The sequence below is a fragment of the Callithrix jacchus genome, chromosome 7 (genome assembly GCF_049354715.1).
Source record: "Callithrix jacchus isolate 240 chromosome 7, calJac240_pri, whole genome shotgun sequence".
NCBI classification, from domain to species: Eukaryota; Metazoa; Chordata; class Mammalia; order Primates; family Cebidae; genus Callithrix; species Callithrix jacchus.
This window is the reverse complement of record NC_133508.1, coordinates 5,496,642-5,640,820: the sequence shown is the minus strand read 5'-3', so window position 1 is coordinate 5,640,820 and position 144,179 is coordinate 5,496,642. Positions and strand designations below refer to the sequence as shown.

General features: G+C 42.7%; 1 long non-coding RNA gene across 1 annotated transcript; it reads left to right on the top strand.

Annotated features, from left to right (window-relative positions):
- Positions 1 to 49,377: 49,377 nt before the first annotated feature.
- Positions 49,378 to 93,535, top strand: LOC118155234 (uncharacterized). The gene is made up of 7 exons (XR_004745423.3): positions 49,378 to 49,748; positions 51,197 to 51,326; positions 82,853 to 83,076; positions 85,974 to 86,115; positions 87,170 to 87,363; positions 87,681 to 87,830; positions 93,319 to 93,535. It is a non-coding gene; the product is annotated as an uncharacterized LOC118155234 (long non-coding RNA).
- The last annotated feature ends 50,644 nt before the right edge of the window (positions 93,536 to 144,179 follow it).

Genomic DNA, 144,179 nt, shown 5'->3' with positions numbered 1-144,179 from the left:
TGCGGTGAGCCGAGAGTGCTCCATTGCACTCCAGCCTGGGTAACAAGAGCGAAACTCCGTCTCAAAAAAGAAAACGTAACTGCAACAGGTGGTCCTCACTTGGCTTCTGAGCTGTAGAAATTCTACTCACCAAAATCAAATCTTGAAAATCACATTACACTTTGAGGTCAGTCACTAATTTTGGAATTTCGTGGGGGAGAATTACTTTGGGTGCACCCATGAATTGCCTCAATTGTGTTGCACTGAGGCAATGAAAGTAGAGCTTATGCAATGAGGATATGAGTATTTCTATGGCCTTGTGCAAGATTAGGGGACCCTTCAGACTCTTTATCTGAAAGGCAGATCCTGGAGCAATGAGCTATCCTGAAAAGATCAAGGGAGCACAGATAATCCTAAGGGTGCAAAGGGCGTGATGTGGATTTTCCTCAAGCACCGTGGGCCCCGTGAAATGCCACTCCACTTGTCAAGAAGGGAAGGTTCCATTTACTGTCATTGCTGCCTGCTCTCACCGCTAATGTCTAAGCAAAATTATATCTTGCTAGATTGGTGACTTAATTTTCCAAGTCTTCTATGAATTATTTAGAAGACTGAACTCTAGGTTGATGTTCTGACCAGACCAATTAAATCTTTCCCCTGAATGACCCACTTCTAGCCTCTTTGTGGAGTTTGTGTGTGGAGGTGTGGGGGAATGTGTGTGAGTGTATGTGTGTGTGTTTGTGTGTGTGGGGGGATGTGGGTATGTGTATACTCTTGGGTGGAACTAAAAGATCTTGAGTAGCCTTAAAAGAATGGAAAGAATTTTGCTAACATCTGAATATTTGCTTGTTATCTTTTAGTATTTCATCTGCAATGTCTGAGGTTTTGGAGCCCTATTAGAAAGACATTAACCTTGGAACTGATGTGGAAATTCACTTCCTCCCTTCGACTGATGCGAGCGGTTTTAGTTTGATTGACCTTGAGAGTGAAGATAAAGCTCCACCTCCTGTCCTGGCTTATCAAAATGGAGAACAGTATGGTTTTCTGGAAAAATTTCATGCAACGTGGGATGCCTACCTGCAATGTTCAAATGTTTTTTGAATGTCATGCAGGAGGAATGGAGGAGGCTCTTCTGAATGCTTCAGAATCTCTTAATTTTTCAAAGCAGGGAGGAAACTAAATCTGTAAAAAACGATCAGAGTGCTCCAGTATATTATTTTAACCCTCATCACAGTCAGATTTCAGAAACTGCATTGTTAGTCATTGGGGAGAAGCGATTCATGCACCAGGAGCATCAATCACCCAACAACCGAGTCTGCATAACCAACCCACACCCTCCAGTTAACCATTTAAGACTGAGGGAGTATAGAATTTCACCTGTTGCAGATAAGCCCAATATGACCTCAGGATGTTTTGACAGCCACCAGCACTCACTCTTCCAAACCAAATTCTTCCAAGTCATTTCTTGATTATTTACAAGAGTGCAACTATTTTTGTTGAAGGGTTATAAAGATTGACATCTTTGGCATTCTTCTTCCTGCTGGGAGAGGTTTTACTTTCAGCTTTCCTGGATTTACTTGATTTAATGATCAGCTACGTTCAATGGGGTTGCCAGCTGGAGGTAGTGGTGGTAAGAGGGACCCCAGGAATACAATGCGGTCACCCAGGCTCTGATCAGTCCTCAACAGCTGTGACCACATGGGCAAAATCCCATTTATTCTTTTGGAGGCCCAGCAAGGACTTCTCTTTATTCCCCTTGTCTCCGCATCAAAGGGCAGGCTTGTAATGTGCTTGTGATCCGGCCATAATGGGCGGACTTGTGCATGCAGCTCCGTGTGAGGTACGGGGCTTCCCGTGTGTGCTCCATCAGCTGCTCTCACACAAAGTGCATCGGAAAACTGGCAGCCAGCACCAGGGCAGTTTCCATGTTGTTGCTAGGGATGCCGCATTAAGTATCCCGATGCTCTGTGCTCGAAAGAAGGAAAAAGTGACATTCTGACTTCCCATGCGAGAGTGGAATACGTGATTCACAGTCCTTCTGCAGCATTAATCAGGCCCTGTTTACATGGAAAAAAGCCAAGAGTTAGAGCCAAAGAGGTGCATTTGGAAAGCCAAGTGATGATGTCATCTGTGCAGAGCAGCCCCGGTAAGCCGCTCTACTGGCTGAGATGCCTTGCATGTGGCCGTGGAGCAAATCTCAGTCAAGTGTCAGAGGAACACCACGGTGTCTGGCCCTGTCTTGGGATTTAACATGGTTTTATTATGGTTTGTTTGTTAAATAGTGTAACATCCTTATTTGTTATTACCACAAGTCAGAAACAGCCCAATCTACTGGTACATGGCAGTAAGTAAGCTCTAAATCCTTGCAGGGAGAAAGTACACACACACACACACACACACACACAGACACAGACACAGACACACGTGCACATGCACACGCACACACACATATGCAGAGCCTCAAAACATAAAGGAAAAAATACTGTTGGTCCTGGCAAGATGATGTTTTACCAATCAAGGTTATTCTTTTGGGGTGTATGTCACATAACCACATGCTCACCCCCAGACAGAATTATGCAAATCGACAGTGGAATTCAAACATCACGAACAGACTATCATTGCCCATCACACCTTCTCAGGAGTTTAAACCAAATGTGATACTGAATGTGCTGACTTTTGGTGACTTAACTTGCTTATTTTCAAATGACTTAACAAAAAATGATTGTTTTCTTTCCAATAGAGAGGGTAAGCCGATAACTTTAAGCACAAGTGAGGACAACTTTGGATTTGGATGTCAACTGAATGCAACACATATTTATGTTTAAAAAACTTCAGGTGCTGTCTTTCCTGTGCTGCCCCCCAGCCTCTGATGATTAGATATGGGGAACCCTCTCTTGGCTTCACCTCTGGAACGAGGCCTTAGGTCAACAGGAGGCCCTGTTATGTGTCAAGAACTGAACTAAGTGAGATGTTGAAGCCCTAGGGGTGGACGTGATGAGTGTGGTTCTTGTCTCGACTGGGAGTTCAGTCAGGCTAATCGGCCAGTACGGTAGAGTTTCTCTGAGACACAAAATGTAATTTGGTCATTGTAGGTTCAGCATGTCAAAGCCTGAATTACAGTCATTGGCTTTTGGGGATGCTCCTCACATTAACTATTATGAATGAAAATCAAATAGTTCTAGATTAACTTTTTGTTCATTTTTTTAAAAAATTATAAAATAATCCAAATGAAAATGCTTTGCTTTTTTTTTTTTAAAAAAAAGCAAACAGCAAAAACAACGAAACAAAGGGCCAGGTTAATTTAGACGCCGACAAATCAACCTTTGTATGATTTGTTACTTTTATTCTATCTTGTATGCAAACACTTAGACTATTTCGCATAAATTGAGCCGAGAGGGATTGAAATTTTTTTTAGCCAATAACTCAATCCAAAGTGGAAATCGTGCTGCTTTTAACTTGAGTAATACATAAAGAGTTTGGCGACTTTCTCGTGGTGCTATTGGGCCAAGGCTGGGGTTCTCAGTTAGGTAAGGACTTAAATAAAATAATGAAATAGTCTGCTGGGAATGACAACAGTACCGGGGGTCCTTATAAGACAATTCTTGGAAAAAAGTTTGCTTTCAGAGTTAGACAAATGACAAGGTAATGGCAGCAGGCTTGAAATAACCTGACTTCTTGGAAGCAGAGATTCTACTTTCTGATAGGAACTGACACAACACTTAATCTTCTGAGGCAGAAAAAATGGAGTTTTGAGCAATTTAGGAGACTTTCAGAACGTTCTTTTAAAACTAAGGCCCTCTTGCTGTAGCTTTAGATGTCAAGCCATGGTTGTTGTGGGCTATTTTTTTGGTCTCCCTGGGCCAGAATTTGATCTTAGCTTCTTCCTACAGGTTTTAAGAGATTTCACAGCATTACATGCTGATCCACCCAAGTTCTGGGTTACACAGCAGGGGGATTTAGCCTTATCTCTTTAGGAAGAGAATGGGCATTTCCATACATACTGAACATATGTTTGTCCACTACCTACCCAGGGGGAGTCTGGCGCTTTGGTAGGAAAAGCTGTGATTGGTTGAAGGACCTTGACAATGATCCTGCTTCATAAATGCCATATCAGTGTCTGAGAGCATAATTTCTATTGCCTTTTTTGGTCAGAGAATCTCAACTGTAAACCACTGTAGACGGAGGAGAGTTATGAACCGTGCTTGCTAACCACTTAAGTCTCAGACACTTTTTTTTTTTTTGAGACTGAGTTTCGCTCTTGTTACCCAGGCTGGAGTGCAATGGTGCGATCTTGACTCACCGCAACCTCCGCCTCCTGGGTTCAGGCAATTCTCCTGCCTCAGCCTCCTGAGTAGCTGGGATTACAGGCACACGCCACCATGCCAAGCTAATTTTTTGTATTTTTAGTAGAGATGGAGTTTCACCATGTTGACCAGGATGGTCTCGATCTCTTGACCTCGTGATCCACCTGCCTTGGCCTCCCAAAGTGCTGGGATTACAGGCATGAGCCACCGCGCCCGGTCGACACTGTTTTTGTGTGTCAAGTATTGTATGTTTCATTCTCCCCCTACTGACATCAAACATGAGTCTATGTTGCCCAATTGAAATGGAGATTTAATAATTAGCCAAATACATTAATCAGTGAAGACGGTAAGACGATTAACAATTAGAATGCAAAAAGAAGTGTTTTAATGTCTGTATGCATACAATTAAAGGAAAAACTGCTAAATATTCTTCACAGTAGACATGACTGTATAAAATTCTTTTCATGACAATGTTTTCACTTTTGGAACAACATGTAATATCATGATATAATCGGTAATCCGAAATGCCAAATTCATCTGTAGAGTTGTAAATGAAAGGAAAGGAGCCTCTCTGTCTTAGACATAATTATGGAGTAGGCAGTTTACTTAATGTTGAAATCCTTTTAATGTCACCAGGGAAATGTTTGAATGACTGTTATGGAGTCTTTCAAACTGGGCCATGTGAGTTCTTCAAAGAGCTATATGAATAGTGCATGCTTTAAATCACACACCCTTAAAATGCTGGGTTCATGTAGTTGGGACAAAGCACTGGTGTTTGTGATAGTTTAGGATTTTCTCGGGTTTGGCAATCTACAAAAGGCTTACGGAGTCAAAATAATACTGAGATGAATTAGAACTTCCACAGGCATCTCCCTTCTCTGCTGGTAACTGCCAGCCCTGTCCTCTTCCTTTCCCAAGACTGTGTTGCACCTGTGATCACTTCTCACATCACCAAGCAGAAGAGAAAAGTGTCGGCCAGCAGCAGAGGCAGCCCCACCCCAGCCACAAATTGCCGTGAACACTTAACCCAGATTCCCCACCATCCATAGACTTTTTGGAAAAAGATTTTCTCCCAGGTCCTGGCTAGCTGACTTGGGTTGGCTTACAGATGCCAGTGTGGGAATATATGAAGACAGACAGGGCTTAGGGCCAACTGTGTTGACCCTGCTGTCTTGTGGAGTGAGGGTGACAATGTTATCAATCAACCGAAAGCCTCAAATGAACGGACCTGAAACAAAATAATTGGAAGTGCTGTGTCTAGGCATAGCAAACACTTGCGATCTGAATGAACAGCCAAGGGGAAAGTCGTCTCTCTTGTGGGTGTTTTGGGACCATTCAGATACGGCTCATCTCTCAGTTACAAGAAACCGTTGTAAAAGCATGAAGTAGCAAGTCCAGTTCTTCCCTCTTCTTGTTGTGGGTGGCAGGAACAGGTCAGGGCGAAGGTCTCTACTGTATTAGTCCATTCTCACACTGTTATAAGAAACTACCTGAGACTGGATAATTGATAACAAAAAGAGGTTTAATTGACTTGCAGTTCCACGGGCTTAACAAGAAGCATGGCTGGGGGGCCTCAGGAAACTTACAATCATGATGAAGGCAAAAGGGAAGCAGGCACATTTTACATGGGAGAGCAGGAGAAAGAGAGGGCAAGGGGTAAGTGCCATACTTTAGACTGTCAGATCTCATGAGAACTCCTATCGCTAGAACAGCGTGGGGGAAATCCGCCTCCCTGATTCAATCACCTCCCTGCAGGAGGATTACAATTTGACATGAGATTTGGGGGGGGGGACACAGAGCCAAACGATATCATATACTGTCTTGTGTCTCATTTCCTTTTTCAAGTTCCCCGTTTTCTCTTTTTATGTCCTTTTGTCTTGGGCAATGGAGTGAGAGCATTACCCCTGTCAGGCCTATTCTATTACTGCATTTCAATGAGGCTGACTCTGACCTGATGTCTCTAGGACATAAAGGCTCAAGAACAGGTAGAAAAGGGTAGACTGCTTTGGGGAGGGTGGTGGCCTTTCATAGAACCCCAAATCACACCACACCAGCATGAGAAAATGTGTGTGGGACCCACCTCTGGAGAGCTGTGTATTTGGAAATTCTAGGTCAGGGGATTAATTTCTTGGTGTTTATTTTTGAATCCTGCAAATTTATTTATTTATTTATTTATTTGAGACAGGGTCTCTCTCTGTCACACAACTGGAGTGCATTGGTGCAATTATAGCTCACTGCAAACTGAAACTCCTGGGCTCAAGCGGTTTTCCCGCCCCAGCTTCCTGGATAGCTGGGACTACAGGTACGTGCCACCATACCTGGCTAATTTTTTAATTTTTTTTTTTTTTTTTTTTTTTTGTAGAGATGGGATATTGCTGTTGCCCAGGCTGGTCTCAAACTTCTACTCTCGAGCTATCCTCCCATCTTGGCCTCCCAAAGCATTGGGATTACAGGTATGAACCATCACATCTGGCCAACCCTCCAAATTTAAATTGAGGATACTGGTCAGAATGACTCCTTCCTATCAAGCAGAACCTCGATTATTTCTGTGGAATTCTAGAAATGTTTCTGAGGTGAACAAAAAAGAATCAATGAAGGGAAAGAAGAAATGCAGCATTTAAGGACATTTTAACATGGTCATCTTTATAGTATTTTCTTTTCTTTTTTTTTTTCTTTTTTTTTTTTTTGAGACGGAGTTTCGCTCTTGTTATCCAGGCTGGAGTGCAATGACATGATCTCGGCTCACCGCAACCTCCGCCTCCTGGGTTCAGGCAATTCTCCTGCCTCAGCCTCCTGTGTAGCTGGGATTACAGGCACACGCCACCATGCCCAGCTAATTCTTTGTATTTTTAGTAGAGACGGGGCTTCACCATGTTGACCAGGATGGTCTCCATCTGTTGACCTCGTGATCCACCGCCTCGGCCTCCCAAAGTGCTGGGATTACAGGCGTGAGCCACCGCGCCCGACCTATAGTATTTTCATCTAGATTTTTGGGTCATGTTATCAAGGTCACAAAACATCCTATACGATGTTTATAAATAGCAACTTAAAATGGATTCATTAATTGAGGAGTAATGGCATTGTTACAATAGTCTTCTGATTCTTGAACATGTCATATTCATTTATTTAAGCCTTTAAAGGTTTTTTTTTTTTTTTAAATCCCACTACAGGCTTTTTATATGAATAAAAAAATGAAAAAAGTTTTTAAAAAGAGTTTTTTCTAAGAATGTTCTTGCGTTAGATTTATTCCTAGGTATTTCATTTTAAATAATATCTTAAATGGATACTTTTAAATAGGATCTTTCATTATAAATAGTGTAGTAAAAAATTAGAATTTCCTAATTGGTATAAAGAAATATTTTTGCTGGGCTTTGGTATCAGTGTTATACTAAGCTCACAAAATGGATTTGGAAATGTTTCCTCTTTTGTTTTCTGGCGGAGTTTAAGTAGACAGGTGTTATTTCTTTATTTCACGTGGTGCTATCTGAGTCTGGCGTTTCTTTGATGGAGGGTTTTTAAATTATGGGTCCTGTTTCTGTAACAGGGCCATTCACATTTTCGCTTTCCTTTTTATCAGTTTAGGCAAATTTTATTTCTCTAGGAATTTATCTGTTTTATGTACATTTCAAATTTATTGGCATGAAATTATTCCTGATCTCTTCTGATCCTTTCAGTCTGCAGAATTTGTAGTGATATTCCCTATCCTTTGACTTCTTTTTCTCTTGTTCACTTTTGCAGAATTTTTTTTTTTAAGTCTTCCTCTGTAGCCTAGGAGGGAGTGCAGCGGTATAATCTCAGCTCACTGCAACCTCTGCCTGCCGGGTTCAAGCAATTCTCCCGTCTCCGTTGCTTAAGTAGCTGGGACTACAGGTGTGAGCCACCGTGCCAGGCCGAGTTCGACTCTTTTAGATTCCGCATATAACTGAGAGTATGTCGTATTTGAGTGTTTTTCTTTCTGTGCCTAGCTTATTTCAATTAGCAGCGTGTCCTCAGGTTTGCCCATGTTGTTGCGAAGGGCAGGATTTCTTTCTTTGTTATGACTGAATGACATTCCACGGTATACGAACACTGCATTTCATTTATCCAGTCATCTGCTGACTGCCCCTTCAGTGTTTCCATGTCTTGGCTCTCACGAATAATGCTGCAGTAAACCTGGGAGTGCAGGTATCTCTTCAAGTTACCGATTTTGTTTTTTGGTTTTGGATATGTACCCAGACTTTGGATTGCTGGATCACAGGTAGTTTTCTTTTCAATTTGTTGAGGAGGCTCCATATGGTTTTCCATAATTGCTGAACCATTGTACATGTCCACCAACAGTTCCACCTTGCCCAGCTAATTTTTGTATTTCTGGCAGAGACAGGGTTTCATCGCGTCGGCCAGGCTGGTCTGGAACTCCTGACCTCAAGTGCTCCTCTTGCCTTGACCTCCCAAACTACTGGGATTACAAGCATGAGCCACTGGGCCTGGCTGGCATTCTTGTCTTGTTTCTGATCTTAGAGAAAACGTTTTCAGCTTCTTACCGTTGAGTATGACATAAACTGTGGGTTTGTCATATATGGCCTTTATCACATTGCAGTAATTCTATTTACAACTAATTTGTTAAAATATCTTAAAATGATTGGAAATTGTCTATTTACACTGGTAGTTCTGTCAGTTTTTGTTTTGTTCTGAAATAATATTTTGAAATTTATTTGCTGGATACAGTGAAACCACCACCGTCACTAACAGTACAGCGGCAGAAATACACTAAACTCAAATAAGCCGTGGATACTTTATCATCAAATAAAATTATGGGGACTAAAATTGGATTGATGTATTTTTTTAACCATCATATCACAGTTGACATTGGTTTGACAGATGCAAAATTTTTCTTCGTTGGTATAGAAGAAACCATCTCAAGAGTGGCACACTCGTTTCCAAGGTCTAGCTGTGATCCTATTTATGTTCTACGTATGAGTTTCAACTAATAATCAATCAATAAATATTTATTGACCATTTTCTATGTGTTCAGCACTTATCAGGATAGGGGAAGATATGAAGGCTGAAGACTCAATTCTCAAGCAACTTCCAGTGTGACTGTGGATCTACCTCAAGGAATCACACATTCATACTTAGCAAATGAATGATCCAAACCTGTGCTGTCAGTGTGGACACCGTTAGCCCCCTAAGGCTATTGGTTAGTTGAAAAAATCGCTATTTTAAACTGAGATGTGCTGTAAGTGTAAAATCCACACCAGGTTTCAATAATTTAATATTAAACATGCAAAATATCACGAGTCATTTTATGTTGATTATAAAACCTTGCCATGAAGTGAGAGCCGCCCACTTTCTCACAGCTGTATTTCTTTGTATGTGATGTTCCCTGACCCTAGAATTTCTTTCTCATCTCTATTTACCTGGAAAGTTCTTTTTCTCCTTTAAAATTATTCTCTGGGGGCCGGGCGCTGTGGCTCACGCCTGTAATCCCAGCACTTTGGGAGGCCGAGGTGGGTGGATCACGAGGTCAACAGATGGAGACCATCCTGGTCAACATGGTGAAACCCCGTCTCTACTAAAAATACAAAAAAAAAAAAAAAAGATTAGCTGGGCACGGTGGCGCATGCCTGTAATCCCAGCTACTCAGGAGGCTGAGGCAGGAGAATTGCCCGAACCCAGGAGGCGGAGGTTGCCGTGAGCCCGAGCTCGCGCCATTGCACTCCAGCCTGGGTAACGAGCAAAACTCGGTTTCCAAAAAAAAAAAAAAAATTACTCTCTGGGGCCACTGTTTCTGGAAAGATTTCTCTATCATTTTCTACTCTAAGAAAGTAACCCTTCCATGGCATCCCGTGTTAACAACTTCACACTGTGTGATGAAAACCCATTAATTTTTGTCTTCTCATTAGTCTGGAGGCTCAATGCCATGTTTATAAGTCTTCGTATCTCCCGAACCTAGCGTGAGTCTGGTATATTATAGTGGCTGATAAATATTTGCTGAATGAAGACATACTTTGAGCTTCAGGATCTGTTTTAAACAAATACTGTGAATGAATGGCGTTAGCTCAAGGAAGTGACCGAAAGTCATGCCTGACCCAAAACAATTCAGATCAAGTGTTTAGCACAGTACATAGCACATAGTCAACACTCAAAAATACTAACGATTATTTTTGGTGAAGAAAGAAGTCTGTCTTTTTGTGATGCCATCTTGACACTTCTTTTTTTTTTTTTGTAACTTGAAAAGGTGGTGGGATTTTTCCTTGAATATTTGTCTAAAATAGACAAATATTAGAGTGGGATTATAGTAGTAATAAAATGTATTTTTGTTTCCTTTTTTAATTTTTCGTTCTGTGGTTACATAGTAGGTATATATATTTATGGGGTACCTGAGATGTTTTGATACAGACATACAATGCATACCAGTCACATCACAGAGAATGGGGTACCCATCCCCACAAGCATTTATTCTTTGTGTTACAAACAATCCAGTCATACTCTTACTTATTTTTAAATGTACAACTAAAGTATTATTGCCTGTAATCATCCCGCTGTGCTATCAAACAGTAGGTCTTATTTGTTCTTTCTACTTTTTGTTTTTGAGACTGAGTCTTGATCTGTCACTTAATCTGGAGTGCCATGGCGTAATCTCAGCTCACTGCAACCTCTGCCTCCCTGGTTCAAGTGATTCTCCTATCTCAGCCTTCTGAGTAGCTAGGACTATAGGAACATGACACCTCACCTGGCTAATTTTTTTTTTTTTTAGTAGAGACGGGGTCTCACTGTATTGGTCAGGCTAGTCTCGAACTCCTGACATCAGGTGATACCCCCGCCTCCACCTCCCGAAGTGTTGGGATTCCAGGTGTGAGCCATGGCTCCTAGCCTCTAACTATTTTTCTTTTTTTAAACCCGTTAACCATCCCCACCTCTCCACCTTCCCAGCCTCTGGTAATCATCGTTCTACTCTCTATCTCCATGAGTTCAGTTATATTTTTCCTTCTTTCTTCTCCTCCCCAAATATACAAAAGCTACTCATCCTTGTTCACAGCCTATGTGAAACACCTCCACAAATCTATCTGGTCACCCCGGCCCTCAGCTGGCTCTGCCTCTTGAATTTCTGTAGCCAGTGTCATGCTTGGCACTTAGCACGCACTACCTTTGGCTCCGGTAATCATCTTCCATCATGATTCCTGATGTGGCTGTCTTACATTTTAGATAAAAGCCTCCCTGTGAGCCATCGCGACATCCTTCACACTATTGTATCCTCAGGGACATAGCATTTTGTATACAGCAAATTCAATAAATACTTGTTGATTGATTAATTGTCCAGGCTGGAGAATAAACTGTAGTCCTATGCAGTCTAACCATTTAACTGATTCCTAAAGAGTCTATATATACATAAGTACTAATGCTCTTGTATTCACACCGTAATGGCTTGATCCATTGACATGTACTTAATTGGTACATATTGGTGAGCTGTATATGAGTAAACATGCAAGTGGAAGTCTGCAGGCAATGTCTTCTCTAAACTGTTCTCTCATATCCAGCCCCAATTCATGCACAGAGATCATTCTGGATTAAAATGGAGCCTTGCCTTTATTTTTAAAGTAAAAATGTCATTAAGAATCATCTACAGTTGGCTGAATTAGAATGTGTTACACTCAACACTTGTGTCTGTACTGAGCACCCTGCTTGTGTTTGAAGGTGGTCCCACCAGGGTGAGTCTCTCACGCAGGTGAGACTGAAAAGCCTTGCATAGTTCCCAGCTGCTGTTTTTGCTCTGTGCCCATGTGAGGACTCTCCTTTGGTTCGTGGTTATAACCAAAGAGCATGGAGACTGTGTGGTGCTTTGCCTTATGGACTGTGTGCTGCCTGCCTGAGCTCTGAATAGCCATCCCATCTCCAGTCGCTGCTTGCTAGCTTGGCCAGTCACTTGCTGCTACTGTTTCTCAACGTTCTACAGCTCAGCCCTATGGCTTGCAGTCAGGAGGCAGTGTCTTTAGGCCCCTCTTAAAGATATTTAGACTGAGTAACATTTAGTGACTGCCTACGGCATGCCAGGCGATTTTATAAAATATCGTTTTATGACTTCCCATTTTGCAGATAAGAAAATTAAGGTTCAAGGGCCTAAATAGCTCAGATAGAAAAATGAGGGAGCCAGGTTCCCTTTCAAACTCAGCAACACCCACATCCTGTGTTTTTCCGGCTGGTCAGCACTGATTTGCACTGTGACTGGCATTTCCACCTCAGTTTTATAGGAATGAAACATGTAATTCATTTTATGCATATGGCTTTTGTTTGTGGCATCTACTCAGTGACCACGTCTAAAATCCAACTTCATGACGGTCTTTCCTCTTCAGCTCCTTCCAGTGCTGGACTGACAGCTTCAGCTTAGGCTCTTGTGACTACTAACCTGAACCATGGGAAAGGCTCCAGCCTTCCTCCTCTGGTGCCTGTGGGATCCTCCCACACCAAGTCCTTTTTTTTTTTTTTTTTTGAGACAGAGTCTTCCTCTATCGTTTGGGCTGGAGTGCGGTGGCACCATAGTGGTTCACTGCAACCTCAACTCAAGTGATTCTCGTGCCTCAGCCTCCTGAGTGGCTGGGATTACAGGCACTTGCCACCATGTCCAGCTAATTTTTGTAATTTCAGTAGAGACAGGGTTTTGCCATGTTGGCCAGGCTGGTCTCGAACTCCTGACCTCAAGAGATTCACCTGTCTCAGCCTCCCAAAGTGCTGGGATTACAGGTGTGAGCCATGAGGCCTGGTCCCAAGTCAAGTCCTTTAATAGCTGTCCATTGACTGCTGGGAGAAGCCTAGATTTCTTAGGGAATCACACCAAGCCATTTGCAATCCCTCTGGTCTTATCCCTGTGGTGGCCTCTTTGATACCCAAATGACCACTCATTAGGATCCTCTGTGCAATTTCAAATCTCTGGGTCTTCCTCTACTCTTCCCCTCCACCTGGCAACTCCTATGTAACCCACAAGATCCATCTCAAGTGTCACCACTTTAAAAGAAAACCTTTTACTCTAAAAGTTCAGGGGTACATGTGCAGGTTTGTCATTTAGGTCAACTTGTGTCATGGGAATTTGTTGTGCAGATTATTTTGTTGCCCAGGTATTAAGCCATGAGTTATTTTCCCCGATCCTTTCCCTCCTCCCACCTTCCACCCTCCGATAGGCCCCAGTGTGTGCTGTTGCCCTCTGTGTCTCCATGCATTCTCTTCACTTGGCTCCCATTTATAAGTGAGAACATGTGTACTTGATTCAGCTCCACACATGTCCCTGCAAAGGACATGAGCTTGTTCTTTTTTATGCTCTCATAGTATTCCATGGTGGATATGTACCACATTCTCTTTCTCCAGTCCACTGATGGGAATTTAGATTGATTCTATGTCTTTGCTGTTGTGGATACAGCTGCAGTAGACATACACATGCGTGTGTCTTCATGACAGGATGATTTGTATCTAGTCTTCTGATAGCCCTGTGGGAATTCATGCCCCCCGTTTTCTGACTCTACCGCATCACGTTTATCGTTCTATCGTAGTACCTGTGGCATGTAGGTACACTTTCTTCATTAACTTTGTTTCCGTAAATATCAAAGAGTCTCTCTCCTGTTTCTTGGGCCTTAAGCCCCTTGAGCACATAAATGAGGTACATGTCTTCGCGGGGTCAGTGCCTAGTAGAATACCTGCGCATCAGCTTTTAATAAATGCTTGCTGGAATATTTAATTAACGTGCTCAAAAGACTTTACAAGACAGAAAACAATTCTTCCTATCACCGAGAAAATGCTTTTGGTGAGATAAAACAAAGCAAAGGCAAAGAAAAAAAACAGCATGGCTGCATATTTGATATTTTAAATTTCAGTATTTTTAATTTATTGTGAGGCGAAAGCAGAGAATGGTGAAAGAAATGCAGGTTGGATGAAGCTTAACTGAGGGGTGATGGGAAGCTCAGGACGGTTGAGTTTTCAAGGAAGGGGGAAGAAAAAGTTCAGGATGAGGAGAAGAATATATGATTTGGCAACCATGATTGATTTAACACAAGAGCCACATCATAAAAAGCAGTTATTCTTTATAAATGATCATTTCTGCTGTACAGCAAGAAGGTACAAAACTGTCAGTGCCGGGCTTGGCAAGTCCCGGGGAGTGGGCTGGGAAGGCCGAGTGGGGAAGAAAGACAGTGAGTAAAGGAAGGATATGGAGGTAGTGAAATTATTTCAAAATTAATTTTAGAATATCCTAGAACACCAGGATTATCCAGAGATGTTTTTTCTCTTTCTAGGTAGGTGTTTAAAATCAGGAATGACAGTAAATCTTTCAACCACACTTTGATCCTCTCTTTTTCTGATATCATCAATATTTTAGTTCATTTGCTATTTACTCTGTAGGAAATCCAGTAACATTTCCACTGCTTTCTAGACTTTCATCTGTTGCATTTGGCTTCCATAAAATATTCTGCAAATTCACTACAATTAACTTAATTAATTGTATTTTATGACTTTGGGTCAGAATGCCAGAATTTCTGTGCCAATTTCATTGTACTCATGGAAACCTCAAGAGTATATTTCAGATATTGGCTTTCAGACCTTTCTTTCTGAATGCGTTGCTATTTACTTACTATGTGCCAAAGCCACCATGTCAATGTAATTGAAAACAAGCAAGAAGGAGACTGGATGGCTCAGATGAATGGAAATGTGATACAGACCCTTCCAGCCACAACCCACTGGCTGGGATCCAGCTGAGGCTGATGGGGACTAAAAGTAATTACCATCTGATGGCTGGACAATGGTCTGTGTGAAATGAGCTGGTTATCTCAAGTCTGGTTCCTCATGGACAGGTGTTCATATTGCAGTTTCCACCTTCAGCGACAGGAGCCCAGGAACTGAGTGAGTCACAGAGACCCAAACTACCTTTTCTCTTATTTGAGATGCCCATTTGTGATACAAAAAAAAAAAAAAAAGTTAAGGCTCTTGCCTTAAACTTAAAAATAGATAAGCAGGGAATGCAAAAGTTAATGTCCAACCTAGCTCATTATTTTTATTCCATGAGTGTAGAAATTACACATAAAACAAGAACAAATGTTGGACTTTTTTTTTTTGCTTGCTATTTAATTAAAATATTCCCTATATTACCAAAGGCAATTTTGGGAAAACAATAATGAACAACTGTTTTAAGCATTTTAATAATTTTCCCTGAATCTTTAAAATTCCAATCCTGCCTTAAAAACCACGAAGAATAATAATGGGAACTGACTCCCCACATCTGTTATAAAAATCATAGGAAACAACCAAACTCAGTATCAATATTATTACCCGTTCTGCCAAAGCTGAAGATTATTTCCCTCATTCATTTAGCAAAAGATTTTCCAAACTTTATAAATATTGTTATGTCTCTCGAATGCATTACCTCACAGGTCTCTTCTGAAAGGTATCCAAATTCTGCATTAAGGCACTTGTGGGAAAAGTAGAACAAATAAATGGTTTACTTTAAATGGGATTTGGAAAGGGTCTGATTACGGTCTGAAATGTATCGCACTGACATAGTAAAACTGAACTTCCTAATGGATTCTTAAATTTTGAGTAAGCATTAAATCCATTTATTGAACTCCTTTCTGTATGCCTAAAACTTACAATAAATACATATATTTTTTCCCTGATGGACTTTCCGCAGTGAAGGACGTCATACATTAGTCGTGCAGGCTGTGCTTGAAGAATGTTGAGGGCCCATGGCTGGATATTAAACCTGCATGTTAGGAGAAAGTCAAAATATTTTTCTGATTGAACAAATAAGTTTGTGAATAGAGAGAGGTTTGCTTAGCACCGTGAAGAAGAATTGCTAAAACACGCAGAGCAAAATGTCCTTCAATAGCCTTACAAATGGATGCTGTCTCTTCGCACAGTGTTTTTATGTGATCAGGTAACCAGAGCTGAACTGCGTCCAGAAACACATTAGATCTTGCTCTTGCACTTTGGTGGTGCCAGGCAGACAGATATACAGAAGGGCACACAATGGCAAAATTCAAACATGAATAGAGAGCTGGATTTTCATTGCTTGTTCACAATACCTCTTGAGTGAAAGGAAGGAAGTAGCCTGGATTGCCTAATAACTTGAAATGCCCCAGAGAAAGAAAAACAGACAGATTCCCATTTTGGTGCTGCAGTAGCTTGTGTGGCCAGCGGTTCCTGGTGATAAGTTTGTCAAGGGCTATTTTGCAGATCTTGCTCAAAGTCTCAAGCCATAAACCATCCATGTAGTCAGCGAGTCTGTCTAGCTGTGGGGTATCCAAGGGTATGATTTACAATCTCTGCCAAGGAGACGTCTCCATAGGAAAATTTGTTAATTGGCAGCATATGAAAAAGTCCGAGGATGGAAGAATAGTGACAAGCCATTGTTTCTCTGCTTGATGAGTTAAAATAGAAAAATACATTTTTGAGCTATAAAAGTTACATTTGTGCTCTTGGCACAAATTCTGATAGGGATAAATTTATATGTTGGCATTTGGTCAATGAAAGCAATAAAATCAGGGCTTTAAGATAAAGAAGAGTAGAAGTCGTGTAACCTAAAAGCATGCAGACATGCAGTTAGAGGCTAACTGATGTTGAGAATGTCAGCGGCTGCCTCAGAAAGCTTCATCCTGGACTCGGTGACAGACCGAAAAAGGACCATGTATACAGGTCTCTCAGAAATTGTGGCAAATCTGTCATTTTCCAGTGTTTAGCCAGTTGTATATGTATCTAAATAGCAAAGTTAATTGGTGCTCAAAGGATAACCCAATCCCTAATTTTAATTTTTCTCTTAGTTTGGATTTTCCCCTTCTTCTCCCTCCACAATGGTTTTGTGCGACAGAGGGGCTAAGCGACTTTCACCATCTCTTCGGAGGTTTTATTGCTTTAGAGGGTGAGCTAATGTATGCAGTCTAAACAGGGGCACTGATGTTTCCTTAACTCATAATTAAAGTTAATCATCTAAAAATGAATCATATGCTAATACTGTCTTTACAGTCACCTAAACACCTAGCTTTTGGGTAAATGATATCTGCTAAATAATGTACTAGGTGATAATACATACATATTAAGATATGTAATATATACAAACATAAACCACATATAGGACTTCCTGGAATCCCTGTTCAATTTTTAAATATTAACCTCTTAAGAGAGAGAGAAAAAAATAAGGGTTAAAAAAATGAGGTAAAAAAAAACTAGTAGTATCTTTGGATTTCTACCATATAGCAGCAGTTTCTAGGAATGGCCTGTGAATTATTTTCTTGCAACCAACAGAGGATTTATTTTGTAAACTGTATGTATTTCCTTCACCATAAAATCAGAAATAAAGGTAATAGCTTGCATACTGTTTTGCAAGGAGTTGATTTAAAAATCTTTAGTTTGCAGACTTTGTATCCCAGTTTCATCTTAAGCAATTAAATTTTTTCCATGTTCAAGGGCTCCATGGAGATCATTTATACAATGTTTTGAACACGTATGCACCTACAATACCAATGTGGAGACAACAGCTGACACACAAGCATCAGAATGTGTGTTATGTGTGTGCATATGTGTATATGTAGAATATTGATTTATGGGTGCTAAAAGAAACATCATTAATTTGACGGTAGACACCAGAAAAATCAATTAACTCTACTGTTTTACCTACAAAAAGAAATCTGTTTGATTTGCTCACTTTCTTCTATCATTTCTATCCTCTTAAAAAATTTTGTTTAAAAAAAAAAAGCCTCGAGGTTGATACTTTGAACAGAAAAAATGAGTGATTCACTGTCCTGATCACGCTTAGGCAGAAGTCAAATTGAGCTCTTCTGAGGAAAGGCATTGTATTATTTCCAAAATGAGTAGGAGTCTTGAATTCTTCTTTTAAATTAGCTGTCTTTTAGATATTCCCTCAAAAATACCTTACTTTATACACACACACACACACACACACCCCATATTTCCAGCTTGAATTTGATTTCTTCAATTTATGAACATTTATAAAAATTGGAAGACATTCTAGAAGGAAAGAGATGAGAAATCACTGTTTCTCCGTCTCGCACACATCCTAAAATATAAGCATGAACTTCAGCCCCTCCTTGCAAGTCTCGGGAGTTGCATAATAAATAAACGAAATGAGACGTGATCAAGGGCAATACGACCAGAGGGTGTCTCTCAGATGCTGCATCTTGTAAAAGACACAGCCATCCTGTAAAAGATATAATGTTCATCATTATCATTATCATGATTTACTATAAAGCAATATATAGTCCTGCTTGTTCCACCCTCGGAAACAGCCCTAAAACTTTCATGTAGTTGAGGAGGATGCCTCACCCTGATCATATCTTATGGCTTTTGGAAGAACCAACAAATTGATTCAAAGTAGACAAAAATGAGTCAAAGAGATTCACACACCACCTGAGAAAACCATTGAAGTATGCTGATGACATTTCAAACACCTTCAAACTCAGAATGGAAAAACCTCTAATAGTGTAGGTCTTACCAAAGTGACATCCATGACTATATAAATGTCCCTAGGCATAGCTCTTCCACGAAATTATAACGTCTTTTTGATATAATCAAGAAGGGAAGCATAGAAGTGTCTAGTAAAAAAAAACACTGACCCTTCAGTAACCTCACAAAAATAGTGGTCTATTTCTAGTTGGAAATAGAAGTTACTGTGGTATAGTTTCCGTATGCTTTTTAAAAAATCCTATTTTTTAAGGTTTTACCTGTGAACCAGATTCCCCGTCCCAGACTTAGTTGGTGACCTTCGTTCACTTTCTCCTTGACCCCCACTGCTCCTAGAATAGGAGGAGCAGGTTTGCTTAACACACAGGATCTGCTTGATGGTGTGAAGATTCTGAGGGGTTCTTGGTGGATGATACGGGGTGTGTTTTGCAGGGGAGAGAGCAGTGTGGCTCCTAAGACCAGTCAGGAAACGGATACCTTACTTCACACACACACACACACACACACACACACACACATTTCCAGCTTGAATTTGATTTCTTCAGTTTAGGAACACTTATGAAAACTGTAAGACATCAGGTGTAAGGCACCAAGAGTTCCTGATGGGCAATTCATTTCAGGTACGGCATGTGCTGGTGGTGGTCTTCACTGTGAAGCTGGGAGCATGGCTTCCAGCGGTTCCTGAATCATTCTTGGGTGTAGGCTGCTACAAAATGCACTGCCGAAGGGAGAAACTGGTGCTCCTGGGAGCCAGCAGGCTACCCTCCCTCCTAGGCGCCACAAAGAATAGGCAGCCTGCTTTCTTAGAAGTCTGATTTAATTGCTATTGTGATCCTGTCTCAAATTTGCCTTGCGATCGGTTCACCTGTGCCCACTCTCACCGTCCTCTCTGGTGCCCTCCGTGTTTCACGTTCCCCTCCCCACCCCCCTTTAGAGGAAACCCACGGAGGATAAGATCTAGCCTGGTGTTCATAAGCTCTTTTTCTGTTGGTGCCAATCTTGAAAAATGAGAATCAGCAACGGCTAGATGAGAACCCAGCCCTCTAGTGAGGAGAGAAGTGGGAGCGGGGAGAGGAGGGAAGCCAGATGAAACTCACACAGCTCAGATGTCTCCCATTTTTCCACATTCAGGAGGGAGCTTTTGGGGTAGAACAGAAAAGGGATGATATTGTGATTAGGAAAAAAAAACAAAACCCAACAGACAATACCTCCTCATTGAAAGCAGCTTTGCTATTAGGTGTAATTTAAAAAGCAATCAAACAAATGAATTTACAATGGAATTTCCCCACCGGTTAAGTTGTGTGGATAGATACAGGGGATGGAAATGAGCCAGGAGGTTGGCGTGAGTAGCACCACACGACAATTAGTGGCTGTGATAGTGTTAAAGGGAAATATAACAGAGGCCAGAAAAAATAATAGGAAATGCAATCATTCACTTCATCAAAAGTTGCATAATAAATAAACGAAATGAGACGTGATCAAGGGCAATATGACCAGAGGGTGTCTCTCAGATGCTGCATCTTGTAAAAGACACAGCCATCCTGTAAAAGATATAATGTTCATCATTATCATTATCATGATTTATTATAAAGCAATATATAGTCCTGCTTGTACCATTTTATGTCTGGCCGCTGCAAACTTGTTTACAAACCAAGAGGCCCAGGTCCATGCTCACTAACTGGCAATCTTTGCAAAGGCAGTCTCTTGGGTTTGCTCTTTCCTTTCCTTTTTGAGACGGGGTCTCACTGTGTTGCCCCGGCTGCAGTGCAGTGGCGTGATGATAGCTCACTACAGTCTCAACCTCCTGGGCTCAAGACATCCTCCCACCTCAGCCTCACGAGTAGCTGGGACCACAGGCATGGGCCACAATGCTTGGCTAATTTTGTTATTTATTTTTTATTTTTTGTAGAGATGAGGTCTTCCCATGTTGTCCAGGCTATTCTCGAGCTCCTGGGCTCAAGTGATTCTCCCGCTTTGGCCTCCTAAACTGCTGGGGATTACAGGCGTGAGTCACTGAGCCTGGCCAGGTTTGCTATATTCTTATTGGTTCTATTTCTTTTTTTGAGACGGAGTTTCGCTCTTGTTACCCAGGCTGGAGTGCAATGGAGCAATCTCGGCTCACCGCAACCTCCACCTCCTGGGTTCAGGCAATTCTCCTGCCTCAGCCTCCTGAGTAGCTGGGATTACAGGCACGCGCCACCATGCCCAGCTAATTTTTTTGTATTTTTAGTAGGGACGGGGTTTCACCATGTTGACCTGGATGGTCTCGATCTCTTGACCTCGTGATCCACCCGCCTCGGCCTCCCAAAGTGCTGGGATTACAGGCTTGAGCCACCGTGCCCAGCCTGGTTCTATTTCAATTGATAGGAAAGGCAGTAAAGGCAGGCACCCAAGCAACTGAGAGAATGTATTGAAAACCCAGTTAGGCAGCACTGTAGGAGCTGTTGGCTACCCTGCTCTAATTTTCTCAGTATGAATCTGTGTCATTTTCCAGAAGGGTCTTAGACCAAGAAAGATGGAACCAACGACACTCAACTTACCGTGCTTGGTCTGAGAAATTCCAACTGCTCTGATGTCCTCATTAAGCCATTGGAAAAACTCAAAAGTTTACCAGTAATGACAACTTCTGGAAAAAGACACAAGAACAAACAGGCTAGTTGAAGAGTTTGTTTTTGCTGTGGACCTTTTGTGATGAATCCATGTCATAGCAGTTAAGATTTTAATTTTTAAGATGCTTTTCTGTTGCTTTGATCAAATTGTGCAAAGCAGAATTACGACTGAACTAGTGCCTGGGATGGCTCTGGCTGTTCATAGGGAAGGTGAGGCTGCGTCTTTTTCTTCTGACTCGTGTGTTCGGCTTCTCTGTTTGCTGCTACTGCATCCTAGCAGTCCTCACATTAAAAAAAAATTCCTTCCTTATCTTCCAGCAGTAAGGAGATACGTATTTCAATTGACTTTGTGAGCATACGCAGGTAGTAAACGGCTTCCAAGCAAAAGAAGAACTTGCCTACAAATTGTTGAAGACTACCTGAGGCACAGTTCCCAACAACAGGCAGGAGAATAATGTGCTATCATCACAGTGCAATTCTGTGTTGAGATGGCTGATTGGGCTCTTATGCTTGGCTCCCCATTTTGGAGGACATTTATCTGCCAGAAGATTAACATAATGTCTACAGAAGACATTAGCTTCTTATGGCTAAGCATATCCACAAACAACACATAATTGAACAATGCATTCTTTTACTGAACAGGTATCTTTCTAAATTGTATTAGGCAGTCATTTGTCCCGTTATTGTTTCATTGGAGCAATTACTTCCTACGGCAACTATATTGTACTAAAATGTGTCTTAAACAGGACTGTGCATCCACTTTATTTAAGGAATGCAAGAGTCAGCACAATTCGCGAATAGCATGGAAAAAGACTGAGAACAGAATGAAAAATACAAAAGGCTAGGAAGTCATACATCATCACACAAAGTCACATTATGGCGTGGTGGCCTCAGCAGGGAGTTCTACAGTGCTATAAGCTGTAGCCAAATATACCGCAAGAGCTTGAACTTAGAAGCTGACAGTAGAGTTGCCTTGAGTGGCCCCAGACATCTTGGCCTTTGTTTATATAAGTCTTTGTTTTCCTCTGACAGCACCAGGAACCTAACATTTTCCTACTCAAGTATATTTCTGTATTCATTGTATTTGCAGTGCCACATTACATTGACTGGTTGACAGGTTGGCTGTGTGAATGAAAGATTCTTTATTGACGATCTTCCTTGTCCTTTTTTCTCTGCCTATTAAGTGGAATTAAATTCTATTTTTACTGGCCAGCCCTATCCAACGCTACTCCATCTAGGAAGTAGCAGAGAACTGAACTTGGTCTAGGCAACCAGACTGAATTTGTGGTAAATCAGAAATATTCCTTTGGAACCAGAGTTGCAATGGTTTGGCTTGAGAACAGAGTTCACTGCTACCAATCCCAGCTCTTCTGCAAGCTTGCTGTGTGACTTTTGGGTAAGTCATAACCTTTCTGTTTTTAGTTTCCTGAAAAGTAGAGATAAAGCTGCAGGGCTTTTCATCCATCTACCTCAGAGGAGTTTTGTGAAGGTTAGTTAATTAATTGTCAAGATGTCTGTGCATGAGGTGTGTTAGGGAAATGTCAAAAAAAAAAAAAAAAAAAGGACAAACCAGGCAAGGGAGGAAGAGGGAGTGATTGTGGAGTAATTGCTACTTTTTCAACATCTTCAATTTTCTAGGGCAGTTGTCAGGGAAAGTTCCCAAATTTGATCACTCTAAAAATTATTTAGACCTCAGGTTGGCTATTTCTGGCTTTGCTTTGTTCTGTAGGATTCTTTGAAGAGTCTGCTGGTTCAATATTGTCTTTGAACCTAGGAAAGTACAGAAAACTTTGGAAGGACTTTTCTGGCAAATAGTAGCTTCATTTTTACCATATCTTTAAGGAAATATTCAATCAATATTCATACAAAGGAAAGATGAAATTATTCTCTTTGGAATTCTGATTGCTTCTGGCCAGGCTAGCAAAGACTGGCAGGCTTGTGGAATTGGGGGCAATAAAACCTACTACTTCTTGAGCAATTAACACACTCCCTCTGGTTACCTCACTTACAAAGATGGTGAGCGGTGGTTTCTGGTCTCTGACTCCCCTCTAACTGTATTTCCTTGCCCATCAATTTATATCTCTCCAGGAGAGAAGTTGTAGCTAGTAACGTGTGTGATCATGGACCCAAGGGGCATGAACTGGCTCTTAGGGACTCCAACCTGTGAACAGTTCTGACCATATTTGTCTTAGGCTGTGAGCAACTGCAACTGACAATGGGCCTGTGAAATATAATTAAACACTGAAGGTTAACATAAATGACTAAAATGTCAGCCAACCTGAGGATTCCCAAAACTCATTATTAGAAGATAGCAGGGAGCTCCCTGTATATTTTAGTTTTGAGCACCTAAATATTCATCGAACTGGAGACATATTGGAAGGTGGGAGGACAGTTCGGATAATAGGACTGCCAGAGCAGCAGCTGATTTCTGATTTTTAGAAAGGTTTGGTGGAACTAGGAAAAAAACAGAAGGAAAAAAATGGTGTGTGTGTGTGTGTGTGTGTGTGTGTCCTCTTTGCTTATTTATTTTGCTCACATTTGGACAAATTGGAGGAAAGCATGGATCAGAAATCTATTTTCTTTCTAATGTGTAAAAAAATCAAGGACCTCATGTGGTTCATAGTAGCTACAATGCCCAATGCCCTGAGAATTAGGTTGGGGGGATCATTTCATTAGACGGCCTGGGAGACGGAGATTTTAGGTGGCCTCAGGCCTACTGCGGCCTAATGGCTTTGCTGCAGATAGAAGCTGACTTCTCTTGATACCCAGATTTCCATTTACTAAAAGTGAAAATAATTTTCTTTACCAAATTGTTGGGGAGAGCAAAGGCAGTTTGTGCAAAATACAGCCTGGTAGGTAAACACTGTACATCATCATGTAAGAGCAGCTCATGGACTAGTATTGAGTAGTTACAAAACATAAACGTTAGTGTATTTTTGGATACATGGGGAGATAAAATAACCAAGAGCAGCTTTCTTCTTTCAACAAATATCGAGGACCTCTTCGAGGCATTTAGAAAGCCCTGCTTTCAGAGTTGGCAGTGTGGGCAGAAAACATCTAGAACTCAACGCTAAAACAAAAATAACAACACACACACACACACACCATGCTGAGGCGCACTTCGTCATGTCACACACATGTTGTGGAAAATGTATGCGGGGGCAGTGAGCTGCAGATGTTGATGTGGGAGTTCGAGCCGCCCGGATCGTGAGGTCCCAGGCAAGAAAGTGGGGGTAACTCAGCGAGAAAGCCGCACAGCCCCGTCTATTTATAGCTCCCGGTGGTGAAAAAGTAAAACCAGAGTGCAGCTTCTTCTACCTGCTGTTCCCAACTGAAGCTCACAGAAAACGGGTAAGACCTCGCTCTGGTTGCCTTTGTAGTTTTAACCGACACACATAAAAAAGTGATGAGTTAGCGGCAACCCCCCTTCCCGACCCCCTGGAACAGGTGAGGAAGTCAGACGGGCAGCCCCTCCAACGTTCGGTCTTCTCCTCCTTGGTCCAGAAATGCGTCTGTGCAATCCTTGGCCATAGGAAATGCATTGAATTTCTTTTTCTTTTTTCTTAAAGAAAATTCATCGTACTCCTTTTCTTGGGGGGAGTTTATCATTTACAATCACGAACTTTCCAATGAATCCTAAATGTATACCAAAGTAGTGTGTAAAGCATTTATATTTAAGATCTTTTTATCCTTTCTTCCTGCCTCTGGTTTGTGTGCAAGGTACACACACACACACACACAGACACACACACACACACACACACGCACAGTCACAAAATCTTCACCCAAGACAAAACTGGTACCAGGGCAGAATCCCTGCCTTATACACAAGATCTAACTGTTCAGCTGAGGATGCGGGAGCCGGTTTCTGAGCTCCACGAGCTTCCTAGCCTCCCTGGATCCCAGGACGGGGACTAGCAGAATGTTGCTGGAGAATTCCCTTGTGACAATCACAGGCACGAAGGCTGTGTGTTCTTAAGGACGTCTGCGGTGACAGCTTATCGTGGTGAACTGTCAGGAACTGTTGACAAGGGCTCACGGTGATCTCTGTAAAAAGAAAAATCTCGTAAGATTTTTTCTGACGAGGACCCTGGGCGGCAGCGGCAGAGGGAGGGAGGTGCCGGGGGCGGCGGTATCGCGCCCACACCGCGTGGTCCCCGCGCAGGCCCCGCGCCCCGCGCGGTCAGGCTGGCAGCGCCCCAGGCAGCGCGCGCGGTAAGCAGGAAGCTGCGGCCGAGCTGAGTCGCTCAAAAGCTACTGGAGCTAATAGATTGTGGTCATGAGGAGAGCGGCAGCATCTCCGTAGTGACGGGAACACTCAAAAGCATCATCAAAACAGTTGCAGAAACATGCTGAGCTCTGCACTCCCGAGCCCGTGTCTGCTGCAGCCGGCTTGGAGTTTGCTGGAAGCCGCTGCAGCCCCGGCCCGCGCGTCCAGCCTGGGGGTGCGCTGCGCTGCGCCAGAGAAGTGGGGTGCAAAATGCTGCATCGGCGGAGCTGCTTGCAGAAGCGCAAACCAGTTTCTGGAGCCCCTCGCCCGTTACCCGGTGGTTGGGCAATGTTTGTTTCTCTTCCTGCTGCACCCACCCCCGTCTCCATTAGAATTTCTCTCCTCCCCTCCCCTCCCCTCCCCTCCCCTCCCCTCCCCTCCCCTCCCCTCCCCTCCCCTCCCCTCCCCTCCCCTCGTCTCCCCTCCTCTTTCCTCCTCCCCTCTCCTTTTATTTTCCGTGATGTAAAGGCATCGGGTTGTAACTTCAGGTTTCTGAAGCATTGAAATGTAAGTCCACTAGGGACATGGCCCTTTCTCAGTGATGATGTGGCAGGTGCCAGTGAGAACTAGGACTCTCACAGGGGATGGGGCAGGAGTTGTTTTACCCCTCCAGGAATCAGCAGGTCTGATTTTTCTCCAGAGTCCAGCCGAGAATTAGGACGAGCAGAACGCCTGTTACCTATGGTTCTGAGATACTGAGTACCTTTGGGGGTGGGCTAACCCCTTCTTAGTATCACACTTCTCATCATATTGTTTTTATTCTTTTATCTTTTAATTGTGAAAATTAAGCGTTTTACCACCTAACCCACTTTTAAGTGTATAGCTTAGTGACAGTAAGTATATTCACATAGCAAGATCCCTGCAGGTGCAGGGATCTCTTTTTAAATATCAGGTGAATGCAAAAGTAATTATAATTTTTTGCCATTAAAAGTTAACATAAAGTGTTTAGGTTTTCGTTTTTTTTTTTTTTTTGAAAGCCCGTAATTCCACTAGAAAATAACCATTATGTAGAATATACATCGTTCTAGTATGTATTTTTCTAAGCTTTGTTCTGTGCTTCTTACTATCATTCCTTCCCCAAATTGGGGTCATTTAGCTTTGCAAACTGTTTCCCCCTCCTTCTCCTCCCTTAGATTTTGAACTTGCTCCCAAATGGAGTCCCACTGAAGCCACTTCATGTACCTTGTGAACAAGATGGCCGAGGAATACTCGTTTCTGTCAATATCATGTAACTTTTAGACTCAGGCCATTTGTTGAGTCAGCAACCCCGGTGTGCCCTGCTCTTGTGTATTAGGAAAGGAAATCATGATCATAAGAAAGGAGAATTCCAATCCCGATTATAGTATGAAGCACATTAGAGCTCAGAAAAGCAGCAGAACTTCTCCCCTCTGTTCTTGTTCTCACCTTGACCACAGCCCTGAAGATTCTCCAGCAGAAGCACGTGCTCCTGCTGCTCACAGCTCTGCTATTCAGCAAGGGAGGGTGTATTTCCACTCTTATCTCCTGGGGACAGGGGAATACAGAAAGTAAAGTAGGGAGATTTTTAACCTCTTCTTTGAAAAGACAAAGAAGACAGCCAGCAAAGTTTGGAGGTGTATGAATGTGAATTCTTTCATACAATTTTTTTACTTTTTTTAAAGGCAGAGTCTTGCTCTGTCACCCAGGCTGGAGTGCAGTGGCCTGATCTCACCTCACTGTAACCTCTGCCCCCCGGGCTCAAGTGATTCGCTCACCTCAGCCTCTGGAGTAGCTGGGACTAGACACCTGCCATGATGCCCGGCTAATTTTTGTATTTTTAGTAGAGATGGGGTTTCACCATGTTGGCCAGATTAGTCTCAAACTCCTGACCTCAAGTGATCTACCTGCCTTGGCTTCTCAGAGTGCTGGGATTATAGACGTGAGCCACTGCGCCTGGCCTGAGATTTTAAAATATAGTTAAAATTACTCTAGTCATTCAAACTCAGGAGTGCCCTAGGGACTCTTGAGTCCAAACTGCTTCAATTTATAACAAAAATGGTTGGTGAGGCCCAGAGAGGCCACATACAGTCAAGAAGGACAGGGTTGAGTTTACTCCCACTGCAAAGAAATCTTCTTCCTTTCTGAATTCTTTCTGCTAATGAGTATTCATTGAGTGCTCACTATATGGTGTCAACCATTCTATGGTTCTATGCCCCGTGTCCTCAATGGTGGAAAATCCAGGCAAAATCCCTACCCTAACTTAGCTTATCACGTGCCAGACTCTGTTCTAAGTACCTGATGCTGGTTAATGCATTTTCGCCTATCAACAGCCTCATCCAGATTTTACAAATGGGGAGATTGGGCCCAGGAAGGAAGTGGCAAAGCTTGGATTCAAATGTGACCACCTGGTTCAGGGGCTCACACCCTTAACGATGGATATTGCCTATGCGCATGTGCGTGTAGATGTGTATTTATTTATTCTTACAGGAATCTTCTAACACAGGCCTCTTGAAACTGAGCCCCAGACCCTTTATGTTATACTACACTCCATTGAAAAAGACACTGAGCCTGGGTAAGGATAGATGTCTTCTGATGGTCACATCATATTAGAAATCTACTTCCTTCAGCGCACGTTTTTCTCTAAGCAGGTGTAGTCTAGCTCTCAGTTCTATCACCAGAGTTCTGTAAAGCGCTTTCATCTACTTTCCCTGAGCCTCAGTACAACCCTTTGAAGCAGATATCGTGACCTGTGCTTCACAGATGAACATCTAGAGGCTCAGAAATGTTAGGTGACTTCCTCATGTCACTCAGCATAGCTAGAATTCATGCCTGGCACTCGGCCCCCAAGGCTGGAGGCTCATCTTCTGCTGGGATCAGAGGATTAGTTGATTCAAAGATAAATGAGTTGTCTCTTCCTGGATGAAGGCAGGATATTACAGACCTAGATGGAGGCTGTCAGAGGTTTAACTGGGCAAGGACGGTGGACCACTATCCCATGCACCAGTTAAGAGCAGAATTCCCAAAACTTTTTCTTATTTCCATTGATTTAGAAAAATGTATCCAATTGGAGAAACAGGAAGATTCCCTGACTTGTAATAGTAACTGGACTGTGTGAGACATGAATGAAGTAAAACATTCTTCTCAGGGAATGTCTGATTCTCCTACTTTATTCTTTGTTCCTACACAGAAGTAGAACTTTAGAGAAAAGACTGAATGTGTCTGGTTGTGCTATCCTACATTAAGCAAATTTGCAGGAAAAATGTGGTAGATGGCTGAAGCAGGAGGATTGCTTGAGGCCATGGGTTCAGGACCAGCCTCTGGGCAATGTAGCAAGACCCTGTCTCTATAAAAATAAAATAAAACAAAATAGAATAAAAAATTAGCTGAGTGTGGTGTTGCACACCTGTGGTCCCAGCTACTTGAGAGGCTGAGGTGGGAAGATCCCTTGAGCTCAGGAGCTGGAGACTGCAGTGAGCTATGATTGCGGCACTGCACTCCAGCCTAGGTGATAGACCGAGACCCTGTCTCCACCCCTCCAAAAACCAGTGTGGTAGGAAAGTGATGAGATCTGGCTCCAGGTTAACACTCTATTAGGGTAAGGTATAGGCAGCCATAGACTTCCTGGAAATGTATTTGTTGGCCTCTGTGATAACCAGAGATGATCAACCTTTCCCTTCTTCTTCCCTCCCTCCCTCTCTCTCTTCTTTTCTTCTTTCATATAGGTATATATATATGAGATATAAATTATAAATATATATGAAATACATATATATTTACCATGATATGTGTATATATGTGTGTATATGTATGTACATGTGTAGAATATATATATATATATACATGTGTGTACATATGCATATAGATTCTTCTAACTATATTATTGAGTAAGAAAATATAATTGAGAAATTTGAATAGCTTTTTGGTCCCTGAACTATTTCTGTCTATTGCATGTATGAAGAATGACAAAATAGAGTCACAAATCTTTTATCCTAAAATTATATCACAGCCTGTTTGGGGAGTCTGAGAGTGCCTGGTTTTTTTTTTTAATTATCATTGGTGGAACTACTCCAGAAATGACTTGTAGCCAACGTATAACTTCATTCCAGCAATGGGGAGGGGAGTCACAAGAGGAAAACACACCTTTGGTCTCCAGGCTGATGTGGTCTGCACTCTCCTGTTTCTGTCAAGTGCTTCCCAGTGTTGACTTTTACTTATAATGCACGTGTAGCAACAGTTGCACCTGTGACCTTGCAGCAGAAAGCATACCTCTTTGAGAACCATCTAGAACACTTCAGAGCAACAAGAGCTATGACCTTTGACCCTAAACAAACCCTCCATGAGCTGGTATGACCTCAGATTTCTTTCTGTACATTTCAAACGAATCGGAGCCAAGTCCTCGAAGCATCAGTGCCCCACAGATACCTTCAAACAGGCTTTGTTGTTTCGTTCATTGCACTCATCACTAGTGTAAGTAATTTAATTTTTTTACTTTGAAAACATTTTGGTTAAAATAAAAAACACCTAACATAAGATTGACCCCAATCCATTTTGAATTGTACACTACAGTATGGCTCACAGCAGGCACTGCATTGCATAGCAGATCTCTAGAACTTTCTCATCTTGCATAACTGAAGCTTTACACCCCTTAAATAGCAACTCTCCTTTCCCCCACCCCCGAACCCTGCAGCCACCATTCCATTCTCTGTTTCTATGAGGAGTTTGACTGCTTTAGATACCTCATGGAAAGCAATATGGAGGTTCCTCAAAAAATTAAAACTAGAACTGCAAGATCATCCAGCAATCCCATTTCTGAATATTTATCCAGCACAAGTAATTGAACGTCTGTATTAACAGTCCTCTGAAAAAGCCTGTTCACCTTCAGCAGATTTGGAATGACCTGTGGGTGGAGCGATGAGTCCTTTTGCAGGGAGGTAAACAATTTCACTGCTTGAACCCTAAGAAGTGAAACCCCTTTTAAATTATTTTACGAGCATTTTCCCTTAATGGAAAGGGAAAGTGCTATTTCAACATGAACACATTGAACCTCAGCAAATTAAGGAGTGGGAAATAATGAAACGATGGTGGGGGCATGAATTGTCACTTGGGAAAAATAAACTAGAAATCACATTTTATAGACACGTAATATTTTCAGTACCATTCAACAGTGATTTCAATAGGCCCTCTATGGGTTTATAAGAAATACCAGCTGAGATAATATCAATATGTTAAGAATCCTACAATGCATCTATTTTTAGGAGTAAATGGTCCACAGCTTGATCACTCCGAGATATGAGAGGTGCATTCCTGTCTCAGCTTTAAAAACTTATCTAAGAACAGCAACGACAAAAAACCATACTCCTTCCTCTTCTTCCTTTGAAGAGAAAAGGCCTGACTTCCATTTGTGAAAGCAGAAGAGAAAGGCATTCTGTTTTCCCTTCTTTGACTGTTTTCCACAGATGAAAACATACTATGCACTTTAACCTGAACACCTGTGTGGCCACCATCACATTTATATAAGTTCATTGCTTTTACATCTTTGCTTTCTTAGGGGTGTTGTGTCAGGAAGAGAGACTTGACTCTTACTGGTGTTTTCCATTTGTAAGTTTTCTCTTTAATTTCCTTAGAGTCATTTTCAGAGTCATGAATTACTATTCGACCCTTTCATGTTCATCTGCCACCCTCTGTTTAGAACATACGCCTTCTCAGTAGCACATCACAGTTTCTGGCCTGAGTTTTAGTCCAAATCTGCTGCTAACTAGCTGTGTGGCTTTAGACAAATTACTTCATCCTTCTGGGTCTCTGTTTTCTCATCTCTGAACTATGGGTGTTAGGCTAGAAAGACAACGCCTAAGTTCCTTTGAAATCTGAAAATTGTTATGATGTTGTGAGGCCTGGTGTCCATCGCAGGCTGGGGACTGGCCCTGGTACCACAGATGCGGCATCACGGGTAAGTTTGCCAGAGAAAAAGAGAGAGGGAGAGATGGACGCATTTTTTGAGAGAAGATTCAATTTTAAACCAGTGTTATAGACAGTATTTTCACATGGTTGCTTAAGACGAGTGCTCTCCATTTTGTTTGCTATAATATATATTTTTTTTTTGAGACGGAGTTTCGCTCTTGTTACCCAGGCTGGAGTGCAATGGAGCGATCTCGGCTCACCGCAACCTCCGCCTCCTGGGTTCAGGCAATTCTCCTGCCTCAGCCTCCTGAGTAGCTGGGATTACAGGCACGCGCCACCATGCCCAGCTAATTTTTTTGTATTTTTGGTAGAGACGGGATTTCACCATGTTGACCGGGATGGTCTCGATCTCTTGACCTCGTGATCCACCCGCCTCGGCCTCCCAAAGTGCTGGGATTACAGGCGTGAGCCACCGCGCCCGGCTGTTTGCTATAATTTTATAAAGGTAGCAATCAATCTTGTTCAACCCTAGATATGTACAAAAATATGTTGAAGAAGAAATCTCTCAGTGTTAGAGGGCATTTAAAATTCCTCTCCTTAATTAGAAGGTACTCACAGATATGGCAAATCACAAATAACTATCTCCAGATGTTCCTCCATTGTTTCTGAGCCCATAGCGACCATCAACGCTCTTGAATGGTATGAATGGGGAGTTCAAACGATTGTTCATAATTTTTGACTTATATCAATACAGTCTCAGCTGTTTTCTTTAAAATCTCACAGAAGGCCTATAGTTTACCTTTATTTGGAGGAGAGAGAGAGAGAGAGAGAGCATAGAAGTGGCAATGGGAGAAGGATGACAATTCGGTTTTATTATTAAGTTTTAGGTTTTTGTTTTTGTTTTTTTTTGAGATGGAGTCTTGCTCTGAGGCTCAGGCTGGACTGCAGTGGCACGATCTCAGCTCACTGCAACCTCTACCTCCTGGGTTCAAGAGATTCTCCTGCCTCAGGAGAGTATCTAGGACTATAGGCCTGTGTCACCATGCCCAGCTAATTTTTGTGTGTGTGTGTGTGTGTATTTTTAGTAGAGACGGGATTTCACTGTCTTAACTAGGATGTTCTTCATCTCCTGACCTTGTGATTTGCCCACCTTGGCCTCCCAAAGTGCTGGGATTATAGGTGTGAGCCACTGCGCCTGGCCAAGTTTTAGTTTATTAAAATGTCATATCAGTTGTTTAATAATCTGTGAAAGTGAATGTGTTATGCACTGGGTAGAGTCAGATTAGTATTTCAGAGCTGATTGGCCAGAATTCAGTTCACAGACTCTTCTGTTTAAAAGTACATAATGTCAAGAGGTGCAATGAAGTTTGATTAATTCCTAAGTCCTAAGCGAGCCTGCCTGTTAGCACATTATTAAAGTGGACGCTTAGAGGGCTTCTAGATGCAGCTGGTTGACATTTCTTTGGAACGGGAAGATGTGATTAGATTCACACAAAATATAGCCCTATTTGAAAGGAGTAGCAACATGGCATAGTGGAAAAAATGCTGGCTCTTGCTCTGATTTGAGGATATAATGAATGAATCCCATCTTCTATCTTCTCTTTGTAAAATGAATATAGTTTACCATATAAGGCGTTGTGAGAATGAAATAATTAATGTATGTCACTGCTCAAAATATATTATACCCCTTCACTCTCCTTTTAAGAGAGAAGGTGAATTGGGTAAAAATCGATGGATGAGAAATTGAACGATTAGATATGCTCATTTTGTCTTCGCTAATCCATTTATTTGAAAACCCCACTCCCCAGTGTTGCAGTAGAAAGTCAGATAAGAAGACAGATTGATTTCATTCTAGTATTTATAAATTATTGTCACTGGCCTCAAACGGGCTGGCACAGCTCTGCCATCCCATTATGTTACTTGGGTTAGCTGGTTCTCCCACTTTTCATAATGCTGTTTCAAATACTTTCCCCTCTTAGGGCCTCTGATCAATCTTCCTCCCTCTGCCTCATCTCATCTTGGTCCTTCTAGCCCAATGAATGACCTTGACTCTATCCCAGTGAACGACCTTGATACCATAAATATAACAAACAGATGGGAACTTCGTCAACTTCTTGGTATGCAAACACGAAAACTTTTTTTTAATCTATACCTATTATTTCTTCCTTCTCTTCTGGACAATAGAGGTTCCCCTTCTCCCAGCTAAAACCAGTCTCTTAAACTTTGGTTTGCATCCCGTCCTCTCCCACTTTCTTAAGAAACTTACATGATTGATGATCCCTTCTTTTCCCCACATATTCAGCGTCCCTCTCTTCGATGAGGTCTCCCAGTTGGCGTTTAATTATACTTACTTCTCTCAAGGTTTCAAAGGCCTTCTCCTGATCTCTCTCCTTCATTTCTCTCCTTCTCTTCCAGGTACTGTTATTAAAGTGTTCTTTATATTGAGTGTCCACATTTCCTTACCTCCTCCTCACTCAACCAAATCCCTTGTCTCTGCTGAGTTAGCTTTCTAAGAGTTACCAGAGATCTCCATGTTGCTAAAGCCAATAGCCATTTTTTTCCTGTCATCTCTCCTTGAATATTATAAAGACACTTCTGGCTCAACGTGTCTAAAACTGAACGCAGAATCTTCTCCTTGAATCCTGATTCTCTTTTGTCCAAGGCTGCTTCTTGTTCTTAGATTATGGCACCTTTGTTAGGCTGCTCTTGCATTGCTATGAAGAAATACCTAAGACGGGGTTATTTATAAAGAAAGGACATTTAATTGGCCCATGGTTCTTCAGGATGTACAGGAAGTATGGTGCTGGCATCCGCTAGGCTTCTGGGGAGGCCTCAGGGAGCTTTCAATCATGGCAGAAGGTGAAGGGAGAGCAGACATTTCACATGACCAGAGTAGGAGCAAGAGAGATTCAGGGAGGTGCTACACACTGTTAAACAAGCAGATCTTGTAAGAATTCACTCGCTATTGCAAAGACATCACCAAGCCATGAGGGATCCACTCTTAGGTTACAGGATCACACTGTTTCCGCTGTCTGACATGCTCTTGTCTCTTTACGCAACTTTAAATGGATTCCTTTAAGATATCACTCCGTGTATTACTTTGCTGAGCCACTGTGGACTTCCCAAATCAAAGTTGGTAATAACGGGTCTCATCACTAAAGTGATTTTATGTCTGTGTGATTATGAGATTTATTTAGAAAGACATCATTCCCTGCCAGCATGGTTCATGCGTCTTTGGCTCATCACTGAATTCCCCCATGAAAAAGAAAAATGAATGGATAACATATCTTACCAAAACTATATACATTCTTAGGACAAAGACGGATAAAAAGAAATTAGAAGCAACTTCTTAGGACTGTTTGATCAAAATGCAGACATCTTCCTCTCCACTGGTAGAGAAAACTAGCTGTCTACTACACGTTCGCGTCTCTCTTTGATAATTTGGAGTGATTGCTGAGAAGTCGGTGCCTTGTCAGAGACCACATCTCCCAGCTTCCGAGCACTGAAGGGTACCAAGTGATTAGCTGTTGCCAATGAAATGTGAGTGGAAGTTAACATGTTTAACTGGTAGGACAAAGATTTTAGGAAGCAGCTGTGTCTTCTTCCCTGTTAACAGCTGGAAGTAGATGACTCTGAGACCCTAGAGGATGGTGGATGCACAAAATGAAAGCAATGTCAACCTCTGAATTACCACAAGGAGGACAGAGGACCACTAAGCCGTGACTCTCACATTGGTTACTACATGAACAAGAGTTGATCAGCAATTACGGGGAGAGGGGTGGCAAATCTGGCCCACCATTTTTTTTTTTTTTTGAGATGGAGTCTTGCTTTGTCACCCAAGCTGGAGTGCAGTGATGTGACCATGGCTCACTACAGCCTCCACCTCCCAGGTTCAAGCAATTCTCTGCCTGAGCCTCCAGAGTAGGTGCATTTTTAGTAGAGACGGGGTTTCACCACCTTGGCCAGGCTGGACTTGAACTCCTGACTCTGTGATCCACCTGCCTCGGCCTCCCAAAGTGCTGGGATTACAGGCATGAGCCACCGTACCCGGCCCCTCCACCTCTGTTTTTATAAATAAAGTTTGTTAAATGTGGCTGATTTTGCTCTGTAACAGCAGAGTTGAGTAATCGCAGCAGAGACTGGACAGCCCTCAGTGATGAAAACAGATACTATCTTGTCCTTTACAAAAAAAGTTTGTCAACTCCTGGTCTATTATGCTACCTATAATTTGGGGGCCTAATTCTTTTACCAATGAGCATTATCCTAACTAGTATGCCTCCCTAACTGTAAATATTATACTTACCTGTATCCATTCACTAATGGATGTGTTCTTTCAGCATGTATTTATTGAGCATTTAATATGTTCTTGGTATTGGGAATACAAAGGTGAATGAGACATGGTCACTGTTTTTAAGAAACTTAGAGTTTTGATGGGGAGATTATTGGCAGTTAAAATAATGGCATAATGATGGTAAATATTGGATGCTAGTAACATGTGCAGGAGGGGTACTTATCCCAGACTTGAGAATGGTAGGGGATACAGGTCAAATGCCCTAAGAAGCAGACTCTGAGATGGAGGTTACTATGTAAGAGATTCCTGGTGGAGTGCTCTTGGGACCAACACCTGCAGGTGAAGAGAAGAAAGCAGGATTAGGCAGAGGGAGAAGTTGGGCAGCCATATCTTCACAACAAAAGCCTCAGCCAAACCCATTGGGAGCCATGAGCCTAAAGTGGTCCTTCAGAGTTGGGGAAGGGGCTGGGACTTTCTCGCATCAAGTCGTCATCGGCTGCAGGCTGCCCTCGCCAAGGAAGGTGTGAGACTTTGTGTCAGGGACTGATGTTTAGCTGAGTGCTCTTCCTAAAGAAGGCTGACAACAGGACTCTCAGCATCTGGGAAGTAAGTTTTTCCGTCCTCAAGGGGCTATCTGTGTGGTATATATTGAGGCTACCCTGGAACAAATCCATGGGGACAAATCCATAGGGAAAGTGACATCTAAGCTTAAATCTCAACTTTGAGCAGGAATTTTCACCTTACAAAAGGTGGGGGTAGGAATGGGGAGTGGAGAATGTCCTAGGACGAGAGAATAATGTATTCAAATGACTAAAAATGAGAGAATATAGGACTGGAAACAGAAATTCCACACCTTTGGCCAGTATGGCTTTCCACGAGGGCCCTTTCTCACCTTGGTCAGATTTGGATGGAGGGAGGCACAGAAGCTGGCAATGGGTATGATTCTTGTGAATTTGCAATTGCAGAATACCTACATTTCAGAGAGCTCCAGGTCATAATTAATATTATGATATAGTTTTAAAACGAAGTATTCATTCTATAGGTACAATTTAACTAAGCCTGTAGTCTGGGAGCAGCTTTTACAAGATCTATATTAGAAATGTGGTATCTTATTCTCACATATCACATTAGAAATGTGGTATCATCTTATTCTCACATATCACATTAGAAATGTGATACCTTATTCTCACATAGTTTGAGTAAATTATCGTGAGTCAGTGGTTTCCCATCCAAATCATGATTTCTCTATTCCCTGGAATTCTCCATTCTGCTTAGAAACCTATCTGGCTACTTACCAAGCAACCCTGAATGACTGGTGCACATGTGAGTGGAAGAGTCAAATCCTCCACCCAATAGAAAACAGCCATTCTATGATTTTTAAAACACAAACATAGGACATATTTGAACAATTAGGCAGGATAAATGGTAAAATGATTGGGCTTACAGTTTAAAACAACTAAATTTTGTTCAGTAACCTAAAACAGATGAATGAATTGCCTCCGCAGCAGACGTGCTTTGCAAAGTGTATTTGTTGTAAATGTCCAGGAGGGATATTTGTACGTACTTTAAATTCTACATTTAAATTCTATACTCCCTATACAGGTCAAGTGCTATATTAGTCCATTTTCACACTGCTATAGGGAAATACCTGAGACTGGGTAATCTATAAAGAAAAGGGGTTTAATTGACTCATTAGAGGTTTAATTGACTCATTAGAGGTTTAATTGACTCATAGTTCTGCATGGCTGGGGAGGCCTCAGGAAACTTACATTCATGGCGGAAGGGGAAGAGGCACATCTTGCAAGGTGGCAGGCAAAAGAAATATCTCACTTATCAGATTCCTTGAGCTGATAAATTGTGAATCTGTGACTGAACTTCTAGCCATCATTTTTTTAAAAAATTATTGCATTGACTCTGTTGTATTCTATTGTATTGTACTGTATTGTAGTTTATAATATTCAATTTACATCAAAATGGAAATTTAGAAATCATATATGTGTTAGAGTGTTTAATGGACAACATATTTATTTAATACTGTATAATAAATATATGGACAACTGTATTTTTTAAAAATACTGATTATGTGCTATTTGTTTGTAGAGTAACCTAAATGTAAGTATGAAGACAAAAACAAATATTCTCTAATCATTCACTCACCTCAAGACAAGAATATTAGAAATTTGAGTCAGCCTGTATGCCTCTACCTAATCTAATTATTTTTCTTACAATAATAGCAATACCAATCTTGTATTATTTATACTACATGAGTTAGTTTCACAGTATTTCTTTTAAAGGCAGACATTTTGTAGATAAGGTTGTAAATACTCAAAATACTGTTTTCCTAAATCACATATATGGTTAGAGCCAAAATTAAAAAAAAAAAAACGCATACAGAGAGCCAGATTTCTGATCCTCACTTAAAAAATTCTTTTTTAGTAACCAATACTGATGTCTCTTTTTTTGGGGTGGGGGTTGGGGTGGGAGCGACAGAGTCTCACTCTGTCGTCCAGGGTGGAGTGCAGTGGTGCGATCTTGGCTCACTGCAACCTCTGCCTCCCAGGTTCAGGCAATTCTACTGCCTCCACCTCCCAAGTTGCTGGGACTACAGATATGTGCCATCATGGACAGTTAACTTTTGTATTTTTAGTAGAGACAGGGTTTTGCCATGTTGGCCAAGCTGGTCTCAAACTCCTGGTCTCAAGCCATCTCCTGACTCAACCTCCCAAAGCACTGGGATTACAGGCATGAGCCACCACACCCGGCCCAATGCTTACATCCTTTCATAAACTGAAATCCAGTTTTGGGGGCCACAGAAGAAGAGCTCTTGTAGTCTTTGAATTTGACAAAACTAGAATAATTGTTTCAAAGACTCCCAGAGTAAAATATGTCAGAAGTTCCCTCAGGAAGTTACTTCAGGGCCTAATAAGTCTTCCGTAAGTACTTCCTTTACTCCACTTAGTTTCTTCCTGTTGAAGTTTATGCTCATTTCCTCTAATCTCCTTCTGTCCCAAATGAGGAGTGTTCACCATTCTCTACCTTACATTTCCTTCCTTTTGTGAAAATCACTTCTGAGCTTACTCAGTGTCACTTCTTACACACTGTTTCCATGAAAAAAGATTGTGGTCCTGTTATACCATATGCCTTAATGATTTCTTCTTCAGACTGAAGATATATTCTGTTTACCTGCCATTGAAGATAAAATTATTTAAACTTATGGGTTCTTTATTATTATTTCCTGATTATTCTCAAGTATTTTTACATTTCTTACAAGCTAAGATAAAGAAATCCTTTTAGGTTACTGAGAAATCAAGACTTTCTTGGCCATAGCTTTTCTTATTCCAAGCCTGGAAAGGACCTCCTGACCACTCCATCTCTGAGCTAGTCATTCTCTTTTCTATAGTAGGTATCTAATGATTAGGCCAGTGGTTAATTGTTCCTTTCTAGTTTGTTTGTTCTGAGTTATAATTTTGAATAACTTCTGCTCTTCTTTTAAAATGGAATAGACATTTAATGTCTTGACTGATAGATCCAATCAAAAGAAGGTGCATGTATCACTTTAAAGGAACACGATAAAGATATTCAGGCAAATTCTCGTGTATGCACTAACATTTAGCTTTGTAAATATATTATCAGAAAGCGATGACAACAACCGTTACAAGAAAAGCAGCAGCAGCAACAACAGAAACCTCCTCAAACCAGCAACCTTGAATAACTTGTCAAAAGCTCTCAGATTGCAGGGGCGGGGGGGAGGAAGAGCATGAAGAAATTTGCCTCTCCACCCTTCTACCATTCCTTCTCATGATAACGTCTGGTTTTGATGTATTTGTCAAATTCCACTATACATTGAATTTTTCTAACTAGTTACACAAGGTATAACTAGTGAATCGAATCTTTTTTTTTTTACATTAAAAATCAATTTGCTGCAGTATTGCTGGAATAAACTGAACTGTTCCTATTTCGGAAAAAACAAATGCTTTTCAGAGCAATTTGAGCTTTGGTTAGATTGCTTGCTGCTTCCTGCATTTCTAGACAGATTTTCAAATTTCGCCCACCCCCTGCCGACTGGCATAACAATGGATTTTATTGTCAAGTGTGCTGGGGTGTCAGACTACTAATTCCAGGGCTGGAGCCTCTGCGGATCTGTTTCTGAAGACATGGGTGTTCTCCCTGAATCCAGTCCGCCTCCTCCCTGCCCACCTCTAGGCTTGCGGTGTCTGCAAAGCACTGTACACACATCACCAAGCCACTCATTAGTCAAGTGTTACTCAGTACAGACGAGCTGAAGGTCATCTCACTTGGTTACATGGAACACCTCCTGTTAGTAGTTTGAGCACCTCCAAATAAAAACATTAATTTCAGCCACTTTTTGAAGGCGTGATAACAAACCACTTAGCTGCAAATAACACAGAGAAGAATGCAAAAATGAAATAGAGATGGACATATATACAAAGGATTTAGTCTATTGGAGGAGACTCTTCTGGGAGAACAAGGGAAGGTAACTCAAGCTCATCTCATTTGAAGAAAAGGCTTGTCTTAGATGCACTGTCAGTGCTTCCACTTCCGTCAGTAGGCTGGGGCAAACCAACAGATTGTGCTCTTGAAAAGTGTGGCCCACTGAACGGAGTATTGGTGGAGAGATAGAATCTGGGCTGCCTTTATCTAGGAAGCGATACCTCAGCAAGCCTTGGAGGGTGGGTAGATTTGGAATGTGAAGGGGTAGGGCTCTCAAGGGAGGTGGCAAGGACATTCCAGGGAGAGGGCTGACTCGTGCACTGGTGTAGACTCAGACACCATCGGGTACGTGCAGGGTTCGAAAGCAAGCTCTTTAGAAAGTAGGATCTGTGTCTGGCAGAGGTCAGAGACTGAACTTAGCTCCTAGATGGCCTAGGCTTGATTTGGGTGGCAGTTGGGGAACACTGAAGGGTTATGAAAAGAGAGTGAGATGACCAGAACTTGGCTTCAGAAAGACTAGGATCATCCAGGTTTTGGCACATAGACTGACTGACTTCTGTAAAGACAAACCTGGCCAGGCACGGTGACACAATCCTAATATTTTGGGAGGCCGAGGTGGAATGATTGTTTTAGCCCAGGAGTTAGAGACCAGCCTGGGTGGCATAGTGACACTCTGTCTCTATTAAAAAAAAAGGGCAAACATTAGGGCCACTAGGGAGTTGGCATTCTTCCTTTTAGTCTTGGACACTAGAAAGGAATGTCACGGCTGGGCTGATGAGACCTGGGTGTTGATGGTGGATGCCAGGTGAACTAGGTAACAGAACTTTCTGGTCTTGTCTAGAGTAGGACCTGGTCTTCACCTCATCCTTACCTCCTAAAGCAGATGTTATGCTGAGGTTACTGTCAACTCTTGGTGTAAAGATCAGAAACTCTAACTCCACTCTTGCCCCAAGTACTACCTGGCCTTAGTGTGACCCTTTAAAATGTTTTTAACTGTGGCTTTGAACTGTGGTCCTAGTTTGGCTGTGTTTGTGGTTCATGGTATTTAGGAGCTCATCTTCTAGCTCGGACTCAGCGGTCTCGGATCCCGAGAGCCGTTGCTCGATTTTGGGTTACGTGTCTTTATTCCGGGTTCCCTTTTGTGCATTTCTTTCTTTTTGGTGCAGAGAAAAAGTTCTCCGACAAAGAGCCACCCACCATTTACAGGGTATATCCCTTTAGAAGAGAATTGGGAGTTTTCTCAGGTGATGTTTTTTCACTGATACATTATTTATGTTAACTTTAAACTTTTTCTACATCCATTAAAAATGCTGACTTTGACTCTCAGCAAATAGCCGGTTGGCATCATATAATCCTGGGGGGAAATAATTATATACATACGAGAAATTTTAAAAGACCTCATGTATTACATTTTGCTTATTACCACAGTCTTCTAGGAAACAGTGAAGGGTTATGTGTTCACTTCCGAAGTTTATGACTAAAAAAACGGACAAATTACTTTCTACCCCCATTTATGCATTAGTCAAAATAAAAGCACTTTGAAGAAAGGGTTATAGATTCTAGGGATGAGTCCTCAGTCCTTCTGTTGCCATGTCTGGAAACCCAAGAATTTGGCATTTACCTTCAAGGTGGGTGATAAAAATCCTGACTTAGATATAATCACTTTATTGAGGATTTGTACAGTGACTTATTCTTTGGGGGTTTTCCTCCGTGTTTCTGTGTAAGTTACATATCTGTACCTCCTCCTTTGACCTCTATATGCTGGAAAGAAGTAAAACATCTTGCATTAGCATAACTTCCAAGCCTGACAGGTGGTATTTAGCCATCGATTTATGGCCTCTAAGGTACATTAGTTCCCATCCCTTTCCACAAGGCATGGAGACCCTGTGTGCTCCTTGGATTCGCAATGTTTTTAATGGATGTGAACTTAACCATTAATGTAACATCTCTGGTTTAATGCAGATGCTTTTGTTAAATGACAATATAATTACTAGTCATCGGCAAACCTCAAAAAGGTTGGGAGGTTTGGTTCAGTTAAACACCCAAGAGCTCAGATCCTTATCTGAAGTTTACTTCTTGAGTTTAGCAAGTCCAGGCTGGAAAACTCCCGATCTTTCTAAGATACAAGCCCGCAGTCAGCGATTCTGTTCTGTTTCTCAATATCAGCACCTCTATTTTTCAGTCTCGGCCTGCTGAGTACGGTGAAAGGCAACTGGAAAAGATAAAGAAAACATCATCTGCATAAAACTGGGCCAGATAAAGTGTCACTAAGATGGGGAAAACAACTAGGTACATATTTTATGGTGGAGGAGAAGTGGTCTTTTCTTGGAGTGTTAGGAAACCTTTTACCTCCCATGCCCAGATTCTTGTTTAAAATGTTTCCTGCTATGAAGTTTTCTAGCAACTTCCTCCGACATCAGATTGGGGGTGGGGGGAATTGCCGAAGATGACTCAGATTAATCCTATTTGAAAACAAGTCTTTTTCCTAGAAAAAGCGCGAATGTTTAAATTTCTTTTAATACGCTGGGGCAAGCCAGCAGTCTGTGTACTTAAAAATATAATTAAAATACTTTCAACACTGTGTGTTTGGAGTTTAGTTTAGGTGGTACATTGCATCAGTGGTGGTTTTTCCAGTTTTACGTTTCTCTAAACGACCTTTTCTGTCCTTCTCTTGTCTTCTGTTTCCTAAGAAGGTTTTAGATGAGAAAGGACTTGAGTTACATAGAGCCGTCTCACGCTGGCTTAGAGGAGTGACTGCTGTCAGCTGGTGCAGTATGGGGATTTTTCGGTCTTATCTGAAAGCAAAGTTTTGGAGCCAATATCTGGCGCAGAACTACTAGGAGCCACGTATCATTTGAGTCTCTGCGTGCAAATGACAGCCCGGCAACGAAAAGATCACATCTTGAGACGCGAGGATGATGCTTTAAAATAAAAGTTAAACATTTTTTTTAATTGTTGTTGGTTAGTGACTTAAGAATGTTGCCATCACCTCAGAGAGGTTTCAGCCTTATAGTGAATTCTGGTGTTGGTGAGTCTGAGAAGCCTGTCTTGGTTAGATATCCGTTTTTAGCCCAGGGAAAATTTATACTGTTTTTATGTTGAGCAATAGTTTTGAAGTCTCTTTTGACAAGTTTATAGATAAAGTAAGTTTTAAAGGCAATACGGTCCCCTTGAAACCCAAATATTGATATGAACTTAAAGCCCAGTGGTATACATTTGACCTCAATAGAAAAGCTTAGGCCGGGCACAGTGACTCACTCCTGTAATTCCAGCAATTTGGGAGGCCGAGGCAGGTGGATCACCTGAGGTCAGGAGTTTGAGACCAGCCTGACCAACATGGCAAAACCCTGTCTCTACTAAAAATGCAAAAATTAGCCGGGCGTGGTGGTACATGCCTGTAATCCCAGCTACTTGGGAGGCTGAGGCAGGAGAATCTTGTGAACCCAGGAAGTGGAGGTTATAGTGAGCCGAGATTGTGCAACTGCATTCCAGCCTGGGCCACAGGGTGAGACTCTGTCTCAAAAAAAAAAAAAAAGAAGAAGAAAGGAAAAAGAAGCGCTTAGAGGAAATTCTTAGATAAACATTACACAAGTATTCATTTCCTAACGTAGTGCCCAGCACATAAAATTATTATTTTAGGCCATTGTCTTCTATTCCCACTATACCATTGCTTGATTTCTTGTAGTCAGAACCCCATTTTATTTTTATAGCTTTGGTTTTTTGGCTTTGATCGAGTCAGAATGTGCTGGCCTCTGTCTGTCCTTAGAGATGGCTGATTCCTTCCTTGCAAACATTAGGGTAACATTGACTAAAGGGTTTTCCACTTGCCTTGCTGAACCTGAAGTTCATAAAGTCATTGAAGATAGCTTAATTGATTATGCATTTCAACAAATGCTACATACAATATCTCCAGAGGGTTGCCTTGCATAAGTCACTGGGTACCTGCAATCTTTATGAATCATATGGTGAGTACCAGATTCCTTCGGACCTCAAGCACTCTCTACCAGTTTAGTTAATGGTGATCCTGGCCACCAAAGACAGGACAAACTAGAAAGCGCAGGCCGTCAGGGGGGCTCATTTGTGATGTTATGATGTCGAAGCATTATTCTCTTATGTTAGGCCATAAATTAGGACAAGGTGAGCCTAGTTTTGTTTTGTTTTTTTTTTTTCTTTCAAGTGCGTGTGTTTCTGTTTGAGCATCGTTGTTTTCCATGGCAGGCTTTAAAAGGGTATTCAGTAGTGCAACTAAGGAGGGTTTTTTCCATTCTTTAAAAAGAGCTCATTAGACTCTGCAAATTGATGCAGTACAAACAACACTGAGAGGGTCTGGGTTCCCACGTAAATTAGCTCAGTTTGTGCAAGATGAAAAATGCTTTGGCCACAACATCCAGCACTACAAACACAGCCCGGCTTGGAGAAAACAAGGTGTGCCCACCGTGTCTCTTACGTCACCCGCAGTCATAAAAGTGCTGTAATTAAAACTGAGCTGACAGTTTGCTTAATGATGTGCGCGGCAGAGGGCCCCCACCTGTGGTTGGCTGGAGTTTCTGCCGTTCCAACAGCGGTGGTCGCAGCAAAACTCTCTTCACTTGAGAAAATGGTGACTCATCCGAGAAGACAGTGAGGTGGATGGTGAAGCCAAGCCAGCTGCCTTCAAATCATCAACACCATTTCCAAAATAATGAGTTTGTGTGAGTGAGAAGGTGCTTAAGGTGCTTTGGAACTATCCATTTATAATTAGCCAGGTCGAATTTAAGAAAATTAAACTATTCCCAGCAATACAACTTAGACCAATTAACGGCTTAATTGGTTCACCATAAGAATATGAGGTAGGGTTTCTGGTTCAGTGTTCTTCTTTCAGAATTACTATTATATTATTATATATGAAAAGGATCTTTTTAAAGTTTGTGAGACGTGGCGTCCCAATTGCAGCGGACACAATACTGTCAGCCCAGATTTTGAACAAGCTCCACGGAATCATCATAGACCCTTGAATGGTCATCTGACCTCATTCTTTCCTGACCCATAAATTAGAAGCCCAACTGCCACAGAGAGGTGGTTTAGATTTGACTCTTGATATGCGCTCTACGTTTGGGAAATTCGGAAACTTTCCAAGTAGATCCAGTATATATCTAGATGCTTAATTATGGGGATAAAAATAGTACTCAGTATTTCCTGAGATGTTCTTTAATAATCTAATGATGCATTGCATTTAAGTACCACCATGCTTAAAAAACAAAAGCAACAATAAAAAACATTTGGTAAATTTGGGGAGACATTTTCCTAACACGACATGTTAAACCTTTAAACTGAGAAGTTTATCCTCTTGCCATTTCTGAAGGCCACTCACCACTCCTGACAGCCAGCCCACCATTTTTTAATAGAAAAAAATTTAGTTTATATATTTGCAAATGTCCAAATCCAAGATCTATTTCTAATAACACTGCTCTCCAGCTCAATTGTCCAGAAAGTCAGGGGCTCTTTAGTGCAAACATGTTCTCCACCTTATAAGGGAAAGCTGAATAGTTAAAATCGATATTGAAAAACATGAACAGATAACCAGAGGGCAACTCTTAAAACCTGCTAGTTTTAACCTCTTTTCCCCCAAGAAGATTCTAAATAATTGCATAGTATTTATTTACCAAAACACACCTCTTTTTGAGCCAAAACTACAGGAGTGCTTTTTCAGTGTCATCATGTGGGTTTCTTAGGGACATTCATTGCACATTAAAAGCTCGTGAACATGGAAAACTTTGTTCAGATGGTTTCTGAGATATTACACAGCCCTTTGAACCATGCCCTGAGCTGGGTTTCCACTGTCAAGCAGGTGGTTGAGTATAACACTAAGACAGTTAACCTAATTCGTTCCCAGAAAACCAGGTCTACAGTAAGTAGGGAAATAAAGTGAAGTTTTGCTCAGCCCAAGAATGGGAATCATCTCTGCTCATAAGAAAAAAATCTTTTTAAAGTTTGTGAGACATTGAGGCTCACAAAACAGCTATGTGCAAAGATCAAAATGTTCCAAAAATTGTTCTATGCAACCATTGTCAGAACTTTTTTTTGCATCTTGAAAATACGTAGTAATACAGGCTACATTCAACATAAAACCACATCATATCTGAGAGTACTAGAAATGGTGCATATTTTGCTCCTTCCTTTATATGATACATTATTTTAATGTTATTTGAGTTGAATTGCTACTTTGTTAAGCCACTTAATGTTTATCTTGAATTTTTTAGTCTTTTATTATAAACACTAGGGCAAATAATAAGTACTCTTAATAGAACAAGTATAGCAAGCCATGATTCCAGATGATGCTGACTAGTTGAGAGTAAAGCAAAGAAAAGAGAAGGATGAATTTTCGAGTCAGAAAATCTTAAATTTAAATCCTAGTTCTGCTATTTCTCAGCAGAAGGACTTAGATAAGTTATTTAACTTTTCTGAGCTTTAATCTTCTCATCTACAAAGTAGAAGTCATAAAATGCCTAGGTCCTGACGGTCATGAGAATAGATAATGTATGATGAACGTAACATATTAGTGTTTGATATGCCACAAACGGGGTGCCAGCCGTGTAGTAACACATTATGCTGTAAGAAAAACAGTGAAATTTCTTTTTCCCTCCCTCCCTTCCTCCCTTCCTCCCTCCCTCCTTCCCTCCCTCTCTTCCCTCCTCCCTCCCTCCCTGTCTTCCTTCCTTCCTTCCTTCCTTCCTTCCTTCCTTCCTTCCTTCCTTCCTTCCTTCCTTCCTTTCTGCCTGCAGGGTCTTGCTCTGTCATCCAGGCTGGAGTGCAGTGGTGCAACCTCAGCTCACTACAGCCTCAACCTCCTGGGCTCAAATGATCCTCCCACCTCAACCTCCCAAGTAGCTGGGACTACAGGTGTGGGCCACCATGCCTGGCTAATTTTTCTATTTTTAGTAGAGACAGCATCTTTCCATGTTGCCCAGGCTGGTCTCAAACTTCTGGGCTCCAGCAGTCCGCCCACCTTGGCCTCCCAAAGTGCTGGGATTATAGGTGTGAACTACCATGCTTGGCCATGTCTTATTCACCTTTGTATACCAACGGCTGGCTTCTTGCCTGGTAGGCATTGCGAAATGTTTACTGAATGATTGAATAAATAATATCATATTTTTATATAGATCTTAACTGCTTAGAGAGAACTACTACATGTAAAATCTCATGTAACAAAATTGTATTAGAAGTATGGGGAAATGTCCAACACTCAATTCCAAATCAATAAATATGAGTTAAAGACATTAGCAGGTTTTCTAAAACAAGACTCTTGACTGCAATCCTAAAAAGCTAACTGAGTTCTTTTCCTTATTAATAGGGATTGTTCAAGTTGAACACATGTCTTCCTATCGCTTCTTTTAAGTGATCAATAAAAATTACATATGCATTGAGAGTTTTAAGACACGCATAGTTGGGGAGAGGTAGCATGGGGAGAAATGCCAGATATAGGTGAAGGGGAGGAAGGCAGCAAATCACAGTGCCACGTGTGTAACTCTGCAAATATCTTGCATGTTCTTCACATGCACCCCAAAACCTAAAATGCAAAAAAAAAAAAAAAAAAAAAGACATGCACCTAAGCACACCTCTGCTAGAACTTTTCTTCTTGGACTGTGGAATCTTAATCCAACAGCCACTGAAGTGCTTTTATCATTGTCCTTGCCTTATAGTCCAACAGTCTGCTTAGACCATCATTTGGTTTCCCAGATGCACTTCTAAAAATAAAAGGATGAAAAAGAAAGCTTGTCTTGGCAAGGTATCCGATGTGTTGTCTTCTGGGAGGGCCTTCCTGAGGTATTTACTGAGAAACAGCATCAGCAGAGCCTGCCTCAAGATGTTTCTCTCTCCTCGCCAGCATCCCGTGCCAGAGGTACCTAATATTTAATTTAAGCAGGGGATCATAAAAGAAGCAGAGGCCATGGCCCAGCAGGGAAAGAAACATTTGCTTCTATTATGATTGCTGAAAAGAGAGTACTTTGAAAGGTTATTAGAAACCACTTGATTTTCTTTACTGTTTTATTATGTAGCTCATAAAGATAAACCGGTAAACCATAGAGTTGGTCTAGATATTGTGGGGATTTGTTGATGAAATACAAGGGCCCTGGAAATAAAATATGTGGATTTTCCATCTTGCTATTCCTTTGAAGGAAGAAAAACAGATTTGTAAATCTAGGGTCAATTACGGCTCACATAGAACCAGGCAGAATCTCTGTCTGTCTTTGCGTTCTTCCCTCCCTCCCTCCCTCCCTCCCTCCCTCCCTCCCTCCCTCCCTCCCTCCCTCCCTCCCTCCCTCCCTTCCTTCCTTCCTCCCTCTCTCCCTTCCTTCTTGTTTTCTCTCCCTCTCTTCCTCAATATCTGACATTCTTTTTTTCTTTTTCCTGTCATTCCCTCCCTCCCTCCTTCCTCTCCTCTCTCTCTCCCATGCTTCCTTTCCTTCACTGTCTCCACGTCTTCTTCCTAATTCCTTCTCCTTTACCATTCAACACTCTTTCATTCAAACTTTAACTTTATATTATATTATATATATATTTATATATAATATATAATTATATATATTATACTTTAAGTTCTGTAGTTACATGTGCAGATCTTGGAGAATTGTTACATAGGTACACGTGCCATGTTGGTTGGCTGCCTCCATCCCCCCATCACCTACGTTAGATATTCCTCCTAATGCTGTCCCTCTCCAATCTCCCCACTCCCTGCTATCCCTCCCCTAGCCCCCCATCCCCCAACAAACCCCAGTGTGTGATGTTCCCCTCCCTGTGTCCATGTGTTCTCCTTGTTCAACACCCGTTTATGAGTTAGAACATGTGGTGTTTGATTTTCTGTTTTTTTTTTTTTTTTTTTTTTTTTTTTTGCCAATCAGTTTGAGCTTATAAGGTTGCTCAGGTTAGCCTTGAACTCATGACCTCGCCTTCGCAAGCGCCACGACCTCCGGCTGGAGCCACTTTGGACCCTGTGGTTTTCTGTTCTTGTGTCAGTTTGCTGAGAATGAGGTTTTCAAAGGAAAAGAAAAACTCATATGATGCTCACATGATTTTCATTCACTTTTCGGTTGTCTCAGAGGATACTGAGGTGAAGGACTAGTGGGAGTGGATCCTGCCTTTCTTTTGGGGGCTGGTGAGGTCACAGACCAGGGAGGAATGTTATGGAAGAGACGTGTTGAGGCATTCTTCATACGCTCCCCGGAAACATTACCTAGCTTATCAAGTGAGAAACACTGGACACGGGGCAAGGGAAACGAGTCAGAATGAAAAATGGACTTTGCAGGCCAAGTAAAAGATGGGGTTAAAGCCCTCGGCATCCACAGGGTAAAGGGACTATAAGTAGAATACCACCCCAGGAGTTCCCGAATCAGAGCGTGCGAGTAGAAACGGGATTGGGACTTCTCCGCTGGAAAATCCCCCATTTGAGAATTATAGGTCACGGGATCAATCTTGTCGGGGTGCGGGCTCTAAACGTAAATGCAGAATACCACTTGGAAAGATTCTGGTATCTCAAGGAGAGTATCTTTTACCTAAGTGGTAGTCCTGGAAAGTTTTCAGAGGTGAGTGGGAAAGGATTACAGTTGAATTAGTGATGTTCCACTTGCTCATTTCTTTGGCAGTCCTTTTATCTGAGGAGCCCATTTAAATGAGAATGTGTGTTTAGACGTGGGTGTGTGCTTTGAGAAGTCTTTAATGATTTAGAGTAAATTTAAAATGCATCATCTTTCTGTGTTTCACTTGGGTGTTGAGTGTGGAGACTAAGCTGCACCTAATGCAGAAGTAAGCTTTGCTTCTGGAGCTTTCCATGAGCTGTCTATCAAAAAGCCAGGAAGAAAATGAACTATGGACTTCCTAAATGGAAGGAAACTTTTCCTGCTTAGAAGTTGAGAAAAAACTTGCTACGGAGAAAATGGCTTTGGTCATGGAAGATTTAAGTAAATAAGATTCTGATTATCAAAATCTCTTTAGATAAACAAAATTAAAGGGTAAACAACAAACTGTAGAAATATTTACACCCAGCACCATAGTCAAAATTTTTGCATCCTAATATATAATATTTCATGCACAAATTGATTTGGAGAAGGGTAAGGTCTCAACAGATAAACAGATAAGTGATATAATTTAAACTGGCAATAGTTTATAAACATGAAGACCTTAATAAAAATGTAAACTAAAAGAAAAACAAAATACCTGTCTCCCTTCTTTCTTCATAATTGTCAATGATTAAGAAAATGTTCCCAGTTTAGTGACTGGTAGGATATTTGTAGATAGAATCTTAAAAACTTTACCTTGTATTGGCAAGTCAACTTAAACGTTTTACCCTGTCGATGCTGAATGTGCACATTGCCCAGATAAAAGGAAAACACGTTTTTCAATAAGGGGTATTGTTGAGACAATATCTGGGACCAGAGATATCTCCAGAGAAAAATAGTTTGTTTCCCTTTGGTTGTGACAGTAAGCATACTTGGATGCAAGGGTTTAATTTCCTCCCCTTTATCTGTCTATATGTTGGCATCAACAGTTATTTTTTTTCCAAAAAGCAGCAAAATCAGAAGTCTCTTTCTTTAAAAAAATCATTATTTATTTCTTTTTCTCCAATATCATTCTCAAGTGTCCATTTTTGAGTGATTTACATGTGAACTTGTGGTTTTCACCCGACGTTGAACATTAGCTTCTCTTAGTGTTTATTGGATATAAGCTGTGAGGCTGTTAGGGAATATTCTTAGATCCTATACAAGCATTCATCAACCACCCTATCCCAGTAACCGCAGTGTGTGTCAGGGGGCCACACCCAGAGCTGGGAGAGTGATAGAGTTTGAATATATGTCCCTGCCAAATCTCATGTTGAACTGTAATCCCAGGGGGAGGTGGATGGATTCTGGGCTTGGATTTCATGTGAATGGTTTGGCATCATCCCTAATGGCTTGGTGCAGCCCTCGCCATAGTGGAGTGAGTTCTTAGTAGGTCTGGTTGTTTAAAGTGTGGCGTCTTCCCCACCGTTTTCCAGCTTGCTCCTGCCTTCACCATGTGAAGGGCCTGTTCGCCCTTCACCTTCCACCGTGATTGAAAGCTCCCCGAGGCTTCACCAGAAGCCCAGCGGATGCTGAGACCATGCTGCCTGTAAAGCCTGCAGAACTGTGAGTCCATTAAACCTTATTTCTTTATAAATTATCCAGTCTCAGGTATTTCTTTATAGCAACGTGATAATGGCCTAATACAGAGAATGACTCAGTGCTTAACTTTCTGTGACCCCAAGCCCATCTCTTACATTTTATGTTTCAGGATGTTCATCTAAAAAATAAGAATAAGACTTAACCACTATGAAAATATATTACTAAACATAACCAAAGGAATTGCCTGCGTGGAACTTAAGAAAGAACGTAGTACTCTAAAAAGGTTTAATAATAAAAACCTGTTAATCCGGCACCTTTCACATGCATGGAATTTATTTAAGCTAAATAAAAATAGCACGGACAGGTGGCATTTGTAAGGGAAGTCATAGAGAACACATTAAAGACATTGGAAAGTTGCAATTTTTTCCCAGGTAATTAAAGGTCCTACTATTTCGCCAAACCATAATCCTTCACAAAGAGCAAGGCATTGATTATTGCTCTGGCCACATTCATATTCCATTAGTGAAGTGAATGACAGCCTCTGAATATGCCACTTTCTTGACATACAACAATAAGAATGGTAAGTGACTCTAGAATCCAGAACAGCTGAATAGATAAGCTTCTTTCTCCCACTTCGGCATCCCAAACTCCAAAGTTTTAAGTAGCAATAAATGTAATAGACATCTTCTTCAACGTGTTGTCACAGCAGCTCTTTGGTGATCAGAGCATGTTCCAAATAAAGCTATTCTCATTATTCACCCAGTGGTGAGCTGCAGAGATGGACCACCCTGCACGTGCCTACTGTCTTCATTTTTCCCCAGCAGAAGCTGGTTTCTTCCAGGGCCCTGAAGATAACGGTTCTCATTCAAACGACAATGTCCTGAAAACCGACTAAATTATATTTCTAGGTACATGTGTCGTAATGGCTGTCAAAGAGAAGCACGCTGGCAGGTTATCTGGCTTCCCCATCTTCTTCAGGTGTAATGTAGTCATTCATTTTGTTAACTCTCTCTTTGTATGTCAGCCCAGAGGAGACCACAAACTGAAAAATACACACTAGTCTATTTTTGCTTTCTATTGGTCTGTTTGTGGGAGTAATTGTTTCACACTCAGTGAACCACAAATGAGCTGATACTTGTATAAGCACTTTTAAGAGAACAGAGGGGCATTATTCTTACGTTGTATGTTGGGGGATGTGAGGTCTTTATACATGTAGAATGATGTATGTTTGAATGCATTTGCCAAAGTATTTATGAATAATTTCATTCTTGCAGGGTAGTATCAATGGTGGGGGATAGTTTTTGCTAGATTTGCTTTAAGACAATTACCAGTAAGCCTGTTTTGAGGTTGAGCTACACCTCTTTTGTATGTATTGATAGTACTAATTTGCAAAATTAATTTTCTCTTCTCACTTCACACACACACACAAACACACACACACTCACACACACATATAAGCACTAAAATATCCAAAGCCTTGGCATGTAAACTTTCTGGTACAGCCTACATATTTGTATGACTGCAATTTTTTTTTTCTTTGAGAAGCTATCTTTAAAGCTCAAAATACAATTTTTACATGTATTTAATTATTGAAATATTTTTTTAAACCATTATCTTATAGCAGGCAAACAGGTTTCCCATGAGGTAGCTATGAGTGCCTTGCCATAGAGGTCAGAGGTATCTGACTGTAAATGAGGTCTCAAGAAAAACATTCTATTGCTGAATCGAACCTGAATTATTGACACAAGGCTTTTTCTATGTGGTTAACCGGGGCATATAATATTTTGAGGGCATGAAAAGAATTGCCGACTCATCCCTGATAACGAGTGTAGCTTGGTAAACTGAGATAATGAAAAGGGGTAATCACATTTCATGCTTTAGGGCACATGTTGATCACTTGCAGGAGTCAGAAAGGAATTTCTCCCTCCCAGCAGAACAACATGATACAAGAAGCTGAGTTCCTGAAGGCGTCTGGAAGCCTCTAAGGTCCTGCCTGCAGCAGGACGTTTGCACGGGACAGTCTGATTCCAGCCTGAGGATCCGCTGTTCCTCTGCACTTTCTGAGCGTGCAGGCAGATTTCGATCTTGTACTTTGTGCTGGGAAGGGCTGTTTCATTGTCTGCCAGGTGTGGCTGCTTCTGGGTCTTACTCAAAGTGGATGAAAGTGGTGATGCCATGCACTGCAACACTCACACTCTTGCTTTCACCCCCGACGTTCTGCTGCATGACATACGATTCTTAGAACAAAGGTGGACACTATACAGCATATTCCCCGTTATTCATGGACAGGAAAAGAGATATTGTGCTATCTAAACTGCTGGTATTCTCTTCTTTTTTCCACTTTCTTCCATAAAGTAAGGGCTGAATAGTCTTGTAGATTGAATTCTTATTCTTCATTCTATCAATCTTAAACAAGACTTGCTCAGCTAAGGTTTCTCACCTGAACTACAGAAGTTTTGTTTGAGTGACTACTCTCTAAATTTTCCTAAAGATGGTATGGAGCTAAGACCTTTCTGTATATGTTGGAGAGAAGTTAATTCATTACATAAAAGGATGCCTCTTTGCAGTGGGACAGTCGGATAGCATACAGAGTTGCCCTGGGCAGAGAAGCCCTTCATGCTTCCTGTAGCCTATGTTTCTGTCATCTACGGAAGAATCAAAGCATTGGTATGCAGCCTTGCAATTGTCCCTGATTGGCTGGGGTCTTCAGTTAAAAGCTCATCTTCCCCCAGCAACTGCACATCCTCTGGTCCAAACCATTCCCTTTCTATTTGCCTGTATTGAAACTCACCAGTCTCATTTTCTGGGATCCTTGCTCTCTGACAGGGAGCAGGAGATACTAACAGAATGTTTTCAGTAAAGGGAGATTAGATTAATTAAAATAAACAATACCCCTGCAGCAGGTTACTCAATGCCTAATCTAGTGAAATTATTTATGTATGTGTACATATAATATACATATAATATATGTAACATACAATATATGTATATATAACATAACATGTAACATGTATATGTAATATACATATATATATATATAGATAGATCCACATATATATATTCAAAATGCTTCTAAGGAATGATTAAATAGTAGGCGATTTCAGTAACCTTAGTAGACTGGTGGAAATAAAAATCACCTACTCTTGTATTTAATGTAAGGTAGCATGCTAGGCGCTAAAATATAGAGATGAATGGAACAAGACTCATGTTTCCACATTTTTCACAGTCAAGTTAGGGAGACAAATGAGCAGACAAATACAAAGAAATGGAAACCATGAAATTTAAACTTTTCCTAAATTCCATGAAGAATCATGGAAGGGTTTAGGAGAGGAGTGCCATGACCTTATCAATCTGATGGCTTGGTGCGAGGCGGCTGAGTGGGGGCACCTGACACCGGAGACAGACTGTTGGGGAAGATTTTGAAATCATCTAGGTTAGAAAAACAATGAGGGCTTGATCCAGGCTGTGATCAGAAGGAAAGGAAAAACGGGAACATATACAGATGAATTTCAGATGCAGATGGATGGATGAGTGATTGGATGTGGATGTGGAAAAACAGGAAGAATAAAGATGACTGACGACTTGGTGTCTAGGAGAGTGCAAGAGGATGGTGGAGGCATTGGTGAAGGGAGACCCGGGAGCACCAGGCTCTCGGGAAAGAGGAAAAATTCAATTGTGAGTATGTGGACTTTGAGGAGCCTGTGTCACCTTCTGGTGGAGCTAATAGGTCAAAAGGGCTATAAGGCTCTGGCACTCAGAAAGGAGGTTTGTGTTGGGGACAGAGATTTGGGAATCTCAGTGTTGATGAGAGAGTCATTGAGGAGTAGAGAGAAGCAAGGAGATGTGAAGGAAATCCTGAGATGTTCAGCACCGGGGAGTGGAGAGGATGCAGGCTTTGCAATCAGAACATTAGCACTAAAGGTGTCTGACAGTTGGTGAGCTCTCAATAAATCACAACCTCTAATGCCATCATTCCCATCAGGGCGGAGACTCTGTCTTATTCATCTCTGCACTGCAACATTTAGCACGGTTTCCTGAGCACAGTAGGTGTCCAGAGTTTTCCGGTCATGCACTTACTGGATGAAAGAGTGCCCCAGGAAGCAAACCATGGCCTGATGGGAACACCGAAACCAGGAAGACGGTTTCGAGGAAGAAGGTGTGGTCACACTGTCACTTGTAGTCAAAGGTTAAGTAAGAGTGAGAAGTGTCCAGTAGATCTGGCCATCAGTGGGTCACTGGTGACCCTGGGGAGGGCCGCCGTGGAATGCGGGGAGTTCAGGGGTGAGCAGCAAGTCAAACAGGGTGGCAGTGAGTTCCTCCATTACTCTCCCATGAGGTTAGGCAGTGAGGGAGAGAAGACACACTCGAGGCCAGCATGTGGTTAGTGCCCTTTAAATCACAGAGGTTATTAGCGTTCAACAGGTCACTTGGCTCCTACCCTCTGTCCTTAGCCAGTCTGGGAATGTCCCTTCAGCAGCCCAGGCCTCAGCAGAAGCTGGTTGCCCCCAGTCTCTCAGGCAGCAGTTTCTATAAAGCTCTTATTAATGGAACCCCCAAATCCATCTGCCTTATAATTTCCATCCATTGGCTCCAGTCTAGTTTGGCCTTCTCCAGCCACAAGGCACATTCGTTGTACCTGTTCCATTTTCATGAGTCACAAGGAAAACAAAGGAAAGAACAAAGGCTGCTCTTGCAAACACCCGATTCCCAGGTAGTTTTATCCCATTTTCTCTGCCTTTCTTGAAACTATTCGAACTACTTTGATATAAGCAATCAACCAAAATTTTGGTTTCATAATTTCTACCAGTTGGTAAAAACTCAGGAAGTGAGAGCATTTTTAGGTAACACAAAACCGGATCCTACAACATGCTTCCACTGCGGACTGTTAGGCGTGCAGCAGGAAAACCACCACAAAATTGTGCTCATTTAAACTAATTTAGGCTAGGTGCGGTGGCTCACACCTGTAATCCCAGCACTTTGGGAGGCTGAGGTGGGAGAATCACTTGAGCTCAGAAGTTCAAGACCACAAGCCTGGGCAACACAGTGAGATTCTCCCCTGCCGTGTCTACAAAATAAAAGTCTAGCTGGGCATGCTGGCATGTGCCTGTAGTTCCAGCTACTTGGGAGGCTGAGGCTGGAGGATCATCTGAGCCCTGGAGGTCAAGGCTGAAGTGAGCTGTGATTTCTGCACTTAGAAAAAGGGCGACAAAGTGAGTCTCTGTTTCAAAAAAAACTAATTTATCTAAGTAAACTGTTTATTAAGAAAAACAAGTAGGTGTATAAAAGCAAAATAAAAAAATATATTTTTTTTCCTTTCGCTTTCAATTTCTTTTTTTTCTTTTTTTCATTTGGAAAGAGAAACAAATAAATTTAGGCCAAGGAAAAGTTTTGATTTCCATACTTAAAATTTTAAAAGCATGACGGAGATAGCTAATCTGTCTACCATAGACATTTACTTAATTAACCATAAAAATGTAAAAGCATCAGTTTATTTGATTTACTATTATATATCCATTACTGCCATAATTTTAACAGTGGATAATTTATGGTTCCTCTATAAATCAAGGCTCAGGAATTATTTTAAACTTAGCTCTCAATATTTGTTCACTGTCTAGGCTCATCTAATGGAAGATCCTTTGGTGCCTTCAACTTTAGAAGCAGAAATTACAGGTTGATCCATTTCCATCTGAAAATATATCAGTTTTTCATGCTGCAATGAAATATCTGTAGCATGGACTTAAAGCAAAGTGTTTAAAGAAGTTAGTCTGGTTGTTGACATGGTTTATAATGATAGCTGTCTCTCTCTGTATATGTTTAATAAAAAATCCAGTCTTCATTGCCCTAGAAACAGGTAAGTTAACATGTGGTTAAGTTCTCACCACAACCCTTACAAGACCCAACTTCCCAGGCCCGTTCCATTTTACGCTTTTTTTTTTTTTTTGCCCTTTCTTCTTGTTTGTGGCCATGAAATTGCACTGGCATTAATGCACCTCATCAGAGACACAGGTTTCATGAGAATGCTTTAAAACCGGGTGAGAGGCTGCAGCCCCTTCCAGCTGCAGTAGAGGCATGATTCACCCGAGGACCGGGTACTTTCCGCCGGCCGAGGGCGGGAGGGACTGTCCGTGCATGCTTCAGTCCCTGACGCAGGACTGAAAGCCAAACTCCTCCCGGCCCACCCATTTAGCCATAGGCTTCGGAAACCTGTTTTCTCATGGTTGGGAAAGAGCAGAGGGTGGGATTCCTTGGGGATGGCTCACTGCTCTCCTCTGTGACCCTTGAATAGTTTTCTCCCAGGTTGATACTGGTCCAACTTTTCTTCCTTCACCCATGAAGGGAAAGCCCTGCCTTATCTCTTTTTAGTTGGGAAAGTAACATGTATGCGATCTGTCCACATTCACTGAGATATCTCCTCTGCACAGCCAAGAGTTAGGAATGAGCCTGAAATGGGTTTCGTGATTCACTGTACAAAAACTGAACATCTGTTCTGCGTCAGGAATGGGCTGGTCACTGCAGACACCAAGGTGACAACACAGCATCTACTCATCGCTTAGCCTAGAAAACAAAACTGCCCCAAACCACGAATACAAGCCTGAAAATAATGTGTCACAAGAGAGATATAGACAAGGTGCCGTGGGTGAGAGGAGATGTACTTGGGTAAGAACGCTGAGAGTGAGGCATGAGAGAAGTCTTCATGGAGGTGGTGACCTTTGAGCTGGTACTTGGAGGATGTCTAGAGCTTCATTGTCAGAGAATCAGCGACCTGGCTTTTCAGGTTTTCTGAGAAAACAGGAATTGTCTCTGCAGCACAGAGTGTGAGGAGATAGCTGGGTGAATTTAATGGAGTCACCACAGTTTCGCCTAGCCACATGCAGAAAATTGGAACTGGACCCTTCCTAACACCATATGCAAAAATTAACTTGAGATGGATTAAAGACTTAAATATAAAACCTCAAACTATAAAAATCCTGGAAGAAACCTAGGCAACACCATTCAATGCACAGGCATGGGCAAAGATTTCCTGAGGAAGACACCACAAGCAATTGCAACAAAAGCAAAAATTGACACATGGGTTCTAATTAAACCAAAGAGCTTCTGCACAGCAAAAGAAACTACAAACCAGAGCAGACAAAAAGGCTGCAGAATGGGAGAAAATGTTTGCAAACTATGCTTCTGACAAAGGTCTAATATCCAGGATCATAATAAACTTAAAAAGATTTACAAGAAAAGAAACAACCCCATTAAAAAGTAGGCAAAGAACATGAACAGATACTTCTCCAAAGAAGACATGTATGTGGCCAACAGTCATATGAAAAAAGCTCAACACCACTGATCATTAGAGAAATGCAAATCAAAACCACAATGAGATACCATCTCCTACCAGTCAAAATGGTTATTGCTACAAAGCAAAAAAAAAAAAAACAAAAAACAGATGCTGGTGAAGTGATGGAGAAAAGGGAACACTTATACACTGTTGCTGGTGGGAGTGCAAATTAGTTTCACCCTTGTGGAAGACAGTGTGGCAATTCTTCAAAGAACTAAAGACAGAAATACTATGGAAATCATTTTATTGTAAAGACACATGCATGTATGCATAAGTTTACTACAGCACTATGCACAATAGGAAAGACATGGAACCCACCCAAATGCCCATCAGTGATAGACTGGATAAAGAAAATGTGGTGCATAGATACCATGGAATACTATGCAGCCATAAAAAAGAACAAGATTATGTCCTTTGCAGGGACATGGATGGAACTGGAGGCCGTTATTTTTAGTAAAGTAATGTAGGAACAGAAAAGCAAACACCACAGTTCTCACCTATAAGTGGGAGCTAAATGATGAGAACACATGGATACATAGGCAGAAACACCACACCCTGGGGCCTATTGGAAGGTGGATGCTGGAAGCGGGGAGAGGATCAGGAAAAATGACTAATTTAAAACCTGGGTGATGAAATAACTGGTACAATAAACCCCCATGACACACATTTACCTATGTGACAAACCTGCACATACAGCCCTGAACTTAAAAGTTAAAAAACAAGAAAAATTTTGGGCAGCAATTGACGTCTAGAACAAAGTGCTCTTCCTTTCTACCATCAAACATCATTCTCACGTATTAAATGACATCACCGTGAGATAATTCTTTATGTTTTTCTCCTTTTGTCTTCAGCAGGGATTAAAGATAGCCAGCCATGCTGTTGCTGTTCAAAAGCTGCCTCATATGGTTATTCACTTAAAAAGGAATCTAGAGAATACAGAACGGAGAAGTGGCTAGTTACTAAGTGTGTTTAAATCCATATGCCTAGGGCTGTGTCAAAAACACAAAGTGAGCTCAAGTCTGCACCCCAAGATTTGTCATAAATCAAGTACTTGGAAATTTTTAAAAAATCTCCAAGTGAGTATTCAGTATTTTATCTACTGCATATGCATCCTTGGTTGCAATGATAGAATTTCTAATTTCAAGGAGGCCAGAATGCTACCTATTTGTCCTTCATTGCTGATCTTCTAGCCCAAATGTAAACCACAGCTACCATAGGCAACACGCGGCGTGTTCATTATTCTGGGCATAATAAAAAGAAGATCCTTACAGTGGATGAAATGTAACCCTGGATATAATTTCCAGAGCAGGCTGTGAGGACCAGGCATGCTGGCTCACAGCCTGTAAGTCCAGCACTTTGAAAGGCTGAGACAGGAGGATTACCTGAGCTCAGGAGTTCAAGACTAGCCTGGGCAGCACAGTGAGACCTCATCTCTAAAAATAAAAATTACAGACAAACAAACAAAAACCCCCAAAGCAGTCTGTGGGATATCATGCTTGGAAATCTTGGAGATGGGATTGACAATCACCTTGGTGAGTGTGGTCCTGCTTGGGTCCAGGTGTTCAGCGAGGTGACCCCGGTGGCTCCTTCCCCCGTCATGCTCCCAGGGGCCTTCTGAGTCACCAACATTTCGGCTTGATTACTAAACCAAGTCCATTCTCTTGAGGATGCTTTTCAACAATAGTTCAGAGATGGCAGGAGCCAAAAATCACGTTAAAAGTGACCTCACTTCCTTAACAGTGATTGACTTGTGTCCTCTAAAGAGGGTGAAGGAAGGGGAAGAGGAAAACCTTTATTCGGCTTCTTTCCTCAGATAGATCAGAACCACCAAGGAAAGCAGCAAATCATCACGGCCCAGAGGTCAGGGCCGGCCCAGGGTTTGATTCGCATTTCTGTTATTTACTCTGGCTACAGCACGTCTCCCCAGAGCCAGTCCTTCCTCTTCTGTTTGATAGGGATACAAATCACGGTGATTGTGAGGATTAACTGAGATAACACATCTAATATTCATGGTATACAGTAAGTGCTCAGTAAATGGTGGTCTGAAGGGGGAACAGCAGACCCAACTGCACCTTCCGCATCTCAGGTCCCCATACTCTGTATATCCCTGGTTTGCTAAACCACAAGAGATGCAGAAGGAGAAATAAGTTGGTCTTATGCTGCCTTTCAGGAGACTGGAAGCCTTGGGAGGTGAACCAGTAAGGAGTCGGAGTTAGCAGCTCCATGGAGAGAAGCTGGCCACCCAGCAGGTCTGCTCCAAAATACTGGACGCATTGATAAGTGCATTATTGTAGGTGGGTCTTGACTGATGGAAACAAATGTGAGGGCAGGTGGAAGGGCAGGTGGAAGATGGGCATGTGTGTGGGGCGTGGACACTCACCAGACGGGAGTGAAGATGAATAGTTGGGAAATTGTGAAAATAAAGTTTATATAAACAGGCTTTTTAATTTTATAATTTAAGTGACTTTCAGAAAAAGGGTGTATTTGTGTCCCAGAGCTGCTATGACAAATTGCCACAAACTGGGCGGCTTCAAACAGGAATCTATTTTCTCACTGTTGCCCAGGCTGGAGTGCAGTGGCATGATCTCAGGTCACTGCAACCTCCGCCTTCTGGGTTCAAGCGATTCATGTATACGTGGGATCACAGGTTCACACCACCACGCCTAATCTTTTTATTTTTATTTTTGTATTTTTAATAGAGACGGGGCTTCACCATGTTGGCCAGGCTGGTCTCAAACTCCTGGCCTCAAGTGATTCACCCACCGCAGCCTCCCACCATGCTGGGATTACAGGTGTAAGCCACTGTGCCAGGACTATTCTCTCACGGTTCTTGAGCCTAAAGACTGAAATTGCGGTATTGTCAGCGTTGCTTCCTTCTGAAGCCTCCGGGGCAGAACCCTTCCTTGCCTTGTCTGGTTTCTGGTAGGCCCAGGAGTGCCGTAGCTGGTGGCTGCCTCACTTCAGTCTCTGTGTTCACGTGGTCTCCTTCCCTCTGTGTTGTGTCTTCGGATGACATTCTCCCTGTGTCTGTGTGCAGTTCTTACATGGACACCCACCATATTGGATTCACACCCATCCTAATGACCTTATCTTAACTTGATTACATTTGCAAAGACCCTGTTTCTAAATAAGGTCATTTTTTTAGGTACCAGCAGTTAGGATGTGAGCATATCTTTTGGGGAACACAGCTCAACCCGTACCACAGAGGTTTATCCTCTAAGCAGTGGGAGTGGTTGGATATATTTGACAAGAGATGAATGTGAGTTGGACATCCATGAGGAAATGAGGAGGCAGTTCTAGGATAGGGATTAGTTTTCTAGAAGCAATGACAACCCTAAGAGGGAACATGTATCATTGCACAGAATGGAGGAAAGCAGTCCAGGAACGGAATTTTGGGACTCCACCTGGGAAATGAGAAGCTAATTGAACTCATGTGACTGTGGGTCAGATGCCACTGTTGGCACCGGTGGAACAGTGGCAAAACCAATAGAAACGTTCCTGACCTCAAGGGCCTCACCTGTCAAGGCAAGAGGCAGAGGAGCTGGGAAAGAGGGGCCAGAAGGACAGAAGGCAGTCGGGAAAAAGTGGTTCACATGCTAAATGCTGAGCAGAGCGATCCAGACAGGTCATTAGAATTGGTGACACGGGAATCAAGGTGACCTTCTTAAGTGTGATTTTACATGAACATCCACAGTGCAATGCTGGGGTGGGAGCCATTGGCTGAGAAGTGTCTGCACTGCTAGAGGAAGAAGTGGGTGGGCTGAGGATCCAGGAATACTGTTGTAAGATGAAACACCCGTGACTGTTTGTATTTATAGAGTCGAAACATTCTGAAGGAGAGAGACGCTGAAGATGGTGGGGGCGGGGGGCGGGCAGAGGAAGAGAGAGAGCTGGTCAGTGATGGAGAGAGGTCCCTGCACAGGACTTCAGCACCTGGAGGAAAGAACTGTAGACCAGATAAGGAGCCCAGACCCACAGGAGGAGCTGTGATGGAGCTGGTGGCAGACGGTGAAGCAACCGAGGTGGGGAAAAGACCACAGGCAGGAAGTTCTTCGCATCCTCAGATCAGCATTCAAGGCTGTTTCTGTGCTGGGCATGATGGCTCACGCCTGTAATCCCAGCACTTTGGGAGGCCAAGGTGGGCAGGTCACTTGAGGTCAGGGATTTGGGACCAGCCTTGCCAACATGCTGAAACCCCGTCTCCACCGAAAATACAAAAATTAGTCAGACGTGGTGTCGAAATCCTGTAGTGCCGGCTACTCGGGAGGCTGAAGCATGAGCATCACTTGAACTGGGGAGGTGGAGGCTGCAGTGAGCTGAGAACATGCCACTGCACTCTAGCCTGGGCGACAGAGTGAGACTCCATCTCAAATAATAATAATAATAAAAAAATAAAAATTAAAAGGGGATTTAAGTTAAATTGAGACCCCTAGGGTGAGCCCTAATCCAATGTAACTGGTGTCTTTATAGAAGAGGAAATTGGAACACAGAAAGTGACACCAGGGGTACCCAGGCACAGAGGAAAGACCCGTGAGGTTGCTGAGCAAGAAGGTGGCTGCCTGTAAGCCAGGAAGAGAGGCCTTGGAGGAACCAGCTGTGCCAGCACCTCGATCTTGGGCTTCAGCCTCCAGAACTGTGAAACAATACATTCTGTCGTTTACGCCACCCAGTTGGTGGCATTTTGTTATGGCAGCCCAAGCAGACTATGGCATTGGAACACAGCCCCATCTGATCATATATTATGGCTGCGTTTGCATTTCAGTGGCAGAGGTGAGAGTTTGCAAGAGAGTTCATCCGGCGAGCCATGCCTCAGGAGAAAACGCTTTCCCACCACCACTCTGAAGCATCCCAGAGCTATTCTATTAATAAATAGTAGCTGTGGGAAGGTAATATAAGTGTATTTTATTTTTATGCTTCCATCTCTCAAGCTAGAGGCCAATCTTTGGAGAGTGAGGACCACGTAATTTACAGAAAAATGCTGTTTATTGAGCAGTTGCTGTATGTCAAGAATTGTATATGCACCTGCTCTCCATTGGTCCCCATGATAACTTTGTGAAGGGATAATTGCTATCCTCAGTTTCCAGATTAAGAAAACAAGGCTGCTGCATGAGATGAAATGATTTTCCAGCTCACAGAGCCTGCAAAGGTCAAGCAGAGGAAGTGACCAGCTCTGTCTTCAAGGTCCATGCTCCTGTCACCATGTCATGCCACTTGCAATTTAGATCTTTTTTGTATTTGTGTCTCTTGCAATTTATAGAACATCACTACTAACAGATCCTCGGAGAATCTCTCTTTCATCATGAGGACACTTAAGATCTACTCTCTTAGCAAATTTCAATATGCAATATATTATGATTAACCATAGCCACCAGTACTCTAGATGTCTATGACTTTTTCATCTTATAACTCAAATGTTATACCTCTTGACCAATATCTCCCCATTTCCCCCACCCCCAAGCCCCTGGCAACTACTATTCTAATCTGTTTCTCTAAGTTCAACTGTTGTTTTCAAGTTCGAGTTTAAGTAGGATCATGCAATGTTCCTTTTTCTGTGTCTGGCTCATTCCATTTAGTATAACATTCTCCAGCTTCAGCCACATGATGACAACGGGCAGGATTTCCTTCTTTTTACGGCTGAATAATATTCTACTATAGATATAGTATCACGTTTTCCTTATTCATTTGTCCATCGATGGACACTGAGGCTGTTTCTGTCTTCGCTATTGTGAATAATGCTGCAATCGCCACGGGAGAGCAGACAGCTCTTTGAGATTTTACCTCCTTTGGATATGCACACAGTTGTGGGATGGCTGGATCTTACAGTCATTCTATTTTTAATTTTTTGGGGAACCTCTATACTGTTTCCCATAATGGGAATTCCCAATTTACACTCCCCCCAGCAATGCACAAGGGTTACCTTATCTCCGCATCTTCAGGGAGTGTTTGACTACATCTCTAGCTTGGTTCTTCTCCCAAATATGGCAACGCTTCTGTGGACAAATATACTGTAAGCATCAACTATAGATGAGGCTCTGTTCTAGGCTTTAGAGATACAGCAAACAGACAACATTCCTGCTCATGCAGAGTTTACTAGTCGAGAAGTGGTTTTCTCTCTTTCAACGGCTTTGGACCAACGACCTGCAGCTTGCCCTGGCCTGAGCCTGCGCTCAACGACCTGCAGCTTGTCCTGGCCTGAGCCTGCGCTCTCACAGTGGTGGAGGCTGAGCTGAACGGCAGCCAGCTCAGTGTCTCAGGAGCTGCACCTGAAGACCAGTCATGTCCAGAAGCTCTTTTTGTATCACCTGGAGACTTCCTCCAGGTCCAGTCCCCCTCCGTCGTTCCCTCCCTCTCATTGCTGTACATCAGGGCAGCTTCGTTCCTTCACATTTCTCTCTCTTGCGCAGATACCATAGCTGTCTGAATGGCCCTGGAGCCCCTCGGCTTGATCTGGGATGTGGTGGACAGTAACTCAGCCGTGGAGCGTTACACTCAGCTGTGAAAGTCGTCACTGGGACTTACCTGACCCTTAGCAGGGAAGCCCGAATTGCTTCACCTCTCGCCTCCACTAGACTAATGGCACTTCTGAGTGCAGCTTGGGTTACGACTTGACATCCCTGGAATCCATTTCTAAGGCAAAATGGAAGTCTAATTGGGAAAAATCAATTTTTAATAAAAGAAGTCTTAAAAAAAAAACAAAAACAAAAAGCATTTGTCAGATGTACTGTGCCGTCCCCACTCACCTGTTCAGGCTGGGGCTAAACCACCTCACTGAAATAAAACATGTATATGGCTTCTCTATCTTGGGGTCTCTGGAAATAATTGAATAAAGAATTGTGGAAGGGGTGACAAAAGGGCTCTGCTATATACTGTGATTTCTTTGACCTCTACTTTTTTAACCTATAAAATTGAGGCATTAAGCTAGATAATAAATAAGCTCTCTAAAACCTCAGCAATTTCTATATTTATTAACCACAAACCGAAGGAAGCCCCATCCTTTTTTTTTTTTTTTTTAAGAGGTACGGTCTTACTCTGTCACCCAGGCCGGAGGGCAGTGGTGCAATCACAGCTCACTGCAGCTGCTTTGTCCCGAAAGCAGCTCAAGTGCTCCTCCTGCCTCTGTTTCCCATGTAGTTAGGACTACAGGCTGTGGGCCCCAGTGCCAGACAAGATACACGTTTATACCTCTAGGTACTTCGGCTCGGATAATTTACATATGTTCGAAATTGGATCCTGCCCCACACTAAATGTATTTTCAATCAAAGCAGGCCTCCTGACACGTGTCATAGCACCAGTTAAGTCCCGCCAAGTTATCTTTAGCCTGGGAAAGCGACCCAGTCAGCAGCGGCCCCCAAACTAGACTTTCAGTGGAAGAATACCAAGGCTCAGACTCTAGGTAGGACGATGCTGTTAGGGTATAGTTGGACCCTTTATCATCTTTTGCAAAATGATGGGGAGACTCAACTCTTTAAAATCCCTTAATGTCTGCCCTCATCACCAGTAATCTGTGACCCTACAGTCCTAAGGGTTTTGTGGACCACCTGAATCCTCAGCAAGCCTCCCTGAGGTCAGTCAGCTTAGTGGTTGCATGGGGTTGGTAATGGTGGAGAGGCTCAGGAAAATATTTTGCTGCTTGACGATTTAAAAGGACAAGCAAGAAAAGACACTCAACAACTTCCACAGCAAAACAACATCACACATCCCCAAAATTCTGACCCATAACTAAAATGAAAAGGATGCCTACTTTTTCTCTTTTGCAGAGCAGTCCTATGGAAGTCAGTGGAATCGAGTCAAACCATTCCCTGGGCACGAGCAAACGGTCCCCAGCACGTACAGCACACAGTTTACAGACACTCCCATTTGTCTCTCGTGATTAGCTTAGCATTTACCCGAAAGAGAGAAAAAGCTAAGCGAAGTGGCATTTCTGAAATGTGTGCCGCTGCACCATCTTTCAAAATAACCTCAAAAGATTTTGAAGACGAAATGAGTTTTTCTTATGTAAATCTACATTTCGGCTCTGGCTCTTATTAAAAACAACAAAACAAAACGACAGGGACAACTGGGAGTTTTGGGAGAGATCCATAAAAACGATTTGGGTTTCCTGAGTAAAGAAAGAGTAGACAGTTCACAATTCTCTGCAGGGATAATTGAGAAAAAGACCCAGAGAAATTAGAGATGGAGAAGGATTGTTTTATTACATCTCTCCAGGGGATGCATTTCTTGGGTTCTTTCCTTCTGGATTAAAAGGTCAAATGACAGCAACACTCATAATAAATTCTAGCTCAATGCCTCCTTTTAAGCTTGCTAATAGCCCTGTGAGCCGTGGAGTCATGTAGCGTTCATGTTGAATGCGGCTCCTGTTGGTATTACGACTTCTTTGAGCCACCAGATACATCTGATGGGGCGACTTCAGATATAGATTATGACACTTCACTGAGTAGAGAGAGTCTAGTGCCACGATTTGTCCTGAAAGCAGCTTCTCTTAATCTGCACCGAGAGGAGGCTTGAAGGGAAAAGCACATTTTTTGTGGAGGAGGTGGGGAGGGAAATAGCAAAGTCATTTTGCATTTTGGAAATTACATAGTTGAACAGAATAAATTCTAATTATATATAATATCTAATAAAAATTATATATATGATATCTATTATCTATCTATCTTTTTTTTTTTTGAGACAGAGTCTTGCTCTGTCGCCTAGGCTGGAGCACTGTGGTGTGACCTCAGCTCACTGCAACCTCTGCCTCCTGGGTTCAAGTGATTATCCTGTCTCAGCCTCCTCAGTAGCCGGGATTACAGGTGTGTGCCACAATTCTCAGCTGACTTATTTTGTATTTTTAGTAGAGATGGGGTTTCCCCATGTTGGCCAGTCTGGTCTTGAATTCCTGGCCTCAAGTGATTCACCCACCTTGGCCTCCCAAAGTGCTGGGATTACAGGTGTGAGCCACTGTGGCCATCCTATCAGTCGTTCGTTGAACCCCTTAGTCTACGTGTTAGCCTTCCCAGCACTGGTGTGAGTGATCTCCTTGGAGAGGATTGGAGGATCAAGGATGACACTGTGCTAAAGAACGTATCTACTAGCTCTCCAATTTCTAGACCACAGGCATCAGCCATCACTTCTATTAACCTAATTCCCTTTACAATCCAGATGGGATATTTCCCACATGGTCCCAGCTCTATGACAGGTTTGTGAGGTTATGCTGCAGGGAACCCAGGACAAAGACCCATTTCCAATGGCAGATGGAGGTTTCTAGTAGCAAAACCTAAGTACGGGCAAGAAAAATGCTGGCTGCAGATGAACGCCTCTGAAAAGAAAGGCTCTGAAGGGAGTTACCACTTTAGATAAGTAAATGTAAAGAAAATCAACCTAACAAAAGAGAAGCATTTAGATCATTCACTCTCCTAATCTTATGATAAATACATAGCGTTAGACCGCGTCTGTTGCCGCAGGAGTCCTGTTTTAGCATATTTCACAGCCTGCCTTTCATCCTCCGGGTAGTACCCGGAGGAAATAAAATCCACTTTCTTTTTCACCCTTCCACTATGGCGGCTTAGTTTCTCTCGGGTCTTGGGGCTTCTGTATATTTGCAAGGCTTGTTTTTCAATAGAGCAGGCCGGGTTTACAAAGTTAAGGAAGTTCCATCTCCAGCACTGTGAAATCACCGCTGAAATGGCTAGATCCCTTGTTTGCTGCAGAAGCGGGGAAAACACACTGGTTATTACAGAAATGGCTGCTTCCAGCCCATCCGAACAGGAAGACTGCAGCCTCCAGCGATGACCGAATTCAGGGGACTCAGGACATCTCGGTGTCATTTAATTATCTCAAGACCCAGGCCCCTTATTCTGCTACATTCTGTGCTTCTCCACGTGGGGACTTCCTTTGGGCCTTGGCTAACACACAGGAATTTGATGTTTAGAAAGTCACTTTCCTGTCTTTATAAACACTCCCATCATAATAACCTGGCTTCTGGCACCAGAGGTTCATTTAAATTTTGCTCAGCTTGCTTTACAATTAAGATTTAATTAGTAAACTCATTACAAAGACAGGAAATCTCCGACTTTCCCCTAATTCTCTTTTAGGCCTCAGCCATGACCCATCCTGTTCCTCTGACTTTCAGAAGTTTGCACAAAGTTTTCTCTAAACATGGTTATTTATGTTACTGTGAGTCCAAGATAAAATATTGTTCTTTGCTTTTGAAAATAGATGGAAGTAACCTAGTCACTTAGCATTTAGAGTTTCAAGTTCTTTATTTAGAGAATATTCCCCGTTCATATTTTTAAACTTTCTAGTCTGAGAGTTTGGATCCTCCCAGGTTTTCTCCGACAGTAGAAATAGGGAATAAGGTTACGGGTGGGGGGAAAGGAATACCAACGAGACAAGGAGCTTAGATAGGAGTATAATTACCCTATGGTGACACCCCCACTGTGACTCAGGACACCAAGCTGTCTCACCGTTACTCCCCGACCAAAAGCACAGGAAAGACAGAACCCTGTCTCTGCAAAGCAAGGTGAAAAATGCATATTTTGCTAATGAAGAACAGCAGAAAAGCATTTGCCAGAAAGCTCAGAAAAATAAGGGGGTGAAATAAGTGCACGAGAGCTTTGCAATGTGAGAAGCCAAGGGCTAAAACGTTTTTGCTGGTAATTTTTAAAATTATTATTATTACTGGACAAAAGCTAAATTCATCTTGAGAAAATGAAGTACCTGAAGGAAAATGATAAAAACTTTTGGATCACAGCCTAAGTGTTATTGATATGCTTGATGCAATAAGACATTAAAACATTTACTTTTACCTCACAAAATGGTGAGCATCGGACTCTTAAAAGAAAGATTTCCTTTTCCTTTCAAATGTCGTCTTTATTTTAGCTTGCCACGTGCAAAAAGCTTAAGGCCTTTACGTGGTCTTTGGTCCTGAAGGCAAGTTTTACAGGGTTAGATGAGTGATTCCTTTTTACAAAGTCAGTCTTTAAAATTTTACCTATTAGGAGTAACTGTAAGTTGTGTCGGATTTTAAAGATCTATTTGAAGTGAAGGATTAAATATTTTTTAAATGAATGTAATTGTTACGAGGGCTGCCTTATTTTCTAGTGATTTCTATGATCTTACTATATTTTTGGATTAACAAGGGAGGAAAACTTGGATCAGAAAGGCTAAGTAACTTTCCTAAGGCCACACAGCAACCTTGTAGGCAAGGCAGAACTAAGCTTTGTTTGTTTGTTTGTTTTAATTCTGTGCAGAGCTCTGGGCAAACTCAAAGAAGAAGTTATTAGTAGCTGTAAAAATCAAGCCCTGACACTTAGTGGGTGTTTCTCTTGGACAGTCTCTGTATTTGATGTTCTGACAGCTTTTATGAGGCTTTGGAATGTGTCAACAGATAACACTGTGACCCCGAGGAGGGAGCAAACCAAACCCTTTCCTCTGGGAGGCCTCCTCCACTGCGCTGCTGGGAATTCGCAGGCACGAGAGGAAATTCAAAATTTACTTTTCCAAAATGGTTCAGAAGAGCTTTGAGAATACAGGCTCCAAAGGGAACCGGTCAAATTCAGAAGAGTGGAGAAGAGTCAGGTAGCTGAACTGCACAGTTTCCAATCACCTGGAAGCTAAAAATAAAGGCTCCCTGTCTCCTTGGCCCCAGGTTTGGAAGACTCAGGAATCAATGTGGGAACACAGGACTTGGGCTGCCATGTGAGATTTCAGTCGTCCCTGGGTGCCAGCCCAACGTCCTCAGGAGGGTCAAGGGAGTGCCTTGATCAGGAAGACACCTGTAGGCTGGGCGCAGCGACAAATGCCTGTAATCCCAGCACTTTGGAAGGCCCAGATGGGTGGATCACTTGAGATCAGGAGTTCGAGACCAGCTTGGGCAACATGTTGAAACCCTTTCTCTATTACAAATACAAAAATTAGCCAGGTGTGGTGGTGCATGCCTGTTGTCCCAGCTACTCGGGAGGCTGAAGCAGGAGGATCTTTTGAACCCTGGGAGTCAGAGGCCACAGTGAGTTGAGATCACACATCACTGTACTCCGGCCTGGGCAACAGAGTGAGACTGTCACCCTCCAGAAAAAGAAAGGAGCTGTGCAGATGGCCAGGGCAGCCCTTCAGGAAAAGGAGGCAGAGAACCTGGAAAGGAGACCAGGGACCAGGAAGCTGCAGCAAGGGATTCTTAAAGAGCAATAATGATGATCATAAGCAGAAATAATGAGAGCACGAAGGAGTCTACACCCCTCAGGAAAGCCTCGGCCCAGAGGAACTGTAACTGCTCTCCAGCGATGACTGTTTCCAATTGAGGTCTCAGTTAATGGAAGCATAGCCATTAGAAACCACAGCAGATGTCTCTCTGAGCTGCCTGAAGTTCAGCAGCAGTAAACAGAAAGAGAACTGAGCGAGTCTGTTAACTTCTCTGAATAAGGAATTCTACTTGGGAAGGTACATGCAAGAATTTTCTTTGGTGAAGAGGGCATTCTTAGCAGGTGTGGTCAGCGATACAATAATCAAATTTACTATATGAACCTTGACTAAATCCTGTCTGTAAAATAAGAGATATATATATCTTGTTTATATCTTATATATATATGTGTGTGTGTGTGTGTGTGTATATATATATCTTGTTTATATCTTATATATGTGTGTATCTATCTATCTATCTATCTATCTATCTATCTATCTATCTATCCATCCAAATTCTGGTGCCATCAGAGTCATTTAAATATGGGCTAGATATTTTAATAGATTATATTATGGAATTTTACATTTTCCTGGGTGTAATTCTATTATTGTGGTTAAGTGGAAGATGATCTTTATTCTTAGACAGTGCATGCTAAAATCAGGTTGAAGTACAACGATGTGTGAAACTTAGAAAAAGGTGTGCATGTGCACATATACATGTATACATATGTGTTTACATATGTGTGTACATGCACACACCTATTTAAGCAGAGGATGGTTGAAAAAATAATGAAATCACCAGGTTTTTATATAGAAAATTAGTTAATTCCCTGGTCATTTGACATTACTAATAGGTTAAATAAGAATAACAAACACTATATACTATAAGCATATTGCTCTATGCTAGTCCTCTGTTAAAAGCTTAGTATGTATGAGTATAGTTAGACATTTTCTTTTTTTAGGAGATGGGATCTTGCTATGTTGCCTAGTCTGGTCTTGAACTCCTGGCCTCAAATGATCCTCCTGCCTTGGCTTCCCAAAATGTTGGGATTACAGGTGTGAGCTGTTGTGGCTCACCCTGATAGACATTCTTATATCGCCCTCTCTCTAAGCCATAGACAAGTAAGCTACCCAAGGTCCTACAATGCCCATATTTTTGGAGTAGGGGTTCAAAATCTCAATCTGATGTCTGAGTTGTGCTTTTACCTTCTATATCATACTTCTTTATCCTTATACATACAGGCGACTAAAGAGCAAATGTTAGGTTTATTGGATCAAGTTCTAGAATTTTTCTTAGTGGGAAGTCCCAATTTAGAACCAGGGAGGAGACCTGCATTTAGAAGTCGTTGTAGAAATGAAGTGGGACATACACAGAGTGTGATGGCTTTAGCACCTTCCAACCAAAGCTGGGAAGAGTCACACTATCATCACCCTTAGGAAAAAAAAAAAAAAAATGACAGAATAGATCTCCCAAGACCTGAACTAGGATTAAAAGTGTTTTGTCAAAATCTACATTTCAAATCAAGTCAGTGAGCATCATTTTTGCAATATTCTTTGTGTGTGTGTGAAGAAAGAAAGAGAGACTGAGAGAAGAGTGATGGCTAAACCGGAAAAATGCGCAGAAGTTCATTTTTAAAAAATGTATTAACTGCTTACAAATCTGCCTGGAGTCCCAGGAGACAACCCTTCGCTTTTCTCCTAGAGCATGCCCAGTCCGTGGTTTATGTAAGCTGGGAGAGCTTTGTCTCTGGGTTCTGTCTGGGTTTGTACATTATTGTATTGACTTCCTTTGTTTTGCATGTCCAAACATACAACCCCTCAACTCTTGACCTTTTCTTTCTTTTTTTTTTCCTCTTTATGTTTTGAGTAGAGAAGAGACGTAGGAAGCTTTGCCACTTTTTTTGTTTTGCCTGAACTGCAGAGTTAGGAGCTACTCAAACGTTGAGACTCATAGAAGAACGTAAAATTCTAGGATTTTAGCCAGGAGCAAAATTTTCAAAAGTCATTCCTTCATCTGCTCAGATTCCACCTCGTTGAGCATCCTGGCAGTGAGGGCTTTTCCTAGGGTTGGCTTCAAAGTGTAAGCTCTTCAACATCCAGCCTGAGGCCATGTGCACGGTGAGTCCTCTGCACACATATCACCTGAACAGTGGTAGTTAAATCAAACATTCAGGTAAAAGCTACTTGATTCATCTTACGTGTTGACCCAATGTGAACAATTAATACTTTTGTAGAACTTTGAAGTTCAATATCTGCTTAGATGCCCATTGATGAGGTAGCTCAGGTCCTGTGTTCCCATATTGATGCCTGACTCTTCCAAACCTGGGACCTCATTGATGAGACCACAGCCACCAGAAGATAGATCTCATTTCAAGCCATAAAACTAAGATAAATTCACCTGGGGAATGGCTATAAACAGACAAGAGGAAAAGTCAGGGACAGAGCCCTTAGGTCCTCCACTATTTAGAGGTTAGGGAAATGGGGTGGAGGACAAAGGAGCTTGAGAAGCAAAAGGGAAACAGGCCTCAGTGAAGAAACTGGTTCCAGAAGAGCGTGATCCACTGTGCCAATGCTACTGAGAAGCCAGAAAGAATGAGGACTGAAGATTGGTGGTGATAGGATTAGCAACGCGGGAGCCATTGCTGACTTTGGCAAAGTAATCTCAGTGGAGAGTAATGAGGTGAAGATACACCTGAAGTGCTTCAAGGGGAAAATGATAGAGGGAAATTGTAGACAGCAAGCACAGAATTCCAAGGAGTGTTTTTATTTCACAAAGAGAAAGCTAAAAATGGGGAGAAGGCTGGAGGTAGAAGTAGGGTCAGAAGCCCTTTTACGTGGTTGTTATTTTCTTTCTTTATTAAGGCAAGAGAGATAGTATGTTTGAATGCTGATTTAATTATGCAGTGTTGTTTTTTTTTTTTGAGACAGAGTCTCACTTTGTTGCCCAGGCTGCAGTGCAGTGGTGAGATCTCAGCTCACTGAAACCTCTACTTCCCAGGTTCAAGTGATTCTCCTGCCTCAGCCTCCTGAGCAGCTGGGACTACACGCCTGGCTAATTGTTTAATATTTTTAGTGGAGACAAGGTTTCACCATGTTGACCAGGCTGGTCTTGACCTCCTGACCTCAAGCCATCTGCCTACCTTGGCCTCCCCAAATGCTGGAATTATATCCGTGAGCCACCATGCTTGGCTTATGCAGGGAATTTTAATAATGCAAGGAAATGCAGAAAGATTTGATGCAGCCACATTCTTGAGCAGTGAGAGACTGGAATCTAGTGCCCAGGTAGAAGGTTTTCTTTTTGTTAGAAGCAGAAAGTTCAGCTTTCACTGCAGTAGAGAAGGTGGACTTGAGAGGAGTTAGGTGCCCCAGTGGGTACATGGGACGAGAGGCCATGCCAGGGGCAGCATTAAGGCTCTACCCAATATTATTCATCATCGATTTTAAATCAATGAGAGAACAGCTCATTTAACTGTATGCCTTTCTCCAGCTGTGCTCGAATGCGTGGGTGCGATGGTGAGAGAGCTGGGTCTCTCCAGGGCTGGGATTTTGCTAGGTGAGCTGGAGGTGAGGGAGTTGGGGCATAAGAAAGTGAGTGATTTTAGTGCCTGTCCATGGAGTTAAAATGGGTAAAGAAGATAGTTGGAATGAGAAGGGGATACAGAAAATAAATGAATAGGGTAAACAGAGTCAATAATATGAAGGTCCCTGTGAGGTTCAAAGTGATTGTTGTTGTTGTTTTTCTTTCTCGTTTCTTTTTTTTTTGAGACAGGGTCTCACACTGTCACCAGGCTAGAGTGCAGTGGCATGATCTTGGCTCACTGCAGCCTTGCCCCCTAGGCTCAAGATATCCTCCTACTTCAGTCCCCCAAGGAGCTGGGACTACTGGCATAGGTCACCTTGCCTGGCTAAATTTTTGTATTTTTTTTGTTGAGATGGAGTTTCTCCATATTGCTCAGGCTGGTCTCGAACTCCTGAGCTCAAGAAAGGAGCCCACCCGCCTAGGCCTTCCAAAGTGCTAGGATTACAGGCATGAGCCACTGAGCCCAGCCTGAGTTATTAGAAGGAGTGGATTGGAAAGAAAGAGTGGTGGCTGAAGAATGGGGTATTTGAAATGAAAATACTGGTTATGATGTGCTTAAGGGAGTGCCGGTGGTTAAGGAGTGAGAGCACTAGCTGCCTGGCACAGAAGGGGTCACAGAACTGAGAGTGGATATTGAAATAATGAAGAACTACATTGGGAGTTTGTTGGGGAGAGTGGCTCTCAACCAGTAGGGAAAATCTGTAAGGTATTAAGGGGAATGACTGGGGAGAGGGAGGACTGAGTATTATCTACAACAAAAAGGGGTAATTGGTAGTAAATATCAGTGACACAGGATTCGAAGCTGTGATCTTTAGGCAGGAGGGCAGGAGAATAGCTTAGAAACAGCACTGAAGAGGGGAGAAAGATGTGGCTCGTCCCATCTCCTAGCCCATGGGTAGAAAGAAGTGAGTTGGCTGCAGCTTCAGCAAGGTGTCCAGGAACACTGTGTTCCCACCGGAGCAGGAGCTTGGGGATATGGGGGAGTTTGCAGATGGTTGAATGTGATTCCCAGAAGGCACAGGGAGAGGGTTTCAAAAGATGGGGAGGGGGAAAAGATGGGCTTAGAGAAGGCCATGCACGAGTGGAATGGAGAATTAGAGTCTAGGAATAAGGGAGAGCATGGCAGGGTTGAGCTTCCAACATGACATGGGGTCAAGGGCGTGGTAAGGATAGCGTTGATGGTCCCAAGTCAGATAGTGGGAGGCAGCTGTGGGTGTGGAGGGCAGGGAGAGTGACAGGAGGGTTTCCAGGAGCCTGGAGCTTTCTGAGGTTCCCACTTGGTTCCCCTTGATTCCTTCAGGTGGGAGACCTAGACTGATGGTAGTCTTGCTCTTAGCTTGAGAGCTCTCTTGGTTCCAGCCCTCAGTGGTCTGCATGGGGATTCTGTGACTCTTATCTTCTGGGAAAATGCTTGCTCTTTCATGGTAGACGCATCCACAGGCCTGACATGGGTCATTCATCCCTTTAAATTTAAGTCTGCACAAGGCTCCAAGGTGCAGCTGGGTGCTGGATGGACTAAGACGAGGAAGGTGAGCTGGTTTCTGGCTAGTTCCCAGCATTCGCATCGCAAATGGCTGCAGACAGGTGTTTTCCACCCTTTAATGACAAGCATCGTTTAGATATTGACCTTTTAATGCACACTTCCAACCCAGCTCCAATTTTTGAAAGAATTTTATTATCCAATTAAATAGACAACTTTTTTCCCCTATTGAACTCCAGAGCTGAATCATCTGACCCGACGGACTGCAGACTGAGTTGAGATGTGAGGAGCCACTTTCCTCCTTTACTTCCTCACCGGCCATAGAGAACCGAGTTCCCAGGGACAAGAGGACCATTCTTTGTTCAAGGATCTCTAAGTGGCTGAATCATCACATAAGCTCTTAAAATCCATTTGCAGGAAGTGATCGCTCATTTCCTCATTTTTATTATTCAAAGCAAATAAAATGGAATGTGCAATAGTGAGTGCAAACAGCATTTGGCCAATAGCAAATGACAATAAGAAATAGTAAACTAATTTATTTAATAATATGGTGAAAGGCTTTAGTTACATCATATATCTTCTTCCAAAGCAACACTAAGTTCTAAGAGGCTCCTTGAAAACTGAATAGAGTCATCAGACTCCCATTAAGATTTGGAGATTCAAAGACTGAGCTAGGGGTTCCCTGGGGCATAATTAAAATGTGTAAATAAATGCCCCCGGGCTTTCTCCTATTACCAAAGATTAGATCCTCAGATTCTTAGCTGCCCTGAAGGGTTTAGGGAACTTGAGGTCTAAGGAAGATGCAGAGTTATGCACATTTGGGGAATTGGAAGAGACAGGAACATCACGAGAACATTAAGTTGTTAAGGACAGGCTTGAGATGATACGCTACTGAGATAAGAGTTTTGCCAGGGAGATGACTACTTACTAAAAGCTAAGAGATGAGCAAAATTCTCCCACTTTCTTCTATGTTGCTTTTTTTGTGTGTAGGCCTGGAAAGTAACAAAGTAACCAACAGGATAAAAAAGCTCAATTTCCATCAGATTGTTACCAAAATCATAGTTTTAGCTTCCTAGCAACCGGTGAATTTGAATATTTAGGAAGTATAGTTGGAGTCTTCAAGATCATTCTGATTAAGCGGGGTGTCTTTGGAAAGCAGTAATTCAGGGAGAGTTTCCCAACTTGGATTGGGTATCTGCGTGGGCTTTGCTGTCATATAAGAAAATTGTTTGGAGAACTGTTTGCTCTTTTTTTAAAAACAGCTTCATTGATATTTTTAAAAACAGCACATGTTTAGTCTGGGCATGGTGGCTCATGCCTGTAATCTCAGCAATTTGGGAGGCCGAGGTGGGCAGATCACCTGAGGTTGGGAGTTGGAGACCAGGCTGACCAACATGAAGAAACCCCGTCTCTACTAAAAATACAAAATTAGCTGGGGGTGGTGGTACATGCCTGTAATCTCAGCTACTGGGGAGGTTCAAGAATGAGAATTGCTTGAACCTGGGAGGCGGAGGTTGCGGTGAGTTGAGATCGAGCCCATTGCACTCCAGCCTGGGCAAGAAGAGTGAAACTCTGTCAAAAAAGCGAAAGAAAAAAGCACATGCTTAACGTACACAGTTTGATGAGTTTGGACATACACATACACCAAAGATACCATTCCAACAATCAAGTTAATAAACATATCCATCACCTCCAAAAGTTCCCTGTGTTTTATTTTTATTATTTTTGTGGTAGGAATATTTAACATGAGCACTAGTCTCTTTAAAAAACATTCTCAGTACTCTGTTACTAGGCTCTGCATTGTACAGGAGATCTCTAGAGCTCATTCACTTTGAATAACTAATACTTATATTCATGGAGGAACTTCCTACCTTCCCTAGCCTCTGACAACCACCATTCTATTCTGTACTTCTATGAGTCTGGCTATTTTAGAGACCTCATGTAAGCAGAATCAGGCTTATCTCACTTAGCATGTGCTCCCGGTTCATCCATGTTGTCTCAAAAGGTAGGAGTTTCTTCTGTTTTAAGGGTAGATGCTATTCCACTGTGTGTACATACCACATGTTCTTTATCCATTCATCTGTACATTTGAACCCAGGAGCCTGAGGTTGTGGTGAACTGAGATTGTGCCATTGCACTCCAGCCTGGACAACAAGAGTGATACTTCATCTCAAAGAAAAAAAAAATTCAATACACAATTTCAACAGAGCAGAGGAATCTGTATGGGAATCTTAGCAGAGGAAAGCATGAGATTTTTATCCTTATAGAAAGAGGGCAGTGCTAAAAAAAAAATTCAGTTGAATAAAATGAATCTCAGGCATAACAAAGCTGTCCAACAGAATATTTAAGAATCTGTTTTTCAAGAAATAGTAGTAACTCGTCTTGCTTGCTAACAAGGTGAAGTAGGAGCAGGCCAGTTTGTAGCACACAGAGAAACACAGCACCTACATCTGAGCATTGTCTTAGAGTAGAATAAGTCATCGCATCTGATACACTTTGTCAGTTTGTCAGCACCTTTGACGCCACTGAACTCTTCTGAATAGTAAGATTTGATTCACAGGTTAGTAGGAAAAGGTTTTAAATGAGTAACACGTTTCTGCCTTTTCCTTGAATTCTGCTTTTTTGTTGCAATACTCACCAGTGATTCAAGTGTGTTTAACCTGAAATGAAACTCTTCATTTTTCAAATCGCATATGCTTCTGTCACAGAAAGTTCTGGAAAGAACTGTACCTGCTCTTGAGCCCACACGTTTTTATAACGAAGAGAGCGTTCTTCGTTTTATCCCATTGCCTGTGTATTTGCTTTACTTTACACTTGCTTTCAGGAACCAAAAGGGTATGCTTTGAAAAACCACGTCTGATCAACATTTAACATATTTTAAATGAAAGTCCTGGGTTAAATGGAATGTTCTTGACACTGATTACTAATAACTTTATGAACATGCATTTTGAAGATACTCTCATTAATAATAGGTAAGATTTGTTGAAATGAGAAATAAATCACCATCTAAAATATTGGGGTGGGGAAATCTACATCTCTTAAAAATGATGACTAATAGAATTATTATTCTACTATTCTATTATATTATTTTGGGGGCATCTGGCTCCCCTTATGATGTGCGGCTAACCCTCAAGAAAAACAACTCCATGCCTAGAGTTTCATAGCAAACAATGACTGCCAACCAGCCTCCTGATGACTTTTGTCTTTCTAAATCTAATCCCATGATAAACCTCTGGCTTCCTACACTTGACGTGCCCCTCTTTTACTAGTCCCAAATCCATCAGACACATTGTGGTTAGCTCATTGTGAACAAACACAACTGACAGTTTCCTTCCTCAAGGTAAACAGTACTGGTACTTAGACACAGTTCAAAGGGTTTATCACCCCAATGTGGTTATTCTTTTTTGGTGGACAAGTGGGGCTACCTCTAACTTCTAATTAAACTGCTTTATGCTCTCTACTGATGTTCTTAATTTTTACTAGTAGTAAAATTCTATGTAATTACTCCATCAGTGGCCTGTTTTCACAACCTCTAGTTTTTTTTGTCCTGTTTTCGTTTTTCCTCTGTTCACCACTGTAACCATTAACCTCTCATCCTCATTGAATTTTGTTACCGTTTGTGAAGGCAGCATTGCACAGTCAATGGAAAAGGTGGCCCCGCTGGTGCCATTTTGGTGATAGATTTCTCTCTGCTTTAACCCTGGATAAATGACTCCTGATCTGGTTAACCTGGTTTTTCTTTGGCCTTTCTTCTTGCCATCTTCATAGTTATCATTATGTTTCACTGGAGGAAAGAGGGAGAAATGCAGGGGCCTCCCCTAGCAGAGCGGAACCTGGGGGCGTGTGATGTCATGCCAAGTCCCTGGAAAGCATGCATTCCGGGAAAACAATGCCCTGTTGGCCAGCAGGATTCCACAGCTGCCAAATGAGGACGGCTTCTCCAGCTCCCCAGAAGACAAGCCCTTCATATTTCCTATTGTTTCTTCGGGCACTTGCTTCCTTCTGTTTGTTCCAGTTTCATAAACCAATGAGTCATGCTACTTACTTCTGAGTCCAAGTGACTTTCCTCCTGAGGTTCATTTTAGAGCAAGCCCCATCAGAGACTGGGGTGGTCGCTGGGGAAGGAGTTTTGTTGTGTTTTCCCTAGAAGCTGGGCATGGTGTTATTACTTCCTATAGAAGAATGTCTGAAGGAAAGGCCTTCAAGGGCCTTTTTTGCTTCTTTGATAGCAAACTTAAGAGAACCACTGAAGCGAATCCCCGCCTGGCTTCAGGACACTAAGCCTCAGGTTTGGGGTATCATTAGCTGATCATTAGTTTACATGCTGGGGGGATTTTCCTAACACAACATTCATTATCAAAAATGGCCCTTCGCATCCTTTAGGTAAGAGCTGTAAACAGCCAGGAAGGCAGGAGGGTGTTGTTAGGAAGGTTCCCCAGAGTGTGTGACTTCCCAATTGTCCCCATTCTTGAGAGGCAGTGGGGGTTGAACAAAGACCCTGCAGACAGAGTGACTGGAGGTCCAAGAGGTTGTGCTGCTGGTGAGACACAAGGGAGAGCCAGCTCACACCTGCTGGCCGGGAGATGACCTCCAGCTGTCCTAGATGCTCTTCTGCCTTGTGGGTTAAGGAGGAATTCTTCCATGCAGATGGAAGGAAATGAGAAAATGGATCTCTTATAAACATTGTAATTTGTAAAAATAGGAGGCATATTTCACTTTCAGAAAGGCATAGTTTTTCATGGCCAGGTGCGGTGGCTCATGCCTGTAATCCCAGTACTCTGGGAGGCTGAGGCAGATGAACCACTTGAGCTCAGGAGTTTGAGACCAGCCTGGGCAACATGGTGAAACCCCATCTCTACCAAAAATGCAAAAAATTAGCCAGGCATGTGCCTGTGGTCCTGGCTATTGGGGAGGCTGGGATGGGAGGATCACTTGAACCCAGAAGGTAGAGGTTGCAGTGAGGCCAGATTGTACCACTGCATTCCAGCTTGGGTGACAGAGTGAGTGAGACCTCATAAAAATGGCTTAGTTTTTTATTTCTGTTTTTCAAGGGTACAAAGGATTTATCCAGGTTTACCTGTAACCCAGCAATGGTAAGGCTAAATGGTTAATGACCTTGTCTCTTGACAGAATTGAGCTTTGAGATAGAGTTCTGAAGAGGTGGGAGCATATAGCTCTGATTTGGAGGATTCCCATTTCTAAACCTGTCTTACTCTCACATCACATCCCACCCCATGACCCCTCCACCAACATAAAAACCTTATTTGGGCATAGAGATTCTGTAAAGAGCTTTCTATTCCATATCAGGAAATCTGGGTTTTAGTCCTCTCTCTGTCACTAACTTTGGGGAAACCTTTAACTTCTCTCTGTACACGGCATTATCCTCATCTGAGAAATAATAGGGGAAAAGTCTATCTAGACTGTCACTAGGAAGCAGAGAGTGTCATTTAAACTGGCCCTGAGGGTGGAGTCAACATTACCCATGGGACGTGGGTAGGACGAGAGGTGAGGACGAGGAGAGGGTGCTCCAGACAGACTCCATGGCACAGGCAAAGGCTCTGAACTCACAGAATTTCTGAGCAGTCAAGGGAGGAAAGGACAGTTACGTGGCCAGAGCTCAGATGGGGTGGGAGACCAGGCAGGAGGGAAGGAGACAGGGAGACAGAAACCAGACCAGAAGCTGCTTGCAGAGTGTGTTAAGACCGATCTTAGTGCAGTAACAATGGGAAGTCAATGAGATGTTCTGGCAGGGAATTGGCTAAATGACAACTCAGCACAACACTATTCTCAACTCATCGACATCAGCGGAGGTTGACTGAGGCTTAGAGAACTGTGAACTTCACGGACCTAACACAATTTTTTGAACTGAGGAGGTAAACATAACATTGCCATTTTTTCATTTTGCCAAAAAAAGGCATTAACTAAAATAAAACAAAAGCCTATCATCATCATCATATCATCATCATCATCATCATCATCATCACCACCATTGTCATCTTTTTTTTTTGAGATGGAGTTTTGCTCTTGTTGCTCAGGCTGGAGTGCAATGGCACTATCTCGGCTCACCTCAGCCTCTACCTCCTGGATTCAAGCAATTCTCCTGCCTCAGCCTCTCTGAGTAGCTGGGATTACAGGCACATGCCGCTCTACCCTGCCAATTTTCTATTTTTAGTAGAAAAGGGGGTTTCTCTATGTTGGTCAGACTGATCTCGAACTCCCGACCTCAGGTGAACGGCCTACATTGTTGTTATTATTATTTAGTCTTGGCCCTTGACAAACTTTTTCAAAACTTGACATTCATTAGTGTACTGGCATTTGAAAGTCATTGGTCAAGGTAGTCAATTCTCTGGATGAGGACCAAAAAAGAAAAGATGCAAACGTCTTTACGGAAGAAGAGACACTGCTGAAGTTGGGGTGGTTAGGGGTGAAGGGAATGAAAGTCCTTGAAAGTGCTCGCGAAACAATAGGCTCTCAAGAAATGCCAGTTAACAGGAGGATCTCTTGAACCCAAGTTTGAGACTGCAGTGAGCCGTGATTGTGCCACTGTAATCTAGCCTGGATTGAGACCCTGTCTCAAAACAAAAACAAAAACAAACATACACACAAAAACACATCATAGCAATAAAAACATGCCAGTTGAAGCTCACTTAAATTTGGTGATAACACTAATACCCAATCTTCATATAGTAAAGAATTATGCATCCATCGTTTAATTGATGGCCACCTGAGAGGTAGGTAAGAGAGGTATTATTCCCATTTTACAGATGAAGAAGCTATTTGAGAGGTTACGTGACTTTCTCAAGCTTGTCAATAATTATACAAACTGTGAGCTCTGATCTATTGACTGGCAAGGAAGAGGAAGGTGAAATCTCACAGTGAGAGATGAATAGGTATAAATGCAAAGGTAAAGGGATTTAAGCCAGAGATCGAGGCTAGAGTGGAGTGCTGAGATAAAGGGAAGTAGAAAGTAAGAGAGTGGTTGGTGTCCTGTTTTCCTTCTGCTTATTCAGGACAGAAAGAGCTGATTTTTGACTGGCAAAGGAACATCTGTCAGCATTGTGAACAAATTCCAAAAACATGTACTGGAACAGATTCCTCTGAGATTGAGCAAAACCTGCTGTATTTCGACTATCTGTTACACATCCTGCCTTCAACTGACGTTCAGAGTAAGACTGACTCTTGCTCCACCCAACACGCATTCCAACTGACTCTCTCATGCTCTCTGCATAAGTCGGTATGTATTTGGAGAATGAATACTAATTTTAATACAAGCATAAATATATATATGCAGAGTGGCTCATCTACCATCAATAAATTATATGATTAATTCCAAAGTAAGACAAAATTCTTGTTGACATTTCATTGTAGTGTGGCATAAAGAGAGCACTGATTTTGGAGTCACACAGTTCTGAGATTGAATCACGACTCTGTCACTATTAGCTGTGTTGTCCTGGGTAAGGTACTTAGCTTATCCGAGTCCTTTTAACTCATAAAGGTGCTAAATAATTACAGGAAATTCAATAAATTTTCATATTTATAAAGATTCATTACATGCTTATGGTGTGCCAGGAACATTCTAACACTGAAGATGCTAATAGTGAACAATACAGGTAAGTGCCTACCGCCAGAGAGTTTGCACTCTGCAGTTAGAATTGATGTGGGCCAGGTACCTAACAAACATTCTCATCTTCTTGGGAATGTACTTCGTAAACACATTGTTTTTGAGATGGGGTCTTGCTCCTGTTGCCCAGGCTGGAATGCAATGTGCAAGGGCACGATCTCAGCTCACTGCAACCTCTGCCTCCTAGGTTCAAGCGATTCTCCTGCCTCAGCTTCCTGAATAGTTGGGATTACAGGCATGCACCACCACGTCCGGCTAATTTTGCATTTTTAGTAGAGACGGGGTTTCTTCATGTTGGTCAGGCTGGGCCCAAACTCCCGACCTCACGTGATCTGCCTGACTTTGCCTCCCAAAGTGCTGGGATTACAGGCACGATCCACCACGCTCAGCTCGTAAACATTTCTAAGACAAGACCGACAGTATCGTGCTGTGCTTCACCGGCTGGAATGGCTTCAGCTTCCAGGCTTGTGCTGTCCGACATGGTACCAGCATTTGAGGACATGTGGCATAAGTGATGAGTGTGACTTAGAAACTGACCTTTCCATTGCATTTTATTTTAATGAATTTACATTTAGATTTCAAGCCTAAGGCAGTATAAAATATTTTTGTGATAAACACCCCCTTTTTGTTTTGGCAGGGCTATATTTTATGTTAACCATTGGAAATTTAGCTTCTGGATTTACATGTGCTGCAAGTGTAATGTACACATTCAGTGTGAAGACTAGTATGGAAAAGAATGGAAAATATCTTGATAATCTTTTATGTGCCACACATTGAAATAATATTTTAGATATATTGGCTTAAATAAAGTATATGACTGACATCAATTTTACTAGTTTGCTTTATTCACGTGGCTATTAGAAAATTTAAAATTGCATATAAGGCTCACATTATATTTCCATTGGATAGCACTGCTATAGACCATGCCGAAGATTTTCTTTTTTAGGATTAGAATGATCTTTTAGAGCACGCTTATATGAGAGGTAAAAAAGCCATGTAACTACGGGTCACACCCACAGCTCCTTTAAATACTTTGAAACAATGTAAGACAATTCACTTTGATGCATTTTTAAAACAAAAATTGACATAAAATAATGTCTTAATTATGTATTACACCTCTCTTGCCAGCATGAAATAACATAGAAGAAAAGTAACAACGTCACAATGTCAGAAAGGGAAACGGAAGAACTAAATAATCATTGCTGTTTTACTAATTAAAGCTGGAACTAGGGATAGTGGAGAAAGTGACGGATGAGCTCTGTCTTTTAATGCGGGCAGTTGGTTGATACTGTATTCTAATTAATTCTCTATGTTCCAGATACTGGCTACAAATTAACACATTTCTTTTGCGACCTTTATATTTGATAAATAACAAATGACTTTGTCAATTAAAAGAAACAAAGTTGACATATGCGTCAGTCCTCCATATCTAATTTATCGTGGTGTTGAAAATAAGCAATCCATCCGTTTAATTATTTCTTCATTAAGAAACCTCAAGAAACTCCATACATAAGTTTATTTCTTTTACATGGCAGCCCTATTCAGAAGCGGTATGGGAAAACAAGTCCATCATTTGTGAATAGTTAGACCTAAAGCACCTCAACTCTTCTGAAGGTCTAGACCCTCCCTAGGCATGAAATAAAGGCATGGATCCTTCCTTTGTCTTTGCTGGGCAGACAGAGCACAATGAGAAAGAGGATTAAAAATCAAGTTTTTGATGGAACTGTGAAGTTCTAAGGAATTATTCTGATACAGCTCACTTCCTTTAGGGCTTCTCGTGGTAAACCTAGGGCAGATTCTATTCAACTGTCAATCTCAAGGAAGTCCATGTAAGCTTTGAATTTAGGGGTTGTATGTGTCCTTTATATGCATCACACTATTGTACATACACTGTTTAATGATATTTATCACAAATATTTAATCACAGTAAAAGTTTTAGATTAAGGTTTAGAATACAGAAGTAGTTTCCATGGTCATATGGCTAGTAAATTGCAGAGCTGGGTAGAAACTTGGGTCCTTCTGACTCTACCCAAGTCTTTCTAATTGCTATCCTCCCTATGTGAGCTTTTCAATAAAACTGCCTGCAAAAACCCAACTTGAAAATAATTGGCCAGGAAATATGACTCATGCTTGCAATCCCGCCACTTCAGGAAGCTGAGGCAGGAGGACTGCTTGAGGCCAGCAGTTCGAGACCAATCTGGGCAATATAACGAGACCTTATCTCTACAAAAAAATAAAAATAAATTAGCCAGGTGTGGATGGTGGTGAATGCCTGTGGTCCCAGCTACTTGGAAAGCTGAGGTGGGAGGATCAGCTGAGCCCAGGAGGTGGAGGCTGCAGTAAGCTATAATGGCACCAAAACCTGAGTAACAGAGTGAGACCCTGACTCAAACACAGCGCAATGTAACACAACAAAACAAAACACAACAACAACAACAAAACGGAAGAAAAAAAATCTGCTTCCTAAATGCTATTTTTTTCTTTGTCTTCTTTCTTCCTTTTCCCTGTAGATGAAGACAGTACAGTAGTAGAATCAAGCATCAGCAGGATGTGTTGCCACAGAATAATCAATGTTGTACTAGACTTCCTATCGAGAAGCTGAGTACAGATAAACTGACTCTCATCAATAAACGCAATGGGAACAGAAACCAGGTATTTTATTTATTTCATTTTTTTTTTTGCTCTGAATAGAACCCGATGAACAAATATTGACTCTCTGTAAGATTTTTATGCTGTGAAGTCACAATTAAAATTATCCTCAGCATCTTCTCCATTTCCTTCTTCCTAGCCCCTGGGCTGTCACCCCGGCATCCTTTCTACGCCTGTTTTCTTATTCTGTTTATCTTGATGAGACTATCTGATGCAAATCTGCTTTGGCAGGAATAAATCTGTTTGGAAACTATGGGCATGGGTCCGCTGTTTGGTTCTCCTGGGTGTGTGGGGTGTGGCAGGAGGGTACAGGAAGGGTTTGGGAGTGGGAGAGAATAGGGAAAGGAGGGTCTCCGGGACAGAGGCATTCGGGGTGGGTCACTTTGCCATGCCTGGACCTTTGTCTGGGACTGTGGAGAAGATAAATACCAGAGTTCCTGGGATGAATTACCCAGCTGCAGAGCCATCCTGGCTCCTCAGGAAAACATATGCCCTTTGCTCTGTCGTCTTAGGGGCAATGACCAGCTTCCCTCTTTAGTGCTCCCTAAGGGCTTGGGTTAGAGGGGGATAACTTGCTTAGCTAATGGACTCTGTGGTGGAAAAAAAGGATGGAGTCTAAAGACATTCCGAATGACCCAGTCACTGGCTGGAGTTAAGAGGAAGGTGAGCAACTGCCCCTCATTCTTGCAAATTTGTTTTGGTTTCTATTGAACTTTGAATGACTGGAATCTCTTACTATAAACATATTTTGAATGACTGGAATTTCTTACTATAAATATATTTTGTTATGTAAATGTATCATCAGCTCCCCACCTTCCCACACCCCTCCAATCCCCTACAAAATTCCTAAATTAGAGAGCAGGCAAACAGCAGTTAGAAAACCCCTAAAGCAATCGACCTGTATTAGTCTCACCCAGAGAACAAAATCATGACACGTGATTATTTTAGAGTAAAAATGAGGCGTTTTCATGAAGTAGCACTTGGGAAAGCCTTCTTGGGATTTTCCGATTGCCTATGTGAGTCACCTGTTATTGACCAGTGTGCTTTCTTACCTGAGTAAGGGGAACAAAAAGAAGCAGAGACACTTCTGGCCCCGACGAGTTTGCAGACTGAAGAGCTACATCATCTACAGACTCAAAGACCAAGTCTATGTTGATGTGTCCATGTTGCCAGCACCTCACAAGGCCTGCCACCTGCTATGCATCTCAGTATACAGGGACCGAGTGAATAAACAGCATACCTAGTAAGAGGGTAAGTCTGTGCTAAGTGCCAAGTGATGGATGACTCCCGGGGATTCTCTAGAAGACAGAAGCAGTCCCTGTGGAGTGATCAGAGAAGGCTGCTTAGAATATTTGAGCTAGCCTTTGCAAAGGGAATAAATAAAAGGAGTGAATGAGGGCATGTTTTCTGGAGCTAGGAAATAATGAGTAAATTGAGAATCTACCAGTCTGAGCTTGAAAGAGTTTAGGCTGAAAGTAAGGGCAGGGGGAGGAGTAATAAAAATTGGAAAGCACCCTGAGGAGGGCCACGTGGTCAGGAGTATTGCATGATTTTTATTTTTGTTGCAGGTCAGCAGTGGGGTTATTTACGATGTGGAGCTCGTATGACTCTAGGTCTGGTTGAACTCTTATCTCTAGTATGAGGTATAGACATCATGCATGATTGAATGCAGGTCATGGCCATTTCCAGGGAGAGGAGCAGCCCACGATGCACTGAAGGTATGAATGGCGGTGTCCCGCCTTGAAGGATGGTACGGTTATTTCTTTGAAGTGTTTTACTGAATATTTAAGCATATTCTATTCTGCTGGACTTTTTGCTGTTTTTCTGTTGAACGACTAACTCAGTCGAAGAGTTCATTTGGTCAGTAATTGTTATAGGATGTGGGTATTTTCCACATCCTCAACATGTAAAACCATCCTGGAGCAGCATTCACCTCCTGTGTAAAATGTGTGAAGTTTTTACTTTATGTCACAGAGAGAGGTGACATAAAGGACAAACCTGGTGTCCTCCCTGGTGCCCACTGTAACCCTAGGGTTGACACCAGGTGCTCACATATTTCCAAAAAGCATCACTGGTTAGTCTCTTCATCCTAGACCTAAATCTCCAAAAAGAAAGAGATCTTTTAAGAAGAATACAATAAAATAGACAGATACAAATGATAAACCAAAAACCAGGGCACACTGGCTCACACTTGTAATCTCAGCACTTTGGGAGGCCAAGGCAGGAGGATCACTTGAATCCAGGAGTTTGAAACCAGCCTGGGAAACATAGTAAAACCCTGTCTCTAAAAAAAATTTGCTCAGTGTGGTGGTGCACGCCTGTAATCTCAGCTACTTAGGAGGCTGAGGTCGGAGAATCACCTGAGACTGTGAGATCAAGGCTTCAGTGAGCTGTGATTGCACCAATGCACTCCAGCCTGGGTGACAGAGCAAGACCCTGTCTCAGAAAAAAAAAAGCAGAAAAAAAATCAAGATCAAGGGAAAGTCCTAAGTCAATCCTGCTTCCAAGGATCTTATAATTAATTGGTAATCCAGTATAACTCTTAAAATATCCACATCCCTAATGGAGCAATCAATATTCAAATACGTACAGATCAATTAGATGCAAATGAAGTGCTTCATTTCTGAAGGGACACAGAGCAAAAGAGATAAAACGTGTGCTCACAGGGAAAACATCCCAAAGGTAAAATGGCTTGAGTCGATATATTTTTGTCAGTACATGTGGAGACCAAAAGGTTCTGACTCAGAGTGGAAAATGAATAATTTCTGTGTGAGTGAGGATAAGTTACAGCCACATAACCAGATAGGGCCCTGAGCAGCAGGGAGGGCAGGAAGTAGGTCGTACACTTTGCTCAGCATCAACTTGTGTGCAGAAACACAGAAGGATTTGCATTAAGCTTTTCTTTTCCATTTTGCTGGTTGCTTTCAGTAATGTTAGATGAATCAGTCATGCCAACCTTTAAAAGTTAGGGAGAAAAAGATTTGAACAGAGAAGGGAGGTACTTAACGGCTCCACTGAAGCTCACTGGATTAGATGAGCTTCAGTGATAATAGTATTTCTCACTTAGCTTCTGTGACACCTTCCAATGAGCTCAAAGCATTGTATAGACACTATCTCATTAATTCTGTCAACATCCCCGTGAGGGACGTGGTGCCAAGGGTAATTTGCGATCACTTTATGGATTCAGATGTGGAATGAAGTGAGTTTTTATAAAAATGATTATGAAATTGGGCTGTTTCAGGAAAGCAACCCAGGGTTTTTGAGTCAGTTTCTAGAGTCTTCGTGATGATTTCTCACGTTCTTCTTTTCTTCCCTTTGATCGGGTGTTTGAAACACCGAAAAGAAAAAGAAGAGACACATTTTTTTTTTGACAGATTATGATCTTCTTAGGTTTTCAGCTCTGGGCTTACTTTGTACTCGAACACTTGAATGGAAAAACCTGTAACCTTCAAAAACCATCCATATCATTCCGAAACCCCAGTATTCATGACCTAATCTTTTTGTGAGTTTCTGCATCCAGGTTTCATGTTTCCATGGAGAGTCCTTTCTTCCCATTAGGCCCCTCTCCAAATTCTTGACTAGATTGTAAGCTCCAGGGACTGCAGGGTTTGTGGGGTTTTACTTCACGCTTAGTGCCCAGCATAGTGCCTTCCTGAGTAGCAATGAATATTAGCAGGACGCCTGAGAGGGTGTTCACCAGCTGCAAAAACCCCTAAGCTGGTTTTATCTAACTTCTCTTTTTAATTCTGTCCCAGCAAACGCTTGGGGACATAGGTCCAGAAAAAGATACTGCCTTCTTGATGCTGTCATAGCTTAGGTGAATTTTTGGAAGCCTATACTTAGAGGCAAAGGTTTAAAGACTTGGAGGCTTGGGCCTCTTTAAAAATAGGTTTAATTTCTTTCTTTCTTTTTTTTTTTTTTTGAGATGGAGTTTCGCTCTTGTTACCCAGGCTGGAGTGCAATGGCGCGATCTCGGCTCACCGCAACCTCCGCCTCCTGGGTTCAGGCAATTCTCCTGCCTCAGCCTCCCGAGTAGCTGGGATTACAGACACGCGCCACCATGCCCAGCTAATTTTTTGTATTTTTAGTAGAGGTGGGGTTTCATCATGTTGACCAGGATGGTCTCGATCTCTTGACCTCGTGATCCACCCGCCTCGGCCTCCCAGAGTGCTGGGATTACAGGCTTGAGCCACCACGCCCGGCCAATAGGTTTAATTTCTGATTTGAACTCAGATAGCTCAGGCTTCACCAAATTGGCCCTGTAATAAATATGATATCCGGTAGAAAATGCAAGGTTTTCTGGACTCCCTGGCACCCACTCCCCCAGCCTCCCCAGTCCACCACGAGACTGTCTGATTCAGCCAGCTCCAAGCTGTGATTCACCAGGTACAGCCAGCTGAGAGCCTGGGACACTGTCACTCTGGAGTTGGCTTTCCTTGGTTTTTGTGAATGCGAACGGTTACAAACTTCGGTTTTTCTCTGGTTTCTCTAAAACGCTGGCTCCAAGGCAGTGATGGAAAATAAAATGGGCTTTTACTACCAAATCAGTAGGCAGAAAAATCCCTTGTAGGTACATCTGCTCAGATCACAGATGACCCTTGGCCTGGTTAGACCTTCAGGAGCCTGCAGCAGGCAGGAGGAGAGGAGGCACCTGCACTCCATCAGACAGTAGCAAAGTGGGAGGTGGGAGGGGCCGCGGTGCCTCCCCAGGATCCTTGGGGCTTCAGCCTTCGGTGGCTACCTCTTTCCTTGTCTCTCACAGTCCTTTAAAGAACCGGCAAACTCAATTTACTTTCTCGGCCAGCAATCCTGAACTTTGAGTGAGCGATAGAATTAATTTAAATAGGTGAAAAAAAGAAAAGAAAAAGAGGGACAGGGAAGCACTCTCTCTTTTTAAGTTTCTGAACGCTCCTGGCTTCCTGAAGAGACGTCCGAAGCTTTAAAGCAACTGCAGGGCCGGGCGCGGTGGCTCAAGCCTGTAATCCCAGCACTTTGGGAGGCCGAGGCGGGTGGATCACGAGGTCAAGAGATCGAGACCAACCTGGTCAACATGGTGAAACCCCGTCTCTACCAAAAACACAAAAAATTAACTGGGCATGGTGGCGCGTGCCTGTAATCCCAGCTACTCAGGAGGCTGAGGCAGGAGAATTGCCTGAACCCAGGAGGCGGAGGTTGCGGTGAGCCGAGATCACACCATTGCACTCCAGCCTGGGTAACAAGAGCGAAACTCCGTCTCAAAAAAAAAAAAAATAATAATAACAATAAAAATAAAATAATAAAATAAAAAATAAAGCAACTGCAGTGGTATCAAAATGCAGCAGAAGAAAACTTACTCGCCTTTTAATTTTTTTCCACTGGGCACGCGAGATTTAGATTGCTTCACAGAGAATGGAAACGTTGGTTGGTTTCGGGTTGTCTATCCAGGAAACTCAATTAAATTGTACTAGGCAGTTCTTTCCCCCTCTATTTTGTCGACAATTTCATCCCTGGGTTTGTAGTCGAGGGATTGACCCTATAGCTAAGACAGATTATAAAAGAAACTTTGGCTTCATTTGAAGTTAAAAACTTTTTTTAAAAAATGACATTCTTTTTTATCTGCGCTATAGCCTGCCCCCTTTCTAGTGTACTTTTGAAGCATTTTAGTTTCGCTTTGAAATCTACCTTTTGGGCTACATTTGTTTCCCTCGGTATCTTGTGGTTTGTACTGGTTTTGTGGCTGGGAAGTCTCTCTGGTCACCTTGGCAATGTGAAATATTTGCACAAAATAAACAACCTTCTTACTTTCCTTTTGCACCTTCTTGGAAAATAGACTAATTTAGTAGGTACCTGTCAAAAACAGAGACCTATTCTTTTTCCCATCCTGTCAATGGGGAATTGTTTCCTGCAGGCTTCCACCCCCTCGGAATAACAGTAATGGCGGCCTTAACCGCTTCGTTCCAATCTAAGCCAAACGATGCTTCCTTCTCACCTTCATCTCTCCTTTGCCCTCTTTTCCCCTCTCTTTCTCTCTCAAAGCAATTGTTTGCATTCAAGCTCAGGCGGACTTGGCAAAGGCACGGGTTATTTTTCTGATTTGATTAGTGAGGATATATATACTATATACAATAGCATAATAGGGTGGTCAAGAGTCAAAAGTATGAAATTCCGGAGTCAAAACGACTTGAATTGTGATTCTGCAACTTGCTGGCTGTGTGACTTTAGACTTGCTATTTAGCTACCCCGAGCCTCTGTTTGCTCTTCTGTAAAATGGGGATCTAGTAGGACCTATGGCTGAGGGTTGGAGAGGTTAGATGAGATACAATGTGAAGTGTTCCGTACACGCCTGGTTAGAGTAAGAGCTCAGATGTGGTTATCATCATCGTCACTATGACTTTCAGTCTGAAGAGCAGCAGTCCCAGGATATCCCTTAACAAACAAACCCATGAGCAACAAAGTTGGAGAAGTGGTGTACGTGGAGCTACTTCGTGGTGCCTCATAATGACCTTAATATAATAAGGCTCTTGGAATAGTTACGGAATCTATTTATTTTATTTAATCTAGTTATTTCCCAAGTTATTTGACTAAGGGCCCCTCTCTTTGCCAGTGTTCCTTGGGGCACTCTTGGGGGAGAGGCAGCACCAGTGCGTTATTTAAGTCCCTTGCACTCTCCTCCAATAGTTACAGAAATCTGTACTGGTCCTCCGAGGAATTGATGACATAAGCGTGTAATTGATACATTCCATCATTTAAACAAAAACATGTCAACCTGAGAAACACAAGGGAGCACACATTCAAGACCACCTGGTAATATGGTGTGTTCACCGGTCCAAAATGCTGCAACCTTCTCCCCCCTCCTCTTCCGTGTAAAGTTAAGTAGTTTATTTCAGACTAGATATGCCGAAAGTGAACATCCAATTCTTATCCAGTTTTTGTATGTAGATATGACCTATTGCCACATCCGGAAATAAAAATGCAAAATATACAAATGAGATGCCTTTCACAGAAGATACAGAGGTATATAGATAGCCTGTGAGCTAACGAAATGTGTAGACCTTTCTATGAATGCTCTGTGGGAATCAGGTGAAAGTGCTATGAAGCACTAGAGTTATAATGATGGAAACACTGTCTTCTCTGAGTCAAGCATCCGATGTGCTAAGTAGAGTTTATAGACACAGATGTGCAGCAGTGTCTTCCCTGCTAATAACATTTTTAAATCCTTGTTCTTAGGGAAATGGGTTCAATAATAAGACAGACATTCACAGAAACACTGAAAGTAGCTTTGTAATCCTGCAGTTAGAAAACGGCTAACTGCTTCGTCTGGAAAGGTTTGGGATGAAAACTATGGCCACAGGAGAAACTCCAAGAAGGCTCATGGGCTCTGAACGAAGGTGAGATTCTGGATGGCGGCGTAGCTGAGGCGCTAGAACGAGAGTCAGGTGTGGTGCAGGATGAGAAACCCGGCACAGGGTGCCATCGTGCCTGGCCAGGGAGAGAATGAGATTCCTCAAGGTGATTTCTGCTTCACGCTCATCTCCCAGTTACCAAACAGCAGAGTATGGTCTAATTTTGGTGACCTAGGATTTCTGGGACAGTCCTGATTTCAGATATTGCGTGTGATGTTCTCTAGACTGTGAAATGTACTGGACTCACACTCTGATCTTGAGTTAAGGTCATGATCACTTACAGCCCCTAGGAAGGAGCCAGGAAACCCGCTTACCTACTGTGTATGGCATGTTGCATTTCTTTCTTTCTTTCTTTTCTCTTCCTCTTTCTTGCCTCCTTCCTCCCTCCCTCCCTGCCTCCCTTTCTCCCTTCCTTCCTGTCTCACTCGGTTACCCACGCTGGTATAGCTCACTGCTCACTGCAGCCTCGAACTCCTGGGCCCAAGCCATTCTTCCATCTCAGCCTCCCAAGTAGCTGGGACTACAGGTGAGTGCCACCATGCCTGGCTAATATACAAATATATTTTTGTAGATTAGGGGTCTCACTGTGTTGCCCAGGCTGTCTTAAACTCCTGAGATTAAGGGATCCTCCCCACCTCTGCCTCCCAAAGTGCTGGGGTGAAAGGCATGAGCTACCATGTCCAGCTTATTTTTTTCTCTCTGATCATCAGCGTATTTGTTTATAAAATGAGCACTTGAAAACAATAATTTATATGTTCTCTTCTAGAACAAAGATTTGGGTTCTGTGTGACTTGGCACAAAGCATTGGATTATTTACTCTATTTTGAGTTCATTCCCTTGGAGGAAAGGTTATGACTTGTTAATCTTCGCTATTTTCTCTGAGGTGACTTTTAATTTTCAGAAGGGCATGTATTAATTTAAAGCTCACAGCTCCACCCCTCACCATGATAGCTGCAACTGGCTGATTGGATGATTTTAACAATTTATACTGGAAGTAGCTACAGTAATTACCCCTTGTTTAGTCAATAGCAGAGTTAGTAGTAAAAATGTCAAAAATTTAACAACTCACCAGGTATTTTTTCTAAGCTGCCCTGAAGGCAGACACAGCTCAGATTAGATCTGCTATCTAAACCCAATCCCTGTGTTAGAACAGAGCTTGTGTTTGCCTCTGACTATAAGAGACAGGTAGGAGGATGCAACCTTTTGTCAAAATGGGGTGAACCTTGAGAGATAATATGAGGAGCTTTCTTTTTCTTAACCCCCCTTCTTTCTTGTGTGATGTTTTGTTTGTCCTGCAGTCTTGCAAATAAATGCTGGGCACAGGCTCCTGTAAATAGAGATTATGAGTTCCTCCGAGGGAGTTGACAAACAGAATCCTTAAGACAAAACCAGCATTCTGGATCCATTATGGGAGGTTGCCTGTGAATTCCACCTGCGAGCACCTTGGGCCCCAGGAGTTGAATGCCTGCAGGGTTTATCTTTTAATGCAAGAAGCCAGAGATTTCTTATCTCTGGTCAAACAGACATAATTGAGTTAAATATTCTACTTCCTAAGGCCTGGGTACAACTGTTCTCCTTTGACAGACAATCCTAAAGGAGAGACACAGGGCTCAGCTGGGGTGAATGGAGATTTACTTGAAAGAAAGGGCAGTAAGGCTGAGGTTTTTTTTTTTTGAAACCATGCTGTCCAAGATTTTAAGAAAGTCATTTCCATTAGAAAAGACAAATATATTTTGTTATATTCCTCAAAAAATAGAATTTAGGAAAAAACAGAATAGTTGTTGAATGAATCCATGAATAAAGGAATTGATGCAAAAAGAGATTAATAAATGAATATCTCTGAATGGGATCAGTCTTGCAAAATGTGTTCCAGAAACCCAAGTCTTGAAGGGTTGATTTTGCCCAGAATCTCTCCATCATGGCATTCGATCAATTTCTATTCTGTTAGCATTTCATTATTATTTTATTTATTTATTTATTTATTTATTTTTTGAGATGGAGTTTCGCTGTTGTTACCCAGACTGGAGTGCAATGGCATGATCTCCGCTCACTGCAACCTCCGCCTTCTGGGTTCAGGCAATTCTCCTGCCTCAGCCTCCCAAGTAGCTGGGACTACAGGCGTGCACCACCATGCCCAGCTAATTTTTGTATTTTTAGTAGAGACGTGGTTTCACCTTATTGACCAGGATGGTCTTGATCTTTTGATCTCGTGATCCACCTGCCTCGACCTCCCAAAGTGCTGGGATTATAGGCGTGAGCCACCGCACCCGGCCTGCATTTCATTATTATTATTTTCATTGAGACAGGGTCTCACTCTGTCACCTAGGCTGGAGTACAGTGGCACAATCATAGTGCAATGTAATCTCAAACTCCTGGGCTCCAGTGATCCTTCCACCTCAGTTTCCCAAGTAGCCAGGATTACAGACAAGTGCCACCACATTGGGCTAATTAAATAGCAATTTTTATTTTTTTTTTGCAGAGATGGGGTCTTGCTATGTTGTCCAGGCTGGTCTTGAGCTTCTGGACTCAAGGGATCCTCTGGCCTTGCATCCCTAAGTGCTGAGATCACAGGTGTGAGCCACCCTGCCCAGCCCATTCACACTGTTGATTATGAGTAGTTTAACCTCCCATAATCACTGAGGACACTGAAACATTTCCTTCTTATTTTTCCCAGTTATTAAAATAATCCTTGTAAAACATGAACGAGAATGGGACAGAAGAGATACACATGGGACATATTTTATTTCTCTTAGGCTTTCTTTTTTGGCTTTCCCTAGGTTGTGATTTGATTTTCTTTTACCCCTGGCCATGTCCTCCAGTAAATTTTGTCATCGTGGAACTCAAAAATTTCTTCTTTACCCCAAGATTCTCTTGATGTGATTCCAATTATTCTCCAAAATAGGAATGGTCAACCAATCACCAGAGCAATAGGGAATAATATATAATTTCATATCTATCTTGACATCTTTATTTCAATTAGGAAATTGCTCCTGTCACCCATGCAGCATGAAAGACACCAAGAAAGAAAGAAAAACGTCCTCTGGATAGGATTGTGTGCTCAAGTTATATACATGTGTTGAAAGGGAATCTCGTGGCCAGGCACAGTGTCTCACGCCTATAATCCCAGCAATTTGGGAGGCTGGGGCAGGTGGATCGCTTGAGGTCAGGGGTTTAAGACAAGCCTGGTCAATATGGTGAAACCCCGTCTCCACTAAAAATACAAAAAATTAGCCGGACATGGTGCACACGTCTGTAATCCCAGCTACTTGGGAAGCTGAAGCACAGAATTGCTTGAACCCGGGTGGCAGAGGTTGCGGTGAGCCGAGATCAAGCCACTGACCTCCAGCCTGGATGACAGAGTGAGACTCTGTCAAAAAACAAAACAAAACAAAACAAAAATAAATAAAAACAGAAAGAGAATCTCATAAGAAACTAAATGAAAGCTTTTAGAGAACAGAAATCAGACCTGTCATAGGCACTTGTTTTTGTTGTTGTTGTTGTTGTTATTTATTTATTTATTTTTTAGAGACAGGGTCTTGCTATGTTGCCCAGGCTGGAGTGCAGTGGCTATTCACAAGTGCCATCCCACTACTGATCAGCACGGGAGTTTTGACCTGCTCCGTTTCCAGCCTGGGCTGGTTCACCCCTCCTTAGGCAACCTGGTGGTCCCCTGCTCCCGGGAGGTCACCCTATTGATGCCAAACTTAGTGTGGACACACCCGATTGGCATAGCGCACTAGAGCCCAGAACTTCTGGCTCAAGTGATCCTCCCACTTCAGCCTCCCGAGCAGCTGGGACTACAGGCATGTGCCACCACACCCGGCAGTACTTGGTTTTTACAAGTAATTTATTTTTTTCCTTTTTAAGAGGCAGGGTCTCACTTTGTTGCCCTGGCTGGTCTTGGATCTTGAACTCCTGAACTCAGGTGATCTGTCTGCCTTCATCTGCATGTAGCCACGATGGCCAGCCACTTAACACCTTGTGCATAAACCAATCAATAATAACATTTTAGGCAAGTCCTTTCACTGGGTTTCTCACAGCTCATTGAGACTCCTTAATAATTAAACATTAAATATTTTGTTTAAAATTTGCTTTTAAATTTAAATGACTTTTAACCTCACTCAACAGACGTTTCTTTAAGCATGTGCTGCGTGCTTTGTTTTGTGGCTGGTGCTGGGTTTATCGTGGTGAACGTGGTAGGTGGGTCCGTTGACCTTCCTATTGCTACAATTGAGTGGTGAAAGTTGGCCATAAGCTGTATCTGAATATATCATGGAAAACTGTGAAATGTCCCATGAAGAAAAAGAGCAGGGTGTTAAGAGAAAAAAAGTAGGGTGGGGGAGGGAAGGAGCATATTCATATGAGACTCGGAAGGTGTGATCCTTTCCCTCACCCATCATCAGGGGCACAGCCAGCACTCCTGTGACAAAAGACAGGTTAGCAAGAGAAAAGCAAAGCAGATTTATTTAATCAGAGTTTTACATGACACAGGAGACTTCAGAAATGAAGACCCCCAAAGACCCAGGGAAGACTGTCCATTTTTGTGCTTGGATTCAGTGAAGAGTGAAGAGCCATATAGAAAAATATGACTAGACAAAAGGGAATGACCTGATGTCAGAGACGGAGGGGGACACCCAGCAAGGCCTGTCTGTTGAGATTCTTCTTGGCCTCTCTGAGCAGCATTCCTTCCTCCCGGGTAGAGGGCGGGACTTCTCTGGAATGAGGGTCTTATGACCCGCAATCAGAGAGATTCCAATTTCCAGTTCTGTGGCTGGCGTGGGGTAGAGCGGGGCTCCAGTTTCTAGGACCCACTCTGGAGGGGAAAGAGGGGTGAGAGAGAGAAGGGTAGGAGGTCAGAGAGGTTACTTCTGAGGCTTTCCAATCTCCTTAGTTCAAAGTTCTCGGCTTGCCAAAGCATCATACTTCGGGGTATCATTTTCTGAGCTCCAACAAAAACAAGGGGTGGGGAGAGGTAGTGCAAAATGACATGGGAACAGCAAACCAGAGCACCCAGGTGGTGTCTTGTGAGCCGGGTGAATGCGGGTGCAATGATAAGTCAGTGGAGGGCTCTGCATTGGTGAGCCATGTGGTCCAACTGACATTCAAATGTTAGCCGGGTGCTGCTGACGCCTGTGATCCTAGCACCTTGGGAAGCCGAGGCAGGCTGATTGCTTGAGCCCAGGAATTTGAGACCAGCCTGGGCAAAAAATGAGACCATGTCTCTACAAGAAATACAAAAGTTAGCTGAGTATGGTGGCATGGACCACAGCTACTTCGGAGGCTGAGGGAAGAGAATCGATAGAACCGGGGAGGCAGAGGTTGCAGGAAACTGAGATCGCAGTCTGGGAGACAGAGCAAGACTTTGTCTCAGGAAAAAAAAAAAAAAAAAAAAAAAAAAAAGAGCAGTAGGAGGCTGTGGAGGAGGCTGTGGAGGGCACCTGCCCCCACCCAGGCTTCTCATATGAGCAGTGAATCAATGTGGGGCCGCGTTTGAGTGGCAGTGAACGGCGTGACGAGGACACATGTTGGGAATGATGCCTGAAGTAGGGAGTGGGAGTCCAGGCTTCCCTCTTGGCTATTTTTAGATGCCCAGGCACATTGCCTACACTAGCAACTTGACTAGAACTCCGTTTTAGAATAATAAAGACAATCGTGGTTTGCATGGAGAGTAAACTGAAAAATGTATGTATTCTGTTTTATATGGTGTCTGTAAGAGTAGTTATTTCTTTTCTTTTTCCTTTTAAAAAAAAATTTTTTTTTATAGAAACAGGGTCTTGCAATGTTGCCTAGGCTGATCTTGAAATCTTGGGCTCAGACAATTCTCCCACCGCTGCCTCTCAAAGTGCTGGGATCGCAGGCATGAGCCATGCATCCAGCCCAGAGCAGGTGTTTCTTTCTGCTCTTTTCCACAAGACCAAACTCCTAACTGTCCCTCATAGTTAGCCGTCATGTTCTGCAGTACATTCCCTGATATTCAGAGGTGTCATCGAGTCATTCCCAGCACTGAGAATAATGAAAGAATTTTTTAAATTTGCTTTGTTGATTTTTTTGTTGTTGCTAATTTTGTAATCTAAATTGTATTAACTCAATAGAGAGCATTGTTTAGAAATTGTTGCAATGAAAAATTCTTACAACTTTATTTCTATATATTAATGTTATGTTATAAGCACTTGAACTATGGTTAAATTTCCTTTATATATCCATGATTATTTCAAGGGAAATTATTATTCTGTGCCTATGGAACATTATTTTAAAGGTCTACAATATGACTTCGGTGGGGGACAATGTTCTGTCATTTTTTTTTTTTTCAGAATTTCTTTAAAAAGACTGCACGGATTAATGTTAAGAAATAAGATCCTGGGTAACAGCCAAGGCAGAAGCCAGGAATTCACTGTTTATAATTATGACTCCTTCCAGCTTTCTGTTCTGATCTCAGCCATCCCTCAGTGCCCACCTGAAGTCCTATATTTTTCACAAAGCCTTCTTTGGCTAAGAGTCCACTAACATTTGCACATGTCCCAGGAGCCACTGAAGGTAGGTCTGGGCCATGTGACTAAGTTCTGGTTAGCGGAAGTTAATTTGAAATGATGTATGTGACTCTCAGGCTCAGCCCTAAAACATTACACATGGACTTTTCTTGCTCTTTTTCCTGTGAACTGGAACACTGACGAGTTGATAACCAGCTTTGACCACACAGGTAAAGGTAACACCCTCCAGAATTGCAGGAAAACAATCTAGAAGGGCTTGGACCATTAGTGATCACGTTTAGTGGAACAACTCTGGGCTGTGACATGAGGGGGATATGCGCCTCTCTGTTATTTAAGCCACTGCATTATGGGTTGTTGCTTTTAGAGTAGCTAAGCCTTTTATTTTTTTCTTTTTATGCAAGTTGATACCTGAAGTATTTGTTGTGATAAAAATCTGAAATATATGTCACTGAATCTGGGACTGGTACAACAGATTTGCAGTCTATAAAAATGGTACACAAATGTCATGAATTATTGTTAGAGGTTACTAAGTGCTCCTTCAACATCCTGACTAATCACATAAAGGACTGAGTAAGATTCAAACAAAAGAATAGACCAGGCACAGTGGCTCACCCCTGTAAGCCCAGCACTTGGGGAGGCCGAGGAAGGAGGATCATTTGAGTCCAAAAGTTCGAGACCAACATGGGCAACAAGTGAGACTCTTGCCACACACACACACAAAAACCCCAAAACAAAACCAAAACAAAAACAAAAATTAGCTGGGCATTGTGGCACATGTCTGCAGTCCCAGCTACTGGGGAAGCTGACCTTGTTTATTGCTCTCTCGTCTTGAGTAAATAGTAGCTCTGAAGAAGTATGCAACCTCCTTCCACCTAAGGGACCAGAATAGATTCAAGCAGAGAGGATTAAAGCCCGGATCTCATAGGGTTTTCTGGGTTTTATTTCCAACCTCTCTCAAATTTAATTGCCGGCCAAAGGAGGTGCTAGAATGGCACCCACAACTGGCTTTGAGAGAGGAAAAATGAAGTGGTCGCTTGAGATAATGTTTGCCTCTGTCAGCTCGGTACACAAGAGCCCTTAAGCATGAAGGTCGGGGCTTGACTTCTATCTGGAAAGTGGCCCTGAGATCGTCACTTTGGTTTCAATTGGTTTTGAAGTGTCGCTGAAAGAATTCTTTTGTTTTTACTTTAGGCTGGTGGGTTTGCACTGTAACTATATCTGCTTTTCTACATCTCTGTTTGACACGAGTTTGGCCTCTGCTTACCTCATACTTGCTAAAAAGAAACATATCTAATACCATCCACCCCAGTGATAAGAGCAAGAGAAAACAAACAGTGGAAAGACCCTTCAGAAGTGGATGACCTACTGTTAGCTGCGGGAGCCACATGACCAGGTGGGAGGCTGAGTACGTCCATCCTGGGCTGGTCATCAGTAGGGAGGAGATACGGTGTGTGGGTGTAGAACTTTGCAGCAGAGTTCTAGGCTTGATTCTGACCACAGTTTGCCATTGTGTGATATGTTTAATGGACATTTAAGATGAGATGCAATGTCTTAGTTTGTGAGTCAGTTTCAGACCATAATTTCTACGTTCTTCCTAGGTTCAAATGACCCTGTAGGTCAATTCATTAGAAGGTATCTTCAGGCCAGGCACGGTGGCTCACGCTTGTAATCTCAGCATTTTAGGAGGCCGAAGAGGGAGGATTGCCTGAGAACAGCCTAGTGAACATGGTGAAACCCCCGTCTCTACAAAAATTACAAAAATTAGTTGGGTATGATAGCACGCGCCTCTGGTCCCAGCTACTCAGGAGGCTGAGGTGGAAGGATTGCTTGAGCCTGCAAGGTTGAGGCTGCCGTGAGCCAAGCTGGCACCACTGCACTCCAGCTTGGGTGGCAGAGCAAGGCCCTATCTTAGAAAAAAAAAACAAACCTTCAGAGATATTCTCAGTTAATAATTCCATCTTCCACCTGCAGTCGTTGACCTCCTCCACCTTCCTCTTCCTTTCCCTGATGTAAAACAAGCTGTTTGAAAGCCACCACAACACTGCTTGCTTGTTCTAGGAATTAGATTTTGGACCAACTTCCTGAAATGAGATTAAAGTGGGGTGACAGAGAAATGTCAAGCACCCAGAATATTTCTGAAAACATTAACTGGGAATGATTTTTTCTTGTCTCTTACCTGCACAAAGACCATTGTATGCATTTTGGAGAGAAAAGGAGATTAAAAAAATAAATTAGAGTTGGAAATAAAACCTATTTCAGTTTACATAATTGCTTTTGTGTGTGTGTTTTAACAATGAGTTAACTGACAAATTGACTGAGTTTAAGGACTGCTGGAAGTCGCTTCAGGTTTGGAAAGCCAAGTGCCAAGGATCCGCAAATGCTTTGGAGGAAATAAAGGTGAACGGGTGGAAATGCACAGTGCCTGCGAATATCCAGAAGGAGGCTGAGAAGCGCAGACTTCTGAAAACAAGGGAAACTGCAAGAGTTTGAGGCGTGGGGAGGAGGGAAGGCTTCCAAATGATGTCGTGCCCTTTCCTGTCTTCAGTTCTGGGCTCTCTCTGCTTCTCTTTCCTTTGTTGTGTATATTTAGGTGACCTCATCTAGACACATGACTGTACACACCACCCATATGCTGGTGAGTCTGTTTTTCTCTCCCCTTTGACCTCTCCCCTGTACAGCAGGCTTTTTAAATCAACTTCTTATATTTCCCCTTGGATAACGAATAGGCATCTCAAAACTAACATCTTTACTCATTTATTTATTCATTTTTCAAGAAAGCGTCTTGCTCTGTTGCCCAGGCTGGAGTGCCATGGCACAATCATGGCTCACTGCAGCCCTGACCTTCTGCTGCAAGCAGTCCTCCAGCCTCAGCTTCCTGTACTACCATGCCCCACTAATTAAAAAAATATATATGCAGTGACTCCCATGCTGACACCATTTCGTTCTTTTTTTTTTTTTTTTTTTTTTTGAGACAGAGTCTCAGAGTCTTGCTCTGTTGCCCAGGCTGGAGTGCAGTGATGCAATCTCAGCTCACTGAAACCTCAGTCTTCCTGGTTTAAGAGATTCTCCTACCCCAGCCTCCCAAGTAGCTGGGATTATAATCATGCACCACCATGCTTGGCTAATTTTTGTATTTTTAGTAGGGAAAGGGTTTCACCATGTTGGGCAGGCTGGTCTCAAACTCCTGACCTTGAGGAATCTGCCTGCTTTGGCTTTCCAAAGTGCTGGGGTTACAGGCTTAAGCCATCATGCCCAGCCTAACATCTTTAAATATAGATATTTTAATTTTACCTGTCCTGACAATTTGTCTACCTCTGTCCTTGACAAACTTTCTGCTATTCACCATATCATTATTCCTCTCCTAAAGGCGATTTACCCCTCTAATCCATCAGTAATTCCTGTTGGCTCAACTTCTGAAATATCCATCCATTTTTTTCTCATTTTTTCTGCTATTGTCTTAACCCCAAACCCATCATATATTGCCTAGACTAAGTCACTAGCCTTTCCAACATCTGCTTTTCTGTCTCATCCATGTCCACATAACAAGCAGATTACTTTAACACGGAAATCTGTTGTAAACCCACAATGATTCTAAACACAGTGCTTGTGCTCAGAATAAATTCCAAACACTTCTCCTAGCCTTCGAGTTTCTACAATGAATGATCTGGACCTCGTCTTCCTCTTCATCTGCATTTCCCAGCACAACTGGTCACTTCTTAGACTCATCCATTAATTAGCTCCTTGCACAACTATTTTTAACAATGCTTTCTTCTTTCTTTTCTTTCTTCTTTTATTTTGAGATTGAGTCTCGTTCTGTCCACCAGGCTGGAGCACAGTAGTGCAATCTTGCTCACCGCAACCTCCACCTCCCAGGTTCCAGTGATTCTCCTGCCTCAGCCACCCAAGTAGCTTTGATTATAAGCACCTGCTACCATGCCCAGCTAATTTTTGTATTTTTAGTAGAGATGGAGTTTCACTATGTTGGCCAGGCTGGTCTCGAACTCCTGACCTCAAATCCACTTGCTTTGGCCTCCCAAAGTACTGGGATTATGGGTATGAGCCAGCGCATGCAGCCTTATTACAGTGCTTTTTGTGTGCCTAGCACTTTTCTGGGCTCCCAAAATGGAGAAGAGAGCAAAGCACACAAAATTCCTGCACTCACAGAGTTTACATTTTAGCACTGGGAGAGAGGAATTTAGTTCCTTGGTAGGTTAAGAAGTGGTCTGTGCTATAGAAAAGAGAAAAGTTGAGTTGAGTTAGGGACGGGGTACCAATGGGAGGGTGTTGAGATGGGCTGCAGTGTGGTCAGGGCAGGCCACAGGCCAAGGGTGAAATCTGAGCAAAGAGTTGAAACAGGTGAGAGAGTTAGCCAAGGCTGGTAGGAGGAGAGAGTGATTTGGGAGGGACAGGGTCTAGAGTAAAGGCCCTACGGTGAGAATATGTTTGTTGTGTTCAAGCATCAGTGAGGAGGCGGGCCAAGGAGTTGTTGTTGGCTCTTGCAGAGATGTTAGCGTTTGCTCTTTGTGAGATGGGCAGCTGTCTCAGTCTTCAGCAGGGGAGAGGCATGATTTGTTTACATTTAAAAAGCCCTGGCCGGGTGGGTGCGGTGGCTCACACCTGTAATCCCAGCACTTTGGGAGGCCTAGGCAGGTGGATCAACTGAGGTCAGGAGTTCAAGACCAGCCTGACCAACATGGTAAAACCCCCATCTCTACTAAAAATACAAAATTAGCTGGGCGTGGTGGTGCATGCCTGTAATCCCAGCTACTCGGGAGGCAGGAGAATCGCTTCAACCCGGGAGATTGTGGTGAGCCGAGATCACGCCATTGCACTCCAGCCTGGGCAACAAGAGCAAAACTCCATCTCAAAAACAAAAAAGAAAAAAAAAGCATCCCTGTGGCTGATGTATTGAGAATAGGCCGTAGGCAAGGGGTGATATAGGAAAGAGTTCACAGGTAATTCCAATAGTTAGGCAGGGCAAAAGTGAAGTAAGTTAGGCCCCTAGGGTGTGACATATGAGGAGGTCCTCACGCAGGGCTGTGCACAGCATCTGGAGTGGGAGCGTCTCTTTCAATTTTGTAGCCCTGCGGCCAACCTTGCCTCACCCTGGTCCTATCCCTGTGTAATAATCCGGGTTAGAGATAACAGCTGTCCGCCCCAGGCAGCAGCCATGGAATTGGTGAGATGAGATCAAATTCTGTATTTCCTGGGAAAGTGGAGTCATGGTTTTCTGCCAGATTCAGTGAGGAGCAGAGAGAGAAAGAGGGGCAAAAAAGATGACACCAGGTGGGAAAGGAGTTGCCAGCAGCCGGGATGGGTCTGGCTTCGGGGAGCTGATGCAGGGGAAGGGAGGAGCTGAGGGTTTGAGATGTGAAGCTGGAAATTCTTAGCCATGCAGTGGAGTTTTAGAGGGCAGCGGGATATGGAGGCTGGAGTTATGGATCGATGATGGCCACGCGGCTCCTGGACCGTGCACTTCTTACGGCTGCCTCAGCACATCAGCCCTTCCTGTTTCCTCTGAGTCAAACACATTTCTTCTGTATCCTCCCAGGCACCTCTTTCATTCATGTTACTATTCTAAAGTCAGTTTAAAAGTTTGTTTTTGAATTGATAAATAATAATTGTATGTATTCATGGGGATAATGATGTAAATACATATGATGTACAGTGATCAGATCAGGGTAATTTGTCTATGTACCATCTCAATGAAAATGACATTTATCATTTCTTTGGTTGGGAACATTCACTATCCTCCCTCTAGCTATTTATTATTATTATTATTATTGTTTGGTTTCATTTTGTTTTTGAGACAGGGTCTCACTCTGTCACCCAGGCTGGAGTGCAGTGGCGTGATCATAGCTCACTGCAGCCTCTACCTCCTGGGCTCAGTCAAACCTCCTGCTTTAGCCTCCCAAGTATCTGGGACGTCAGGCGTGCACCACTGTGCTCCACTAATGTTTTGGTCTTGAACTCCTGGACTCAAGCCAATCTGCCTGCCTCAGCCTCCCAAAGTGCTGAGTTTTCTGGTATGAGAAAAAACAAAACAAAACGAAATCATCCTACAGTGCTACAGAACACTAGAAGTTATTCCTTCTGTCCTTGTGGTAATTTTGTATCCTTTAACAAATCTCTCCCTATCCACCTTCTCCCTACCCTTCCCAGCCTCTAATATCCTCTGTTCTACTTTTTACTTTTATAAGATCAATGTGCTTTTTAGCTTCCACATATGAGTGATATCAAACAGTGTTTAATTTTCTGTTCCTGGATTATTTCACTGCAAATGCTGTCCTTCATTTCCATCCACTGTGGCCATGAAGGAAATGTCAGCTCTTTTGAAGTAAGGAGACGTTCTCATCCTCTATCAAATGCTGGCCCTTCTTTCTCCCATTTTGTTTTCTTTGCTGTGCCATTACGATCTGAGACCTTATTCATTTATTTACTTGCTCATTTATTATCTGCTTGTCTTAGAATAAAGGCAGTTTCATGGAAGCCCGATGTGTGTGGCTGGCTTATCAGGACACCCCCTGTACCAAGCAGGATGCTGTGTACTCAGGACAGCTTTGTTGAGCGAGTGAATGAATTTACATCAATCTATACCACCCCAAAGGCAAAACAACAACAACAACAAAAACAAAACAAAACGAAACAAAAAACCCAAAAAACAAACAAACAAAAAAATAAAGACTTAAATACTTGACTAATAAGAAATATTAAAATGATTTTCGTTATTGAGCAACACAGAACATTTGCTTTTCAGGGTGATCCAGGGATTTCTTTCTCTCTCTCTTTTTTTTTTGAGATGATGTCTCACTGTCACCAGGCTGGAGTTCAGTGGCTCAGTCTGGGCTTACTGCAACCTCTGTCTCACATACTCAAGTGATTCTCCTGACTCCGCCCCCACAAGTAGCCGGAATTATAGGCACATATCACTGCATCCAGCAAATTTTTGTATTTTTAGTAGAGATGGGGTTTCACTATGTTGGCCAGGCTGGTCTTGAACTCCCAGCCTCAAGTGATCCACTTGCCTTGGCCTCCCAAAGTGCTGGGATTATACGCACAAGCCACTGCACCCGGCCAGGGATTTCTTTTTGGTAGGATTACACCATGAGATAAAGACCAAGTTACGTGTCTGGAAATTTCTGTCAGGAAAGAGAGAAACAACCGAACAACTCCCACATTTTTAAGTTGTCCCTCTGTTATATTGGTTAATGGAAAATAGAACATCTGCAGGCTGCATATTTTCAGCTTTTCATTACACGTTGAACCCAAGTTTTTATAGGACCACGCAGTTCATGATCTTGAACTCCATGTTTTTGAGATCCTACTAACTAAAAATCTTCACAGTAATGGAATATTTCAACTAGGTTTCCAATACAAATCTTAAGATCCTGTTGGCAATTCGTGGAATCATTCATATTGGAACCTCGGTTGAAATATTCCATTACTGGTGTGAGCCACTGTGCCCAGCCCAGAGACCTAATATTGATGACAATCTTATCAGGCCCTGAGAGTTAAGGGTTAACCTGTAGGGTTAAGATCATTGCCAATATTAAATCTCCAGACTGGGCATGGTGGCTCATGCCTGTGGTCTCAGCTACTCAGGAGGCTGAGGCAACAGGATCACCTGAGCCTGGGAAGTCAGGCTGCAAAAATATAAAACCAACTTGAGTGCTCATAAACCAATGAGTAGATAAAGAAAGTATGGTGTATATACACCAGGGAATACTACTCAGTCGTAAGAGAGAACAAAATAATGTCTTTCGCAGCAACTTGGACGGAGCTGGAGGCCATTATTCCAAGTGAGGCAACTCAGGAATGGAAAACCAAATACTGAATGTTCTCACTCGTAAGTGAGAGCTAAGCCATGATGACGTGAGGGCATAAGAATGATATAAGGGACTTTGGGGACCCAGCGGGAAGGGTGGGAGGAGGGTGAGGGATAGAAGACTCCATACTGGGTGCAGTGGATACTGCTGTGGTGACAGGTGCACTGAAGCCTCAGACATCAGCACTAAAGAGCTTATCCATATACCTGAAACTACCCGAACCCCAAACGACTGATACGCTAAAATATTATGAAAAAGTAAGTCTAGGAGCATAGCCCAGAGTAAGAATCCATTAAATGTAGCTTGATGAAGTAAAGGAGAAATCAACTTTGACTCAACGGAAATTGTCTTCAAATGCTAGCTGTAACACTTCCGAACTATGTGATATTGAGCAAATCACTTAATTTCTCTGATTCTCCTTTTCTCTAAAATGGAATGATTTCATCTTACATGTAATTACAGGAATTCAAAAAATACGATGTAGGCGAATATGCTTAGTGGATGTTAGGCACTCATGTGTTATATGAGTGACATTCAAACTGGTTTAAAAGATTTCAAGTATTTTTAGTTGTATGCAAATGTTTTCTAAAAATACGAATCCCAAAAGTGTGTAATTCACTTTAATTATACACTAAGAAATGCTTTTGAGTGGTCTAGGATGTTTTCAGTTGTGAGGTCAAGAATTTTCAATATTGGCCGGGTGCAGTGGCTCACGCCTCTCATCCCAGCACTTTGGGAGGCTGAGGTGGGCGGATCACAAGGTCAGGCGCTAGAGACTAGCCTGACCAACATGGTGAAACCCCGTCTCTACCAAAAATACAGAAATTCGTCAGGTGTGGTGGTGCGCGCCTGTAATCCCAGATACTCAGGAGGCTGAGGAAGGAGAATAGCTTGAACCCGGGAGGTGGAGGTTGCGGTGAGCTGAGATCACACCACTGCACTTTAGCCTGGATGACAGAGTGAGACTCCACCTCCAAAAATAAAAAATAAATAAAAAAAGAATGTTCGATTTAATTGATTGGAACAAGGCGAAGACATTCTCTCATCCAATAGGAAACACAATGTGGGGTGAGTTCAGGCTTGGCTTGACATAGTCCTCAGGGACGACCCGACGCCTTTCCATCTTTCACTCCACTGAACCCAGTGTGCTTGCTTAGTTCTATGGTTCTGTATCTCATGACTTGAGGAGAGCCGGTCTGGTTCTAAAGAGCATATATGCACAGTCTGAGGCAGCTCAGACCTCTCCTGGGAGGTTCTATCAGACTCCCTGTCGTGTCTCCTTGGCCAGAGTGGATTACCCATCTGGAACCAACCACTCCACTAGCAAGGGGGAGTGGAATTACCCTTCATGTCTCAGATTTAAGATTTTCTTGCTGGGGAGGGAGGGCCTCACTTTCTACGAGCATATGACCCTCCGATACTTGAACAAAAATAGCGTTCGGTTAGCAAGGAAGAGAGGAGGGGAGGGGGAGGAAATGGCTGTGGTGTAGGTAACCAACAGTGTTTTCTACACCATCCTCATGTTTTTTGAAGGGAGGAGGGAGTTCGCGGTTATTGCAAATCTCAAAACAAGAGGATGTCATGATGGCTGAAGAGTTGGAAATTACAGTCATATGCGTTTTATAGTTTGGCCATTGACTGTTTTCCTTTGTTTTAGTGTTGTTTGTTACAGGGCCAAAGTACATAACAAACACATCAAAATTCGAATATTGGAGAAATGGCTTAATCACTCTTTTTTGTTTTTCATGGTTATATGAACTAACTTATTTGTTGTATAAATTTGATTGAATGGACAGAAAAATGAGATCTTGATCTAAGGAGGGGAGAAAATTTAATCTAAAGAACAGTAACTAAAGAAGATGCTGGTACCTAGGAAATGCATGTGTTAGAAATCATGACAAGAGTTGAGATTTTTTTTTCCAGAGTAGAGTGGAAAAAACACAAAGAAAACTATATGTGATGTTTCCTGATACCTGGTGCCTTTTCTCTGTACCTTTTTTTTTTTTTTTTTTTTAAACAGAATCCCACTCTGTTACCCAGGCTGGAGTGCAGTGGCATGATCTCGGTTCACCACAACCTCCCAAGTTCAAGAGATTCTCCTGCTTCAGTCTCCTGAGTAGCTGGGGCAACAAGTGTGTGCCACCATGCCCAGCTAATTTTGTATTTTTAGTAGAGATGGGGTTTCACCACATTGACCAGGCTGGTCTCAAACTGCTGACCTTGGGTGATTCCTCCTGCCTTGGCCCCTCAAAGTGCTGGGATTACAGGCGTGAGCTACTGCATCCACACCCAGCATTTTCCTGTAATTCTAATATTAGCCTCTGATTTCTTTTTTTCTTTTTTTTTGACAGAATCTCACTCTGTTGCTCAGGCTGAAGTGCAATGGCCCAGTCCCAGCTCACTACAGCTTCTGCTTCTCGGAATCCAGTGATTCTCCCTGCTCAGCCTCCGGAGTAGCTGAGATTATAAGCATGCACCATCATGCCCAGATAATTTTTGTATTTCTACTAGAGACAGGGTTTACCATGTTGGCCAGGCTGGTCTCGAACTCCTGACCTCAAGTGATCTGGCCTCCTCGGTCTCCCAGAGTGCTGGGATTATAGGCATGAGCTACTGTACCCAGCCAGCCTCTGGTTTCTTTTGCTACTTCATTTTCTACCTGATGATTAGCTTGTGTTTTGTTTGTTTGATGTTTTTAAATAGTGTTTTAATCATTGCTTATGATCATGCAATGCTCCAAGCACCTTGGCTGAAAAATAGTTTATAAATAAAATTATTATTATCTTTATCTCTTGTAACGATACTCATTATAGTAAAATTATATTTAGGCTAAAAATAGTTCACCATATGTGATTATGTATAATCAGTGTTTTTTTTCTGCTTTTAAAAAAACCCAGTTGCTGATACGCAGCTTTGTACTTATGGCTAAACAAACTATTGTTTATAAGTTGTAAGAGACTGATTTGCTTTGGAGAGTGACTCTTTGCAAGTTTCAACAAGAATTTGCCCCTGGTAGGACTGGGATCCAAAGAAACTCCTTGTTCTCAGTGGACACGTATTGATAACGGCCACAGCAGTACCGGGGAATTCAATTGCCAGAACTTTAATCTCCAGCCCAGAGCCTTGTTTCCAGAGGAAAAAAACTATGTTTAATAGAAAGAACTATTAGGGAAGCATTTTATCTTGACAATAGAATGATTTTACAAATATAAAGACTGTCTGAGTGTAAGATAGGCTGCCCTGTGAGATAGTGAAGACCTATTATTTGCAGGTGCTCTAGAAGGTGATCAAGTCACTGACTTGGGGGTGCTCTGAAGAAAATTCAGATATTTATTGAATTCACTGAATGCCAGGGTGACATTCACTGGCTTCTCAAGTGGCTTCCCTTTGTAAGATTTGGTGTTTCTATGTAGGTTGAAGTGTCTGAATATGTCTCTGTGGTTGTGAAATAATATTGACTGTAGGATCATTCATCTAATGTTCTTCAAGGGTGAAATGCAGTGCACATTCTATTCAACGTATTTTGATATGTTACAAGGAATATCATGATACCCCTAAGTCTCAAGAGGGAATAGTCATCTGGAGGTTGTAGCTGGTTGGCTTTGAGGGCTAGACGTTCAGCTTCAGGACGTGGAGGTCACATATCTGATTCTCTATGTGGTCAACACGTTTCCTTCTTCTTTTTGCATTGAGCTGATCTACAATATAAAATGTTGGCAGGTGGAAAGTTGTAGTAGTTAGGATTATTACTAAAGCCCAGGCTTGCACCTTCTGCCTGAAGGGTGATTTTACAAAAGGGTGATATTGGTCTCAAAATTGACCACATAGGAGCATTGATAGTGCAAATACATTCCTATATCCAAAAAACCAAATCCAGGCATGCAGGCTGCTGAGAGTTCAGGGTAGGAGGTGGTAGATATGGGAAATCTGAGGGCAAACACTTTGCTAAACTCTCTGTTCAGGGCAGAAATGTTAGTGACTTTTGAGAGCATCACAGTCAGTAAAAAAAACAACAACACAAAGTGCACTTTTGTGCACTGTTTTCCTAATAGTTTCAAACTCAGCTCAGGTCCAGCCTTTTCCAGGAACTCTCCCCAGGCTATGATTTCGTAAAGTTGGGTTCTTCTTTGAGTTCTAGACAGTCAAAGATACCTCAATTTTGGTCATGATTATTTATTTTATTGCCATTAAACTCATGCTGTCTTAGAAGTCAGCTAGGTATAATTACCTTTAAATAATCAGCACCTATTTTTTTCCATTATTTTTGCAATTGTCAAATTACAAAATGGATTATATATAAATTAAAGTCAGGGTAATGCCTTCTAACCTTCGGTATATATATAAAATCTTTAAAATCAGAGCTCTATGACTTGTAACTGAGTTCGCTCACTCCTCTGAGATACGGTTTGTTAAAATGGGCAAGTTCCCGAGGTTCTGGTCTCTCCCGACATCTACCCTCCTTGGAAGGTTGGTGTTGTCTGGGAGCGTCCTCGGAAGGCTCACGGCAGACCATGTGCCCATCTTTCCTTTCTCAAGTGTAGCTGAGAGGTAGCAGCCACCTAGTGTAGCTACCCCCAAGTGTTTGGCTGTAAGCAGGCTGTCATTGTCCAGCCAAGTGTAAGTGTGCAAACAAGAAACAAGTTTGTTCCAGGCACAGTAAGTTCTAATTTTTCTCCTGCCTAATAGATGAGGAAGCATGAGTCATAGGCAAAAAAAATAAAATAAAAAAAGCCACACACAAACAAAACTCATCTTTCGTTAATGCAACATCATTGCATAGATCCCAGGACGTCCTGGATTCGGCTTCTAATCATTCCCCTATCTACTAAGTGTCAAGGCAGAGGCGTCTCCCCTGCAGAGGTCCCCCCTTGCATCTGAGCAACCCAGCTTGGCTCTGCCTTGTCAGGGGCTTTTCCAAGGGAAGCGAACAGCTTCTATTTCCTGCAGAGTTCTCACGTCTACCCGTGCAGCGCAGTTCGAGGGTCTAGGCTTAGCAATACCAGGAGTGAAGAGTTAGCTGCAAGCCTTTCAGTGCTGTCCTAGCTCAAAGTTCAGTAACTATGTTTGGTAAGTTTGCTGGGCCACGGACGAGCTCTTTTACCCAGTGGATTTTCTTACTTGAATCCCATGTTAAGTTTTGAGTTTTTTCACTACTGCACATTCTGAGGATTTAAGGTTTCGTTTTTATTTTTGAGCCAAATGAAGCTAAAAAGAGGGTCTGCGTGCCTACTTTGAAAAGAGCCTCCTTTTGTCACCTAATTTTCTGTTTCATTCTAGTATAATCAGAAATCTTTGATTTTGTGAGGGACGGCTTATGTCAATGTAACCCAAGTTTTATAAATCGCTTTTCTGAATATCGTCTTGGAACTAACTCTTGCTTCGTTTCCAGGAAGAGTTGGGTCAATTCAATCTCTCAGTGGCCTTCTAGTGGCTTTGAAGAAGAATCCCATTTATTGAATTTGAAAATTAAAAATAATGCTGGTAGGCACTCCCTGGTTCAATGTCCCCCCCAAAGCAACTTAATCAGTAGTTATTAAACTTGTTACTCATCATTAAACTTATAATTACCTTAAAATGGTTACATATAACATAGATATTAACTTGCTAATTTTAATATTTAGCTAAATGTGTGCTTTATTAACTTTCTTGCTAGTTTTCTAATATTGTATTTGAATTTTTTAACAAATGTGTTCCTCTTTCTATTGTGATGCTGATGTTTCTTCTATTTCTTCAAATTTGCCCTTGTAGGAAGCTCAGGGCCAGCCACATGGTGGACACCCAACGTGTTTTTCACTGGGCTTATTGAGGCAAGTTGTGGGATGTGTTCAGAGTCTTTGTTTTCTGCCATGGGTGTTTTATTTGTGCGTCTTTTTGTTCGAACAGCAAAGAAGGTCCTGATGTTGACAGAAACAGAGTAGTTTAAACACTGGGACATTCTCTCATGGAGTTTTTAAAACTTCAAAAAAAATATTTTTATAGGAAAAAGTAGAAACTCTATTCCACCCTCTAGGACCAGGTTTCTCAACCTTGGGCATTTTGCCACTTGGGGAGACAGTTTCCCATTGCGGGGGGCTGTATGTACTACGGCATTTAGTGCATCTTAGTAGCACCCCTGGACTCTACCCACTAGATGACAGTACATGTTGCAACAATCAGTAATGTCTCCAGACATTGCCACGTGTGCCCTGGTCGGGGGTCAAGTCACCTCACATGAGAATCACCATTCTAGAGCTGCGTCTACACTGGAGTTTTTTGTTTTTTGGTTTTTTTTGGCAGGCTCTCACTCTGTCACCCAGCCTGGAGTGCAATGGTGCCATCTTGGCTCACTGCAACCTCTGCTTCCAGGGCTCAAGAGAACGACTTCAGCCTCCAGAGTAGCTGGGACTACAGGCATGGGGCACCACAGATGGATAATTTTTAAATTTTTTGTAGTGAGAGGGTCTCCCCATATTGCCTAGGTTGGTTTCCTGGGCTCAAGCTATTCTCCTACCTTGGCCTTCCAAAGTGCCGAGATTATAGGAGCAAGCTCAGCTACACTGGACTCGTTTTGAGATGAACAGCCAATTACCTGACTGCCTTCCAGAGTTCAGTAGTCAGAGGCTTTCCCTAACCAAAGAATGAGAAGGATCTCCTGGTGCTGGGAGGAGACCTGGAGGCTGGAAGCATCCAGCCATCTGCTTTTCTTCTCTTCCAGATCCTCTCTTTCAGGAAATGGCCTCAGTGGCCCTGTAGAAAACACAAAGATTCCTGCTGTGTGGATTAAAGCTTTCTGGCTGTTGAAGCACTTCCAGGCTCTCTGAGACCTAATCATGGGTAGAACTGAGTAAAATGTGGCTGTGGGTCGTCTTCCCACCTCCTGTTTAGGACTCAGTGCTCAGCCCTGAGACTTGCTTGGGAAAGCACCTTCCCAGAGCCTCTCTGGGCTGCAGGGGTTCCAGTTTCTGCCTCAACAGGCTGCTTTCTTCACAGTCGACACTGAGTTTTTGGTCTAGGGGCTCTTCTACAGGAAGGCATTTTGGAATCGTTTTGCTTTGTTTCGGAGCTAACGGAAGAAGAACTAAGAGATCAAACATCAAAGCAATCAAGAGGCCGGGCGCGGTGGCTCACGCCTGTAATTCCAGCACTTCGGGAGGCCAAGGTGGGTGGATCACAAGGTCAGGAGTTCAAGACCAGCCTGACTAACATAGTGAAACCCCGTCTCTACTAAAAATACAAAAATTAGCTGGGCGTGTGGTGGCACCTGTTATCCCAGCTGCTCAGGAGGCTGAGGCAGGAGAATTGCTTGAACCCGGGAGGTGGAGGTTGCAGTGAGCCAAGATCGAGCCACTGAACTCCAGCCTATGAGACCGAGCAAGACTGTCTCAAAAAAAAAAAAAAAAAAAAAAATCAATGAATATTCTAGAGTTCCTTTCTCTCTGCCTGCCATATTCTACTTTGTTTCTTTCCTCTCTGTCTGCCCAATTCTATGCTGGTGAGGTGACCACTGAACTCTTGGTGGGATGAAACCACCCATACATAGGATGCCATGATGTCACTTCTCTGTGACTGTGTCCCATGAGCCTCTGAATTGGGATTGGGTGGGAAGGAAGCATTAAGTGTTCAGCTGCAATTGTGAAGGGAACTGCCAATCCAGGGCACAACTGGCTGCAGCCTCCCATTGACCCAGATATTCTACTATCTCGAAAGCTTTATCTTCTAAGACAAGGTTGACTAACAGCTTTTCTTTTATTCACACTTCTGTCCCAAAAGAATAACAAATAAACTTTATTCTTCACAATATCTTCAGCAAATGCCTTTTAATCCAGCACAATGGTAGCTATTTTAAGAAGGTTGGCGAAGAACCAGGGCGCTTTTCTATTTTTTGGTCTGGGGTTCTTTGCTCCTGGAGAAGCACTCAGTCACTTTCAATCTTGGCTTGCACCAAGCCACGTCAACTTTGTTTGCACAGAACTGATATAACTGACTGAAGCTCTTCTGGTCTCGTTTTCATCTCCCCAGTGAGCCTTAAAATTTAAATAACAGATGAACACACACACACACACACACACACACTCACACACACATGATTCTTAGATACCATGTATCTTTGCTCACTGTAACTTCTGGGATTTGATTCCACACCACCCAAGCTATGTTTGCTGAAGGAAGAGAATGGTTTATCAAAGCACCACTTCTAAATGGAAGGGGCTCAAGGAAGCACCTGACGAATGACTGAAGTAGCTCTCAGAGGAGGGGAGCCTGCAGAGTCCTGGAACGACAAACCATTAAAATCTTCCTTGCCCAGCAGAGGTGTGGGGAATCTCTGCTCTCTAGAGATAAGAACAATCTCGAGCTTTTCATCCGTATCACCAAGTGACAGGTCCTCTGCGGATTTCAGGTCAGGCTTCCTTTGGTTATTATCTGTCATAGGTGACCACAGCTTTGAAACCAGCTCTTCAGGCTAGGCACAGTGGCTTACATCTGTAATCCCAGGGCTTTGGGAGGTTGGGACAGGGTGATCGCTTGAGCCCAGGAGTTTGAGACCAGCAGGGGCAGCACAGTGAGATCCCATCTCTGCAAAACATAAAAAAGATTAGCTGGGTATGGTGGTGCATGCCTGCAGTCCCAGTTACTCAGGAGGCTAAGGTAGGAAAATCACTCCAGGCCAGGAGTTTGAGGCTGCAGTGAGCTATGATTGTACTACTTCCCAGAAGCCTAGGCAATAGAGTAAGACCTCGTCTCTAAAATCAATAAATAAATACAATTTAAAAAAGTAAATGAAACCAGCTCTTCAATGCTCCTGCAGCCCTGAGTTTATTCTGCTCACCTCCCAGCCTCACCTTATTCCTCTTAAACAAACTGTATATTTTGAAGACATTTTGAAGAGAGTGCAGATTTCTGCTATACCCCACCCAGTTTCTCTAGTGTTAACATTTCACCTTCAAGCACCCACCTCATTTTAAAAGTTCATTTTTCTTTTCCTTCTGACGAAACCATAGGACTGGCTTGCTGGTAGCAATGATACTTAGGATGAAGAAGGTGTTGAGTGTTTTGTCAGTGGCTACCAATCTGTAACTGGAGTTGGCTTCATTCTTTAAGAAATAAGACTTTGCATTCATATTTATTCTCGAGTTGTGCAAGAGAGAGATGACTTTCTTCATGACATGTGTAGGAGTGGATTAGGCCAAATCCAAGTCACCTTTCCCACTTCAGATTTAGGGCAATCTTTATGGATCAGGCCATCTCCACAATAAGAAAATCTAAGCAGTTGTCTTTGGCCTGACCCCAGCCAGTTTATATCAGGTTGCCTTATGTGCATGGCTAAGAACAGTACATCACTGGATAGAACTAATTGAGCTCTTTTCCGCACAATGATTTGGAAGATGTGTTAGAGAAAGAAGCAGTCAGAAGCGATTAAGGCTTTTGGTAATGTCTGGTACATAGTAGTTCTCAATAACACTGCTTTGGCCAGGAGTGGTGGCTCATGCCTGTAATCCCAGAACTTTGGGAGGCCGAGGTGGGTGGAAAAAAAAAAAGCTGGGCAGGGTGGCAGGTGCCTCTAATCCCAGAACTTTTGGAGACTGAGGTGGGCAGATCACCTCAGCTCAGGAGTTTGAGACCAGCTTGACCAACATGGCGAAATCTTATCTCTACTAAAAAATACAAAAATTATCTGGGTTTAGTGTCACATACTTGTAGTCCTTGGAAGGCTGAGGAAGGAGAATAGCCTGGGCAGCAAGAGCGAAACTCCGTCCCCCGCCAAAAATACTGTGTTATCAAGATCTCTTTTTGTATGTGAAAGTATAAATCGTGAAGCCTCCAGAGGACCTTGAATTTTCAGGTTGAGATGAATTTGATTTCCTAACAAAATTGAGTGACTAAAAACAATTAGAAAAGACCAAGCTGGAAAAGGCCTCTATGCTGTGGATAGACTCCAAGCAGGCCGTTCGTACATTTTTGTCTTCTTGAAATAGCAGAAATAAGGGCTCAGCTGATAGATGACCATCCTGGAGGAACTGCCCTCTTTTGCCAAATTGTAGTGCTTTTGGGGACAAGGATAGCGAGGTGCTCAGGAAGAACTGAATGAGTTCAATTCCCATCTGAGTCTGCTCTCTATTTCGTATTGAGGCTCTGCACATCAGAGAAGCTAGTGGGGAACTGACTTGCTTTTGCACACTTTTGTGGGCGCCTGGCCCCTTGCCTTTTTCTCCTCTTCTTCTGTCCTTTCCACTCCTCTGCCCACCCTCTGAAAGATCTCGTTTGATTTTCCACCCTATTTCATCGAGAGGAAATCTCTAGATGAAATGAGATAACAGTGCTAAGAAGGAAAGATGGAATTATGGATATCTGTGGGCACAGATTTTCTTCATAACCCTTTGACTGCAGTTAATAAAATGATTGTTTCTTCCAATCTTAGGTAAGAGCCTTGAATCAATAGAAATAGTGTACAGAAACTAATGTGATCTCTTTGCATAAACCTCATCACACTCCAAGGAAATAGTGGAGCCAGTGTACTGTAGAAATTTGTACTTTTCAAAGAAAAACAAAGCAGAAAACTTAGCTTATCAAAGAGCTTTTACTGAGGAATAATTTTTGATAAAATTGCCTCATTTCATGTTGTACAATCATCATACAGATCCTTTTTTTTTTTTTTTTGAGACAGAATCTTGCTCTGTTTCCCAGGCTGGTGTAGAGTGGTGTGATCATGGCTAACTGCAGCCTCTGACCTCCTGGGCTCAAGTGATCCTCTCACCCCAGCCTCTAGAGTAGCTGGGACTATAGACGTACACCACCACACTTGGCTCTTTCTTTTTCTCTCTCCCTCTCTCTTTCTTCCTTCCTTCCTTCCCTCCCTCCCTCCCTCCCTCCCTCCCTCCCTCCCTCCCTCCCTCCCTCCCTCCCTCCCTTCCTTCCTTCCTTCCTTCCTTCCTTCCTTCCTTCCTTCCTTCCTTCCTTCCTTCCTTCCTCTCTTTTTCTCTTTCTTTCTTTCAGTGTAGAGATGGGAGTCTCACGATGCTGTCCAGTCTGGTGTCAAAGTCCTGAGATCAAGTGTTCCTCCACCCTCAGCCTCCCAGACTGCTGGGATTACAGGCACAAGCCACCACGCCCAGCCCACAGAGATCTTATGCTACATGGAAATCCACGCAGAAACAGAAGTTGGTATAATAGCTAAATTTTCCTCAATACAAAAAGAAATAGAGTTGGACATTGACTTATGAATTAGGGCGGTTCACTGAAATGGATGATTTAATTTCTGAAGTGGATTTTTATCCCAAAGCATCGGATTGGTCTTTACCCAGGTGAAACTTTCCATTTCGGCTTCTGCCGTGTAAACCGAGGGCCACAAAGAATGCGAGCTCTCTGTTTTAGATTTTCCCGACGCTTGTCTAAGCCTTCTGGGACCTGTGTTTCCAGCTGTTTCCGAGCCGCACTTCATCCTCTGACCGTTCGGAAATCAGTGCAGGCCATTTTTCTCCGGCTGGCCGTGGCGTTCCTCACACTGCAGTTTGAATACTGGTGTTACTGGTTAGCCTGGGATAAGGTTCAAGTGTCGTAACAGTCACGAAGACTCACGTCCCGGCTTGTTAGGCGGTGGGTAGCGGGGTTGCTTAAGACAGCATTTCAGTTCAAAGTGAAGGCAAGAGGGGGGGAAGATTGGAGACCGTAGATCACAGATGCCAGAGCTCAACTTGCAGGCACACGAATAGTCGGCAGAGCTCAGCGACGTGTGTGCAGGGAAAACGCAGCCAGCAGAGCACGTGGGGGGATCCGTCCAACGAATGAGGCTTATAACTCTTTGGCAATTTGTTTAACTTAGGAATTATTGCAAAGTCAGAAAGGTATTGGCCCCTCGGGAAATTGGCAACATTGCTGGGTGTCTCCCACGGGTAAAAGCAAGCCTTGCCAATGGGATTTTTTTTTTTTTTCCTTCAGGTGTTCAATGTTAAGTTTTGTAGGCAAGGCTGAGACTTCTGGAAAAAGCAACATTAATCACATTGGCATGTTAGGTTAATGGGGCTGATGGCTGCCCAGACTCCCCTATTGAAACGTGAACTACTGAGATCTTCAAAGCTAGATGATCTGACTCACTCATTAATTTACCCATCCAGCCAGTGCTTACTGAGGTCCCACCATATGTTAGCAGTCACACCGAACATCAGAGGACGGACCCAGCTCAGGTCTCTCACCTCATGTCCCAACATTGCTACATTCTATGTCCTGGTGGCCTTTGTTTAACTCTTGCCTCTGGAGTTCTGCTTTGAAAGAAAGGTAGGGGAAAAAGTCTCACAGGGGTCAAGAGTAGAGAGTGTTTGTGGTTTATCTACTTATTCATTTAGAACATATTCATTCAGTAGCTTTTATAGGCAATGCACCCCAGAAATAGGTGATTTGGGCAGGGTTTTTACAGAGCGACTTTTGTCTATCCATATTTCCTATAAGAAACCTTAGACTAAATTTCTTGGAACTTATAGGGATAACAATTGATTATTGTCCAGCTAGTGAAGCCCAAGGGAAATATGAATCTGTCAGATGGTAAGATGCATACTTTAGAGAAAGAAAACATTTCAGAAAACTCCCTCTCCCATGCTTATGGATCCAAGAGGCTGAATGGAAGGAAGTGACCCTGGCTTGGGAGTGGACCCCAGGGAGCCAACACACATTCTCCAAACTCCTTATTCTTCCCTCTTCCACCACATCCAACCGCTCGGGAGGTTCTAGGGATTCTACCCACGACGTGCTTTTTTACTTTTCTTTTCGTATATCCCTTTCTTTCTTCTCTTTTTTTGACTGCTGTGGCCTCAGTGCAGAAGTGTTTAATTGCTCTTGTGTATCCATCATTAGTATAGCATGCAGGTCAAAGATCTCCTTATCTGTGGTCTTTCCCGCTCCAAGCCATTTCCCATAATGCTACCAGATTGATCTGCTGTATTCTACTATTCCTGTCCTTCAAAACACTTTTTTTTTTTTTAAACGGGACCTTTTGAGCTAAGCTTTCATTTCCCAGCAGAACATCAAATAGACAAGCATGGTTGTTAAGAGTATGGACTCTGGACTCAGGAGCGTCTCATTAAAATCTCAGCTTGGCCCATGAAACCTCAGTTTGCTCATCTGAAAAATCTGCATGATACCCATATCCCAGGTGGCAGTGAAGGGTGAGGAAGGACATTTGAATTTCTTGGCACATTCAGCAGGTACTAAACAAGTAATATTACTAATAATGCTACCTACTGTTATTATTCTATAGCTCCAGTCTAATTGTGCTTACGATCTCCTAGAGTGTCTCCAATTTTCCACTTTTGCTCAAGTTGTTTGCTCTGTGTAGAATGTCCTTCCTTTCTTCTCGTTATCTCTCTGCCCTCTGATAACCTCCAGCTGGGCATGTCCTGAAGACTTTTTTGATTCCTGTAGAAGACAAACATTCTCCTTCCTTTAATTAACTCCTTGCTTGTGTCTCTTTTTGTGCCCACTGTATTGGGCCTTGATTTGCAGCCTGGGCTTCCTAATTCTTCCTGTGGGGCTTCTCATTGGCAAAGACTGCATCGTAACTTCTCTTCTGCTTTGTTTTGTTTTGACATGGAGTCTTGCTGTGTTGTCAGGGCTGGAGTGCAGTGGTACGATCTTGGCTCACTGCAAAGTCCGCCTCCTGGTTCAAGCAATTCTCCCTCCTCAGCGTCCCAAGTAGCTGGGATTATAGGTGCGTGCCACCACACATGGCTAATTTTTGTATTTTTAGTAGAGATGGAGTTTCACCATACTCACCACGCGGGTCTCAAACTCTTGGCCTCAAAGTGATCTGCCTGACCCGGCCTCCCAAAGTGCTGGGATTACAAGTGTGACCCATTGAGCCCAGCCATGAACGTGTCTTCTGCTAGCACAGAATCTTACAATGGAGCACTTTCTGAATTAATTTGTTCACTCATCAAAAGGGTGACATGAATCCTGATGGCTTAGGAGGACTGGGAATAAGAGCTACCCATCCTTGGGGCTCTGCCCAGCAGCCTGGCTCTCTGAGCAGGGGCCAGTATCTGTAGCTATCCAGTTCCACAAACCACCAGTCCCCTCCGAAAATGCTCAACTCTGAACGTTCCTGGTATTTAGAATGTCTTGGATTTATCCATGCAATTACTGCATTTCAGAGCTGAAAGTCTGGCAGAGACACAGGAATTTTTCACTTTGGCCTCATTCTTTAGATGAGAAAAACAGAGGCTGTGCTGGGGTGTCACCTTCTTTGAGAAACATGCCCTAAAGCTCATCCCGGATGGAATGAATCATCCGGTTCCATCAGTGCGTTCTAGCACATTGTGCGTACTTCTGCTGAGCTATGACTGGTTCAGCCTTGCAATTGTTCGGCTGTCTCTTACCGTAAATTATAAGCTCTCTGTAGGCAAGGCTAGGGGTCATTTGTCTTTATGTCACGAGCGCTCAACAAAATGCCCAGGATGCAGGAAATCCTCAGTAAATATGGACTAAACTGAATGGACCCTAAGGAGGTTAAGTGACTGAGTTGGTGCTTTGTCTCTTGTGATTTCCAGGGCCATGATGTTTTCAGGGTACCAGGCTGGACTGCCTTATCAAATTTCTACAGTCCTCATTCTAGAGGTCTAAGAAAATACTGGTTGATATTTGATCATTAAAAGCTTCAGTATTGACTCTTGAAAGCATAAAAGAAAATCTTTGTGTAGGAGAAGTCACTTACCTCTGGCAGAAAAGAAATGATCAAGAAGAAAAGCAATTGCATTGATCACATTGATAGGCAGCAAAGGCCACATGAAACGTATACAGGTGTGCCAACAGTTTTTCCTTGCTAAATATCAGCTCTGTGGTGCCACAGAAGCGAGGGGAGCGGGTTCCTTTGCTGTGTCCTGAAGGGAGTGCTTACAGCCACTTGCAGGGTTAATAAAGGCTGTTGACACTGAGCTTCCGTTGGTGGTTAACCCTCTGCCTCCTTCAGGTTCCTGTGAGACACCTGACTGGCACCTCTCTTTCCAGATAAAAGCCCTTGGCGAAGTTAGTGAGGTAGTTAGCAGGGGGCTACTAGGTGCTACCAACCTGTTCAAGCTCAGTGATGGCGAACAGGGTGTATACACTCTGGGACACACGGACGAGTTAGAAAGAACGACATTCGCTGTAAGTGGGTCTCGCACTCTTGTACAATTTAGAACTCAACTATGCACATGAATAAGGCCTGCCCCTGCCTCTGAGATGCTGAAGATGGACCCGATATAGGAATTCATGGCCATCAGGGTAAGGAAGAGTAAAGGATGCAGAGAGGAAGATGAGCTCAGACTTCCAGCTGCTGTGCTGCCTGTGTGAGTGGGCCATTGCATTTTTTCCATAGGTCTTGACATTTGAGAAGTGGTTGATATCCTTGGCATCCAATGCTCCCTTCCAAGCCCCACAGGCCAGGCCACTTTGGGGCCAGGTAATTGCCAGAGGCCACCGAGTCATGGAAAGGAATTCTGTTTGCCTGTCTGCTCAAATGCTGCCAAAGGACATTCTGAAAATTCTCAAATGCCTCAAATGGGACTAAATGACTTGGAGAAACCCCTGCCAACTTAGGGTACACTAGACTTGGAGGTGAGAAAGACCTAGATTCTTTCTATATAAAGGACTCAGGGGTAGATTAGTGAGGCAGTTACCAGGGGGCTAGCTGGGGAGAAAAACGCTCTGAAAGTTTCCTGTCTCTATGCTAGAATCCACAGTTGCTGGGTAGTTATGAGCAGTACTTTATATAATGTATTAGGGTTTTCCAGAGAAACAGAACCAATAGATGTGGGGTGTGTGTGTGTGTATTGACATACACATATAAAGAAATTGATTTCGTGCTGGGTGAGGTGGCTTATCCCAGCACTTTGGGATGCTGAGGTGGGCAAATTATGAGGTCAGGCATTCAACCAGCCTGGCCAACATGGTGAATTCATGTCTCTACTAAAAATACAAAAAATTAGCTGTGCGTAGTGGCAGGCGCCTGTAATCCCAGCTACTCAGGAGGCTGAGGCAGGAGAATCTCTTGAACCTGGCAGGTGGAGGTTGCAGTGAGCCAAGATCACGCCACTGAACTCCAGCCTGGGTGGCAGAGTGAGACTCCATGTCAATAATAAATAAATTAAAATAAAGTAAAATAAAAAAGATTTATTTTTAAAGAATTGGCTTATACAGTTGTCAGCATTGGCAAGTCTGAAATCTGCAGGGCAGGCCATCAGGCTGGAAGAGGACGCTCAGCTCATGGTTTCCATGTTACCGTCTGGAGGCAGATCTTGTTCATTTTGGGGAAACTCAGCATTTAGCCTTACACCTTTCAGCTGATTGGACGAGGCCTGAGGACAGCCTGCTTTTCTCAAAGTCCACTGATGGAGATGTTCACCACATCTAAAGAACACCTTCACAGTAATAGCGAGGTTGATATTTGACCAAACAGCTGGGCACTAGAACCTAGCCACATGGACAGTAAAAATGACAGTGACTTACATAGAACAGACCCCCACCCCTGACTCCCCTCATCAGGTCCTTCCCCTCTGTCCCTCCTGTGACCTCCTCTTCTGTCTCCCTCTCCCGCTCCTCATTCTAATATTTTAGGTTCATTCCCCCAGTTGTGGCACTTCTTTACTCTCCCGATTTTCTGCCCCTCTATCACGCATTTTCTTTCCACCCGCCTCCTTCCCACCCCACTCCTCACTACACTCAGGTCCCCTTTTCATTCTTTAGAAAACACTCATTATCATCCTTCTGTTCTCCCTAGCAGAAGATCAGCAGCTCAGTGTGCAGAGACTGATGTTCAGTTCCATTCTTTGCCACACTCGTTTTATTATTGGACGTGAATGAAAGTGATCCCGACTATACAAACCAACTCCCTCGAGCTTCTCACCACTCTTCCTTCTCTGTCCTGGAGCTCAGTGTTGTGATGGGAACTCCAAGGACTTGAGTGCGGCTTCATGCCGGGGAGAGTCACCTCTTCGGGAGTGAATGAACTCCCCAGTCTCCTGGGGAGCTCCAACCCTGAAGCAGACCTTCTGTTGGCTGCTGCCCTGCATGGCCTGCCATGGGATGAGAACCAGGGCACCTGCACTGTGGTAGATGACACTGCACACAGAGGCAACCCACTTGCATGAGGCCATGGCATCCTTCATGGTCATGGGGTATCTGGTTCCTGCAGATCTTGTGTGTTCTCCAAGGAATGCAGCTACCAGCTACTCCATTTACTTTTTCTTTTGTCTTTTTCTTTTTTGAGATGGAGTCTCATTCTGTCGCCAGGCTAGAGGGCAGTGGAGCCATCCTGACTCACTACAACCTCTGCCTCCTGGGTTGAAACAATTCTCCTGCCTCCCCTCCCAGGTAGCTGAAACCACAGACATGCGCCACCATGCCCAGCTAATTTTTTTTTTTTTTTCAGTAGAGATGGGGTTTCACCATGTTGGCCAGGATGGTCTTGATCTCTTGACCTCGTGATCCACCCGCCTCGGCCTCCCAGTGTGCTGGGATTTCAGGTGTGAGCCATCGTGCCCAGCCTTTCCATTTACTTTTACAAGGGATATTCTTTTTAGAGATTCAAGTGCTCCTAATATAACTGTACATTGTTGAGAAAACCTAATGCTAAAAGAATAAGGAAAGGCATCTTGAAGGCAGGTCACGTGAGCAGTTGTTTGATTGGAAGAGTCTTTGAGTCTAAGGACAAGATTTTCAGATGAGGAATCTGAGAATAATGAGCTCACAGTCAAACAGCTAGTTTTGTCAGGGCATAGACTAAAACTATGTCTCCTGATTTTCTCTTTCTCCGAAGTCTCAGTCTTTCTCCAATTTCAAGACAGAACACTGGTGTGCCCTGTAGCCAGCTAAGAATTCCACAAGTAAGTCACTGATGCCAATTGCCCTGGCCACAGACATGCATGAAAACTACCAGTCATCCTTTTGAGAGAGGGACTGTGTCACCCGGCTGCTTCTGAAGGACTCTATTTTCTATCCCCAGAAGCACCACCACTCCTCAGAATATTATCTTCTTAGTGCCAGATTTTAGAGGGCAAAGATATCCATCCATCTTATTAAATCAGAAATAGCCTCACCCAATTTTCTAGCCTAGAATGGAACAGTCATCAGTTAAAAAATACCTTTTAATAAGCTCTATTGTTACAACCCTGTTTTCCCAGAACAGGGAAGACAGGATTTTTTTCCCTTTCCTTCCTAGGCACACATCCATTGAAAATGTCAGGGCCGTAGTGATTTTATCCAGAAACTACATTCTCATTTTCTAACCTCTTCCTCTGTTCTTAGACCACCATGTGCAGCTCTCAGCATCTGCTTGGGTTGCTAAGCTAGTATTTTACCTGCCACCAATGTCCCGTCTCACTCTGCTCACTAACAATAATTCCCAGAAAATCTAATAAAAACGATTGAGAAACCCCCAGCACATTATTTTTGGTCAAGTTCCTTCATACTCTTGCTTGATTTCACCTAGACTCGAGTCTAAAATAGGCTGGCAAGTTTATTTTTTAATCAAGTCTATAAAATTCTAGCTGAGCAGTCCTGATATTTGTTTCTCCAGGAACCCTAGACTTAATTTTATTTTAAAGGACCACATAGGCCAATTCCTTTAAATATAACTTTTTTCCTATAAACACTAAATTGGGAATCTGCCTGCCCTTCCCACTAAGATCATGAACTCAGTGTGCAGAGATTATGTTCAGTTCTTTTTCTTCTTGTTGGACTCTTATTTCATTACTGGAAATGAATTAAAATTATTCCAACAATGCAGATCAGCTACATGGATGATAGTCACAAGGGCCTTGCTGACCAAGCATTAGGTGTCAAGATTTTATATCTGTTATTTACGTTCTATTTTTTACTTTTTTTTGAAGTGGAGTCTCACTTTCTTGCCTAGGCTGGAGTGCAGTGGTATAATCCTGGCTCACTGTAGCTTCCACCTCCTAAGTACAAGCAATTCTAGTCCCTCAGCCTCCTGAGTAGCTGGGACTACAGGCATGTACCACCACACCTGGCTAATTTTTGTATTCTTAGTAGAGACGGATTTCAACATGTTGGCCAGGCTGGTCTCGAACTCCTGGCCTCACGTGATCCTTCCTCTTTGGCCTCCAAAAGTGCTGGGATTACAGCATGAGCCACCGCGCCCTGGTAAAAACATATTTTTCACAGTGATTACCTCACAATTCTAGTCTCTTTTCAACATGTTTCGTCCAAGGACACTGTTTTCTATGAATATTCCCTGGAAATCTTTTAGATGGATAAAGTCACGGGAGAGGAAGTTTGTTTAAATCATTTCCTTTAGTAATGGAAGAATATGATCAGATTGATCTAACCTAACTCTGCCATTTCACAGGTAAGATGGAGTTTCATAGTGTGAATGCATAGAGCCATGTTACATTAACAGACATGTTTAAAACAGGAGAATATTTAGAAGGAGGCAGTTCAACTGGTGAATGATTGAAAAATCTTGTCATAGAAGTAATTACAGGAATTCAGCCTGAAAAAAACGTGTGAATATTTTAAAATATTTGCATGTGCTCCTATTTAAAAAAATATTAAATTTGCTTGATGAAGCTGTGTAGTAGTTAGAAAGAGATAATTGAAGGAAAAGATAAATTAGGAAAAGATAATTGTAAGGAGACTGTGCGCAGTGGTTCACGTGCCAGCACTTTGGGGGGCTGAGGCTGGTGGATCATTTGAGCCCAGAAGCAAGAACAACTTGGACAACACAGGGAAACCCCATGTTTACAGAAAATCCAGAAGTTAGCCGAGCACAGTCGTGTGCACCTATATCCCAGCTACCTGGGAGATTGAGGCAGGAGGATTGCTTAAGCCCCGGAGGTAGAAGCTGCAGTGAGCTGTGATCACGCCTTGTACTCCAGCCTGGATGATGGGATGACAGACTCAAAAAAAAAAAAAAAAAAAAAAGTAAGGAGACTGAATTCCCTTCACCTCAGAAAGAAGGCTTTTTGAAGAGCAGTGAACTTTTTGGTTAGGTAATACTTGCTAGAAGTGTTTAAGAATGGGTTGTTCAAGCCTAGAATCTTAGGTTGGCTAAAGAATTGGGGTCTGAGTCCCTTTAAACGTTACCATTCTATGATCCCACTAGCTCTGCAGTGTAGATGGCATTTACTTCGGTCTACACACTAAAAAGAAAGATTACAATGGTCATGATGCCCAAGGAGTCGGCTCCTCAAGTCGCCATGAAGGTGGCTCTGATTTGATTAATCCAACAGCTGATTTGAATAGCAAACGGGCTGCAGATAGAACCCAGCTTTCATATCCAGTGACTCTGCATGTTAGTTTTGCCTACAGTCTATACTCAGACGTTTTTAAGTTAATTAAGTTAATTATCTACTCTTTAATTAGGGAAAGGGTGGGAGAAATGTCTTCTATTTATCTTGTACCCCTTTCTAGAACCAAGTAATATTCTGGGCACAAAGCAGATACCTAACAAGTATTGGTCAGTTTATACTTGTTGACCATTGATTATTGATTGATACTTATTTTTGGTTGGAACCTCAAGGACAGTGGCTAAAATAATAGGAGTGTGGCATTAGCACACCCTAATGAGCTTGTTTCTGCACCCGCCTCTCTGGTTCGAAGGGGGCATTTTCCCAGATTAACGGCGATCATACTCTTGCTGCCTCTAGCATCAGAAAGTTTCCTCCCTGCTTTCAGGCACGTTGAATTTTCACAGGCGTTCTTCGTGTCTGACTCAGGGAAGACGCTCGTTGCCTTCCAGGAATGAATATGCATAAGAAGACTTTATCCTCCTGAGTCGAGTCTTGTTTATTCAAGTCCATACTTCACATCGGGCTTGTGAGACAGTGGGAGGAGATGCTGAAAGAATGGGACTGCAAATAAGTGTTTTTGGACCTCAGTCCCTAAAAGCAGGGCTTCAGAGAGCAACTTTCTGATGCTGATCACTTCCTAGTGCGGTAACACCTGCCTTTTCACAGCAGAGGAAACACAGCAAACTCACATGTGGTTAATGGGATACAATCAGGGCAACTTCAGCTTTCAAAACCAAGTATAACCCCAGAAACACGATTTTATTTGACCTGTTAATCATTCTCAGTTCTCCTCTGGCTGTGGGCCTCTCTAGTGCTGGGAAGTGAGACCATCCTGGCTGCTCTCTGCACAGCGGTCATTGCACCAAAAAGCAATGATTTTTAATTCTCCCCTAGCACAGTTTAGCACTGGCTGGTGGAAGCAGGCAGCCTTTTGCCTAGGGTAACGCTGTGCTTGTAGGCGGTGCAGCTGCTGCCCCCCTAAGGAACAGAGCAAGAGAGAGCTTAGCACAGGTCCAGAGCTGTCCTGCGAAAGCTATATGTAAGAGGGTTGGTGGATTGCCAAGGTCAGTTAAGACGTTTCTCTCTCTCTTGATGTGGGGTTTCACAAAAGAAACATCTAACAATTGTGAGAAACAAAATAGCCTGAATACACCTCAATAAATCAACTCTCAAAATACCTTGCCAAGGTATCTTTTACAATGCCTACCATCACCATTATCACCACCCTTCTTATTTTTTAAATTCTTTTTAAAATTTTGACCACCCCTCTTGTTAAGTGTTAATATAACGACAAGAATATTAGAGAACTGTTGACAAGCACCACAGCCACATATAACTGGCTTCGTTTTGTTATAATTAAACAGAATCCCGAAAGGGCAATTGAGGAATAGCATATCTCTGGATGATCTTGTCTGTCCCCACATAGGCATTTTGGTAAATTAATTTACAGAGTGGTCATTTGAGCCAAAATTTCAGACAGATTGCTTGTTGGACTGAGTACATATTTGGCTTTGCTCCCTGTAGGCTTGATGTTGGTAGATGTCACGTAAAACTCAAGTTGGGGCTTCTTAATGTGGTGAAAATTACAGTGATTTAGCCATTATGCTACTTTCAATTTGCCAGCCACATTTTATGGGCACACTAGTGGAATACACTCTGTTGGCTGGATGTTAAAACCGTATTTTATTAATTAGAGCCCTATAATAAATAAATCACTAGTTTTTATGGCATGTGAGTCCACTCTTGATTCAAAAAGTTTGGCATCTGGCCCCGATTATGCCTCATAGGATGCCTATGGAAGTTCCTCCAACCCCCTTTCTTCACCTGTTTAGGGAGAATTACAGCGGAAACTTTACTTCTGCAGAGAAAAGGTAAGAAGAGGGATTGGTTATTGTAAACAGAATTATACAAATAACACACTGGACAAATGTGCCTGGCATCAGGACCCTGGGAGAATCTTTGGTGCCTGCAGAATTTTGCCCTTTCTCTTTGTTCTTTGTATTTGGGGGAAAATGTCAAACTATAAGCCTCCTCAAATTCTTTGTGGAGCCAAGAAGAATATACGTAAGTAAATATATATGTGTGTAGAAAACTTGAAAAGGTATTTTTTATGGAGGTCTGTTTATAGTGATGTTATATTTTTATAGACTGACTTTCTTTGTCCTGTGTTCAAATGCAAACGGCTGGTCAGCATGTAATAGATTCTCTTTGGCAGCTCCAGGGCAGGAGTTCGGATCTGCGACCTTTAGGCTCCCTTGACCTCTGTGTGCCTCGGATTACCTGTCCGCAAACCGCGGTGAGGGATGATCATAGGTTGTGGGAAATGCTTCTTTGTTTGAAGCTTCTGTCAGCGTGCTTGTGGATTTCAAGATGAAAAGATCTATTGTTATTTTGAAGACTGAGGATAGGCTATTTTCCTGACTAGGCGGGTAAAAGCCTTAGGAATCTGAGTCTCCCGACACACAAGAATACGCAATGGCAAGAGCCTAGGAAGCGTCTCCCCACCTTTCCCTTGTTTACCACCAAGTGTTTATTTAGCATTGCTAAGTACAAGTCTCTGTGCAAGCTGCCATAACCTGGAGAGGCTCCTCGCCTGATTTAAGCAGCGTCAAGATGGGAGGGGCAGAAACGTGCCTTGGTTATGTGTGACAAGACCTCATCTGATCTTAAGGCAACCAATGTTTATCAGGCATTTTGCTAGGCACTGGAAGTTCAAAAGTGACGAAGAGATCTCTATTGAAAGAGTTAAAGATTTGGTGAGGGGGACAAGAACACCTAAGCCGAATACCAAGCCTGGTGACCTTGGAGACAGGAACACAAACCAAGCACAATGGTTGCTAAGTCCACAGCCTCAAGGGGGCACTCCAGGGTGCCCTTCCCCATTTCTTTAGTCCACCTTCTTGCCCAGTCTCTTAAACTTTATTTATTTGTTTGTTTGCTTGTTTATTGAGACAGAGTCTCTGTCACCAGGCTGGAGTGCAGTGGCACGATCTTGGCTCACTGCAACCTTCAACTCCCTGGTTCAAGAGATTCTCCTGCCTCAGCCTCCCAAGTAGCTGGGGTTATAGGCGTGTGCCACCTCGCCAGGCTAATTTTTTTCATTTTTAGTAGAAATGGGGTTTCACCATGTTGGGCAGGATGGTCTCGATCTTCTGACCTTGTGATCTGCCCTCCTCGGTCTCCCAAAGTGCTGGAATTACAGGTATGAGCCACCACACCTGGCCTTAAACCACTATTTTACACTCTCTCCTCTTTTTTTTAAAATTTTTTTTTGAGACGGAGTTTCGCTGTTGTTATCCAGACTGGAGTGCAATGGCAGGATCTCGGCTCATGGCAACCTCCGCCTCCTGGGTTCAAGCAATTCTCCTGCCTCAGCCTCCCGAGTAGCTGGGATTACAGGTGCACACCACCATGCCCAGCTAATTTTTGTATTTTTAGTAGAGACGGGGTTTCACCTTGTTGACCAGGATGGTCTCGATCTCTTGACCTCATGATCCACCCACCTCGGCCTCCCAAAGTGCTGGGATTATAGGCATGAGCCACTGTGCCCGGCCTTCTCTCCTCTTTCACCCAACATGTTAGCTCTGGTGACCTCAGTTCCTAATTCCTTAAGAAAATAAAAACAATCCAAAGAGAACTTCCCAGTGTCTCCCCCACAGTTACTACCCTCCCACAAGCACCCTCTGACTAGACAAAAGGCTCACCTGTTCCTCTTTCAGACTGAGGTCAATCCCCGCTTGTTCACTAGGTCCCTTCCCTCTGATCTGCACAACAATGTCACTTCCGCACTTCTCTCTTGCACTGGCACATTTCTCTTCCTTCGAATGGATGATGCCCATTATTACAAACTTCCTGAAATGTCTCTTGTCTAAAAAATTCCTTCCATTGACCTCTCTCCACTTCCCTGCGTTTACTTGTAGCAAAACTCTTTGAAAGCATCTTTTACGATCACTGTCTTCATTTCCTACCATTTCATCTTTTTCTCTTGAACTAATTCTATCAAGACTTGTCTCCACTACGCAACCATGAAGTATTTGGGTAAACACCCAAAGGAGACGGAATCAGCTGAAGAGATGTCGGTACTGTGACATTGGATGTCGGTACTGTGACATTTGTTGTCGGTACTGCGACATTGGATGTCGGTACTGCGACATTGTATGTCGGTACTGTGACATTGGATGTCGGTACTGTGACATTTGTCGGTACTGTGACATTGGATGTCGGTACTGCGACATTGGTTGTCAGTACTGCGACATTGGATGTCGGTACTGCGACATTGGATGTCGGTACTATGACATTTGTTGTCGGTACTGTGACATTTGTTGTCGGTACTGTGACATTGGATGTCGGTACTATGACATTTGTTGTCGGTACTGCGACATTGGATGTCGGTACTGTGACATTGGATGTTGGTATTGTGACATTTGTTGTCGGTACTGCGACATTTGTTGCAGCGTTATTCACAATAGTCAGTGTGGAATCAACCTAAGTATCTATCCACAAATAAATGGATAAAGAAAACATAGCATACTGACACAATGGAATATTATTCAGCCGTAAAAAAAAGGAAATCTTGTCATTTGCAACAACATGGACGAACCTGGAAGACATTATGCTAAGTGAAATAAGGCAGGCACAGAAAGACAGATATCATATGATCTCACTCATATGTGGAATCTAAAAAAGTAGGTCTCTTAGGCCCGGTATGGTGGATCACACATGTAATCCCAGCACTTTGGGAGGCTGAGGCGGGTGGATCAGGAGCTCAGGAGTTTAAGGCCAGCCTAGTCAACATGGTGAAACCCCATGTATACTAAAAATACAAAAATTAGCTGGGCATAGTGGCACGTGCCTATAATCCCAGCTGCTTGGGTGGCTGAGGCAAGAGAATTATGTGAACCGGGACCTGAGAGGCGGAGGTTGCAGTGAGCTGAGATAGCACCACTGCACTCCAGCCTGGGCTACAGAGTGAGACTCTGTCTCAAAAAGAAAAAAAAAAGGTAGATGTCTTAAAAGTACAGAGGAAAATGATGGTTATCAGAAGCATGTTCAGTTAGTGGGGAGGGAATACAGGGAGATGTTGGTCAAAGGATATCTAATTACAGTTAGGCAGAAGGAGTAAACTAATGTGTCCAGAATAGGTGAATAACTAGAGAGAGACAGTAGATGAGTGATGGGCTGGGGCTGGGGGCTGGAAGAATGACGATGGGTGGGTCAGGGGAGAGGACTGAGAACGATTACCAGTGGTTATGGATTCCATTTTTAGCGTGATGAAATGTTCTGAAATTGATTGTACAACACTGAACATACTAGGAACTATTGGATTATATGCTTTAAGTAGATGAATGATACGACATGTGAATTACATCACGCTAACACTGTTCGAAAATGTAAATAAATAGAGACACCGAAAAGAAAAACACAGCTTTTGCCAAGGTTATTAAGGACCTTCATGCTGCTAAATCAGTGGTCAATTCTTAGTTCTCTTCTGACTTAACAAACCTATTGGCCCATTTCACACAGTTGATCCTTTTCCTGAAGTTGATCCTTTTCCTGCCCACCTGCAGTTTCTCTTTATTAACCTGACCCTTAACTATGGGAGTGTCCTGGGGCCCAGTTCTTTGATCTCTCTTACCTGTACTCACTTCCTGAATAAGATTCATTCAATCTTTTGGCTTTAAACATCTGTAGAGCCTGACAGCTTCTCCTTTTTATATCTCTCACCTGGACCTCTCTTCTACCCTTCAGACTTCATGTCTAACTGTCCAGTCCTTATGTCCACTAGGATGTCTAATAGATATCTCAAATATGCAAAAACCAATGGACTGATTCTCCTTTCTCCCATCTCCTCCCAGTCTTCTTCTCAGTCAGTGATACCTTCGTTCTTCATGTCAATCAAACCAAGAGGCTTGGAGTCATCCTTTACTCCTTATTTTTGAAAAATAATTAATTAGGTCAAACACTGTGGCTCATGCCTATACTCCCAGCACTTTGGAAGGCCAAGGTGAGAGGGTCACTTGAGCCTAGGAGTTTGAGACCAGACTGAACAACATAATGAGACCCTAACTCTACAAAAAATAAAACAATTAGCTGGGCATGGTGGCACATGCCTGTATTCCCAGCTCTTCAGGATGCCAAGATATGAGGGTTCCTGACCCCAGGAGGTGAAGGTTTCAGTGAGCCGAGATCACAGCACTGCATTCCAGCCTGAGAGACAGAGCAAAACCCTGTCTGCCCTCCCCTCCCCTCCCCTCTCTTCCCTTCCTTCCCTCCCCTCCCGTCCCCTCTCTCCCTTCCCTTCCTGTCCTTTCCCCTCCTTTCTCTCCCTTTCTTTCTTTCTTTCTTTCTTTCTTTCTTTCTTTCTTTCTTTCTTTCTTTCTTTCTTTCTTTCTTTCTTTCTTTCTTTCTTTCTTTCTTTCCCTTCCTTCCTTCCTTCCTTCCTTCCTTCCTTCCTTCCTTCTTTCTTTCTTTCTTTTTTCTTTCTCTTTCTTTCTTTCTCTTTTCTTTCTTCTCTTTCTTTCTTTATTTCTTCTTTCTTTCTTTTCTTTCTTTCATGTCTTCTCTTTCTCTCTCCCCTCCCACCCCCCCTTTCCTCTCACCCACCCCGCCTTTCTTTCCTAAGAGGGTTTCACAATATCACCTAGGCTGGAGTGCGGTGGGTGGAGTATGTCTCCACACAGCCTCTGATCTTCTGGGTTTAAGCGACCCTCCCACCTTAGCCTCCTGAGTACCTACGACTACTAGTCACACTGGCTAATTTTTGTATTTTTCTAGAGACCTGGTCTCTCTTTGTTGCCCAAACTGGTCTTTAATTCTTAGCCTCAAGAAATCCTCCTGCCTGGGCCTCCCAAAGTACTAGGGTTATAGGCATGAGCCACCATGTCCAGCTCCAATTTCTTTATAGGAAGAAAACCTTTCACTAGAAAAAAAAAAAAAGAAAGAAAAAATAATAAGATAAAGAAAAAAGCAAACATGATTTAGAGAGAATAGTTATGTTTTTCTCAGCTTGGTAAAACTGAAATTTGTATCAACACATTTGAACTTCACTGTGGTTTGTTGGTAGTAAAACGATGACTAGTGTGGTGGATTTGAAATATTGCCACCAGCTGAGCATGTTTTTCTTGCTCTAATTTTTCTTGGTCAGTGCGAGAGCACCTTCCACTTTAACCTGGCTTAGTCAAAGACCACCTCTCAGTTTTCCTTTTTTTTTTTTGACCTTCCTCTTCTAACTTCTTGGTTTTGACAGTTTTCCCCTGCCTCAAAGAGGACTTCTCAGTGGTTAAAGTGTTAGGTAGGTGGCGAATGTGTGCTTATGGCTCTTACCTGCCTTTTCTTTCTCTGGGTTAATTTGGCTTTAAAATTTTCATTTTGTCTTGGCTTAGAAAACGGGCCTTTCAATATCACATATTGTTTTCATTGCCTTCTGCCTGTTTTTCTTTTTATTCAGACAAAATATCTCATTCATAGAGGAAATATTTAAAGTGAGATGATGTTTTGCCCAACCGCTTCCCTTTCTTATGCTTCCACCCTTCCTACATATGCCTGAAATATTGGAAACAAAAGGCAGTTTCGGAACTGTGATGTGCCTCTCACTATGGCTAAATAAGGGAAAACCTACCTGATTGTTTCCTGCTGAGAAGGCTGCAGGGTTTCAGAGGAGGCATCGACTCTCAGGAAAATATTTCTCTTGAAAATATTCCACAAATATCCAGGAAGCACTCAAGCCCCAGCCAGTCTACACAGCACCGTGGCCAAGTGCTGGGCTCTGAAGCCAGGAGGGTAGGTTTGAAGGCCGGCTCTGTGACTCACCAGCAGTGTCACCTCAGGCATGCTACCTGGCCTCTCTGGGCCTCAGCTTTCTAAACTGTAAAATGGTAATAGTGCTACCTACCAAACGCCATTGCTGTGAAGTTGGAGTTAATACATGTGATGCGCCTACGTAGGGGGCTTGCAGGGAGCTTTCGCGGCTGTCATTCCACCGCGCTTCGGCCCCAACGTTGCACTCGTGAAGCTCTGTCGCTTTCCTACATGTTTCCAGATCTGAATATCATTTCTCCTCTTTTTTTATTCTTTTTTTCTTCTTTTTCTGTTTTACATAGTCTTGCTCTGGAGCCCAGGCTCGAGTGCAGTGGCACAAAATAGCTCACTGCAGCCTCAAATTCCTAGGCTCATCCTCCCACCTCCGTCTCTCGAAGCCAGGAACTCCTGGCCTCAAGCAATCCTCCTGCCTCAGCCTCCCAAAGCGCTGGGATTCCAGGTGTGAGCCACTGCGCCTGGCTATTTCTCCTCTTTTCCTTCCTGCTCTTATTACTCTGTGAGTCGGAATCCCCCTTTCCTTTTGGTGAATCCCTTTCTCTTTTCGCTTTCTTAATGTGCTGTCTTGCTTCTCTGCTTCCTAATCCCCGAGAACAGCAGTGTGGACCAACATCGATTGTTAGTTCTAGTTCTCTCCGAATCTCACGTTCTGCCTGTTGGACCAGACTTTTTTCCAGCACCTGGTGCTGGCTCTGCTTCACCAAGACTGCTCCACCCCAGGTGATGTGTCCAGCTCTGAGTGGTGGCCTCCCCTGGGCCACCCTGCCACGCAGTATGGAATGGAGCCATGTTTGGTGGTATCTGAGACACAGGGTTACCCGTTCTGTCTCCTGCCACTTCTTTCCATACAAAATTATTTATTCCTTCTCCGAATCTTTGGTTAATCACTTGGCAATTTCCTTTCCATAGCACTTATTCTTGTATTAGTTATTTGACGATCCTTTGTGAGTAGTTTATAAATTTCATGAGGGCACAGACTTTGTCTTAAATTCAATATTCCTCTAAATATCTCATATATTGTGGATACCAGCGGTTATATAACATATTGAAACCTTCCTTTCTGAGAATGTTCGACTTTGTGGGTCAGCATAATATCCTACTGTTTTGTAATCAATCTGGAGCCCAAATACTCACTCTCAACTTTCAACATGACCCTGAGAATCTGCCTATTGAATTTTGGTACATTTCAAAACTAGGGTTGCAATAAGTCTCTACTGAAACTGTCACACTGTGTACTCCTCAATTTAAAACTAAGCCAAAGATGGAAAAGAAAAATAAAGGAGTGAAGCAGCGATGGTTCAAATGTTGGGAAACTGGATTATTAAATATAAGTGAGAGGAATTGGGATTGTTTCCATGAAGAGAAAAGACTATTGAGAAGTAATTTAGCTCCACTGAACTCAAAAGGTGTTCCAATATAGAGAACTTTGGATAAAAGCCACCATATTTATTGAAGACAAGTAGAGAAGTTTGCTTAAATTACAGGAGGAATTAAAGTTAATTATAAAGCCAAATATTAGCAGGAAGTGATGATAATAGCTTGCACGTGTTTCTGGCGGACTGGAAACAGCTTAGCTTCCTTCCTTACACGGCATATCCGCAATCCAGAAGCCCAACTCTCTGAAATAGTTTAAGAGCAGGACTCCTCAAGGCAGTGGAAGAGAAAAGGTGCATTTTGGACATCCCTTTCAAGCCCATTTTCTCTGACTTTGTTATAGTTTTCTCATAATTTATCCAATACTTGCAGATCAAAAAATACTGGAGACCTGCATCTATAAAAGGACACTTTAGTCCTATGCATCTGGACTGATTCTTAGAGGCTGGAAGATTCTTAAGAGTGCTGTCACTTCTGGAGGAACTGCTCGGCCACCAAAGGGGTACAAGTTGTTGGGTTTCATGCACTAATACCTTACTGAGAATACTTATTCGAAGGAAGAATTTCCACAGTAATTTTAAAATAATTACTTCCTCTTCTCCTAGACCTCTCCCCCTTTAAACGATTAGCGCAAGAAATACGGAATCATAAAATAAGTTGTTTAGATGAAAGTGATTACAAAGTGCCAAAACGAAGCCCTGAGCGAGTCTAATTCAGAGGCTGAATTTGACATATTTTCTGTTTTGGCTGTGGGTGATTTTCTTAGCTCTCTTCTTAGAATGTTACATTATTTTACACATGGGCTGTTGGGCTAACGTTATGACACAAGCTGCGTTTGGGACCTGTTACTTGTCACTAATTAAGTAGCTTAGGTTTCAGCTCTAAGGAAGAGATGAGTGCTGATGAATAGCTTTTTGTTTGTGTTGGTTCATTCTAAGGCTTCGTCAGTGTTTCAGCTCCTTGAAGGCAGAAGCTGATGACGTGATTATTTGTATTCTCCTCACTAATGAGGACGAAATGTTTCTCACTGGACACTCGGGTAGCAAAGCTCAAAATGGGAATGCCTCTAATAACATATAGGCTGCATTTCGACGTTCCTCTGTGATACTTGAGAGTTTTGATTATAGAGCTGGGAAAAACACAGGTGTCATAGGGGTTCTTAGAGAGGGGCATCATGTGAAAAGAAAAGTGAGGACATTGTAATTTAATCTAGGCTAAAACAGGCCAATTATGCTGGAAGACATGGAATATATTTCTGGAAAGCTAATGACAAAGAAAAGCTTAAGAGTCAAGAAAGCAGATGGTAGAAGGAGCAGAGTTGAGAAGGCTCTTCTGGAGGGGGTGCTGGGTGTTCCCCTCTGGGGTACCAAGACAGACCACACACATTCTGCATGGAACAACTTTTGGGACCAGGCCAACTGGAGCCAGTCAGGTGCCAGGGTGCACTCATGAGGAGGAAGCAAAGACGCTGTGAGATCTTCTTTCAGAATATCCTTCTCCCCTGGACTTCCTGGCAAAAAACACATCAGTCGCCTTGGAAGCCAGGCTTGTGCCAGGTGCAGGGGCTCTTGCCTGCAGTCCTGGCACTTTGGAAGTCCGAGATGGGAGGATTGCTTGAGTCCAGGAGTTTGAGACTAGCCTGGACAACATGGCAAAACCCTGTCTCTACAAAAAAATATAAAAATTAACTGGGCATGGTAGTAAGCACCTGTAATCCCAGCTACTTGTGAGGCTGAGGATGGAGAATTATTTGAACCTGAGAGGTGGAGGTTGCAGTAAGCCACAATTACACCATTGCACTCCAGCCTGGAAGAGCGATACTCCATCTCAAAAAGATAAAATAAAATAAAATAAAATAAATTAGCTAGATGTGGTGGCATGCACCTGTAATCCCAGCTTGGGAGGCTGAGGTGGTAGGACTATTTGAGCCCAGAATGTTGAGGCTGTAGTGAGCTGTGATTGTGCCACAGCACTCCAGCTTGGGTGACAGAGCAAGACTCTCGCTAAAAAAAAAAAAAAAGTTAGGCTTATAACTGCTATTGTACTGAAAATTCCTCAGATCTACTCCTGGTGTCTATCTGCTATTGCCAGAAATGCCTTCAATGAAACTTAAATCTTTGAATTCCAAGGTCAGAAATTAAAGGCAGACGTCTGACAGAGGGAGTTCTTTGACACCATTGATGATGAAATGTCATGAATGAATGAATGGCATGAAATGATCCATATCTTTTTCCTATTTTTGTTGCATTAGTAGTTAATACAATGTGTAAGAAGAAGAAAACACAGCCATGACAGTGAGGCTGAAAGGCCAGCTAACAGCTTAACATCTTTCTCTGCAGTTGGTTCACCTACTTTACACCTGGAAGCTTTGCATGGAAGCACATTGCCGGCCAGCTGCAGGTACCTAAAGATCTTAGAAAGAGCATTTACCATTAAGCTGGCATTCAGTCTCTCCTGCAATTTGTGATATTTCATTTTATGTGGCCAACTTCATTGCAGAGGTGTTTCAATTCTGAAGGATTTACTCAGGGCGTTGTAGATTCACTAACGTCTGTGGGCTCCCTCATATATGTATGTTTCTAAAGTAGATACAAGGGTCTTGCTGGGTCTTGTGTCCAGGCTGGTCTCCAATTCCTGGGCTCAAGTGATCAACCTGCCTTGGCTTCCAAAAGTGTTGGGATTACAGGCATGAGCTACCGTGCCCAGCCGTCCTTATATTGATGCCTTCCAGGTTTTTCTCCTACATAGCATGAGACGGTGTAGATCAGAGCTATGTGACTGGGACAAGGAAACACAGCTATTTAAGGTCAGGCTGGGACTCAGGTCCAGGTACTTGAATTAACCTGTACTCCTAATTGCCTGGGATCTCTCTTTTTTTTTTTTTTGAGACAGAGTCTTGCTCTGTTGCCAGGCTGGAGTGCAGATCTCAGCTCACTGCAACCTCTGCTCCCCAGGTTTAAGCAATTCTCCTGCCTCAGCCTCCCAAGTAGCTGGGATTACAGGTGCGTGCTGCTCAGTGGGAGCTTTGAAAATGCACATGTCCAGGCCCTGCCCAAGAAGAATGAAGTCGGAAGATCTGGGAATGAGGCTCAGAGGCAGAGGAAACAAAGACCAGGTTGTTTGATCCTTTTAATCTGGAGGTGGAGCCAACAATCTGAATAGTTTCGAATGGCCCTACACGTTTTGGGGCACTTAGAGCCCTGCCACGAACTCATTTGTTGTCGCACAATCTGCAATGGCCACGTCCCCACCAGTCGTGTTCCTTGCGCTCCATCACACCCGGGCACAAATGAAACCCTGGTGTCTGTAATCCTTAACCATCTTTTCTGCTGGGCAAAATTCCTGAAAGAACTAATTCTTTTGCTATTGGTCAACTGCTGAAAACCATACCTGGCCTGAATTTCTTTCTGACTATCTCAGATATGTTCCTTCCAGCAAAGCACCGACACAATCTGAACGTCGTCATGTCTGCCTACTACAGAGAATGTCACAGCCTGCTCCAAGCTTGTACAGAGAAACTCAGAGATGATTCCAGATAAGTCAAATGTATTAGGGGACATTCCCTAGGAGTCTTCTACGTAGGCCTTGGCTCTCAAATTGGCAATCTCATTGTGGGGGAATTTTTATGTCTGACACATAAAGTATGAGGATTCATTCCTAGAGTGATGACAGTCTTAAAACACTAGGTAATGGAAAAAGCACAGTAAATGAAGAAAAAAAAATCGAACTTCTGCGGAGATAAGCTTGATGATTTGAAATTAATTCATCCTCCTGTCCTTTAGGATTTCATGTTGACTAAAGTGTGTCATAAAAAAATGAAGTCAGGGCACAGTGGCTCACACCTGTAATCCCAGCACTTTGGGAGGCCTAGGTGGGTGGATTACCTGAGGTCAGGAGTTCGAGACCAGCCTGACCAACATGGTGAAACCCCATCTCTACTAAAAATAGTAGCCTGTCATCCCAGCTACTTAGGAGGCTGGGGCAGGAGAATGTCTTGAACCAGGGCAGTGGAGATTGCTGCGAGCCGAGATCATGACATTGCACTCCAGCCTGGGCGACAAGAGTAAAACCTCGTCTTAAAAAAAAAATACAAAAAGAAAGTGAAAAATCACATGTACTTTCTTCACCCAGAGATAATATTAGTTAACAATTTGGTTTATTGCCTTTTAACTCTTTCCTTCCCTCCATGGTTTTGAAATCTTGTATTTTGCATAAAAAATATGAATTATTGATCAAATCAATTAATCATCAGACCAGTCAGATTAATTCATGCTTTATCAAACCCATCACCTTCAGACCTTGTAAGAACATCTTTGGGAAGACAAGACCCTCTTCCCCTGGGGTCAGGTGTAAAGGCCCACAGATATGCCAGCAGTCTCTCCGCGTCAATAGCCTCCTGGGGTAACTACTGAAGAGCAGCTAATGGTCTTCTGTAGAACATAAGTTGCAACAATAAAGAACCAGTATTGGCCGGGCGCGGTGGCTCACACCTGTAATCCCAGCACTTTGGGAGGCCGAGGAGGGTGGATCACGAGGTCAAGAGATCGAGACCATCCTGGTCATCGAGGTGAAACCCCATCTCTACTAAAAATACAAAAATTAGCTGGGCATGGTGGTGCGCGCCTGTAGTCCCAGCACTCCAGTCTGGGTAACAACAGCGAAACTCCATCTCAAAAAAAAAGAACCAGTATTTGTGGACTGCTTACTACAGTCAATCTGTTGAATCCTCACAAAAGCTAAATGAGATGAGGACCACGTTTTTCACGTGAGGTAAGTGGGTTCACAGAGTTTAAAAACCTTCTGCAGACACACAGCCATTAGCAGCAGATCTAAGATTGGAATGTAGGTCATCTGACTCCAGAGTCTACACCCACTAAAAACTATATACAACTTCTCCTCGGGACACTTCAAACTCTGCCTTCTGACGGGGGCATTTTGAAGGAGCCCCTGCAAACATCTCTGCTTCCCGCTGGGGAGGTCCTAAGATAACCATTTTCCAATACCACCACAGTATTTTATCTGGTGCCAGAAAGTTCATTTGATTTAGTCTGCTTTATTTGATTTTCATAAAATCCAAAATTTGTCCACAGATAAACTTTAGTGCACTTACTACATTCCAATAAAAACCCCAACCCTTTCACTTTCAACCTTTTCAACTGTTTTCATTGATTTACTCCCGATGACAGTCTCCTGCCTTGACTGGAAAACTTCAGGTGTCTTTACTTGTCACTAGAGGAAGGGCGCTAGGTGTATGATCTGAGCCTGGCCTTGGAGAAGAAAGTCACTGACTTATTAGTTTTTCGTGTATGAACTTGTCCATGCTTCTGAGAAATAAAAATCAACTGCCTCAAATTTTCCCATAGACTTTTCCAATATCTTACCCACCTCTGGGACTGCTTTCTATTCCAGCGCCTCCTTTTCATTTTACCATAGTTCCATTTTTTTCCTTTCTTCATTATATCCTTATATAAATATACGTTCCAATTCCTGTACATGTAAAAGCACGTAATTATATCTCTGATTCATTCCGCAGTTATTGAGTGCTGTTCTAGGCAATGAAAATGCAGATAAATGACCCAGTTCTCATCCTAAAGGACATGCCTGCCCAGTGGGAAAGAGAGCAAGGAGGGAAATTCTATGCAGGATAATAGGTGCTCTGACTGAACCAGGCATGGTGTACAGGGAGCTGAGAGGATGCTCTCAATTGTGGGAGGTGCCAGGAAAGCTGCTTTCTCTCAGTGAAAAAAATCACTGCATGCATTTTATTCATAACATGACTTCTACTTCTATTCTTGAAATTTCTTTTCCTCCCAAGCTCTGTAACCTCAATGACAATAGCATACATGCAAGAAAAAGGCAGAAGGGATTGAAAACTGTGCTCCGGAAAAGCAATTCAATGGTTCTTTTGAAAATAATGAAAAGAAATAGATCCCCAAAGTCAGCAGAACACATTTTATTAATAGGAACAGCCATATACAACCCTGGGTGATTCAATATAAAAAATAAACAAAAATCCTACAAATCCTACCTGACATCACAGGAAGGTAACCACTGGCCCCGGCCTGCATGCCCTGACAGGTTCAAATTAAAAATGGAATCGCAACCACACGACCCTTGCAGGAGGCATCTGGGGCCCCTCTCACAAGACGCAGGGCCACAGTGCGATTCCACATTGTCAGGCGTCACGTGGCGTACAGTGCTTCTTTGCCAGGGGATCCTTTTTACTTTCTGCAGAAAGCCCACGGAAACTGCAACTCGAACTTTTTCATTCTGAGAGGAGCCATTCAGAACGATTTCAAGTATCATCAGTGACCTGTAAAATTAATTCCAAACAACGGATACTTTCTGTGTCCCCTGTAAATGTTCAAATTACAAAACGCCCATGTCGTGTCCTTCACGATACTGTATACGCTTAGTGGGTCTTGAGTGTCTCTCACTGAGATTGCAGGTCCACTCAAGTGAGGCAAGCTCTACTTCCTTTGATTTTTAATCTTTATTCACCATATTTTGGGGAGGCCCCGTGTTCCAGGGTCCCATGGTTCTGGAGCATGACTCTCTTCTGATTCTTGCTCCTCGGAATTTCCCTGGAATAAGCAGCTTTTGAAGTTGACGAGAGCCCCGGAATCCGGGTCAACAGAACTGAAAACACGTAGGTGGTTCCCGTGGAAATGGGTGTCAACGCCGGTTGGTTCCATGGGTGTTCTTGATTCTGTCCCAAATGTAAAATGCAGTTTATAATTTGCTTGATAGGGTTAGTCATCTACACATTAACTTCAGCCTGGGTAAACCCTTGCTCTGATCTTTAAGAGAATTCGCCTTGAGACAGTGGCTTTTATAGTTACCTTATCAGGCAGGTAAGCATAGACAGGACTTGGGGGCACAGAGGGGAGTGTGGAGGTCAATCTACAGATGATGAAGAAATAAGGAGAG